The sequence below is a fragment of the Hippoglossus hippoglossus genome, chromosome 19 (genome assembly GCF_009819705.1).
Source record: "Hippoglossus hippoglossus isolate fHipHip1 chromosome 19, fHipHip1.pri, whole genome shotgun sequence".
Classification (NCBI taxonomy): Eukaryota; Metazoa; Chordata; class Actinopteri; order Pleuronectiformes; family Pleuronectidae; genus Hippoglossus; species Hippoglossus hippoglossus.
This window is the reverse complement of record NC_047169.1, coordinates 1257396-1396135: the sequence shown is the minus strand read 5'-3', so window position 1 is coordinate 1396135 and position 138740 is coordinate 1257396. Positions and strand designations below refer to the sequence as shown.

Here is a 138740-nt window from a genome sequence, read left to right as displayed (position 1 = left end):
CAAACACCGAGGTCTGTGGGGACGTCAGAGTCACACTCGATGTCTCCCACATATTCTGCTGAACACAAACACAGGGATCAGCGAGGAGGTCACATCGTGTAGGAAGAGGCCGGTGAAACTCCCCGGTGACATCACGGCGTTCCAAGGGAGGAAGGCCAGCGGCGTTTAGGTCAGTTTGAGATTCTGTGAAGTCGACTTCATCATCAGATTCAAAGTCTTAGTTCATCTCATGTTCAGGTAACAAACAATAACAAAAACATATATTATATTATATTTATATGTAGCAAATTATACAAAATAAACCTGAGTTACTGTCACTTTCTCTGACTAGAACAAAACTCACAATCAAATAAGGCAACACATTATTTATTAAAAGATATATATTGATATATTATTTCATATAAACACATGTTACATGTTTTGTTGAAACAAACAAATTATAACTAGATGTAATATAATAGACCCTATACATTATATGCATTATTATCTAACTATATATAAACATGTGGTTTCAGTTTATTTTAAAAATAAAAGTTTATTTCTTCCTTCTGCTAATTCAGATGAAACACTGCCCCCTGCTGGACAAACGTCGTAAACACAACCAGTCTCTCGTGAAACGCCCACAAACCGTCCTTCTCTTTCTATTGGTTTAAATGTTGGAAGGGCGACATGTGATTGGTAGTTTACTTTCCTACCGGCCAATCAGCTCGTTTGTTGACGGCTCACGCAGAGGTCATAGTTCAGGGGAATGTGGACATGACGTATTTGTTCGCTTACAGCTGCGGTGCTAACATCTGGAGATGTTTAATATCTTATAACATGTGAATGACACAGATCTATAACCTGACTTCCTGTTTCCTGCGGCGATGCTGAACACGGTGAGGACGGTGTCTGTTCACAAGGTGAGCTAACTAAGCTAACACGAGCTAACTAAGCTAACACGAGCTAACTAAGCTAACAGGAGCTAACAGGAGCTAACACTAAGCTAACTAGCTTACATGCTCCCCAGCTAGTTCGTCAGGTGACACTTTGACTTTGAGCTGTAACTTTGTGTTTGTTTCATTCTGTCGGTCAAACAACCGGAAACACATCGTGTTGTTTCTTCTACTGTAACAGAAGAAGAAGTTTAATCACGACGATGAGACAGAAACGAGCTTCTGTTGGTTTAACTGATGCTAACGTGTTGACTCCATTAAAACACTGGTTCTGGTTCCTAGTTTATTATGTTCTTATAGATTATTAATAATAAACATTTGTAATGATTATAACTTTACCTTCATGTTTCTGAAATGCTTTTCTTGTCCTGTATTTGTTTAAAGCGACTCTGTCAGATAGATGGATGCTTCTTGATCTCTAGATAAATAGATAGATGACAAGATTCAGGCCAAACTTCAGGGTCATAAAGATCTTCCTCTAATTTACCTAATTTACAATGACCTGAATAACTGACATTTCTGTCGTGTTATTAAAGTTTGTACAGATCTGTAATCTCACTGAGAGATTCCTTCCTACTGATGAAGGTCAAACCTCAGACCATCAGAACTGTCCCGTCCACTAACCTGCTCTTCTTCACGTCTCTGTAGCTCCTCCTTTCAGATCCCACGAGTAGAAACACATTAGATTCAAGCTTCATGGTCGAGAGGACAGAAAAATTAAGTTCTTAGTTTTCTGTCCTCTCTAGTTTCCATAATTAAAAGAAGCATACAAACAGGGTGCAGAACTAAATACATGTAAACATCCTGTCCTCATGTCCTCATGTCCTCATGTCTCTCAGCTGTGCCTCCTCTCTATGAGGCCTCCCTGCTCTCAGCACCCTCAGCAGATGTGGAGCAGGACGGTTCGCTGCCTCTCTGCTGGACCTCCTCCTCCTCCTCCTCCCTCACTTCCTGACCCCCCCGAGTGCTCCTCTGAACCAGGACCCAGCCACAGTCCCTCTGCTTGGACTCCTGACCAGGGTCCGCCCCCCCCTCCCACACACTGCTGCATGAGCGGCTGTCATAACTGCGTGTGGATCGAACACGCCGAGCAGCTGCTGGCGTACTACCACGACGGAGGCGACCAGGCGCTCGCCGCCATCGAGGAGAACGTCCTGGACGAGAACCTTAAAACCTACTTGAAGATGGAGATTAGGCTCCTGAAGAAGACGTGACTGATGTTTTTACTGCCAGTGTTGACAGACACACCCCAGTCTCTTATTTTACCTCCACATGTTCACTTTCAAATCCTCTCTGTCACATCTGCAGAACATTTCAGACCCGAGTCACCACCTCTGCTGGCGACAGGTGGAAAAAGCTTTCGACTCCCACTCCAGCTGTAGACAATAATGTAGCAGGAAGGTTTTTGTTACAGTTCGGATCATAACATATCACCTTATCACTTATGTTACACTCACAGCTGCTGATTTGAATAATGACGAAAAACTTTATCTAAAAATCTAATGTCGGATGTTTTAAAATGGAATTTGACCTAATTCCTTAAGTTTCAGCTTGAGAACAAACAACCTGTCGTACCAGAGTTGTTCTCGTTAGTGAAAGTGAGAGATTGGTAGAGTGTGTGTTCTCTATAAGAAAATCCTGTTCATTTCTCTCTGATTCATGAATCTGTATAATTCACTGTCATGTTCCTTTGGTCGTGAAGCACAGGATTTATTTATCAGTTTTTTGATGTTTGAACTGAAGTGTTAAAAGTATATTTATATGCATCTTATGTATATAGATCATTAGTTTTATTTTATTTAAATTATATGTTTGAAGTTTATTTTATGCTTTTTTTTATTAAAAGTTATTTATAAAATGTGTTTTCCTTGTTGTCACTTCTACACAAGAACAGGCCACTAGAGGGAGCTAGATGCACATAAAACTACCTGCTCTCCTTAAGTGAAAAGATTTTGACTTTATCTTATTTCATCATCATGTGGATTCAACAAGCTGCTTTTGAATTGTTCTCCAGCAGCTGACTCTCTAAATGTTAATCTCTCCTGTTGAAACATATAAAACAAAGATGTCCATTTGGTGTAAATGGGATCTAAAGGACTCTTCTTGCTGACCACACAGAATGAGCTGGTGGATCATGTCAGAAAAGTTCCGTCCAGTGAGAATGACGTCTTTCAGTCGGCAGGTGAACGAGCCGCTCTGCTTGTGACCCTGATCTCTCCCTGACTCAGCACTCGTCTGGTAGCAGTGGTTCTGTGTAAGTCCTGATTACACAGGAGACGATGGGCAGTTATTCTTTTGATCTGGGTTATACAGAGGATTACACACGGGTCATGTACAGAAGCGTGTTCCCAGCCACTCTGACGTGATGGAAAACACAGATTAGTGCCAACGTGTCATCTCTCTGATATTAACGAGTCTTAATATCCTCCCAGCATCTGATCACACATCCCCCAGTAAAGATAATCAGTGCTATTCTGTCACATTGAGCTGATTCAGTGAAGTTTATAATAAAACAACTATTCAACTGATTATTGATCTAATGTTATGTTATTGTTTATGAAGAAGCAGCAGCTGAATGTGATGCTTCGCTCAGCACCGAGAATCTCAAACAGTGAAGAGAAAAACACTTTTTAATGCAGTTTGATTTTTAAAGTGTTCAGAAACATTTCTTGAACGCAGCAGTAGAAACTCTGTCGAGGTGGATTTGCCCTTTTTAAAGGAATGGTCCAACAATTTTACACTTAAAGCGCCTGTAAAAACATTTAAATCTGTTAATATGTTATTTCTTACGAGTTACAGTTGATATTGACGTGTTGACATCAGCTGATATTTACCAGTAAAGAAGATGTGATGACACGTTGTGGAGGATGTCGAGATTCTGGAGCTTTTTAAAGGATTTAGACCCAAACAAAGAATATCTAATTTTTTGCTACAGTTTTTTTTATATCTCTCATGCGAGTCCTCGAACTTTAGGAATTTTAACATTAAATCATGTCCCTTCAATGCACTTGCAGATCTAACCAAGTGTAATAATCCATTATTTAGATTTAAAAATGTCTTGTGTTTTATTATAAATTAATTATCTAATGCTTTCTTAAGAAGATCCCTTGATTCGTCTTGATGGGGAGATGATTTATTGAGACGTTTGCAGGCGGGAGGACTCTCGGGTTTGGCCTGAAGCAGATGGTGAGATGGTTGCATAACGAAGAGGGAGCGAGTCGTCCTCTCAGGAAGCTTCCAGCTGCATCTATAATCTATATCCACAGATTCCAGGTCGTTTTATCTCATGTTGTTCTCACTTCAGAGATCTGAGTAGCATCGCTCAGGGTTTTATCCTCAACACAGTGAACAGAATGAACAGTTTAAATCCTTAGTTTCATCACAAATACTGTTTTGAGTCATTTCATGTAAATGATTTGTATTGATACACTTTTTAAAATCACAAATCTTAGAATCCACAGCAAACAATCAACCTGAAGATTGAATCCATACATCTGGAATGATCCTGTAAATGAACGTGTGATGATCACATCCTTGTAAAACAGTGACGTTTGTTTATTTGGAACATGTGAGCAGCCGGGAGGCGGCGTGCACGTAATCCTCTGCAGGGCTCAGAATATAAGAGGGGCCCCGAGCCCCGACCGGCCCTCACAGCGAGCCTAGTGTAGAACTCCACTCATCTGCTCACACCCACTCGAGTGGCTGTCCTCCACCCAACAGCCGGTGAGTAACCATGACGACTAACAGCGATGTTACTGAGATGTTTGGATTGATGTGGTAGTGGTGGTAACCGTCGTTAACACTCAGGAGCCATACGAGGAAAATGATGTGGTGAAAATGATCAATTTTAAGGATAACAACTTTTGTTGCTGTCATTTGACACAACTTTTGAAAAAGAAATTTAATAATCTCAGGAGATTATTTTGATCGAGTGATGGTTTAAGAAAAATGTATTTAAAAAGGACGATAAAGCCTTAGAACCATTTTTGTTATGTTTGATTAATCATCAGTTGAGGATTGTTGGAAATGTTTTATATTAGTTTAGTTTCAAATTGCTGAACTGACATTAAAATAAATCCTCTCATCGTTCACTTTGAGAAATCATGTTTTTCTGTGAAACAAAAGTCAGAAACATGTCTGAGTAAAATAGTTTGAAACCAGGAACAATCAGAGTAAAGAATAAGTGGAGATGAATCTGAGAGGCGTTCAACATCGCTTATAGTTTCTTATTTTCTTATTTTCTACAACCAGATTTTCTCCTAGTAAAGAGTTTGTTTGTGCTGACTGATCACGGATTCAACCTTTTTTTAAATAAAGATTCTTAATGTGTGTTTTTGAGATATTTCAAATTGCAGCATCATGTCTGCTGATGGGTAAAATGAAGATGTAAAACTTCCCCCTGTTAAAAGGGTTTGTTTGCTAGATGATGTCGCACCTTGTACAGATTGTTGAACCCTATGAGGAAATCTATAATTTGTAAATATGAGCTATAGTATAAAGTTTGATTTGACATGAAAAGGAAACACATTCTACTTCCAAAGTAGCCAAACTGTTCACGTCTAGAAATGTTTGCTTTCACATTCATATTTGGACATAAAGACAATGTACAGTATCTTTAATAGGCTGTGATGGTGGTTATATTAAAGATATTTATTCTGTTATGTCAGTGACGGTTTAGACGTGTTCAGGTCTGTCGTTGTCTCCGGGACACGATGAGCGGATTGATCATTTAGACCCTCAGTGCATGTTCAGCACAAACACGCTGTCGTCCTTGCTCTAATGAGATTACGTGTGGACGGCCGGCTTGAAACAGAGAGGGGGACTTCTTATTAACTTGAGCCAGGGATTATGGGAAATTGGGTCATCCTCCCAGAACACGCTGAAAGGTGCGGCCCATCTCAGACATTCAATTAGCAGGAAATATGAGCGTAAATCCCAGCAGGTGTTTGTCAGATCAGTGAGAGGATTGAAGCCTAATGTCAGACAGAGGTGACAGAGACTGTGTCAGAACTTCTACATGAGGGGAAATGTTGTTGCACACAAACGTGGAGAATAAATAGTTGGAAATGGTCCTTTACTTCCACTTCTTGACACATTGTTTTTGTTCTCTAAATGAAAAGATCCTCATCGGGACGTCTACACTTCAGAGAGACGCATCGAAGCCAACGTCCTGCACACAGGAACCCTAACAGCTCAAAATGAATCTCGAGGCGCCCAAGGCTGAAATCAAGTCGGCCACCCGAGTCAGCGGAGGCCCCGCCACTCCACGCAAGGGCCCCCCCAAGTTCAAGCAGAGGCAGACTCGTCAGTTCAAGAGCAAGCCTCCAAAGAAGGGCATCCAGGGGTATGCATGGAATATCTTTTCTTTTGAGGTCCATGAATAACAGCAAATTTGGGTGTGTAATACTTTTTTCTTTCCAGCTTTGGTGACGACATCCCTGGAATGGAGGGCTTAGGCACAGGTGAGTTCTCTTCGGATAATAAAAAGCATCTCATATTGTTTTCTGATGTGATTCACCTCAGCGAGCTCACATCTCTCCGTCTTCTGTTGCAGACATCACCGTCATCTGCCCCTGGGAGGCCTTCAATCACCTGGAGCTGCATGAGCTGGCCCAGTACGGCATCATCTGAGCCTTCGTGCACCTTCCTGCAATCCCCCACGGATTACAGGCCTCAAACCATTTGCCTCAGGCTCCGTCTCCCGGCTTCAAATGGAACTGTTCCACACAAACGTCCACAACGAACTGTAACAGACACAAAAAATGGAAAAAGAAAAAAAACCTTCTACAAAAACACATTCACTTTCTGTCCTGGATTCTTTTTCTGATTCTGCAGTTCACACTTTATCTGCTCATGTTTAGGATCTTTCCTTCTGATTCTCGTGACTTCTCTAGTTCTGCACAGTTGCGTCCTTCTCTCTCTCTCTCTCCTCTTGCTGTCCTTCTTTTTCCTCCTGTCTTCTTCTTCTCATGGACAAAACATGAAACTTACACAAGCAAGGCAGCCTCAGATTGAGTTTAAGTGACAAACCCGTGAACGTGGGTGGGTTCCCACTTCATGTGCTTCGGCGCCTCTTTCGCCAGCTCAGAGGTTCTTTCTCCATCGACATATTAAACATAAAGCCTGTATATTCTGTAGAGAGCGGACGGCAGCTCAGCGTGAGACCTTTCAGTGGGATAACGTTAATCACTCATCATCAGATTTCCCTCTTTTGCTTCTGACCAAAGTTTAACTGAACCATCGTAACCTGGATACATACGTGTTCTTCACCTTTATTCACTCTAAAGTTTCTACTAATATACTTAATAAATATCTATTAGTGTTGGATACATGTGAGTTAGTATGAAAAAGGCTTTAAAAACATGACCTGCGACCTTATTTTTAATGAAAATTTTAAGAAAGAAACCACTTTAAACCACAAAAAACAAGAATGTGTGATTTAAAAGGAAAGAAATCATTATATTCATAATATTTTCTACAAAAAGTTTCATATCTCTTCCATCTCCTTTGTATAACATTACTGTTTGAAAATAAGTATTTTATGTTTATTACATGTTTATTGCTCATAATTTCAACCTGTGTGTTTATGTTTGTGTTTTTTAGCTCATTGTTGTCGCTCTCATTTGTCGTTATCTCGTACAGTGGAAGATTATACTTTTTATTTCCTTCGTCTTTCATCCTTTATTCATTGTCACTTATTATTGGCTTTTTATTTCATTGTTTAATCTCCACAGTCGTCTTGCTCACCACCGTGTTTGGTTGGGATGTTTGAGATCGCACAGGTCTGAGGAGATGTGTGATGGAGCTTTGTCCTCTCTACTTATTAAAAAATAAAACATAAAAAGAGGAAAATAGAAACGGTGATTTATTCATTTATCAAACGGAGAATGAGTCAGAGTGAAAGTCGATCTATCTGTGCTGTATTGAAACCACCATAGTAATATTATTTCACATTTTGTCATATCTTGTTATAATGAATATATATAATGTTCTAATTATAAGTTTTTAAAATGTATTGTACAATATTGAATATTGTTGAATAACATAACTATATTATATATTAATTATATTTTGTGTTATAACATTTACTATAAAGCTCCTTATATCCACCTCCAACACAAATGGTCGCCCATTGGTCTTATTCAGACTGTGACAATATATATATTTTAATTTTTTTCTAATATCTATTCTTCACTTTCTGGTAACATATTCTTCAAGTTTCAAGTTTCAAGTTTTATTTGTAAACCGCTCAGCTCAGCAGTGCAATCAAATAAAAATGAAAGCAAGCAATAAAAAGTCAAATACAATAAAATACAAAACTGAAACCACACATTTTTCTATTTACTCCTCCCTTTGTTCTAAAATATAATTTTATCACAGTTTCACATCATATAAACTCCACTGCAGAGCAGAAGAGAACAAGCGGAACGTGTGTTTTCAGGTAAAGTCACGCTTGTTTCGGCCGGGGTCGTTTCAGTGTGGGACCGGTGGCGGACAGTCGGCCACCAATGTCTGCTGCACCCGGTGTGTGATGGAGTTTCGTTGACTGTCAGCCTCTGACGCTACGTGACTCTTGTGTTCGCTGCGTGTGTCCGTTCACACCGTGAGATCTACCGGGAGAAGTGACCGGCGCGACATGGCGGAGAACATGGTGAGTGCCGCGGCAGCGTCTCCTCCCGCGGACCCGCTTGGCTTCGCCCGGAGCCCGGAGTGATGAGGCAGCAGAATTAGCTCGGTTGCTAACAGGCTAGCAGGCTAGCACCGTTAGCGCAGAGTGACTGGGGCCTGTTTAGCTAGCCGGCTAACGCTAGCTCTGTGGTTAGCTGACGACATCCGAGTGGAAAGAGGCTTTGTTTGCAAACGTTGAGGCCGAATAACCGCCTCGGTGCCCGGGATGAACCCGCCCGTGGGGCTCGTTGGCTTGTTTAGCTCGGTAGTCCACGAATAGCTGGAATGTGCTGGAAGGTTTTACTGGGAGTGTTGGGGGGGAACTCAGTGAAAGTGTTTTAATGGCGCCGCTGGGACAGTTCCAGTTACTGGTGTGAAGTTGAATCAGCTTCGTGTCACCGGGCTGGAGCTGCCCGGTGTGGGGGGGCGATCAGTATCAACAGGACGTTTCTGCCCTGTCATCGTTGTCATAATGTCCTGACTGTACAGAGGAGGAGGGGGGGGGGGGCTCCCTTGTTTTGACTGGCAGCTGTTAGTGGTGGGGGGGGGGGGGGGTATAGGATCATGTTATTCATGGTCTGTGCAGACCACAGAGAACCAGCTGGTCACGTTGTCCTTTCTGTCTTTGTCCCATCAGATCATCAGGGTACAGTCCCCCAGCGGGATGAAGAAGATCCCTGCGACCAAGACGGAGACCGCTGATGCGTTTTTTGAAAAGGTACAGTGATAGATCCCAGTAACAGTGATAGATCCCAGTAACAGTGATCAATCCCAGTAACAGTGATAGATCCCAGTAACAGTGATAGATCCCAGTAACTGTGATAAATCCCAGTAACAGTGATAGATCCCAGTAACAGTGATAAATCCCAGTAACTGTGATAGATCCCAGTAACTGTGATAAATCCCAGTAACTGTGATAGATCCCAGTAACTGTGATAAATCCCAGTAACAGTGATAGATCCCAGTAACTGTGATAGATCCCAGTAACTGTGATATATCCCAGTAACAGTGATAAATCCCAGTAACTGTGATAGATCCCAGTAACTGTGATATATCCCAGTAACAGTGATAGATCCCAGTAACAGTGATAGATCCCAGTAACTGTGATATATCCCAGTAGCAGTGATAAATCCCAGTAAATGTGATAAATCCCAGTAACTGTGATAGATCCCAGTAACTGTGATAAATCCCAGTAAATGTGATAAATCCCAGTAACAGTGATAAATCCCAGTAACAGTGATAGATCCCAGTAACAGTGATAGATCCCAGTAACAGTGATACATCCCAGTAACTGTGATAGATCCCAGTAACTGTGATAAATCCCAGTAACTGTGATAAATCCCCAAGGTCATTGATAACAACTAGTGTCACTTTACCGTGCACACACAAAGAAGTGCACACGTGTTTTTTCAGAAGGCCAACAAAGCTCAACAAGAATAGGAAACCTTTAACTATTACATTTTATTGATTTTCCTTCATTATCCTTTGAGGGTCGCAGTGGGATTCAAACCTTAAACCTTCTCACTGGGAGGTGACGATCACTGCACCCCCATGCTGCCCTAAAATAGATGTTTGATATTAAAAACATTAGTAGTCATGATGGAGAACAACATAGTGTCTATACAAGTCAAACCAGAGTAGAGTTGGGTGGTTATTTACAGTGTAGGCACACAGCCAGAGTATTTATCCTGTGAAATGCATAATTTATCATAACCATAATGCTCCATTTATTAAGACAACTCTATGTAATCAGTGTTAAAATCCATCAGAACTTCTCAAACCCTGGATTCTTGGTTCCATTTCTTCACCTGTAACATAAACACTGTTCTGTGTTTTCTTTGATGTGCATCACACACGGCTGTCACGCAGAGTTGAGATTTGCTCATCTGCTCATGGATCATTTATGTATGAAGCTGTGCAGGAAGCACCACAGCGGCCCAGTCCTGCATCTGTGGCAGGGACTGGGAAATATACTGGATTCACTCTTATCATCACATCTGCACGGCAGTTTGTGGTTTACAGCCACGACATCACTCCCCCACACGAGTATTACACAGGATAATAAACACACAGGATTTATACATATGTAGTTCGTTAATGTGGACATGTTTTCAAGAACAATCACATCTTGGGTTTTGAAAAACCTATGATAGAAGCAGAATTCAGCAGAACGGTCACAGTGGAGAATTCCAGTATCATCCCATTAAAAATGCATGTGTCTGAGTTAAGGCAGGACGGTTCAGCCTGCAGATCAATGGGAGGAGTAGTTTCAGTCCCTGCTGAAGTGCAGCCAGCGACGGCTGGATTGGGAAACCACGGGTATGAAGCAGAGAGGCCAGAGGCGGCCTGAGCCCTGCAGGTTATATTTCTGCTGCTGAGACGGAATGAAAGGAGCTTGATGCTCTGTGAAACACACAGGATCCAGTTTCACCAGCACACAGCCATCGCAGCTCACACTGTTCTTTGTGTGGCTTGAGGAAAAATAATGATTTAATTCTCAAAGACTGTTCCCTGCTCAGTTTTACCAACCAAGTTAAAAATACACATTTACAATGACGAACAGGATTGACTTTGAAAGTTCCCACACAGTCATTGGTGGATTGTCCATTAATGGCAAGATAATTGTCCTGTTCCGATGTAAACAGTTCACTATTGGCTGATTAATTCAGTAAATCTAAAGTGATGAAGAGCAGGCGAAGCATCAGGCTGTCTGAGAATATGACGTGATGTTTTCATGCAATGACAAACACGTCCTGCTCTTAATAGCTTAGTTTGACTCAAAAACACCTCATGCCTGTAAGAGGTGTTCTTACCAGCTGAGGTTCTCTCGTGCCAAGAGGCTCTTTGCTAATCTGCTTTGAGATGGACGCGCTTTACACAATGTGCTGGTGTGAAGTGTTTCCTGTGATGCATCTGAAGAAGAGCAAGAGCCATAATGCTAATCATAAGCCAGGACTTATTTAAGACTTGATGGTGGTTTACAAAGTCAGTGCAGTGGTATGAGATATGAGAGTGTGTTGTTGCTCATTCTAATCAGGAAACTCCATCCACGTCTCCCTCAGGTGGCCACAGAGTTTGGGTTCATCTCCAATGGGTTTTCTATTTACCTGAACCGCAACAAGACCGACGAGATTCTTTCCCAGAACGTATCCCTCGGCTTGCTTAAGATCAAGTGAGTAAAAGCAAATGAGTCTTTACAATTATGACAGAGTAGATTCCCTGACTCTTCTCCAGCAGTCGGTCAGATTGAGGATGTTTTAAAAGTCTTATTGTCAAATTAAGTTCTGTGGGTCCTTGATCAAATCTGCTGTTTAGCCAAACAGCAGAAATACAAATACTTAATGGTTATTTCATGTTGATTAATGTATGTGAACTTATTTATCAATTGAATTTCTTTGCCATTATTATTATGTTTGTCCATAATCTTTGGTGAATCATCTTATTTCTCTTTATTTCCTTCAGGCATGGCGACATGTTGTATCTGTACCCTTCAGGCTCCTCCACCTCCTCCGGGGAGGTGATGGACACGGCCACCCCGCACACATCTTCATCGCTACCGTCCATCTTGTCATCTTCCTCATCGTCCAACATGATCCCTCGGTCCTTCTCATCACCCCTGGTCCAGGAGGATGAAATTGATCAGTATCTGACCAAGCAAGACGGCAAGATCTACAGGAACAAAGATCCTCAATTGTAAGGAGGGGACGTCCTCGTGTTTCATGTACAGTGAAGAGTTTCTCTCAGATCTCTAACACTCCTCATCTTGTTACAGATGTCGCCATGGTGCCCTTGGAAAATGTGTGCACTGTGTACCGTTGGAGGTAAGGGTCAGAAAGATGTAGAGCTGACACCGTTTCTGTGGGACAGTTTCAACCTGCTGAGTATCTGCCTCTTTTCTTTTTCAGCCTTTTGACGAAGACTACCTGAATCACCTCGACCCACCAGTGAAGCACATGTCATTCCACGCATACCTTCGCAAGCTGACCGGAGGAGCTGATAAGTGAGAAGTTGTTTTTATTCTTCCAATAGAAATGCTTCCACCTCGTTTCCAGGCTCTAAGTCTGTTTTCACATCCTGCAGAGGGAAGTTTGCGGCTCTGGAGAACATCAGCTGTAAGATCAAGTCGGGCTGTGAGGGCCACCCTCCCTGGCCAGAGGGGATCTGCACTAAGTGCCAGCCCAGTGCGATCACACTGAACAGACAAGTATGTAACTGTACCTGTGTGTCTGTGACAATGAAGCTCTCAGTGTTCAGGTGTGTTTGTATGGACAGGGATAATTACTGATGCGCAGCTAAGACACGTGGACGGAGATCATTTTTAAAACTAAGCGTATTGGGTCCTTGAAGATAGAGAGGGACGCTCCTGCTCTGACAGCATCTGGCAGCTCATTCTACATCAAGGAAACAAAAACAAGAAGTCTGGACTGTGATGGTCTCTCGTGTGAGGATGGCGACGCCAGACGACATTCCTTTACGGAAGGGAGTGGCAGTCTTCTTGTTGTTAAGATAACATTCCTGTGACAGTGGGCTAAGATGTAAGATGTAAGATGCTGGCCCGACGAATGGGAGCTCAAACCTGAAGGAGCTGGAGAGTGAATTGCCACAGAGATACAAACCTCATCTAATGTTTGGAGCCATGGCTCAACATGTCCTGAATTGTGTTCTTCTTCCAGAAATACAGACACGTGGATAACATCATGTTTGAGAACCACACCATTGCCAACCGCTTCCTGGACTTCTGGAGGAAGACGGGCAGCCAGAGGATGGGATACTTGTACGGCAAGTACACTGAGCACAAAGACATCCCGCTGGGCATCAGGGCTGAGGTGGCTGCCATCTACGAACCTCCACAGGTGAGAGATTCTCATCAAATATCATTCAGTATCATAGTAATTATTAACTGTCCAGTATCCTACTTGTTCATGTAAGCAACCTTTGTTCTTCTTCCCTGTTACAGAATGCCACTCAGAACAGCCTGGAAATGTTGGAGGATCCCAAAGCTGCAGCTGTGGATGAAATTGCTGCCAAACTGGGCCTGTGCAAGGTCGGCTTTCTTTTCTTCAGCGGCTCCGTTTGACACCGTCTCTCATTGGCTTCAGACAAGCTGGGCTTTTCATATTGTGTTTCCACACTGTGTGTTTCCACACTGTGCTGGCAGGAGTTATAAAGCAGATTTATGATTTTCACGGCCCGGTATCGAAGCCTCTGACTAGAAATTGATTTATTATTCAGAAAATGCTTGAACACGTTCAACCAGAGGACTTAAAGTGGATCAAACAGTTTTTTATGGGTCTGTAGTGCTTGAATACGTGAAATGTTAAGGTCGGATGGGCAAATCTAAACCTGGCTCTACTGTCTTCCACTTTGCATTTAACTGGCAGGATTTTTCTTTTCACTGGTTGAGACATTAAACACTTCTCTCACACACTGCACGTGAAGGTGTTCATGTAGATTTCATCAGATAAGGTTTATCGATAGATTAATTAACTTAGTTCCTCTTTAAAATATTAGGTTAAATCTGAAATACTGACAATAAGGCACTTCTGCTTTTTGCTTCGACATCAAATCCTGGAAAATCTCTGCTCTGGTCATGATGTCAGACTCCATTACTCTGTGATGTGACCGCTGTGCTGCGTGGATCAGACACTTGTGATGGATTGAATCTGATCTTCCTCTGGTTTCCAGGTGGGCTGGATCTTCACAGACCTGCTCTCTGAGGATACGAGGATAGGCACTGTCCGCTACACAAGAAACAAGGTGAGGATGAAGCCTGTTCCTCAGACTGACATCCTGACCTCCTCCTCCATGACTTATCATTGCTCTCTCTCTCTTGTTAGGACTCGCACTACCTGAGCGCAGAGGAGTGCATCACAGCAGGGTACTTCCAGAATCTACACTCAAACCCCTGCAAACTCTCTCGAGACGGACATTTCGGATCCAAATTCGTGACGGCGCTGGCGACAGGTACGTTTTCGTTCCCTCTGAGGCTGAAGTGAAAACTGAAAATAATTTATCACTTTTCGTCAAGGTCACATGTGTTACTTGGATCGTTATTTTGTTTTATTTCACAAAGAATCTCCAGCTGCTTGTGATTTTACAGTAAAATATCGTAATGCTTCATATGAAGTAGGAAACTCGTTCTCTTCCAACAGCGCGACATTAGGGGCTGAGCTGTGTAATTCATTCATTAAGATCTTAAAAAGTCTTAGAATGAACTCATTGAAACCTGCAGAAACACTTGTTATTGAGTAGCTTCACCTATTTGTTCTTTACAGATGTTTTAACGCAGCCCAGGCTTGTCAGGTGGCTGTCGTTTTTTATTTCCATTCCTCTTGAGTATCTACTCTGTGTGCGTTGTAATTTAGAGGCCAGGAAAACGCTGTAATTCAAGCCACATGCTCTCTGAAAACAAATCTCTGTGGAATCAACGCCAAGTGTTTACTCTTCTGCTCTAAACGCACAAAATCTCTTCTATTTGCTCCACAAGTGCACTAAAGCACACAGCGTTGTGGTGACCTCATCCCTGTTCATTGCATTAATGAGGCTCTGCAGCCAAAGCTGATGTCATGATACACATGTGATTCCAGCCGGGGCCAGAGTCCATCTGTTTTACTTTCCCTTGTGTGAAGACGTAGCGCGTTTGCAAATGAGCTGCATGTGTGAGGCAGAAGATTTGAATACTCTGACACGGACAACATAACTGTTTAATGATGTCATGTGTTAAACCTCTTAGTTTTTTCATAGATTTTTTTTTTCCCGGGTTTATTCTCACACTGACTTTGTTTGTGTTGCTGGTGATGATAATACCTTCCTTCATTCAAACAGTTTTTGAACTGTTCATCTGTTAGACCAGTGAGATTGACGTCCAATCAAACTGGTTTTAGACTCGACAGTAAAATCCCCAGTGAGTTTGTTGGTCCTCCAGCAGACGACTGCATCAGCCTGTGTCTCTGCTGTCTGCAGGAAGTCCAGACAACCAGGTGCACTTTGAGGGATACCAGGTGTCCAATCAGTGCATGGCCCTGGTGAGAGACGAGTGTCTGCTGCCCTGCAAAGACGCCCCCGAGCTGGGCTACGCTAAAGAGTCCAGCTCTGAGCAGTACGTCCCAGACGTCTTCTTCAAGGTACGAGCTCATACATGTGAAGATTGTGCTGATCATTATAAAAATGACTGCTCTTTGTCTGAGCTGGAGAATATCTTCCAGATTCTTTGGGCCATGTGTCATGACTCAGTTTATCCAGATGTTTGTATTCAGATGTTGAGGTTTGAGTTTGAATCCAACAGGACACAGACAAGTTTGGAAATGATGTCACGTTTCTCGCTCGGCCTCTTCCTGTGGAGTATCTCATTATAGATGTGAGTAACATTTGGTGTTTAACATACTAAGCACACACGTGTATTCAGGCAGCATTTAGTCTCATTTCCCTTTTTAACCCTTTGAAGATCACCACCACGTTTCCAAAGGATCCTCAGTTCACCTTCTGCTCCAAACAACCCTTCCCCATCGAGAACCGTGATATACTCGGGGAGACTCAAGTAAGAGAGGGACACACACACACACACACACACACACACACACACACACACACACACACACACACACACACACACACACACACGACCTGAAGGCTGTAACCATTTCTAATAATCATCACATGTTTTGTATAACTGAGGGTAATTACTGAGCAGCCTCATAGTTGCTGCAGCCACGATCCAAAGTTTTTTCTTCTGTCCACTTTTGCCTTCATCTCTGTATTTCAACGTGAAGCACCAGTTACAGCTTCGTGTTTACAGCTCAGAGGAAGTTACACGTCTTGTGTTGTGTGTGTTTGTGCAGGACTTCCACAGTTTAGCTACGTACCTGTCCCAGGGCACCTCCACGGCTTTCCTGGACATCGTGTCCGACTTCCATCTGCTCCTCTTCCTCGTCACCAATGAAGTCATGCCTCTGAGAGTGAGTCAACACTTCAAAGCCTCCTCTGCTTTCAGTCGTAACACGTAGACGACCACATCTGGAAGTGGTCAGTGGTGTGAGGACGTTTTCACTCAGACCCTTTGTTCGTTAGATTTTCAGAGTGGCCACTTGTTACGACCACAAGTGCGTTTGATTTGAGAAATAAAGAAAAGAGAAATCATTTTTCTGTGCCGAGCTGCCTGATCAGATGTTCTCATATAGTCCGTAACACCGAGGCTCACGAAACAAAAACCCTGCAACTTGTTTTGTTTCCAGTTTCCTGAACTTGTCCTTGTGGAGCAGGTTGATGATTTTGAGTCTTCTGTTTGTTGCAGGACAGCATCGGGTTGCTACTCGAGGCAGTGAAGACTTCTAACGAGGATCTGGCACAGACCTGGAAGAAGTCTGAGCAGTGGGCCACCATCGAGCAGCTGTGCAGTGAGTCAGAACCACACAGACCAGCAGCAGCTCGTTGAATACACACATTCTGCCTCTGATTCATACGTTTAAAAAAACATACAACATGTATATGGAAATATGCTGAATTTCTCTTGAACAGATAATTAGTGTTTTTTTCCCACGTCCTGTAATCCGTCTCCTGTGTTTCAGGTACGGTGGGGGGGCAACCCTCCAGCTCTGTGGGATTCGGGGCCATGGGGGGCCCCTCAGTCCCGGCCTCCTCCTCAGCCATGTGGTCCTGCCTCCACTGCACCTTCATGAACCAGCCCGGCACAGAGCACTGTGAAATGTGCAGCCTGCCCCACAGTTAAACACCCGCCACCCTTCACCCCCTCCCCCTGCGTCCGTGATCTCACACAGCCCCGCCCAGCCGCCCTCTTAACTCGCCGATGACGCCGCTGCGCCCGGAGCAGGCTGCTGTGACAGCGGAGGGATGCACCCGTTTACATCCAGTTCGTTCAATGAATAAAGTTCAATCAGACTTTCCTTTGTGTGTCCCTCCTCACAGCGGCTCTGGTGAGTGGCCGGTTCTTTACAGTTGAGCACTTTTGGCTGAGGCCCTTTCCCCTGAAATAACCCCCCCCCCTCCCGTGGCTCAGATAAATCCTGCTGTGACTCAGGACGACAGCAAAGACTCGAGTGTTTGGACGTTCGCTCACATCAGTGCCCCGCTCACTTCGTCTTCTGGAGAATTTTGCTGTGTATAAATACATTTGAGGAATGAAACTGTTATTTAATTAAGCGTCTTCTTTTTCTTTTTTTTATCTGATTGTAGCGATACCTTAAAATTTTGAATCTTCAGCGTGGACTCTGCTCCGTCAGGTTTTTACAGGTCTCGATGACGAGCCCCTTAAAGTACAATCATCGGCCAAACGAAAGCGTCACGAGCTCCCGAGTGGCTCCGTTCAAGTAGAGACTTTATTTTCAGTATTAAATATCTTTAAAAATGTTTGGAAAGAAAAGTCCTGGGTTGGAGACGGTAGATGAGATCCTCCGCTGAGTGCAGCTTGTGCTGCGGCCTTTGTGACTGACGTCCCTCTAACTTGAAGTGGTTCCTAAAGATCTTTCACTGGTTTGTTGGAATTGTAGTTTTTAGTTTTGATGGTTTGAACTTGGCAGAAAGACGAAGCTTATTTTATCACCATCCATCGTTGTCGACATCCCGACGCGCTTATAGAAACAACTGGTGCTCGCCACGTCCCTCTCTGTCACGTCCCCGCACCTGGTTCTCGTCTTTCCTTTTTCTCGCCGTCGGATCCGAACCAGCCTTTCTCCGCTGACGAGCCCCTCTGGGACTTTCCGTCGTTCAGCCTTCAAAAGATGTTCCTGCTCGGACAGAAAGAGGTCGTGGGTCAATGTGGGGAGAAAGAGACACCTTCGATATCGCCTGTCTCTTCTGATGTCTCGTCTGTCAGCAGGATGACGATGAGAAGTGTAATTACTCCGTCGACTTTCACCCAGAGAGCCTGAGCTTCCTCCGGCAGCAGAGGAGGCTTGAATGATTTACAGATTTACTGTTGTCAGTGTCTTTGTTGCAGCTCAGTCTGAAAACAGTGTGAGAAGCAGATTAAACCCTGAGATATATGCACATTGTCTTTATCTAGAACAATGGAGGTGAAGGATATTTAATATGTGACGCTCACGACATTTACAAAGTTCAGTTTCTCTGCTTTTAACAGTTTCATGAGCAGAAATGTCAGAACGAAACTTCTCTAAAGCTCACGACAGATAAAACAAGACGATTTTCATATTCCATTAAAAATACTTTACAGAAACTTTCCCTTTAACATGTTCCAGTCAGTGGAGAGCGTATCAGGATCTTCAGTTACAACTTCTTCTTTAACTTCTTAGTTTCCTCTGGGTTTTGAATATTGGGACCAAAACTTCAACGTTTGAATCGTTTAGGTTCAGTTCTGGTTTAACATCATTAACACGTGGCAGCAAAATGTTTCCTTTGTCTCCACTTCGTCCAAAATGATCAGAAACATCTCAAACACATTGATAGACTGATAGAACCTCGTCATCGCTCCTACACGGAGCCCGTGTGTGTCTGCAGGGGGCGCTGTTGCTCAGTCAAAGTTACATAGTGTTGCATTAAAGTGTGTAGTTTTAAAGATGAATAGCATTTGAGGAATGTGACCAAAATGACTTTACTTCTCATTTAATATGAGGGAATCACAAATAAACCAATTTGGTCGTTTTTTTTTATTCTTAAATAGCAAATGACACAGATTCTAAAAGTAAACAACAAATGGCAGTTTCCCATATTTGCATCCTTTGACTGATCTGGAATCATGTGAATCCACGACCTCGATACGTTCGCTGCTGACTGTCGTCGACTGAATTCGACTCAAACATATCAACACATCACGTAACTCTGCACTGTGGCTCTTTTCTTAACTGAACCTCCAGAAGGAAAACCGAGTGAATCTCTAGAACCTGTCCAGTTGACCCGGGGGTCGTCGTCTCCGGGGAAACGGGCCTCTTCAGTAAAGTGGGCGGGTCATGGGCTGCACATTTAGATATTTATGAGACGTGTGCTTCTTCGTCAGAGCTTGACAGTAATTCCATGGATGAAGTGAGAATATATTTTAATTGTAGATTGAAAATGCTTGGATTGTTTTTGGCCCCTGTGTGAATAATGTGAGAGCATCTTCTCCGATGTCATGGTAACGGACGGCAGCGACCTTTTCCTTTTGTACTGGTCCGGGACCCGTTTGCTGAGCGAGCTCGCTCCTGGAGCTACCGCAGGTCCTCGCGCTCCGCTGAGTTAAAGGACGCTGAGTCGTGTGCTGTTCACCCGGATTTGAAACAAAATAGAATAAAAAAAAAATGAAATAAACATCAAAAATTCCTTTTGCACAAAATGTCTCTGTTGTGTTTTTGATGCATTTTAGATTCAGTGATGTTCTGATGGAACCAGAGGGCGGAGCCTGTTAGAACAGCTGATTAATGCTGTGAGTGGGAAACGTGTTCAACAATCACGTGAAGCTGTCGTGTCCGATTACTGACTTCAGCCTTTCTGGGTTTTCATCGTCACTTTCACGTCTTCATACAAATAATCGACTGGTTTATGAGAAGTGGGTAATTTTTATTTAGACTTTTAACACAAACAGTTTTCCACACAAAGACTTTAAACAACCCTTGATTTTTAGAGTTCGACCGGTTTATCTGTTGGCCGAATGAAAACAGTCACTATGATCCCATCACATCAGCATGTGTGTGATACAAACACTTATTTTACTGAAAGATTATATACATTTTTTCTAATTTAAATTCTATCTATTTGGCTGCTTTTCTATTTATGGTCATTAATAATAAAATTTATGGTTAAACTTTAAAATATCAAACCTCAGTTACGATTGTTTGTCGTAAGGGTTATAAATCATTGACCTTTTTTAAAATAAATATATATATCAGACTATCGCATGTTTTACCCACAAATATCAGTATCGACCTCCACCTCCAATAATCCACATCAGCTGAGCTCCAGTGATTTATTCTTTATTCTATGGATTTTATTGATTTAGCTGATCTCCACCTCTGTCGGTGTTTTGCCTCCATACGACAGATGTTTAAACGTGAGTGACGAGAGCAGGTGGAGTCGAGTGGACCTGAGTCTCCTCCCGGGTCAGTCTCCTCTGGATGGGAAACAGATGAGGAGCAGGAATGTGAAACATCAAACACGTCGGCTGGAGCTCCTTCAGAACTGATCCCTGGTCTGTGAACACGTCCTCTGCCTGTTCATCTGTTACTGCTGCTTAATGTCGTTTAGAGAGAACTACACAGTCTTGTGTCAGTGCTGAAAACTGAGTTCAGATCAAGATGAACGTCTTTGTCTTTTGTCGAAGTTTGAACTTGAAGTAAAATCCTGATAACCGACCTCGTGTGGGAGGGGCTTCTGGAGACCTTCCCCCCCTCCTCAGATAATAATCTGATAACAAGACTCTGCTCCGTCCACACAGGATTCTCTGACTTCACTGCAGGTACTTTTTATATTCACTGAAGATGTAACTCTTCATGGTGTCACTCAGCAGTTTACGTTCACTTCGTGGAAGCAGTTCCCAGCAAAATGTGTTTTTGTGTGTGCAGATTGAAGGATGAAGGCTGCTGGACTCCTCTTCATCTTGGTGGTGACTCTGTCTGCAGCTCGGAGACAGAAAACAACTCCCAAAGCAGACGTGGATCTCAGGAACGAAGGTGAGTGGAGAAAAAGATCATCTTTAACTCTCCTCATATCATCTTCCTCCTGCATCTCATTTCTCAGTCTCTGTGATTTCTGTCTTGAAGACTTCAAACTTCTTACCTATATTGTAAAAGTTATTTTTAGAACATTTCAATGTCAAATTAAAATAAAGTTGTTACGGTTATAATATAATATATTATGTAACAGTGTATTAATGTCGACACATAAACTAGAGCTTCAAACACAAACAGTATTTTAACATTATCTTCACGTGTTGTGTTTTTTATTTTAACTTTTAAAAAGCCTCCTGTGAACAGGTTGTAAATAAACATTTGATGTATGTTGCAGTTCAAATGCTCTTGATGTCCATGTCAGTTTAACCTGAACCACACCAAACAAGTATTTATTCATATTTCAGTAGATTTTATTGATAATATTTTACTTCTAGGTCTGAATTCTGAACCTTTGCTATCATTTCTCATTGATCTGTTTCTGATTAAAATCAGTTTCTTCCCTGATGATTCATCTGTTTGTGGTTTGAATCCTGGTTTAATGGTTGGATCCTCGTGTTGATGGTTTTGATGGAGACGCTCTTCAGCCTCTGCAGTGATTCTGTGTTTCCCTCTGGTTCCTTCTCACCTGAAGCAGAGAGGACGAACACCAGAGCCTGTGCCAACCTCACGCTGGTCTTAGACAACTGGAAATACGCCATCATGACGCAGGTCAAAGATCTGCTCCTGCACGACCACAACACTGTGCTGCCCGACTACGGGAGGTGATTCTCCTCCGGGAACTTTCTGTGACTGTCAGTGAGGATGACTTTTTCATTCACTCACTCATTTGAGTTTCCCTCAGGATCCAGCACCTGTCAGACGCCCTCGGAGATCTCTACAAGGAGTTCAACGCCCTGAAGGAGCGTCTGGCCGACCTCACAGTCAGGTTTGACGGGGTGGAGGACTTCGTGGACGGCGTGCGGTCGGGAAGGAACCCTGCAGCGCCCCGAGCTGAACCCAGACCCCCGGGGGCCCTGCTGGGAGACGTGGTGGCTGCTGGGAGTCGACCTCTGGGGAGGAGGACCAGGGTGGTGGTTCGGAGAATCCAGAAACCTGCAGCTTCTCAGGACTGAGGAGGAAACCGATGATGAAGCATCAGAATCCTGTTTGCTGCAATGTTTTATATAGAGATTTTATTTTTCTGTTTTATCACCACCTCCATGGTTTCAGTGTGAGGAGGTCATGTACATATCTTATCTGGATTTAACACTATCTTTATTATTATTAAAGATTATTGTAACTGATGCATTTGTTTGTAGATCACTTTTTACTGTAGCTGGTTTAACAAACGTATAGTTAAATCTCTTTAGATGCATGTTTCACAAGCTCATCACATGTTTTTGTGTTTTCATTAAGACTGAAAGTTTTTACTTTGACTTAAAAACCATCATCAGTAACGTCAGCGCTCACACAAACGTGAAAAGTACAATATGTGTAGTTTTGAAATAAAATAATCAAATAGGCCTAAATGTATAAGTTCCTCATATTTGCACTTGAGTAAATGTATCACACGTCAGAACTGTAGGAATGATTTCATATCAAGAAAATACACTTAATGTGTTAAATACAAAACTAAAAAGCACAGAACTGCTGAGTCATGAAAACAATGGGCAGCTCTGAGTTTTCATTCACCACAGTGATGAGGTAGAAGTGAATCTTCCACACAACACAATCGATTTTTAATAAAGAACTGTATGTGTTCATACAAAAAGTCTGAATACAGAAAAGTCATAAAGATGCTTTGAGCCACAGAAAGTTGAAATTTGCCTGATAAGATTTTTATTTGTTATTTGAATTCATTGAACAAACAGACATTCAGGTAAAAGTTTCTGTATCTGAGAGAAACATGATAATATATAATATAATATATTTAGACATCACATCTGTAAAGTACAACAAAGTTTAAACTAAAGAAGCAACAGTCTACATTCATTTAAAATAAAAATATATTAACTGTAACTCAGTTTTATGACTTTCAACACAAACGTCCTGAGTTTACGTACGTTGCGAGATTTCAGTTACGCCCCTTGCGTAAGTTTCATGTTTGTTGAGTTTCTGGGAGAAATGAAACTGAAACTCAGTTCAGGGACCGTCAATAAATTACCCACTAAATCAAAGTGAAGAAATCTCTTACTTAGTGAATTTAACTGAAGATTTAAAGACCTGAACCGGTTAATTTTTACTTAAAATCAAATGTTGTAATTTAACCGGTAAAATTCTAGAGAAAACTGATTTATTTGGAAAGTTTCACTTTAGTGGATTAATTTGTTGACGTCCTCTTACAGTTTCACGGCTCAGGTCTTATAAACGTTTCCTGATCATTTCATCTGCAGCTGAGAACCAGAAGGTGAGTGAATATCTGTTTATACTGTAAATGTACTACTACACTGTGCAGAGTACACAGTGAAACTCTGTATGTGAAGTTCTGATCCTGGTTCAAACTGAGCTGCGTCATTATCAGATCAAAACTCAGTAAATCAACTTTGTCTCATCGTCTGAAATCAGCTCAGATGTTCATAGAAGCAAATACTGGTGGCTGGCTGCAGTACACGTCATAAACCCTGCGTTCTCCACGTTAGCAGATGGGACCAAAATAGAAAAGTAGATGTGAGATAAATGTTTGTCAATGTTTGTTCAAGTGTTCATGTTCCTGATAAGTTTGGTTTGAATTGGTGATTTGATCGTATAAAGATGGGCTGAGACGTCATGATTGACAGCTGAGACGTCATGATTGACAGCTGAGACTCACTCCTGATTGGTCAAGCCCGTGTTAAGAGGTGGATCAATACTGTGGCTTCACTCCCTGATCACTTCAGAGCAAACTCTGGTTCCAAATGACCTCATCAGTGGAAGATGGCATCGTTCATATCCCAGATATTTGGGCTTCATTCATGCAAGGTGGGGGGAGTAGAGACGCGTCGTCCATCTTTATTTTCAGTCCACAGCCAAAAGATGCTTGGCGTGATTTAGAAAAAAAGATAAAATACATCAGGAGATTAAACTCAAACAAAGAGGGAGAACGTTTTAGCTTTATAGTGACAAGTTAGTTATATTGAAATCTGAATTTTTAACTCCCTAAAATCTATGTCGGTGTCTAAAATGATAAAATTGTCTAAATTAATCAAAATCATACGAGTAATTGATGATAATAAAACAGGTATCTACAGCCATAGTGGTTTTTATGGTTATTTACGACTTGTCAAAGTCCCTCAGGAAGAGGAACTTGTCTGAACAGTGTCACAGAGATTTGCAGACATGGTGGATGTGACTGACTTTTACATCCAGACACAGGAAACATGGAGCAGAGACGCCCCTAAAGAAAGAGTCTACAGATGGAGGAGGCAGCAGGAAGGGCCCCTGGATCCCAGCGGGAAGCCAAGGAGAGGGAGGGTGATGCAACCAAAAGATCCCAGGGAAGAAATAAGGTACAAGAGTTTCAAACAACAACTTTCTAATGTGTTTAAAAACCCTGAAGGAAATTAAAACCAGTCTTGTGGTCGTCAGTTGGAGTTTACTGTACGTTACTGTGTGTTCCAGGAACAAGGACCGAGCCGGAGAGTTCAGGACAAAGAGAAGAAGAAAAAGAGAAATCCAAGAAAGAGAAAGCACAACTCAAACGCAGGAGCAGCTGCCAGGAGTGAAAATGCAGAAGAAGAAGACAAGATGGAGGCTGTGACGACGACAAGCAGCCAGACTCCAGAGGATGTTCCTGTAGAAACGCTTCACGTGGATCCTCCAGCTGAAGAGGACGAGCAGAAACCAGAGAATCAACCGAGGAGCAAAGAAGTGAGGACGGTGCCAGTTGAGACTCAAACAATGACACCAAAAGGCTCAGACAAGGTCACGCAGACTCCGGTTGTTGTTCAGATGGACAAGGAAACACAGACAGACTCAGCTGCTCCCGAACAAGACGACACAATCAATGCAAAGACTCGACCTGGGTCTGACGGTGCTGAGACAAGACGAGACAAAAACTCACCTGAACCGACGGTGCCGGACAACGACGCTGCTCAGACTCGTCGAGATTCGTTAACGAAACGTGACAATCCAGACAACAAAGCCTCAGCAGCGTCCGATTCAGCAAAGGAACAAAACCCTGCGAAGGAGGAGAGTCCTTCTGCAGGAGTCTCCAGCCAAGAAACACACTCACAACCTCCAACAAGACCGACATCGTACGCCGGAGCTGTGTCTGGAGACGGGAAGAGGGAGAAACCATCCAAATCGGCTGCTGACAAAACCACAGATAAAACCTCCAGAAGGTCCCAGAGCTCACGGTGAGTGTGACACTGATGTTTGTGACTCAAGTGGTTGAACCTGATTGTAAATGTGTATTTCTCTCTCTGCGCAGTGATTCCAGCCCAGTGAGAGCGCCACCTGGAGTCTCCATGTTCACCTTTCATGTCTATGCTGTGCTGGACAAAAAGTTTAGATTCAACCAAGAGCTAGACAAGCTGGTTCTGTTTCACTCTTCAGGATATTTACCTCTCACAGTGACGCACTTTGTGTAAGTATTCGTGATGTTTACTATATGTTGTTCTTTTTACAAATATAAAACTTCTGCAATCTGCACCAACTGATACTCCCCCATCGTAAACCAGGTACAGGTTTATTTAAACGTCACGTATTTCCTTTCGTCCTGATGTTGGCACGTTTGTATTGTAGCGGTGAAACATCTTGGTCCTTTAATCCCTTTTTACACAATGTCCCATTAATATCCCAGTAACCCAGTATCTACTTTCCCCGCCTCATCACGTGCCATGCTAACCAAACTTAAAGATTAGCTTCCTGTCGGGGTAATCAACCTCCGGACAGGGTCCACTATTCATCCACTAGAGGCCAGTGCAGAGTCGTAGGTAGATAAAGTTTTGATAATGTTCCTCTTGTTGTTAAATGACCAGCCGACCAATCAGAGCAGACTGGGCTCTATCAGGAGGGGGGAGGGGTCTTAAAGAGACAGGAGCTAGAACCAAGTGTTTGAGCCAGAGGCTGAGAAGAGGAGCTGCAGCGATGGACAGTCTGAGGGAAATGTTTTCTGAACATTACAGCATGAAAACACTGATAAAACCTGAAGATGATCAGAATGTGTCTCCTTTAATATTTTAACCTGTTTTCACAGACAAACCCACAAATTCCATCCCACTGTCCTGATTAACATGTTCAACTTGTTATGTTTAGTGGAGTAGGACAGGGAGGCTATCTGGTCGAAGCGATTGTTTCGGTTGAGGAGAGCGGTCTGCAGAGAGGAATCTTCCTGGACTATGCATATGGTGTCCTGCAAAGACAAAAAAAGATAAAGGAAGACCCCATAAGAGAAGTTTTTATTCCTCGAGACTCCAACATTAAAGGTAAGACAAGAAGCATGTATCTTCAGCATTTCACTGCTGGTTTCAGTCTCATATGACCTGATGTGTACCGGTCTGCGTTTCATCCAGAGCTGCACCTTTACGAAGGCCTAATTAGTCTTGGTGAGGGGCAAGGCTTTTGGAACATCTTCAGGAGATCGAAAAGTGAGGAGGTTTCAGACGCCTGGCTGGCCTCCGCCAAGCTGCTGCTGAACAGAATCTTCCAGAACTGGTCTCCATCAGACAGACTGAGCACCAACAGCCTGTGTGACCACTTGAAGCATTTTACGACGAGTCTCGGTCCTGCACATTTGAGAGTGAAATTCAGCGACAGTTCACAACCCACCATGATCCAGGTGGGTGCAGCAAGAAGAGTTAAGACATTCGCTAAGTTTGACCTCCATTGTTCCACCTATAACAAAACTCTTTCTTTGTTTCCAGACCTCAGAGATGATTTCAGAGATGTTGGTTCAGATCTTGAAAAGAAAGGAGTTGCCAGGAAGCTGCGGCGGCACCAGTCCTCTGGTTCTGGGCCTGTCGGTTTTCACTGTGACCAGAAGCTGTCGTATCGAACTCGGAGTGAAATGTTGGGAGGAGCTGTGTGTCCTAGTGTCTTCAGAACCGGAGAAGACAAACCTGGACGGGCTGCTCGCATCTTTCCCAAACCTACTGCAGTAAGTTGCATTAAGCAGGTTATTCACCACAGCTGTTAAAAATAGTTTCTGTCAATTTTATTTTCCTAAATGTTTTTAAAGTTGTTAAACACATCAACCACAAACTGAGGAGAATGTGTTCTGGGTTAAAAATGAAGACTATATTTAAAGATGTACGCCATGACAGCTCCCAGGACTGAAGCCAAAGCTGACTGCATTTTAGGTAATAAACCCCAGCCTCCTCCATGTTAGCAAATGGGACATGGACCAAACAAAAATAGGGGGCCCTGTGATGGACAGGTGACCTCTCCGGGGAGCAACCGGCCTGACGCTGTGGAATGTTAACATGTTGATCTGGGGCACTGATGATACGACCTTGTCTTCACTCTGTTTCTCCCCCTCAGTACCGTGTTGGGTCTGATAAACCACTGCTCTCAGCTCCTGGTGTCGGAGCTCGTCCTGCTCATTCCTCTGCTCTTCAGGCTCAGACAGTCGGGAGCTGCCGCATCCAAAGTGGGTCCAACCGTCGAGGAAGAGCACTGGTCGGGACTGGAGGGCGTCGGTTTCAAGCAGTTCAGAGAGAAAATCCAGTCCTACCCCGACAAGAGAAGGTAACTCTATCTTCACCTCAGCTTTCCTTCTTCATGAGTGAATGAAGTGAGTCTTCATAGGATTTGTTTCCCTCAGGAGGATGATGGCTTTGACACAGTCGTGCTTATCATTGGCCAAAGAGACGCCTCTGCTCCTGATTGGCTGGCTGTCACTGTTCGCATTGGGGGATCTTCCTGAATTCTCGGACCTGACAGGGATACATGCAGAGCACCTGATCCAGAGTCTGCTGTACAGACTCCGAAAATGTGAAGAGACGAGGGATAACAACAGACTACAGGAGACTGTGAAGGTGAAAAAACCTATGAATAACATTTAAAATAACATTGTCTTCTCTTTGAAATGACCCTTTGTGATGATCTTTGTCTTTTCTACGTGCAGAACACTCCAAAAACTTTGAATCATATTCTGCTAATGGTCGACAAAGAGAAGGACAGGTAAGAACAGGTGAAACGTTCTTTCAGACCGATGCACCCTGGCTTCGTTCCCTGCAGCTTTTTCTCTTCGTCTGTAGATTGATTGAATCTGGAAACGTCGACGCGGCCTTCATGAGCAGCATCAGTGTGGCGAAGAGCACGTGCATGATTGTGCAACTGGTCCCGTTGTACCGGGCGGCGGTCCTGTCCTACCAGCTCGTCCTGAAACTGGCCGAGGTTTTGGACACTGCACAGAGAAATAAGGTAACGATCTCTTTTTTATAATCCGTCACTTCTTCAATACTTCAGTGTAACTCAACGTTTTGTGTCTCTCAGTCCGAAGATGAGACGTTGGCGACCGAAAAGCTGCAGCTCTCGGAGAAGCTATGTGCCGCGCAGCAGCAAATCAATGAGTGGCGAGAGGAGCTGCTGCAAAAAGGCCTAGTGGCGCCGACTAAAGCTCTCAGCTACCCGAAGGAAATTGAGGTACACGGTGAATCAGAATTACTGTCAGTAGTTTATGGAGGCTCGTCATCATTCAACCTATTTTTACCAGAGTTTACTAAAGAAATATATGAGTTTAAACTCTCTTCACCTGGATTTAATTACGTTTTGTTTCTTGCTGCAAGAAAACGATGATGGATTCAGTTTACAATGAACCAATGTAACCATGCAGGTGAAGCAGTTTTAACATAAACTGACTGAATATAACAGTGACTGTGTTGTATCACCAGCTGTGGGACACACTCTTCAAAGTGGAGTGCTCTATTGAAGAGGTTTCCTCCCGATGGACTCAGAGCCTGAGAAAAGAGCTGAGGAAAAGGATTTCCATGGTCAGTGGGTCTGTGTTGTTCAGTGTAAAGTCGATGTCATTATCTGAGGTCAGAGTTAAACATCATTGGTTTATTGTACAACACATCTGAGCTGAGTATCTTAACAGGCAAGTGATGATGCTAAAGTTCTGCTGTGCTGCGTTGAGCCAACGGCGTCAGCTGTGAGGAGCAGCCACACTGATGTACAGACGTGTTTCGATGAGCTGTGTCAGTCTGCGATCAAGACAATCTGCCAGGTACCGTTCAGATTGGACCTCCTCCTCAGAGGGTTTCTCTTCCTCTCTTCTTCCAAGAACATTTTAATTTGAGAGCTTATTCATTTAACGTTCAGATTTTCAATGTCATTCAAAACCCTTGCTTTGACTAATTAAGACCACATTTTTGTTTTTAGCGAGGCCAGGCCGGAGACCTGATGCGCAGTCTCAGCTCCAAGGTGAAGGACATTCCGATTGTCATCCTGTCTGCTGTCGTGGTCGAGTCCGCAGCTCGATTCAGAGACAACCCTGTGCTCCAGCTGCTGGATTCACAGTCGGCCATGAGCCACCTGCTTTTAAACGGTACTTCAGTCCATATTTCATTGTTCTAACTTGTTTCCTATCTTCTCAAGCTTGTGTAAAGACCAGTGTTGTTGTCTTGGCCCAGGGGATTGGAAGCAGATCCGGGTGGATGACTCCGCAGGGCAGGTCGTCCACAGCTGTGTGGTTGCAGTTCGATCTCTGGTGGAGTCTGTGCTTCAAGGACACGTGGCGCTGGGACACCTGCAGACCTGCCTGAAAAATAAAGAGCAGTTTAAGAAACTCTACCTGCAGTGTATGAACCTTCATCAGCTTCAAACAGCCTTCCTGGATTACTATGTTAACTATATTTAATATCTAACATGAATATCTTCCCACAGACAAGAAAAATAACACAGCTGGAAGCGTTCCTGTCGATGCAGGTGCTGTCTTGGCTCAGAGAGAGAAGGATTGTAACTCTTTCATGCAGCGGAAACAGCAGATGGACACACTGATAAAGATGATAGCAAAGGTTAAAGAAAGCATCACAGGTGAGTTTAATTAGAATTACTCTAGATTAGATATTTTTCCAAAGTGTCTTTTGGTTTGGTTTTGGTTTTGCTGAGTAACGAGTTTCTTATTCCACCAGTTCCTGAGATGTCGACTCTTGAGGAGCAGCACGGCGCAGATTTTCAGAATATCAGCCTGAACAAACTGGTGCTGGTTCAGTCTCTTGATGCTGAAGGGACTGTGAAGAAGACGGGTCCTCCCCAGGTCCTCTGGTACCACATCAGTCTGAATGTGTTGAAAATGAGCCACGAGATGCACAAACTGCATCAGAGCAACCTGATCCTCTCCTCCTGGGTGAAGGGGGCTGCGTCCTTAGGTTCGGCGAGGCGACCCTCCTCAGCTCCTGTTGTAGTTTTCCTAACACAGGTCTGTGTACACATCTGGAATCCGCTGCTGACCAAGTTCCTGCAGCTTGGCGTCAGCATAGCGCGTGCTAACGTCACGCTCAAGCAGCTTGATCAGGTTTTGGTGGAGTCTGGCGACCAGGGAGACGGGAGGCTAATGAAGAAGGAGCTGAGTCTGATGTCAGAGATGTTTTGTGAACTCAGACAGTTCCAACCTGCAGAGAACTGGGTGGAGATGAGGCTCGCTCAGATCCGGGAGTATTCCCAGCTCCACGAGGCAGCGGTCACAGCCAGTGCGATGCTGAAAATTGCTGAAAAAATGAAGCTTTCTGGAAACTTTGCACAAATTCACACCCTCAGCCAGCTGGTAACTGTCTTATTATCTTGTGCTAAATTGGATTTCAAGTATTTACGATTTTGACTCTGTCTCTGAAGCTTTATGTTCGATTATTTAACAGGAAGAAGACGCCTTTAAGCAGAGGCCTCTGGCATCTCTTACTGACGACCTGTTTCGTGCCAAACAGCAGCTCGCCACAGTCACCAAGCAGAACACTCTCTGTCTGGAGGAGTTTCTAGCGAGCCAGACGCTGGTCACCTGGGTCCAAACAAACCTCAAAAGTAAAAGAAAAGTCTCCACATTGATACAGAAACACAAACTGTCCTGGGATCTTGCAGGAGATGTTTATATTTCTGTCCTCTCGATAGATATGAGCGATGTGAAGGTTTACGTGGAGTTGGCCTCCATATCTGCTGGAGAGAACGACACCGAGATCGACCAGGTGGCCTGTTTCCACGATGCAGTGATGGGCTACGCACCTCTGCTCTTCTACCTCTCCCCTCAGGCCGGTTTTGACGAGTTCATGAAGCGTGCTCAGCTGGTGTGGGACACCCAGAGTAGAGATGAGAAGCTACCGGACAAATTGGTATTTATTTCTCCATTATAGGTGGTTGCACATAAATTCCTTTTGCTGTGGCGTCGTGACAGTGTTGGTTTTTCAGAGAGAATCTACTCGATTGCTGAGCTGGTTACAAGACTTGAAGGAGACCCACGGCTCTGTGGAGCAGTCCTCTCTCTCCCTGGCTTCTTCTGTTAATGCACATGGGGTCTATCACATCGGCTGGTCTGATGGAAACACAGAGAGGGTTAGTGAGAAATCCACCATTAAAAGATGAGTCAAAGAGACCGAGATACAGAGCTTTACTTTCTCCGCCTTCTACTGGTTTGCAGAGATGTCTTCAAAACATGGTGCAGGTCAAAGTGACCAGCGACAGAGAGGAGAAGAGCTACAAGCTGGAGGAGCTGCTGGAGCTGCAGAACAAACTGATGCTCATGTCGTCTAAAGGAGAGCACGGCAGAGAACAGGTCAACCGGTTCACAGAGGTCAGTGGCGTTTCCATCCATCATCTATACCCCTTACCCTTTGAGGGTCATGTTAACATGTGCTTTATGAACTCCTGCACTTCTGTCCACATGTCCTGTAGGTTTTTGAAGGCGTTCAGAGACTCTGCACCATCCTTCTCCAGATGCAAACATCTGGCAACATGCTCTTCAGAGAATGGCGTGCTGAGGTCCAGTGCTGTCCACAACAGCAGCCGTGCATCACTGTCACCTTCTTGTCCCTGAGCAGTAAAGAGATAGTGTACTCTGGGGAGCTGACGGAGCAGCTACAGACACTGGCTCACTCTATGGACAGCTGTCAAAAAGAATGGCGTTCCTTCATCTGCGGCAGGCGCTCAAAGTTCAGCTTGCTGAACCACTACACGTCAGAGCAGATGGTGTACCTGTGCTACTGGATACACAAAGTGTGTCAGCAGCGGGCGGCAGTTCCTCAACAACTGTGGAATTTACTTTTCCCCATAAAGCCCCAGTGCACTCTAACTGATGTGAGAAGCGCTCACAGAGGGGCAGTAGGTTTGATGTCAGAATATGATGAATCAGAAGAATCTGGGTCTGATGATGAAGATCAATACCAAGAACTTTCAGACTTAACACCAGATTCACAAGGACACACTGAAGAGGACGAAGAAGAGACTCGTAATTTGATGGAGTTTTCCTCGGAGGATGAAGATGACTGTGTGATGAAATGTGATGATGACCACGACAAGGACAGTCTGGAAAACCTCTGGAGACTATTCAAGAAAGACAACTCTCAGTATCTCAGTGAGTACTTGGACATCTCCACTCTGGCCCACTTCCTCTCATGCCTCTCTGAGATGAACCAGCAACATGTGATCAGGAACCTACCACCGATTCTCCAGGAGGGAAAGCCCAATCTCTTGCTTTGTCCCAGCGCAGAAGTTCTTACCACTGTCCTGTCGTTCTACATGGAGAGTCCAGAGCAGCCTCTGCCGTCTGCTGACGAGGTTCTGGTCTGCAGAGAGGAGACCACAGAGGAGGAGGTGGAGATCTTCCTCCGCCGGGCGCTCGGCCAAGGCTCCAAACAAAGCTGTCAGAAGATATATTGTCTTGCCAATCCAGGGCTGCTGGGATATGATGTGAGTGTGGCGTTGGGGGAGCTCTTTGACGCCCTGGAGAGAAGTGCCAGCCCACATTATCGTTTGGTAATCGTCAGTCCTGTTGTGCACCAACACAGATACGTGCCGTCTTTCTTCAGTAATGACAAAGTACAGGCTGCTGTGAGTCCAACGTCACATAATACCAGGAAATATCTGCATCACCACTTCACACAAAACGCACTCCCACAAAACCCTGTCGCACAGGTTTCTCCAGATCAGCTGTCGGTCTGGATGGTGTCATCTCTGCGCCCTGCAGTTGGTAAGGATAACCCTAATTGGTAAACCATCATGAAAACGCTTAGAGAATAGAATTTGCAACCTTTAAGGTCTTGTCACACCAAGTCCATATTTTTCGTAAAGGTATTTTTAATCCATCATCCAATAAAAACCTTGAAATAGTCCGAAGTGTTTTATGATTCTATCAGTTTCTTGAACTTGGGCTGATCGAATCCTGAGAAACCATCAGGAAGAAGGAGAATTTCATCTTCTAATCAAGCTGTGAAATCATTCCCGTCGCTTCCAAGTCTGTTTCAGGACGTCAGTGGTTCAGTTCGAGACTTTGACAGATGAGAATAATGGAGCAAATCGAACCTGTGACAGAAACGTTTCGAGAGTTGCTGTGTGAACGTGGTCATTTAAAAATAAATAAACGTGACTTGGTGGGCAAAGACCTTAAACCTGTATCCGATCCACAATGGCAAAAATGTCATGTTTACTGAGGCGGTTTAATTTTTCTACAAACGTGTCGATGTTAATGTTATTTCATTTCTTGACAGAATGCATCTGTGTGTCTGTCATTAGGTAAATCCCTGTATGTGAATCGCTTGTTTGAGAAGTTCCAGCAGAAATCTTCTCAAACCAAACACATCAGGATCCGACTGATTGAGCCGTGTGTCGATATCGACCTGTTGATTAAGAGTCTATCAGAGAAACTGGCCTCGCTGAGAGAGCAGGACCCCGTCCTTCTGCACATCGACACCGCTGGAGTAAGTATTCACTCCTTTATCTCTGCCGATAGCTGCTTCTGGCGGTTGTGCTAAAGAGTCTGTGTTCGATACCTGTCAGGTTCGCTCAGGCCTGGAGGAGCTGCTTTTCCATCTGCTGGTTCTGGGCTGTTTGAGTGGAACTCATGGGATGCTGTGGAGAAGGAATGTAACTCACCTGATCATGGTTGAGGTCCTGAAGACGTCAACGCAAAGCCAGACTAAAGAGGTAGCAATGTCGTTTCCAGATCCTATCTCCTTTTCAGTATGCGTGTCAGGAATAGTGTTTTTTAATGTCATTTTGTTCTTATGTGTCTTTAGACATTAAACTAGACATTTTAAACTTTTTAACTTTGTGAAAACACAGCTTTCAATAACTGAATATTATTTTATTTCAAAACTCCATCCAGAATATAAGTAGAACTTTTATAATGTGAATTTATGGTGTTATGCCTCTTGATAAATTTCAAGCTATTTTTTAAAAACCAACCCTGAATCCAAATGTGATTTATCTGAATATTATGTGTGTTGATTTTGTTCATACAGATGAGCCTTGGACTTCTGGACGTTCTGCCAACCATCCATTGTCGGCCTCCAAGAGAGGTGACGCAGCTGCTGGCAAAACAAAGTGTTTTAACAAAGCAAACACTTGATCCACTCATGGATGAGCAGGAGTTTCTCAGTGAGGGGATTCAAAGACCTTATCAATACTTAAAACTTTACAACAACCATCAGAACATGGATCGTGTTACCTACCAGGAAGGATCCAGACTGGGGAATCCGCTTGATTGTCTCAATCACTTCCTGCTCCACTGTGGAATGAAAGATCCTTCTTGGGCTGAGCTGAAGAGCTTCTCCTGGTTCCTCAACGTGCAGCTAAAAGACTGTGAGAAATCCATTTTCTGTGATCCAGACTTCCTTGCTGACCAGCTGCCTGGTTTCAAGGGCTTCATTGTGAAGTTCATGATTCTAATGGCCAGAGATTTTGCCTCACCTTCTCTGAACACATCTGATCAAAGCCCTAGGCTGCACGTTGAAAGCAGCTCCGGCGACGACCTTCTTGTCCGTCTGACAAGAAGGTGGGAAAATGAGTCTCATCCATACATTTTCTTTAATGCAGACAGATTCTCGATGTCTTTCCTGGGCTTTAATGTGAAGAAGTGGCAAAACACACTCAGTGCAGTTGATCCTCACAGCAACAAGGTCCTGATACAAGATGTGATGTCACAAAAACTTTTTGAGGGTTTAGAGCGGCAACAGATCTCTCTCACTGAGGACTTTGATCGGTTGCCCCGACAAAACAAAATCCAGAGGATCTCATGTGTTGTTGGTGCAAAGAAAGGAATGACAGACCCCAGATTTGATCCAGATCCAACATACGAGCTCACTGCTGACAATGTGATGAAGATGTTGGCCATAAACATGAGATTCCGATGTGGAATTCCAGTTGTCATCATGGGAGAGACTGGCTGTGGAAAAACCAGATTAGTTCGATTCCTCTGTGCTCTGCAGAGAGAGGGAAGGCCAATGGAGAACATGGTACTTGTCAAGGTACACGGTGGCACCACAGCAGAGATGATCTACAGAAAGGTGAGGGAGGCAGAGAAACTTGCTGAGCGGAACCACAAAATTCACCACCTGGACACCATTTTGTTCTTCGATGAAGCGAACACCACAGAGGCCATTTTTGCCATCAAGGAAATCCTGTGTGACCAATCGGTGAAAGGGAACCCTCTGAGAGCAGGCAGTGGCTTAAAGATAATAGCTGCTTGCAATCCCTACAGGAAGCACTCGCCTGAAATGGTGGAGCGCTTGGAACGGGCAGGGTTAGGGTACAGGGTGAAGGCGGATGAAACAGAAGACCGCCTTGGCAAAGTCCCCCTGAGGCAGCTGGTGTACAGGGTTCATCCTCTGCCACCAAGCATGGCTTCTTTGGTGTGGGACTTTGGTCAGCTGAGTGACTCAACTGAACTTTCCTACATCAGACAGATTGTCCAGAAGAAAGTTGCTGACCATTCTTTGCCAGCAACCTGCCAGGATGTAATTTCAAATGTGCTGGCCGTCTCCCAGAAATACATGAGAAGCAGGAAAAACGAGTGCAGTTTTGTGAGCCTCAGGGATGTGGAGAGGTCAATGAAAGTGCTAGTTTGGTTTTACCAGCATAGTGAGCTCCTGTCCAACAACCGCTCTCATCTCAGTGAAATTGAGAAAACCCTGAAGTGCCTGATTCTTGCAGTTGGTGTTTGCTATTACCCGTCTCTGGTGGCCAAAGAGAATTACCTTGATGTCATATGTCGGTACTTTCCAGAACCTCTCTGCTCCTCAACAATGTTGCAGGAGGAGATTTCATCCTTTCAAAACTTCTTCCTGCAGAACATAAAGACAAGGGAGACCATCGCCAAAAACATTGCACTCAAAGAGAATGTGTTTCTCATGGTGGTTTGCATTGAACTCAGGATCCCACTCTTTCTGGTTGGTAAGCCAGGCAGCTCTAAGTCGCTCGCAAAGACAGTGGTTGCTGATGCCATGCAGGGCCAGAACTCCCACAGTGACCTATTCAAGAAGCTCAAGCAAGTTCACATGGTCTCCTTCCAATGCAGTCCTCACTCGAGTCCAGAGGGCATCATCGGGACATTCAGGAACTGTGCCCGCTTTCAGAAGGACAAAAACATGGAGGAGTATGTATCAGTGGTGGTGCTGGATGAGATTGGACTTGCAGAAGATTCCCCTCAGATGCCCCTGAAGACCCTTCATCCTCTTTTGGAGGATGGATGCATTGACAATGACAAACCAGATCCACACATGAAGGTTGGCTTTGTTGGCATCTCCAACTGGGCTCTCGACCCAGCAAAGATGAACAGAGGAATATTTGTGTCCAGATGGGATCCAAGTGAGGATGAACTTGTGGAAACTGCCAAAGGAATCTGTTCATCCTCCAATCAAATTCTTCTGAAAATCAAACACCTCTTCCAACCTCTGGCGAAGGCATTCCTGAGCATCTGCAAAGAGACCTCAAAGAATCAGTTCTTTGGTCTCAGGGACTATTACAGCCTCGTCAAGATGCTCTTTGCCACAGTCAAATCCACACAACAGGAGCCGGATGGTGGACAGTTGGTGGAGGCCATCTTGTGTAACTTCAGTGGGCAGCCAGAGGGTTTTGACCCTGTGGTATTTTTCCAAGAGGTTCTCCAAAACCCCACAGAAATCCCCAGACCGAGCACCTTGCAAATGGTGAGAAAGAATCTTGATCATGACACCGACCTGGAGAGCCGTTACCTTCTTCTGCTGACCACCAACAACGCAGCTCTCCACATCCTCCAGCAACAAGTATTTGCCAAAGGAAACTCTACACAGCCTGAAATCATCTTTGGCTCAGGATTTCCAAAGGACCAGGAATATGCCCAAATCTGCCGTAATGTGAACCAAGTGAAAATATGCATGGAGACTGGTCGCACTGTCATCCTGCTCAACATGCAAAATCTCTATGAAAGTCTGTACGATGCTCTGAATCAGTACTATGTTTACCTCAGTAAACAGCGATACGTCGATCTAGGTCTTGGTTCCCACCGAGTTAAATGTCGTGTCCACACAAACTTCAGACTGGTGGTTGTGGAGGACCAGAAGAAGGTCTACGAGTTCTTTCCTGTGCCGCTCATCAACAGACTGGAAAAACACAGGCTGGATCGGAGTACTGATCTGGAACCATGGCAACACAGGGCTCTTCACAAACTGAAGGAATGGGTGAAGGCATTCTCAGGTGAGGCCACAGAGGATTTCATGCTGTCTGACATTTTTGTTGGCTTCCACGGCGACGCCTGTGCCAGCGCTCTCTTGCAGGCACTTGAACGGAGAGCACACAAAGTAGGAGACAGTCCAGGAAGACGGGATGAAAACAGAGACTCATTGGAAGAAGACGAGCTAAAGGAAACCATTGAGTCAAGTCCTAATGGACTGATAGAGGCAGCCGATGATGCAACTGAGGCAATGGACACTGAAGCTACTGGGAAAGAGCAAGAAGCTGGGTTCGTGGAACAGAATGATGATGAATCCACTGAGATGTGCCAAGATGAGACCAAAGAGATGTCTAAGGAGGAAGAAATGATGGAGTCAGAAAACAGTGTTGGGTCTGCTGCTGATGATGAAGAGGAACTCTTCGATTTAGCCAAATCCCTCTTGTTGAACTGCGCCACCCCTGATGCTGTGGTGAGGCTCAAGTATTCTGATTTAGCAAAGCACGAGAGGGAGAAACTCCAGAGGATGTACTTCCAGCAACAACATCACCACTCACTCCGAGACTTCCTGAAAGGTTGCCTGAGCCGGACCCAGCGATCCACCAGGTTTCTGGAGGTAGGCCACAGGTCACTGCTCCGGTTTTGTTTTCATCATTTTCTCTACAATCTTTACAAACCGTTGACATCACTAACAACTTTGTTGCTTTGTGTAGGTAACTACGTTCTCCAGCTTATTAACCAGATCAGATGTCAAGGTGGTAGCCAGGTCCCTCGGACTGCAAATGGAGAAGATCCTCCTGCTCTCGCTCCACCAGTTTGACACCGAAGTCTCCTTCTGCAACACGATACGGTACCGACCGCTCACATAACAGCAGCACAGCTTTGTATTTCAGTTATTTCAGTTATTTATCTTTCTCTGTCCGTACCAGGGGCTTCCTGCAAGATGCCGGCCACTCTCCTTACCTCCTGTTGATTCAGATGGACCTGGAGGAATCCCACTGCAGTGACGAGCTCATAGCATCAGCAAAGTAGGGCTCAGTGTCGATATCCTGAGCAGATCTGATTATATATATATGTTCAAATTCCAGAGATTTCAAACATGTTTATGATTCACTCTACCTACAGATACTGCACCATGAATTACTTGATGTCACTGGAAGATCAGACTGGTTTGGTGATTTTTATTGTAAAGGTTTCGAGGATCACAAGTCAGTCTCAGTACATCGGTTTCCAAGGAGGTGAGTACTAAGAGGATTCTGATCATTTCTGTGATACGATTATTTACCGACTGAATCCTCCATAAGGTTTGATAAGATCACAGCCATGTTTTGTCCTTTTGTCTCTAAGGAGTGTGGCAGTCGGTGCATATTGACGACCTGAGGGATTCACAGGACATGAGCCTGAACCTGATGGTTTTCTGTGGAACTCTCATCAGCAACCTGCTCAAACCTGCACTGTCAGGTAGTAACTGTCCCTCCTCCTGTAAATTAAAGTACTTTCTGTATCACAACACGGAAACAACGCAGTTTATTGTCATTCCAACAATTTCTAATTCAAAATAAACTGTGTTATTGATCGTTATCAGACCATGAAGAGGAAGAAACTGGGAGGAATACAGAAGACTCCCAGGTAAATGTAACTGGAATTCACTTTTAATTAAACACATCTTCATTCCTATTGTCGCTTGATTGAAATGTGATTGTCTTTGCGTGCAGGCGGACAGAGCCCAGCTCCACAGTCTGGCCTTAGTGAAATCATGTATTCAGAAAGCTGTGGGTTTGCTGAGGGACCCTGATAGTGTGGAATCACGAAGTATGAAGCGGGTGCACCTCCTTCTGTCTCTACTGGGAAGTGCTCAAGGGCACATAGGAGGTAAATATCTACTATTCATTTGAATTTATATATACCACTCACACCGTCCGTCAGCATCTGTCTCTGGTGATTAAACCTCCATCTTTACTTAAAGCTCACTTTCAGAGGGTGCTGTTGAGGCGACTGGCTGAGGCCTTGGCCAGAAGAGAGGAATGGATGGGTGCTCCTAAGGAGTGGGTGAGCATAGAAGCCAAGAAACGACAGGCTCTGCAGGAGGGAGGAACTCTGAGGTAAAACTCTTCATGTGGCACAAACTCTTTATTCATGTTCATAGGTTGTTGTCTTTAAAAAGATCTTTAATGGTTTTTAATGACAACGTGTGGAAAGAATCATCAATATAGGAACAACTGAATTTATAAAGAATGTCTAACACTATGGGGAAAGAGCCATTTGGAAAGGTTTCACTGTGTTGTGCTTTGTTTTAATCCAAACTAGCACCCAGGGAAAAACATGTAATATTAAAATATAGAACAATAAGTCGGAGGGTTGTACAGCATTGGTAGAGTTATGTTGTGGCTCTAAGGGAGTCAATCAAAATGTCCTATCTTGTGTTATCACGTGGAGATTCATAAATAAACGATAATAAATGTAGTAGTATAGAAATATATGTTGTGTGGGCAGGAGTTTTTCTATCGAATCACTGACCTTCTGGTTAGAGGACGACCCGCTCTACACCCTGAGCCACAAAGAGTGGAAGGTGTCAGCAGAGATTTCCCTGAACAACAGTGAAACCTTTGTGATCGATTTATCTGATAATTAATCAGTGACTGATTTATATCCAATATCTGGAAGCAGTCAACCTTCATCAGAACTCACTGACTCTCACTGTCTCTACCTGGCAGACACACCCTGTGGCGCTGTCTTCAGTCCACTGTGATTCCCATCCTGGCCAGTATGTTAGAGGCGATGGACAGATATTCAAATCTGGACCTGCTCTCTGACCCAACACTCGGCCCCGGCCTGACCACACTGTGGTTGGACATCCTGGACGATTCCCAGATCTTAGACCTAACACCTCCTCAAAAAACAAGGTATGGTGGGTTCATATTTCTGTATAATTCCATTAATTCAAATGTTAAACTAATCAGCTCTGTGTGTTGATTGTTATATTCTACAGTGAGTCCGACCAGGAGGTGCTGGTGCAGCACTACTTCATGGTGGATGGTGAAGAACAGCCCTGCTCTGCTCCGTTCAGCTGGCTCATCACCATGCATCTGGAGAGTCTGTGGGGAGAATCTGAATTCCTTCCAGGTTTGGACTCAAAACTCAGGAATAGATCCTGAAGTTATAGTTAGAGCCACTTGAATCCACTTGAAGGGGAAAGAATATCAGAGATTTAGAGAATAAAGTCATCATTTTATGCTGGGTGTCATTTCACAGGGGGAGTATGAGGAGATGAGTCTGTCTCCTGTGTCCTAATGAGGAATGTGGAGCATCTTGTTCCACTTATTCTCATAAGATCATGACTTTTGTCCTGTTAAATTGCGACTTTATTCTCTTAATATTATAATATTTTATCTCGTGGGATTATGGCCCCAATACTCCGTTGAATTAAGTATATAAGTTAAGTTGAAGTATACATTTCTCTGTCTCTTAAATCTGTTCCTTAGTAACTAAAGAGGGCGGCACAGAGAGGGTTCTCCAGTTTGTGAGCTCGTTCAACAACAGCAGGCTCGGCGCTCACTTACAGAAGCTCTCAGACGAGGAGCGGCTGGAGTTTCACCGTCGCTACCTGCAGGACATCCTGCTGCTGTCTTTGAAGATCAAGACCAAGAAGGAGTGGAGGGTACGAACATCACCTGTCACATGTTTCCGTTAAACATTTTGGGAAACGGTCATAGTCTAAACCCTCCACGTGTCACGCAGGTGTTGACCAGAGCCATGTTGGGTTGCGTGTCCGAGCTTCAGACGTCCACGGGCTCCATCCCTGACCTCTCTCCTGCCTGGATAATGGCGGCTGCCAAACATTTTGGCTCCAGACTGGACACACTCTGCCACATATTCCTGCTGCAGCCACACCTAGCTGCCGATGTCTCTCAGCAGGGGTCAAAGAAGGAGCCCCAAGAAATGGTGAGAGAAAGGTTTTGGCTTCATGTTCAACCTCTTCCTCCTCCTCGTCATCTCCAACAGGCCACATGTCCTCTTGGCAGTTTAGTTAGTTTGTGTGCGTTGCCTCTGACAGGTGGAGGACATTTTGGCTCTTGGCGTCTGTGTTGAGCAGATGAAACTTCTGACTGTGACTTCGCTGCAAGAGTGCGAGTCCTTTGTGAGCAGAGTGGAGTTCCTGCAGCCTTGTCTCGACCGGGCGTTTGGTCGGACGTACAGCTCCCTCTGCAGCCCTGGCTGTCTGCAACATCTGGACTCCATCAGGTGAGTCTGGACACCTGCAGTGAGAGAATAAAACCAATGTCCTGTGTTTCTGAGGCTTATTTATAATCTGTCCTCAGGTTGCTGTGGCATGGGATGCTGGTTGTTGCATCTTTCATCCAACACGTCGTTTTTGAAGTAGAGCAGGAAGACTTTCGACTGAAAGCACTGGCTCTCAAACACTGCAACCTTCACCTGAACGTACGTCAAATGCTTTTAGTCTTTTTGTGTTTATTCCCAACCAGAGGGAGTCTCCTAATCCATTTATGTAGCATTTTAATTTATGTACATTCGCTGCATGAAGAAGCTTCTCTGCAGTTTTTCCCTGAAGGTATTTTATGTCTTACATGTTCGTAAGACATAGTCGTCCAGACATGTTTTCAGATTTTGTTCTTCTGGCTCTGTCACAGCTGATGCAGGAGTCACCTGACATGAGGAGCGTGGACACGTTGCAGAAGCTGATCCGGATCCTCAACTCCTTCCACAACGAGTGCATCAGCAGAGATCTGAGGTCAGACGCTGCTTTTAAACGTTTCTCTTCAAAACTTGAATATACTCACAGAAACTTGAATATACTCACAGAATATACTCACATACTCGCAAATAACCTCACTTTTTCTCTTTTAAGCAACTCAATGATTTTACAATATAAGATTTAACAAGTGTTTAACTTGTGATGTACAGGTTTGGCATTTCCTGCCCAGTTTGCTTGCTGGAGCTCAGCGAGCCGTCAGCTCTGCCCTGCCTGCACGTCCTCTGCCTGCCGTGTCTCCAGCGCTGGATTAAGCCGGACAGACGTTCGTGCCCTAAATGCAGAGCAGACGTTCCCCCCGACTTCAAGCCGACTGTTTCTGACACCATCAAGTGAGTTAGAAATAAACAGTATTTGAAGAAATGTGGTGATTCACAATACATCATTGGAAACTGCGTCCTAAAGATTATATGTATTTATTTATGTAGATAGTCACAAAACATCATCTACGATCTATTTTTTATATTAAAGCAGAATTTTCAGAGCATTATTTACTGGGACTGTAAACTGAGTTTTCATAATGAAAATAATATGTCTTTGTGTCTCAGAGCCGCTCTCCAGCAGCACAGAACGATCAGGAACTGCTGTAACTCCTTCTTCCTGGAGGTGGTGTCCAGGTTCTGTCTGTCAGAGGGGCAGCAGCCTGGAGACGGGGTGGTGGAGCTCCTCTTCTCCTTAGTGGTCTCTGCTAATGGTCGGTGAAAAGAAAGCAGCGCAGGGTTTGAACTGTGTGATGCTTTGATTTGGTGATTGTTCATTCAGATTGTTCATTATTTTGTGTGATGCAGGAGACGTGTACAGGACCAGAGAGCTCAGTCCCTTCCTGGAGTGTGTGGACAACTCTCCGGTGGTTCGATCCGTTCTCCCCAAGCTGCTGCTGCAGTACAGGTGGGGACATGAATCCAACGAGCACGGGTGGAGTTAGAGCTCCAACCTTCTGCTCATTTAGAAACAAAACCAGCAACATTAGAAAGTTCAGAATTTGTCTTTAATTTCAATTCAAGTACTGAAACATGCACCTGGTACTTAGAAATGTACAAAATATGAATTAATAAATGGAAATGAAAATGTACACGGTCAGAATAAAGTAAGCAGCTGATGGTTGGCTGTTGGTTCACTGTTGTGCATCTGTCAGCTTTGATCAGGTAAAGACTCACATCGAACTCTACCTGAAGAATCTGGAGGAGAAACTTCTAGACAGAGAAGACCGCACAGAACTCTACCTGCTGTTTGTCAACTGTTTCCAGGTAGAAAGCCCTGGTGCTCATATCCATCTATCCTTCCATCCTTCCATCCTTCCATCTATCCTTCCATCCATCCATAGAATAGCCTGTAATAAAAACAACACCTCCTAATATTCAACCAGAATTTAAGTGTCATGTTTTTACAATCTTTCTCAGGACTCTCTGTTGTGCTCGGAGGCGAGAGAAGTAGACGAGAGCGGAGAACGACAGATGCGAGCAGAAATCCGGTTCCTGAGCCGGTTGGCCAGGAAACAGGCTGCAGCCAGAGAAGCAAAGCCGGCAGAGTTCCTGCTGGACATGGCCAGACTGAGAATATGTCTGAGCTCGGCTGCACGGCTCCTGGAGAGGATCCCAGTTCAGGGTGAGTGGAGCTGACTGAACTTCATGATGAAGGTTTGATTGATTTGATTAGTTCTGTGGAAACAAATGAGGGTGTGATGTGTGTTTCTTTTGGTGCAGTTGAAAAGGTGGAGGATCAGTACCTGCAGCAGGTGAGAGCGGTGTGTGAGTACTGTGCCAATGACTGGTTCAGGGTTTACCTGCTGCGAGCGCTGCACCGACGCTCTGGGATCGACTGCATCCTGTCCCTGATGAACAGACCCACCTGGGGATGGTTGTTCCCCGCAGAGTTCCCTCGGCAGCAGGTACAGGTCCCAGACATTTACGTGGTAGAAACTTAGAAACCTATTATCTACCATGAACCACCATGAACTACTTACCTGTCACATCGTAACAACACACCTCAAACACTAAAATGTTTGTTTCACTCAGGTGGTGACCACCGTGGACCCCTTCCTGTGCTGTGCGACGTCTTACCGAGCGTTGAGAGACGCCGTGACTCAGGTTCTGCTGCAAAACAAAGCCGACAACTTCCTGACACAACTAAAGGTCAGAGGTCATCGATCGTTAACTCTCAGTTCACACTGTCATGTGTCACAGTGACCACTGGAGGGCACAGAGGCCATGACTGAAAACACACCAGTTTATTAATGACATGTGTAGTGGTAATACATTTGATTAATAAAACACATTCCAACATGTTATGATGTAGCTGTAAGCATCTATACATTATATAACTGCAGCTGTGCTATATTATATTGTCATTAATTATATATTTATGGTTGTTTACCATTATATTCAAACTTAAATGATCTTGAAAGAGACAAAAAGGTTGATTTAAAAAATAATGAATGTTTTTTCTAGACCTGTTTCTAAATTCTGAGTTTCCACTTCTCTTGTCGTTGTTCTTTCATGAGTTGAATTATTCCTGGTTCTCTTCTCTGTTCTCCTCTTCCTGTGTAGAAGCTGAGAGGTTCTCAGATCAGACTCGTGGCTCTCGCCTTGTTCAGAAACGTCACCTCCCGCTACAGATCATCTGACGTCAGCTCACAGCCCTCAGCACAGGTCGCTGCACACGTCTCAAGGCCTTTTGTCATATTAGCCAGATACTGGAACTTTCTGTGCTGTTCTGTAATGTCTCACTGGGAAACTGGGAAATGTCTGTAGAACCACTGTGAAGTGTTTGCCATCAGTCTCTTTTTGACTCACTGTGTTTTGGCCCCATGTGAACGTACAGGAGAAGGAGAGACTAGCGCCGCTCCTCATAAACATCCAGTCGATGGAGTTCAGGGGGTTCTGCTTGTCACTGCTGCAGAATCAGATCGGGGGACCGGGCTCACGTCTCCGCGTCAGCGACAATCTCTCTCCTCAGAGACAGACCGTCCTGGAGCTGCTGGTGCATCTGTCCTCTGTGCTGCTCAGTGGAAATAAGTTACTGGCTCCTCTCTACCAGATCGCCTTCCAGCCGCAGAACGCGACAGTAAGACGCCACTTGTCCTGCGCCATCACGTACACTTTGCTTCACGCTGCCTCGTAGGGTTTTACACCAATCTCATTTCTGTATAATTCAACTTTTTCCTTCTAGAACTATTTTCTGCCGATGATGCCTGACGATCGCTCGTCTGAAGCCCGACAGTGGCTGGCAGGAGAGAAGCTGCTGTCGTACAGTAAGTGTTTCACAGTGTGAAGCTGCTCGTTGCTTCTCTCGTCAGCTTCTCATGTCTCTCTCCTTCTTTTCAGCCTGTGCCAACGGACACGTTTGCTTCGTGGCAGGGGTGAGAGCTTTTTTCTGTCCTGTCCTTGCATCAAGCATTGAGAATGAGATCGTCTTTAAAAACTGAATACACTATATGCTTCTGTGTTTTCACCCAGTGCGGGAAACCGGTGGTTTTATCCAAATGCCCCGACTGTGGACTTCCCATCGGTGGAGAAAAACATGTCCCAGTCGAAGGCTTCACGCAACAGGCAAATGGGAGGTAATGACACGTTAAACTAACCAGTGTGGTGCCAAATGTTTGTGTTTCGGTTGATTTCATTTGAGTTTCTCCTCGGTGGCATGAAGAGATCAGACTCGGACGGGACACGTGTTAGGAGAAGCTGCTCGCAGGTCTGAAGCCCCTGAGAGACAGATGACTTCCGCTCAGTCCTGCATCCTGCGGCTGCTCACGCACCTCGCCATGCTTCAAGGAGCCACAAGAAACCAGAGAGTGAGACGTCACTTCAATCTGCACCACACTCTATTTTTATTATTGAATACTATTTTTCTTTCACTCAAAATCCTGCGCTCACACTCAAAAAGAATCTGCCTGTGCTTGGATTTGCTCAAACTGCTTGCACTCAGATTTTCTGCATGGAAGTACATAAAGCTAATGCACCCAAAACGAGGGCGGGGCAATTTCCATTGTCAACACTACACCTGACATTCTATTGGTCGAGGTATTTTAAAAACTCCAAGAGCAGAGGAATATGAGAGCTGGCAATCTGAGCACAAGCAGGGTCTGTTTGAGTTTGAGGCTTTAGAGTGAAAGCATCACAAAATCTGAACCTGTAATCAATAATCCCTGCTCTCAAACTGATGTGAGGATTACACATCAAGTGTATTATGATTGGCGTCACGTAAACCTCCTGCTGTGCTGTTCTTTGTGCTGCAGGGAGTCGAGGGCATGATCCAGCCCAGGCCGACGGATGTTTTCAGCTTCCTGTGGCAGCACCTTCTGAAGGACATGAGCGTGCTGGGTCGCAGTCTGGATCTGAACTTGGACGACACAGCGGTGACAGTTCATCTGGTTCTCAGCGTCTGCACAGAGGTCCTTTCAGGTGAATCTGAGTCTCTAACCACTTTCAGTGCTTCTGCTCATGTAAAGAAACGCTGACTCTGCTGAATGTCATCACAGGTTCCCGCGGTCCGACGCCTGATCTGTCCTCCAAACAAGAACGGCAGCGGTGGGAGAAGGTTGTCCGTGACGCTGCCATCAACCCAGTGCTTCAAGTAAGAAATGTTCTGTTGTTGCTTAAAATGCTGTGACTACATTTGGTTTGGCGTGGTGATCAAATCTTTTCTCCTCCAGGATTTGCAGAAGAGTCTGTCTGAAGCTCAGGACAGAATCGGTGATGACGATGGACTTGCTGGAAGCTCCCTGATGAACCTGGTCTTCGGGGATCCTGGCAACATGTTGTCGCTCCCCTCCGACTGCCCGACACATCGCTCGTCCTTCTGGACTCTTCCTGAGATCATGACAGTGGAGAGATTCTCTCAGTTGGTGGGGGAGGCGAAGGAACGCAGCTCTTTACCTCTGCTGCTCGAGTTCCTCAACAAGGTACCGATAATCCCATTCCACAGGTTTTGTTTTCCTCAAACTCAACCCTTGTGTTGTTTTTCTCATTGAATATGTTGTGGTCTGTGTGTGTCTGTCTGTGTGTGTCCCAGATAAACTGTGTGAGACAGTTGCACCACCTCCCTGAGCTGGTTGTGTTACAGTCAGACCTGCTGCGGGTGTTTCCTCTGACGTCTGCAGCTCAGACTATTGATCAGATGTTCCAGCAGATGCCAGCAGGTAAATCAACGTCTCATTTATCACTGAACATTTATCATTATATTTGAATGTGTCTTTTTGTTTTCATGTAAACTTATCACAGGTCTCTACCACATCCTCACACGTGTCTGAATTAACAACTAACAAACTAAAGCACCAACATCAATGAAAGAATACATGTGATCCCACCACTAATATCACACATGTACAGACACACACTCACACAACCTGAGCCTCTGTCGTTGTCGTCCTCAGGATACCAGAAGAGGAAGCTGCAGGAGAGAGTGACGACATTCATCAAAGTGTGGAACTGCCTCCGGGCGGAGGTGGCAAACAGCTGTAAGCACCAGAACTGTGAACTCTCACGGGTTCATGTTGTGGAGGTGGATCTGTGAAAGGAAATAATCTGTGACTTCTGTCACGATCAGTTCAAACACGATGAGAATCACAAACATCGAACCTCTGTTTAAAATTAAAAACTTCTATACAATATATGATATAATATTCAATATATTTTGATGAATTATGTGACACCTAAGAATTAAATAGAAAATAACAGTGTTGTGCAATAGTAGGTAGACTTGATTTGGGCTAATTATTAATAATCATAAAATATTATTATTAAAGGGGACATATCATGCAAATTCCACTTTGTTAGTGCTTCTACAGGTTAATGTGGGTATCTGGCTCATGTCTACCAACCCAAAAACTCTGGGGGAAAAACACTCGCGCGTTTTGTTATGGTTCCTCTACGTCAGAAACGTCATGCTTGAGTGACTCGATTGAGCTTCCTGGGTTTTGTGTCGTAACAAGGCACTGGAAGTCTCCCTACATTTATCAAAGAAGGGGCACCACCCTGGTGTCTGGGACCAACAATCAATCTGTAAAGATCAGTCTCATAAAATCTCAATATTTACTATTAATGATTGTAAAATGAACAGTGAAGGTTAAAGTTCAAGCACTGGCTATCATGTTCCAGCTGTATTCACATACATATGCACAAATAATCACAAAATACCGGTACTTTAAATACAATAGAATTTATTAAAGATAATAACATCAATGTTAATTAATGACTATTATCCTAAAAAGAATCCACTGTATCAAAGATCACAACACTAGCACTTAACACGATTTATAACACACGTAATACATATGTGTAGGTGTGTGTGTGCGCGCGAGAGAGAGAAGGGGGAGTCAAGATGGCGTACGAAGTCACGGGGGATGACGTCGTATTACTGAATTTAAGATGGCGGTCTAACCGCGTGGTGTCGTGTTACTGAATTTAAGATGGCGGTCTAACCGCGTGGTGTCGTGTTACTGAATTTAAGATGGCGGTCTAACCACTTGATTTGACGTAGGATCGAATTCAAGATGGCGGTCTAACCGCGTTGTTTGACCAACAGGAAATGGAGAACAAAGGGAGGCTTTTGTCTATCTCGTGGTTCAAAGTGCCGAATGGCGTCGAGATGCGATCGCACTCTCTAAGTCCCCGGACGGGTGTAACACGTGAATTATGTGGATGCAGGTCGGAACGTGTGTGCAGGCTTAGGAGAAAAGAGAGAGAGCGATAAACATGCAAAGAGTGATCAGAGGAGATCTCGGTAACCAAGCTAACTAAGACCCGTCCAGCTGTGTACCGATCTTTTAGTGGGTTAAAATCTCCGCAAAATTGGTCTAACGTTAAACAGTGCCGCGATGTGGCCGGAAACGCAGATTCGTCATGACACGCTGGCACAAAACAAAGGGACTCGGTGGTCCAACACAAGTATACACTCAAATAATAACACGCTAATGTTTAAACTAGTCTCTGCCCAGACATAAGCCTCTTACTTGTTGCTGGTCCGCGAGCGGCGCGTTCCGGGAAGACAAGTGAATTGTGTGCGTGGCCTCTAGAACAGCTGATTCGCGCGGTGGCAGCGGGAAACGAGCTGGGCCGGATAGAGAATTCGTCTCGTTCTCCTGGGCGAATGTGTCCTGCCCTTCGTGCGAATGTGTCCTGCCCTTCGTGCGAATGGTCTTGCTCTTTGGAGCGAATGGTTCTTGCTCCTGGTGGCGAATTGACGTGCCCTTCTGCAGGTCTGAACAGCTGAGGAGCAGCTGTAGTTGTGGATCCGGAGAAAATCTGTGGAACTCGGCCCGCGAGTGAAACCATTTTGCCGCGGTCTCTTCAAAATAAAGCTCAGGTTAAAAAAAAAAAAGGGAAGTTCACAAAAATAAAAGGGGAATGAACTTAAGTTAAAAATAAAAATACAAACGTTTGGTGGTTGCTCCCTTAAGTGTCTGGATCATCTGGAGGAACCGGGAGAGGTTCTGGTCCTATCTTCAGTGCAAGGGAAAAAGCAATGAATTGAGGGGGTTCTCTGTATTTATTACCCCGAGAAATGTCCGGCCTCCCTCCAGGTGGGGCCGTGGGGCCGTGGGGTCTGTTGGCTCTCAGCCAATGGAAGGCCCGAGTTTGAACTCCGGCATCGGTTAAAAAACCATGGAGGCCCCAAAAGCATTCTGGGGGTTTTGGCCTCATGTTAGAGACGAACTCTAGTCAGGCTTCTCAAATGTGTTGTAGGCCTCTCCTTCCACTTTATGTAATTTGTTATTCTTAATGTGACACCTATTCCTACCCATATTCATTTACTTTCTCCTGTGTGTGTGTGTGTGTAGCAGCAGACTTGGGTGTGGACGTGAAGTTGTGTGAGAGAGAGGTGACAACCAAGTTTCTGACGCCGTCCCGACACGGACCGGGGTCGTGTCTCCGGACGCTTGTGGACTTCCTGTCGGAGACTCACAACAGCCTGGTGAGAGAGGCCAGGAGAGCGAGCCACCAAGAGGACAGGTCAGTGCAGCCGTCACGTGATGAGACGAGTACGAACGCAGGGTTCATCAAGTAAAACTGTTTTTAATTTAACCGTGTTTCATTTCCTCAGTGAGTACATTGTTATGTTGGAGAGGATTTCCGAGACCCAGCTGACTCTGTGCAACCCAGAGAGAGAGCTGCTGCCTCTGGTCTTAGCTCACTGTCACTACACCTTGAAGAAAGGCCGGGAGACGGACAGAAGCTACGATCTGCTGGGGATCCAAACGCAGCTCGCCCGCCGCTTCCTGGCTGGAAAACCTCTTATCAAAGCGGTAAAATCTAAATATAACCATGTGTCCGTGTGTCCGTCTCAGGTAAAACCAAACATTCCTCTCACCAGCACTGTTTTCCACTTTGATTAAAACCAGGACACGTCGAGGTACCTGAACAGACACCTGCAGGATTTCTCTGTGGTTCTATCCGAGGTCAGAGGAAAGGTTTGTCAGGTAAAAGCATTTCGCTCACCTCAGAACATTAGTTACAGTACCAGTCGTGATCTGGAACCTAGTGGTGCCAGCTGAAGAATGTTCACAGGAGTCTCCCCTGTACGAGTGTGTGAGGCCACTTTGTTAGAGGTCAAATTCCTTCCCTTGGCCCTGCTGACTGTTTCCCTGTCCGTCCTGCAGGAACCGCTGAAGGGTTCTGTGTGCAGCACCATGAGGACGGTGCTGCGCTCGTACACAGATGTTTGTGACGCCGTGTACGTGGTGGAGATCGGCCTTCGCTTCCTTGGCAAGATGGTCGTTGATCCTCAGTGTCAACTTTCATCCTACCTCACTGATTCTTTGCAGATGCGCCGACATATTTCCAGCACTGTAGCCAAGGTAGAAGCCTCCAGACCCACAGCTATTTCCACTGCAACACCACTATGCAAAGAAAGGGATTCGATCTCATCTTGTAAAAAATGCACAGTTAAAACAACCCTCTCTTGTTGTCTTTCTCTCAATGAAAGTCCCATTTATAGAATATTTAATACAACAGAAATGTCACTTATACATAAGATATTAAATAATCAAATTTAAAATGTGTATTTTGTCTTCTACTTCCATTGATTTCTATTAAATGTGAAAATCAGCAGCTGCTAGAAATTTGCATGGCTGATTTAACCCGCCTCTGTGGAAAAGTTAAATTTACTAGTATAGTTGAGCCAATGTGTAAACTCTAAATTCTGCATCATCTTGCCACGAGAACGTATCTGAAAGTGCAGATTGTTCAGGTTCCAGAGTCACAGAGAAATGAATGGAAGCTGGTTCCTGCTGTAGAGATATGTTGCTTTCAAAAAAGATCAGTTTAGGAGATAAAACCTGCACAAAAAGTAGCGATGGTTTGCTGTGACCTTTTAAAAACATGAAACTTTTTATTTTAGGGTCTTGGAGAATGCAAACTGGAACACAGCATATTCACCTGGCAGCTCCTGACTTGTTGGAAATCCGAGCTCATGCTGAACAGAAAACAAGTGAGTATCAATAAAAATAAAGTTATTGGATGTGGATGGAGAAAATATTTAAACCAAACCCCTTCACAGACTGAAACTGTTAAATCCATGAGAGAAACTCGATCCGCGGTGACCACATAATCACTCCTGACCCCTGCTGGCTGCCAGAGACGGACCCGAACACCACAGAGAGTTAAAGCTTCTGGGCTGTAATCCGTTGGAAGTGTGCCAACTGACACGGCAGGCGCCCACAGATTGACCCCAATGAAAACTGAGTTTGAGGAATTCTGTGTTCGCGGCGGTTTCTGCAATGATGCACACAGTCGTGGAAGTGAATTAAACGTTGATTAAACGTAAATTCGTGATTCTCTTTCAGGACCCGTTTCAGAAACTGCCCCCAAAGTTCCAGCAGAAGCTGTCCGAGGACGAGAGGAAAGGGCTGAAGGTTTTCCTCGCTGTCACAGACGTCGACACGTTTTCTTTGGAGCTTCATGAGATTCTGCTGCTGAAGACGAGCGATGCCGTAACTGACCAGAGTTACCATCCAAACTGGGAGTAAGCACAAGCCTTTTGTATGTCACCCATCTGTAGGGAAACCTCATTTACCCTTTTGTCAGTTTAGTTTCTGTTGGAGGAAATGCACCAAATGGTAAAACATTCCTAAAACGTTTGCAGTATTGACACAAATTTCTCCAAAGGGTGTTTGTAAAAACACAGAGATCATGGGTGAAAGGAGTGTGCCTCTTGTCACGTCAGAGATACCACCCTGGTCCAAAGGAATCCATTGATTCCAGACAGTTTTAACCAGAGTAAAGTGTGGAGGTCTCACCCGGGCGCTCCCCTGGGATGTGGAGCCTTTTGACTTCCAGGATGAGAGCGTGACCCTCCAGGCAGCCATCTGTCAGGGGAAAGGAGCTTAAGTTGTATCCCCTCTGCCGCAGGTCACTCCTATGGGGGCGGCAGCTGGACAGAGGAGTGAATAGGAATGCTTGGGGTGAAAACAATGGTCTCGGTGCTAACACTTCTCCCTCCCTGCTGTTTCCAGCATCAGGTCCACCATGGAGAGCCATTTGGAGGAGAAGCACCTTCCACCTCTGCTGGAGCTCGAGTCTCTACCGGAGGAGATCACTCTGGCACAGGGGGCTGACGTGTGGAGGGCGGCTGTGGAGTTTAAAAGAAGATAGATGCTGATTTTTACAGAGATCTGAGTTATTTCTGATTGTTTGTTGTAACTGTGAGATAAGAGAATATCTAAATTCAAATAAGATCATAAATTCATACATTGGAAGAACGACCAAAACAGGCATTCAAGGCAAGGAGCAGGTCAGAAGTGACTGTAAATACACAGACACAATTATAAGGAGAAACACAATGACGACAAAGGGACACAAAACAACCACTGTGGCACACAAAAAACTCCACAAAGAAATGACCACAGAGACAAATTGACCATAAAGAGACACACTGACCACAGAGATAAAGACACAAATATAATAATAATAAACATGCAGAGAGACACAATAGTCTTATATTAAGTTGTAGTGCCACATAAGTCAGGGGCCGTTAACCAGTCTGTGTTTTTATAATGCATTAATCATTCTATATATGGGGACACATTCTGAATAATTGCTATTTTTCTGACGTAGATATTCAAAGTGTTGGAGATGTGAGGCCTTGTTTCTTTTTGTTAAAGTGTTCTTCGTGTTTTATCAGGTTCATTGTGTGACTGAGGTTTGAGGGAACATTTAATAAATCATCTATAAACGAGCTGGAACTTTTTTTACTGTTTCTAATTAAGTGAAAAGTGATTTTAAATCAAAGCATCTTTTTGTAAAGTCAACCAAACGGTTCAATGAGCCACGCCCCCTGTGAGGCAGATCATCTCGACCAATCGGAAGCAGGAACGCAGGGACGGACTTCTTCCCTCCGCCAATGGCAGGCGACGGGGGGCGGGGCCGAGTGTGTTTTCGCCACGTGATGTTCCGAGTTATCACGGATCGTCAGTTTGAGTCCAGCGACAGAACCGAGCAGAGTCAGAGAACTAACCTGGACTAGTTCAACTAAACTAGTTCAACTAAACCAGCTTCAGAGCCATTTCTCCTGCTCTGTCCAATCCCAGAGGCTCCCAGTGTTCCCAGGTAAACAACTCTTTAATCCTAATGCAACTGGAAATACGCCATCATGACGCAGGTCAAAGATCTGCTCCTGCACGACCACAACACTGTGCTGCCCGACTACGGGAGGTGATTCTCCTCCGGGAACTTTCTGTGACTGTCAGTGAGGATGACTTTTTCATTCACTCACTCATTTGAGTTTCCCTCAGGATCCAGCACCTGTCAGACGCCCTCGGAGATCTCTACAAGGAGTTCAACGCCCTGAAGGAGCGTCTGGCCGACCTCACAGTCAGGTTTGACGGGGTGGAGGACTTCGTGGACGGCGTGCGGTCGGGAAGGAACCCTGCAGCGCCCCGAGCTGAACCCAGACCCCCGGGGGCCCTGCTGGGAGACGTGGTGGCTGCTGGGAGTCGACCTCTGGGGAGGAGGACCAGGGTGGTGGTTCGGAGAATCCAGAAACCTGCAGCTTCTCAGGACTGAGGAGGAAACCGATGATGAAGCATCAGAATCCTGTTTGCTGCAATGTTTTATATAGATGTAGTGGTCAAAAGTTTAGGGTGACAGTTGAATGCCAATCGGGTTCACCACATATATCCAGAATAAACGGGACGGGAGGCTGATGATTCCAGAAATAGACAATTTATTCAATTCGTACAAAGGATTTAAAAAGGCTGATCAAACAGCACAGGATCATGTGCAAAGTATGGAGTACTGGCCTTGATATAAATAACAGATTAAAAAGAGAGAAGTTAAAGGCTCCAGACCCAATTTAACAAAGCTAAAATATCATGCATAAAACAAGCACAGCACACTTTAAGAATCCCAACACTGGTGTGATTACACCAGTGGATTATCACTGCAAGCGATATTATACAATGAAATAACAGAAGAGGGCCTCTAGTTTACGGAGCCAATAACTCACCAATATTCAAGCCATTAAACCAGGATTGCACAGTACCCGTCAACCATATTGCACATTACCCATAGAACAAAGAACAAAATAAAATATAACAAAGAAACCAGAAATCAAACCAATTAATCAGAAAGAAACTAAATCTAAACAAGGCCAAATAATCTAAATGAAATCTAAATGTGGGAAAAAACAGTGACCGTAAATATTCTGCCTGAAGGCAGCCCTATGAAACAAACATGTCATATTAGGTCACACAATTATTAAACAAGTTTATCAAAATGTTTAAAAACATTTACAAACATAAAACACATCGTTATGCCATACCTTCAATTAATTTAAATAAAGCAGAGACCCACGCCGTCCTTATTGTCGTGATGACAAGTACTAAAACAGGAAAAGGACAATTACACTTAATGTCACAGACACAATAGTGTTGACTCTGGATAAATGTTCCGGCGCATTACTAACAAGTATCGTTCCCACTAGTTTGTGTGTACACGCTGACTGGAGATTATTACAGCGTGCCTGTATGGACTCACTCACTCACACACACACACACACACACACACACACACACAGCTGTACGCTGGGATCTATGGACAGAAATGCGCTTAATGTTTACGAACGTTTTCTGCGTGATCTTCATTTACTTTAAAGTGACTTTCAGTTAATGAAGCTTACCGCAACAAACAATTGGCGTCCACACCTGCTGCCCCACGCTACACGTCCACACCTGCTGCCCCACGCTACACGTCCTCACCTGCTGCTACACGTCCTCACCTGCTGCCCCACGCTACACGTCCACACCTGCTGCCCCACGCTACACGTCCACACCTGCTGCCCCACGCTACACGTCCACACCTGCTGCCCCACGCTACACGTCCACACCTGCTGCCCCACGCTACACGTCCACACCTGCTGCCCCACGCTACACGTCCACACCTGCTGCCCCACGCTACACGTCCACACCTGCTGCCCCACGCTACACGTCCTCACCTGCTGCCCCACGCTACACGTCCTCACCTGCTGCCCCACGCTACACGTCCTCACCTGCTGCCCCACGCTACACGTCCTCACAGGAGGGGAGAGGGGGGGGGGGGGGGGGGAGCGACTACGGTGTCCTAAATAAACTTCGCCAACTCCCCTCATCCTATAGGCATCGCCGTCCTGTCAGGTTAATTAGAGCTGGGATTTTATATCTACAATGACATGTAAGCATAACTGGGAAAGTAACACTGCTAAAACTATCCTGTTTTAGCTAAAGCTTTTTATTAAGGATTGACCCCATTACATAGAGATTTTATTTTTCTGTTTTATCACCACCTCCATGGTTTCAGTGTGAGGAGGTCATGTACATATCTTATCTTGATTTAACACTATCTTTATTGTTATTAAAGATTATTGTAACTGATGCATTTGTTTGTAGATCACTTTTTACTGTTGTAGCTGGTTTAACAAACGTATAGTTAAATCTCTTTAGATGCATGTTTCACAAGCTCATCACATGTTTTTGTGTTTACATTAAGACTGAAAGTTTTTACTTTGACTTAAAAACCATCATCAGTAACGTCAGCGCTCACACAAACGTGAAAAGTACAATATGTGTAGTTTTGAAATAAAATAATCAAATAGGCCTAAATGTATAAGTTCCTCATATTTGCACTTGAGTAAATGTATCACACGTCAGAACTGTAGGAATGATTTCATATCAAGAATATACACTTAATGTGTTAAATGCAAAACTAAAAAGCACAGAACTGCTGAGTCATGAAAACAATGGGCAGCTCTGAGTTTGCGTAAGTTTCATGTTTGTTGAGTTTCTGGGAGAAATGAAACTGAAACTCAGTTCAGGGACCGTCAATAAATTACCCACTAAATCAAAGTGAAGAAATCTCTTACTTAGTGAATTTAACTGAAGATTTAAAGACCTGAACCGGTTAATTTTTACTTAAAATCAAATGTTGTAATTTAACCGGTAAAATTCTAGAGAAAACTGATTTATTTGGAAAGTTTCACTTTAGTGGATTAATTTGTTGACGTCCTCTTACAGTTTCACGGCTCAGGTCTTATAAACGTTTCCTGATCATTTCATCTGCAGCTGAGAACCAGAAGGTGAGTGAATATCTGTTTATACTGTAAATGTACTACTACACTGTGCAGAGTACACAGTGAAACTCTGTATGTGAAGTTCTGATCCTGGTTCAAACTGAGCTGCGTCATTAACAGATCAAAACTCAGTAAATCAACTTTGTCTCATCGTCTGAAATCAGCTCAGATGTTCATAGAAGCAAATAAGAGTTATTAGTTATTAGTTTCTCTGTTTTTATGTCACATATCTAATCAGTGACTTTCACTTTTTATTCAGTTTTTAATCGTCTTATTTTTTAGGGTTTAGAACAGAGGATGAGAGTTGTCCTGAGACAACTTGTGAATATGGGCCATTTAAATAAAATGCGATTGATGGATTATTGATAATTTATTGTTCAAGTCATTTATTAAGAAAAGATTCTGAAGCTTTGCTGGCTCCTCTTGTTAAAATGTGATCATTTGCTGCTTCCTCTGTTTTATTTTACTCCAAATTGAATATCTTTGGTTTTTGGTCTGTGATGTATTGAACATCACAAATATATTAGTTTCCATAGACATAGTGATTAAAGATGGATGACATGATGATTCCCTCAAAGTGAACTCAAAGCATCTCCATCGCCCCCTGGTGGCTGGCTGCAGTACACGTCATAAACCCTGCGTTCTCCACGTTAGCAGATGGGACCAAAATAGAAAAGTAGATGTGAGATAAATGTTTGTCAATGTTTGTTCAAGTGTTCATGTTCCTGATAAGTTTGGTTTGAATTGGTGATTTGATCGTATAAAGATGGGCTGAGACGTCATGATTGACAGCTGAGACGTCATGATTGACAGCTGAGACGTCATGATTGACAGCTGAAACTCACTCCTGATTGGTCAAGCCCGTGTTAAGAGGTGGATCAATACTGTGGCTTCACTCCCTGATCACTTCAGAGCAAACTCTGGTTCCAAATGACCTCATCAGTGGAAGATGGCATCGTTCATATCCCAGATATTTGGGCTTCATTCATGCAAGGTGGGGGGAGTAGAGACGCGTCGTCCATCTTTATTTTCAGTCCACAGCCAAAAGATGCTTGGCGTAAAATACATCAGGAGATTAAACTCAAACAAAGAGGGAGAACGTTTTAGCTTTATAGTGACAAGTTAGTTATATTCAAATCTGAATTTTTAACTCCCTAAAATCTGTGTCGGCGTCTAAAATGATAAAATTGTCTAAATTAATCAAAATCATACGAGTAATTGATGATAATAAAACAGGTATCTACAGCCATAGTGGTTTTTATGGTTATTTACGACTTGTCAAAGTCCCTCAGGAAGAGGAACTTGTCTGAACAGTGTCACAGAGATTTGCAGACATGGTGGATGTGACTGACTTTTACATCCAGACACAGGAAACATGGAGCAGAGACGCCCCTAAAGAAAGAGTCTACAGATGGAGGAGGCAGCAGGAAGGGCCCCTGGATCCCAGCGGGAAGCCAAGGAGAGGGAGGGTGATGCAACCAAAAGATCCCAGGGAAGAAATAAGGTACAAGAGTTTCAAACAACAACTTTCTAATGTGTTTAAAAACCCTGAAGGAAATTAAAACCAGTCTTGTGGTCGTCAGTTGGAGTTTACTGTACGTTACTGTGTGTTCCAGGAACAAGGACCGAGCCGGAGAGTTCAGGACAAAGAGAAGAAGAAAAAGAGAAATCCAAGAAAGAGAAAGCACAACTCAAACGCAGGAGCAGCTGCCAGGAGTGAAAATGCAGAAGAAGAAGACAAGATGGAGGCTGTGACGACGACAAGCAGCCAGACTCCAGAGGATGTTCCTGTAGAAACGCTTCACGTGGATCCTCCAGCTGAAGAGGACGAGCAGAAACCAGAGAATCAACCGAGGAGCAAAGAAGTGAGGACGGTGCCAGTTGAGACTCAAACAATGACACCAAAAGGCTCAGACAAGGTCACGCAGACTCCGGTTGTTGTTCAGATGGACAAGGAAACACAGACAGACTCAGCTGCTCCCGAACAAGACGACACAATCAATGCAAAGACTCGACCTGGGTCTGACGGTGCTGAGACAAGACGAGACAAAAACTCACCTGAACCAATGGTGCTGGACAACGACGCTGCTCAGACTCCGTCAACGAAACGTGAAAATCCAGACAACAAAGCCTCAGCAGCGTCCGATTCAGCAAAGGATCAAAACCCTGCGAAGGAGGAGAGTCCTTCTGCAGGAGTCTCCAGCCAAGAAACACACTCACAACCTCCAACAAGACCGACATCGTACGCCGGAGCCGGGAAGAGGGAGAAACCATCCAATTCTGCTGCTGACAAAACCACAGATAAAACCTCCAGAAGGTCCCAGAGCTCACGGTGAGTGTGACACTGATGTTTGTGACTCAAGTGGTTGAACCTGATTGTAAATGTGTATTTCTCTCTCTGCGCAGTGATTCCAGCCCAGTGAGAGCGCCACCTGGAGTCTCCATGTTCACCTTTCATGTCTATGCTGTGCTGGACAAAAAGTTTAGATTCAACCAAGAGCTAGACAAGCTGGTTCTGTTTCACTCTTCAGGATATTTACCTCTCACAGTGACGCACTTTGTGTAAGTATTCGTGATGTTTACGTGATGTTGTTCTTTTTACAAATATAAAACTTCTGCAATCTGCACCAACTGATACTCCCCCATCGTAAACCAGGTAAAGGTTGATTTATTCGTCCTTTACATACACAGACACATACGTTTCAAACGATGTAACATCACGTATTTCCTTTCGTCCTGACGTTGGCACGTTTGCAATGTAGCGGTGAAACATCTAAAGAATGGGTTGGTCCTTTAACCTTTAGTCTTAAAGAGACAGGAGCTAAAACCAAGTGTTTGAGCCAGAGGCTGAGAAGAGGAGCTGCAGCGATGGACAGTCTGAGGGAAATGTTTTCTAAACATTACAGCATGAAAACACTGATAAAACCTTAAAATGATCAGAATGTGTCTCCTTTAATATTTTAACCTGTTTTCACAGACAAACCCACAAATTCCATCCCACTGTCCTGATTAACATGTTCAACTTGTTATGTTTAGTGGAGTAGGACAGGGAGGCTATCTGGTCGAAGCGATTGTTTCGGTTGAGGAGAGCGGTCTGCAGAGAGGAATCTTCCTGGACTATGCATATGGTGTCCTGCAAAGACAAAAAGAGATAAAGGAAGACCCCATAAGAGAAGTTTTTATTCCTCGAGACTCCAACATTAAAGGTAAGACAAGAAGCATGTATCTTCAGCATTTCACTGCTGGTTTCAGTCTCATATGACCTGATGTGTACCGGTCTGCGTTTCATCCAGAGCTGCACCTTTACGAAGGCCTAATTAGTCTTGGTGAGGGGCAAGGCTTTTGGAAATCTAGCCTTAACATGGTCGGCTTGAGGAGATCGAAAAGTGAGGAGGTTTCAGACGCCTGGCTGGCCTCCGCCAAGCTGCTGCTGAGCAGAATCTTCCAGAACTGGTCTCCATCAGACAGACTGAGCACCAACAGCCTGTGTGACCACTTGAAGCATTTTACGACGAGTCTCGGTTATGCCAATTTTAGAGTGAAATTCAGCGACAGTTCACAACCCACCATGATCCAGGTGGGTGCAGCAAGAAGAGTTAAGACATTCGCTAAGTTTGACCTCCATTGTTCCACCTATAACAAAACTCTTTCTTTGTTTCCAGACCTCAGAGATGATTTCAGAGATGTTGGTTCAGATCTTGAAAGGAGAGGAGTTGCCAGGAAGCTGCGGCGGCACCAGTCCTCTGGTTCTGGGCCTGTCGGTTTTCACTGTGACCAGAAGCTGTCGTATCGATCTCGGAGTGAAATGTTGGGAGGAGCTGTGTGTCCTGGTGTCTTCAGAACCGGCGATGGAGAAGACAAACCTGGACGGGCTGCTCGCATCTTTCCCAAACCTACTGCAGTAAGTTGCATTAAGCAGGTTATTCACCACAGCTGATAAATGATAGATTCTGTAGATTTTATTTTCCTAAATGTTTTTAAAGTTTGTCGCGGAAATTTATCATGAGATAAAGTTTTCAGAGTTTCTCAGACCGGAGTTGTCTTAGAGGTTTCATTTTTTGCTCTGCAGAGGGTTACACAGTCAGCAACATGGCTCAGAGTGCAACAACGAGAAGTTAAAAAGGAAGGTTTTTATACAATTTGATAAATGGGAAACAGAACAGAAAGCATATAAAAGCATATAAAAAGAAACAAAAAAACACGGAAGGTCTCCGCCCGCTCCCCCCTCACTTCCTGTATTTCAGTCAGCAGTGAAAGTTCTTGCCGAACCCCATCCTCTCGCTGCTGGGGGCAGTCCTTTGCCCAATGTCCTTTTTGTCTGCAGACGAAAAACTCGTCTCAGCCCAGTGGGAGGCATCGAGGGAAGCCTCGCCCATGGCCACGTCCCATCCGCGCTCCTCTCTTCCTGGTACAGTGAAGTTGGCTCTGCTTTCACTGCCATCTTGAACGGGGCCCCACCAGTGCTGACACAGCCTGCATCATGGTTAGCTGTGCTTTCTGGAGCTGTTGATCTTCTTTCTTTGGCTGAGCTTTGTCTTTCATGTTCATGTTCATCATGGCGCCTGACTTCTGTGAAGCGAGCATCCTCAAGCATAACCCATAGTGGAGGAAGCAGACCATTCAGGAAGGCCTGTTTCAGATGTGTTTCATCAGCACCCGGTTGGTCACCCAGTTGCGGTGCCGCTGTGCTGGTCAAACAGGACAGTCAGACGAGTCAGACGAGTCAGATAGTCAGCGACTGACTCTTCGTTGGTTGGTGGACTCTGATCTTGTCACTGCATCATATTGAGGAGGGTTTTGTTGTTGGGGAGGAGGAAAGCAGGCGTTGAGAAGAGGACCGCCACACCCTGTAAATGGAGGATACAGAGATCTATGTAATTTCTTTTCAACTTTCTCAGTTCCTTTAATCTCCTTCTTTCTTTTTTTTAAACGTTGGTTTTCTGTCCCTACATTCTATTTCTTTTCCCCACATTTCAAGACATTTCTTATTATCTTCTGTCTTTCCACATTTTGGCCTTTTTATTGTTTTTTCTCTTAAGAGTTTAATTTTGTCGACACTGAATGATCCATTATGAGGAAAAGCAAAGTCTCTGGACCATATTGGAAGAAATGTCACACTTTCCAGTCCTCACTCTTGCAACCATAAAGCCCACCATTTGGACTTTCTGGGCTTTGAAGTCCCTGACTTCCCTTGTTACTCATCCTTATCAATTAAGTGTATGAAATCGTGCACATCTACAATTTCCCTTGAACACTCAATTTAAGACGTGGACGTCTCCACGAATTCTTGTTTCTTTCTCCGGCAAAACAGGAAAAATGCCTTCAACTAGGATGATTGCCATGACGATGGGTCAGATAAACACCATTAACAACAATAATCAAGAGACAATGACTAATACACCCATTCCAAATACAACCATAAACGTTTTATTTCCTATGTCTGTTTGATTTTCTATTTGAGAAATCCTCTAAGCAGTCATGAAAAATCTGAATTTCAACATCTCACCAGATATAAGATGACCAAAGAGAGGTCTTTGGATCCCTGTGAAGAAGGTCCGGAACCCCAGTCACTTCGGTCCTCTCGTCTCTTAAATATCAGAGGTAGAGGCAGAAGATTTTTCTCTCCCGGGTGGCCAACCACCGAAGACTTCTAGGGTCCAGACAATCTTTCAAGGGATCCTGTTCGTGACGCCAAGTTTGTCGTGGAAATTTATCATGAGATTTGAAATAATGAGTTTCTCAGACCGGAGTTGTCTTAGAGGTTAACTTTTTAGCTCTGCAGAGGGTTACACAGTCAGCAACATGGCTCAGAGTGCAACCACGAGAAGTTAAAAAGGAAGGTTTTTATACAATGTGATAAACAGGAAACAAAACAGAAAGCAGACAGGAAACGTCTGCTGTCTGGCATCACTGTTACAGAAAGAGGCATTCTTCAGTGGAAGCATCAACCACAAACTGAGGAGAATGTGTTCTGGGTTCAAAATGAAGACTATATTTAGAGATGTACGCCATGACAGCTGAGACTGACTCATGATTGGTCGAGTGAATCAGTTGGACCTTGGTACTGCGACTCCATCCCCTGAACACAACTGTGCAGACTCAAGATGGCGGCTTTCGTCTCCGAGATATTTTGGCTTCATTTCTCAATAGTGGGAGGAAGTGGAGTCGTGGCGTCCATCTTTATTGAATCTATGTTTTGAGTTTGCATGTCCTCTCCACGTCTGTGTGGGTTTTTCCTCCTACACTCTAAACACAGGTTAGTTTGCATGTCGGTGAGAATGTGAGCCTGGATGGTTGTTTGTCTGGATGCCGGCCCTGTGATGGACAGGTGACCTCTCCGGGGAGTAACCTGCCTGACGCTGTGGAATGTTAACATGTTGATCTGGGGCACTGATGATACGACCTTGTCTTCACTCTGTTTCTCCCCCTCAGTACGGTGTTGGGTCTGATAAACCACTGCTCTCAGCTCCTGGTGTCGGAGCTCGTCCTGCTCATTCCTCTGCTCTTCAGGCTCAGACAGTCGGGAGCTGCCGCATCCAAAGTGGGTCCAACCGTCGAGGAAGAGCACTGGTCGGGACTGGAGGGCGTCGGTTTCAAGCAGTTCAGAGAGAAAATCCAGTCCTACCCCGACAAAAGAAGGTAACTCTATCTTACCCTCAGCTTTCCTTCTTCATGAGTGAATGAAGTGAGTCTTCATAGGATTTGTTTCCCTCAGGAGGATGATGGCTTTGACACAGTCGCACTTATCATTGGCCAAAGAGACGCCTCTGCTCCTGATTGGCTGGCTGTCACTGTTCGCATTGGGGGATCTTCCTGAATTCTCGGACCTGACAGGGATACATGCAGAGCACCTGATCCAGAGTCTGCTGTACAGACTCCGAAAATGTGAAGAGACGAGGGATAACAACAGACTACAGGAGACTGTGAAGGTGAAAAAACCTACGAATAACATTTAAAATAACATTGTCTTCTCTTTGAAATGACCCTTTGTGATGATCTTTGTCTTTTCTACGTGCAGAACACTCAAAAAACTTTGAATCATATTCTGCTAATGGTCGACAAAGAGAAGGACAGGTAAGAACAGGTGAAACGTTCTTTCAGACAGATGCACTCTGGCTTCGTTCCCTGCAGCTTTTTCTCTTCGTCTGTAGATTGATTGAATCTGGAAACGTCGACGCGGCCTTCATGAGCAGCATCAGTGTGGCGAAGAGCACGTGCATGATTGTGCAACTGGTCCCGTTGTACCGGGCGGCGGTCCTGTCCTACCAGCTCGTCCTGAAACTGGCCGAGGTTTTGGACACTGCACAGAGAAATAAGGTAACGATCTCTTTTTTATAATCCGTCACTTCTTCAATACTTCAGTGTAACTCAACGTTTTGTGTCTCTCAGTCCAAAGATGAGACGTTGGCGACCGAAAAGCTGCAGCTCTCGGAGAAGCTATGTGCCGCGCAGCAGCAAATCAATGAGTGGCGAGAGGAGCTGCTGCAAAAAGGCCTAGTGGCGCCGACTAAAGCTCTCAGCTACCCGAACGAAATTGAGGTACACGGTGAATCAGAATTGCTGTCAGTAGTTTATGGAGGCTCGTCATCATTCAACCTATTTTTACCAGAGTTTACTAAAGAAATATATGAGTTTAAACTCTCTTCACCTGGATTTAATTACGTTTTGTTTCTTGCTGCAAGAAAACGATGATGGATTCAGTTTACAATGAACCAATGTAACCATGCAGGTGAAGCAGTTTTAACATAAACTGACTGAATATAACAGTGACTGTGTTGTATCACCAGCTGTGGGACACACTCTTCAAAGTGGAGTGCTCTATTGAAGAGGTTTCCTCCCGATGGACTCAGAGCCTGAGAAAAGAGCTGAGGAAAAGGATTTCCATGGTCAGTGGGTCTGTGTTGTTCAGTGTAAAGTCAATGTCATTATCTGAGGTCAGAGTTAAACATCATTGGTTTATTGTTCAACACATCTGAGCTGAGTATCTTAACAGGCAAGTGATGATGCTAAAGTTCTGCTGTGCTGCGTTGAGCCAACGGCGTCAGCTGTGAGGAGCAGCCACACTGATGTACAGACGTGTTTCGATGAGCTGTGTCAGTCTGCGATCAAGACAATCTGCCAGGTACCGTTCAGATTGGACCTCCTCCTCAGAGGGTTTCTCTTCCTCTCTTCTTCCAAGAACATTTTAATTTGAGAGCTTATTCATTTAACGTTCAGATTTTCAATGTCATTCAAAACCCTTGCTTTGACTAATTAAGACCACATTTTTGTTTTTAGCGAGGCCAGGCCGGAGACCTGATGCGCAGTCTCAGCTCCAAGGTGAAGGACATTCCGATTGTCATCCTGTCTGCTGTCGTGGTCGAGTCCGCAGCTCGATTCAGAGACAACCCTGTGCTCCAGCTGCTGGATTCACAGTCGGCCATGAGCCACCTGCTTTTAAACGGTACTTCAGTCCATATTTCATTGTTCTAACTTGTTTCCTATCTTCTCAAGCTTGTGTAAAGACCAGTGTTGTTGTCTTGGCCCAGGGGATTGGAAGCAGATCCGGGTGGATGACTCCGCAGGGCAGGTCGTCCACAGCTGTGTGGTTGCAGTTCGATCTCTGGTGGAGTCTGTGCTTCAAGGACACGTGGCGCTGGGACACCTGCAGACCTGCCTGAAAAATAAAGAGCAGTTTAAGAAACTCTACCTGCAGTGTATGAACCTTCATCAGCTTCAAACAGCCTTCCTGGATTACTATGTTAACTATATTTAATATCTAACATGAATATCTTCCCACAGACAAGAAAAATAACACAGCTGGAAGCGTTCCTGTCGATGCAGGTGCTGTCTTGGCTCAGAGAGAGAAGGATTGTAACTCTTTCATGCAGCGGAAACAGCAGATGGACACACTGATAAAGATGATAGCAAAGGTTAAAGAAAGCATCACAGGTGAGTTTAATTAGAATTACTCTAGATTAGATATTTTTCCAAAGTGTCTTTTGGTTTGGTTTTGGTTTTGCTGAGTAACGAGTTTCTTATTCCACCAGTTCCTGAGATGTCGACTCTTGAGGAGCAGCACGGCGCAGATCTTCAGAATATCAGCCTGAACAAACTGGTGCTGGTTCAGTCTCTTGATGCTGAAGGGACTGTGAAGAAGACGGGTCCTCCCCAGGTCCTCTGGTACCACATCAGTCTGAATGTGTTGAAAATGAGCCACGAGATGCACAAACTGCATCAGAGCAACCTGATCCTCTCCTCCTGGGTGAAGGGGGCTGCGTCCTTAGGTTCGGCGAGGCGACCCTCCTCAGCTCCTGTTGTAGTTTTCCTAACACAGGTCTGTGTACACATCTGGAATCCGCTGCTGACCAAGTTCCTGCAGCTTGGCGTCAGCATAGCGCGTGCTAACGTCACGCTCAAGCAGCTTGATCAGGTTTTGGTGGAGTCTGGCGACCAGGGAGACGGGAGGCTAATGAAGAAGGAGCTGAGTCTGATGTCAGAGATGTTTTGTGAACTCAGACAGTTCCAACCTGCAGAGAACTGGGTGGAGATGAGGCTCGCTCAGATCCGGGAGTATTCCCAGCTCCACGAGGCAGCGGTCGCAGCCAGTGCGATGCTGAAAATTGCTGAAAAAATGAAGCTTTCTGGAAACTTTGCACAAATTCACACCCTCAGCCAGCTGGTAACTGTCTTATTATCTTGTGCTAAATTTGATTTCAAGTTTTTATGATTTTCACTCTGTCTCTGAAGCTTTATGTTCGATTATTTAACAGAAAGAAGACGCCTTTAAGCAGAGGCCTCTGGCATCTCTTACTGACGACCTGTTTCGTGCCAAACAGCAGCTCGCCACAGTCACCAAGCAGAACACTCTCTGTCTGGAGGAGTTTCTTGCGAGCCAGACGCTGGTCACCTGGGTCCAAACAAACCTCAAAAGTAAAAGAAAAGTCTCCACATTGATGCAGAAACACAAACTGTCCTGGGATCTTGCAGGAGATGTTTATATTTCTGTCCTCTCGATAGATATGAGCGATGTGAAGGTTTACGTGGAGTTGGCCTCCATATCTGCTGGAGAGAACGACACCGAGATCGACCAGGTGGCCTGTTTCCACGATGCAGTGATGGGCTACGCACCTCTGCTCTTCTACCTCTCTCCTCAGGCCGGTTTTGACGAGTTCATGAAGCGTGCTCAGCTGGTGTGGGACACCCAGAGTAGAGATGAGAAGCTACCGGACAAATTGGTATTTATTTCTCCATTATAGGTGGTTGCACATAAATTCCTTTTGCTGTGGCGTCGTGACAGTGTTGGTTTTTCAGAGAGAATCTACTCGATTGCTGAGCTGGTTACAAGACTTGAAGGAGACCCACGGCTCTGTGGAGCAGTCCTCTCTCTCCCTGGCTTCTTCTGTTAATGCACATGGGGTCTATCACATCGGCTGGTCTGATGGAAACACAGAGAGGGTTAGTGAGAAATCCACCATTAAAAGATGAGTCAAAGAGACCGAGATACAGAGCTTTACTTTCTCCGCCTTCTACTGGTTTGCAGAGATGTCTTCAAAACATGGTGCAGGTCAAAGTGACCAGCGACAGAGAGGAGAAGAGCTACAAGCTGGAGGAGCTGCTGGAGCTGCAGAACAAACTGATGCTCATGTCGTCTAAAGGAGAGCACGGCAGAGAACAGGTCAACCGGTTCACAGAGGTCAGTGGCGTTTCCATCCATCATCTATACCCCTTACCCTTTGAGGGTCATGTTAACATGTGCTTTATGAACTCCTGCACTTCTGTCCACATGTCCTGTAGGTTTTTGAAGGCGTTCAGAGACTCTGCACCATCCTTCTCCAGATGCAAACATCTGGCAACATGCTCTTCAGAGAATGGCGTGCTGAGGTCCAGTGCTGTCCACAACAGCAGCCATGCATCACTGTCACCTTCTTGTCCCTGAGCAGTAAAGAGATAGTGTACTCTGGGGAGCTGACGGAGCAGCTACAGACACTGGCTCACTCTATGGACAGCTGTCAAAAAGAATGGCGTTCCTTCATCTGCGGCAGGCGCTCAAAGTTCAGCTTGCTGAACCACTACACGTCAGAGCAGATGGTGTACCTGTGCTACTGGATACACAAAGTGTGTCAGCAGCGGGCGGCAGTTCCTCAACAACTGTGGAATTTACTTTTCCCCATAAAGCCCCAGTGCACTCTAACTGATGTGAGAAGCGCTCACAGAAAGGCAGTAGGTTTGATGTCAGAATATGATGAATCAGAAGAATCTGGGTCTGATGATGAAGATCAATACCAAGAACTTTCAGACTTAACACCAGATTCACAAGGACACACTGAAGAGGACGAAGAAGAGACTCGTAATTTGATGGAGTTTTCCTCGGAGGATGAAGATGACTGTGTGATGAAATGTGATGATGACCACGACAAGGACAGTCTGGAAAACCTCTGGAGACTATTCAAGAAAGACAACTCTCAGTATCTCAGTGAGTACTTGGACATCTCCACTCTGGCCCACTTCCTCTCATGCCTCTCTGAGATGAACCAGCAACATGTGATCAGGAACCTACCACCGATTCTCCAGGAGGGAAAGCCCAATCTCTTGCTTTGTCCCAGCGCAGAAGTTCTTACCACTGTCCTGTCGTTCTACATGGAGAGTCCAGAGCAGCCTCTGCCGTCTGCTGACGAGGTTCTGGTCTGCAGAGAGGAGACCACAGAGGAGGAGGTGGAGATCTTCCTCCGCCGGGTGCTCGGCCAAGGCTCCAAACAAAGCTGTCAGAAGATATATTGTCTTGTCAATCCAGGGCTGCTGGGATATGATGTGAGTGTGGCGTTGGGGGAGCTCTTTGACGCCCTGGAGACAAGTGCCAGCCCACGTTATCGTTTGGTAATCGTCAGTCCTGTTGTGCACCAACACAGATACGTGCCGTCTTTCTTCAGTAATGACAAAGTACAGGCTGCTGTGAGTCCAACGTCACATAATACCAGGAAATATCTGCATCACCACTTCACACAAAACGCACTCCCACAAAACCCTGTCGCACAGGTTTCTCCAGATCAGCTGTCGGTCTGGATGGTGTCATCTCTGCGCCCTGCAGTTGGTAAGGATAACCCTAATTGGTAAACCATCATGAAAACGCTTAGAGAATAGAATTTGCAACCTTTAAGGTCTTGTCACACCAAGTCCATATTTTTCGTAAAGGTATTTTTAATCTATCATCCAATAAAAACCTTGAAATAGTCCGAAGTGTTTTATGATTCTATCAGTTTCTTGAACTTGGGCTGATCGAATCCTGAGAAACCATCAGGAAGAAGGAGAATTTCATCTTCTAATCAAGCTGTGAAATCATTCCCGTCGCTTCCAAGTCTGTTTCAGGACGTCAGTGGTTCAGTTCGAGACTTTGACAGATGAGAATAATGGAGCAAATCGAACCTGTGACAGAAACGTTTCGAGAGTTGCTGTGTGAACGTGGTCATTTAAAAATAAATAAACGTGACTTGGTGGGCAAAGACCTTAAACCTGTATCCGATCCACAATGGCAAAAATGTCATGTTTACTGAGGCGGTTACATTTTTCTACAAACGTGTCGATGTTAATGTTATTTCATTTCTTGACAGAATGCATCTGTGTGTCTGTCATTAGGTAAATCCCTGTATGTGAATCGCTTGTTTGAGAAGTTCCAGCAGAAATCTTCTCAAACCAAACACATCAGGATCCGACTGATTGAGCCGTGTGTCGATATCGACCTGTTGATTAAGAGTCTATCAGAGAAACTGGCCTCGCTGAGAGAGCAGGACCCCGTCCTTCTGCACATCGACACCGCTGGAGTAAGTATTCACTCCTTTATCTCTGCCGATAGCTGCTTCTGGCGGTTGTGCTAAAGAGTCTGTGTTCGATACCTGTCAGGTTCGCTCAGGCCTGGAGGAGCTGCTTTTCCATCTGCTGGTTCTGGGCTGTTTGAGTGGAACTCATGGGATGCTGTGGAGAAGGAATGTAACTCACCTGATCATGGTTGAGGTCCTGAAGACGTCAACGCAAAGCCAGACTAAAGAGGTAGCAATGTCGTTTCCAGATCCTATCTCCTTTTCAGTATGCGTGTCAGGAATAGTGTTTTTTAATGTCATTTTGTTCTTAAGTGTCTTTAGACATTGAACTAGACATTTTAAACTTTTTAACTTTGTGAAAACACAGCTTTCAATAACTGAATATTATTTTATTTCAAAACTCCATCCAGAATATAAGTAGAACTTTTATAATGTGAATTCATTTCAACCCTGAATCCAAATGTGATTTATTTGAATATTATGTGTGTTGATTTTGTTCATACAGATGAGCCTTGGACTTCTGGACGTTCTGCCAACCATCCATTGTCGGCCTCCAAGAGAGGTGACGCAGCTGCTGGCAAAACAAAGTGTTTTAACAAAGCAAACACTTGATCCACTCATGGATGAGCAGGAGTTTCTCAGTGAGGGGATTCAAAGACCTTATCAATACTTAAAACTTTACAACAACCATCAGAACATGGATCGTGTTACCTACCAGGAAGGATCCAGACTGGGGAATCCGCTTGATTGTCTCAAACACTTCCTGCGCCACTGTGGAATGAAAGATCCTTCTTGGGCTGAGCTGAAGAGCTTCTCCTGGTTCCTCAACGTGCAGCTAAAAGACTGTGAGAAATCCATGTTCTGTGATCCAGTCGTCCTTGCTGACCAGCTGCCTGGTTTCAAGGGCTTCATTGTGAAGTTCATGATTCTAATGGCCAGGGATTTTGCCTCACCTTCTCTGAACACATCTGATCAAAGCCCTAGGCTGCACGTTGAAAGCAGCTCCGGCGACGACCTTCTTGTCCGTCTGACAAGAAGGTGGGAAAATGAGTCTCATCCATACATTTTCTTTAATGCAGACAGATTCTCGATGTCTTTCCTGGGCTTTAATGTGAAGAAGTGGCAAAACACACTCCGTGCAGTTGATCCTCACAGCAACAAGGTCCTGATAGAAGATGTGATGTCACAACAACTTTTTGAGGGTTTGGAGTTGCAACAGATCTCTCTCACTGAGGACTTTGATCGGTTGCCCCGACAAAACAAAATCCAGAGGATCTCATGTGTTGTTGGTGCAAAGAAAGGAATGACAGACCCCAGATTTGATCCAGATCCAACATACGAGCTCACTGCTGACAATGTGATGAAGATGTTGGCCATAAACATGAGATTCCGATGTGGAATTCCAGTTGTCATCATGGGAGAGACTGGCTGTGGAAAAACCAGATTAGTTCGATTCCTCTGTGCTCTGCAGAGAGAGGGAAGGCCGATGGAGAACATGGTACTTGTCAAGGTACACGGTGGCACCACAGCAGAGATGATCTACAGAAAGGTGAGGGAGGCAGAGAAACTTGCTGAGCGGAACCACAAAATTCACCACCTGGACACCATTTTGTTCTTCGATGAAGCGAACACCACAGAGGCCATTTTTGCCATCAAGGAAATCCTGTGTGACCAATCGGTGAAAGGGAACCCTCTGAGAGCAGGCAGTGGCTTAAAGATAATAGCTGCTTGCAATCCCTACAGGAAGCACTCGCCTGAAATGGTGGAGCGCTTGGAACGGGCAGGGTTAGGGTACAGGGTGAAGGCGGATGAAACAGAAGACCGCCTTGGCAAAGTCCCCCTGAGGCAGCTGGTGTACAGGGTTCATCCTCTGCCACCAAGCATGGCTTCTTTGGTGTGGGACTTTGGTCAGCTGAGTGACTCAACTGAACTTTCCTACATCAGACAGATTGTCCAGAAGAAAGTTGCTGACCATTCTTTGCCAGCGACCTGCAATAAAGTAATTTCAAAGGTGCTGGCCGTCTCCCAGAAATACATGAGAAGCAGGAAAAATGAGTGCAGTTTTGTGAGCCTCAGGGATGTGGAGAGGTCAATGAAAGTGCTAGTTTGGTTTTACCAGCATAGTGAGCTCCTGTCCAACAACCGCTCTCATCTCAGTGAAATTGAGAAAACCCTGAAGTGCCTGATTCTTGCAGTTGGTGTTTGCTATTACCCGTCTCTGGTGGCCAAAGAGAATTACCTTCATGTCATATGTCGGTACTTTCCAGAACCTCTCTGCTCCTCAACAATGTTGCAGGAGGAGATTTCATCCTGTCAAAACTTCTTCCTGCAGAACATAAAGACAAGGGAGACCATCGCCAAAAACATTGCACTCAAAGAGAATGTGTTTCTCATGGTGGTTTGCATTGAACTCAGGATCCCACTCTTTCTGGTTGGTAAGCCAGGCAGCTCTAAGTCGCTCGCAAAGACAGTGGTTGCTGATGCCATGCAGGGCCAGAACTCCCACAGTGACCTATTCAAGAAGCTCAAGCAAGTTCACATGGTCTCCTTCCAATGCAGTCCTCACTCGAGTCCAGAGGGCATCATCGGGACATTCAGGAACTGTGCCCGCTTTCAGAAGGACAAAAACATGGAGGAGTATGTATCAGTGGTGGTGCTGGATGAGATTGGACTTGCAGAAGATTCCCCTCAGATGCCCCTGAAGACCCTTCATCCTCTTTTGGAGGATGGATGCATTGACAATGACAAACCAGATCCACACATGAAGGTTGGCTTTGTTGGCATCTCCAACTGGGCTCTCGACCCAGCAAAGATGAACAGAGGAATATTTGTGTCCAGATGGGATCCAAGTGAGGATGAACTTGTGGAAACTGCCAAAGGAATCTGTTCATCCTCCAATCAAATTCTTCTGAAAATCAAACACCTCTTCCAACCTCTGGCGAAGGCATTCCTGAGCATCTGCAAAGAGACCTCAAAGAATCAGTTCTTTGGTCTCAGGGACTATTACAGCCTCGTCAAGATGCTCTTTGCCACAGTCAAATCCACACAACAGGAGCCGGATGGTGGACAGTTGGTGGAGGCCATCTTGTGTAACTTCAGTGGGCAGCCAGAGGGTTTTGACCCTGTGGTATTTTTCCAAGAGGTTCTCCAAAACCCCACAGAAATCCCCAGACCGAGCACCTTGCAAATGGTGAGAAAGAATCTTGATCATGACACCGACCTGGAGAGCCGTTACCTTCTTCTGCTGACCACCAACAACGCAGCTCTCCACATCCTCCAGCAACAAGTCTTTGCCAAAGGAAACTCTACACAGCCTGAAATCATCTTTGGCTCAGGATTTCCAAAGGACCAGGAATATGCCCAAATCTGCCGTAATGTGAACCAAGTGAAAATATGCATGGAGACTGGTCGCACTGTCATCCTGCTCAACATGCAAAATCTCTATGAAAGTCTGTACGATGCTCTGAATCAGTACTATGTTTACCTCAGTAAACAGCGATACGTCGATCTAGGTCTTGGTTCCCACAGAGTTAAATGTCGTGTCCACACAAACTTCAGACTGGTGGTTGTGGAGGACCAGAAGAAGGTCTACGAGTTCTTTCCTGTGCCGCTCATCAACAGACTGGAAAAACACAGGCTGGATCGGAGTACTGATCTGGAACCATGGCAACACAGGGCTCTTCACAAACTGAAGGAATGGGTGAAGGCATTCTCAGGTGAGGCCACAGAGGATTTCATGCTGTCTGACATTTTTGTTGGCTTCCACGGCGACGCCTGTGCCAGCGCTCTCTTGCAGGCACTTGAACGGAGAGCACACAAAGTAGGAGACAGTCCAGGAAGACGGGATGAAAACAGAGACTCATTGGAAGAAGACGAGCTAAAGGAAACCATTGAGTCAAGTCCTAATGGACTGATAGAGGCAGCCGATGATGCAACTGAGGCAATGGACACTGAAGCTACTGGGAAAGAGCAAGAAGCTGGGTTCGTGGAACAGAATGATGATGAATCCACTGAGATGTGCCAAGATGAGACCAAAGAGATGTCTAAGGAGGAAGAAATGATGGAGTCAGAAAACAGTGTTGGGTCTGCTGCTGATGATGAAGAGGAACTCTTCGATTTAGCCAAATCCCTCTTGTTGAACTGCGCCACCCCTGATGCTGTGGTGAGGCTCAAGTATTCTGATTTAGCAAAGCACGAGAGGGAGAAACTCCAGAGGATGTACTTCCAGCAACAACATCACCACTCACTCCGAGACTTCCTGAAAGGTTGCCTGAGCCGGACCCAGCGATCCACCAGGTTTCTGGAGGTAGGCCACAGGTCACTGCTCCGGTTTTGTTTTCATCATTTTCTCTACAATCTTTACAAACTGTTGACATCACTAACAACTTTGTTGCTTTGTGTAGGTAACTACGTTCTCCAGCTTATTAACCAGATCAGATGTCAAGGTGGTAGCCAGGTCCCTCGGACTGCAAATGGAGAAGATCCTCCTGCTCTCGCTCCACCAGTTTGACACCGAAGTCTCCTTCTGCAACACGATACGGTACCGACCGCTCACATAACAGCAGCACAGCTTTGTATTTCAGTTATTTCAGTTATTTATCTTTCTCTGTCCGTACCAGGGGCTTCCTGCAAGATGCCGGCCACTCTCCTTACCTCCTGTTGATTCAGATGGACCTGGAGGAATCCCACTGCAGTGACGAGCTCATAGCATCAGCAAAGTAGGGCTCAGTGTCGATATCCTGAGCAGATCTGATTATATATATATGTTCAAATTCCAGAGATTTCAAACATGTTTATGATTCACTCTACCTACAGATACTGCACCATGAATTACTTGATGTCACTGGAAGATCAGACTGGTTTGGTGATTTTTATTGTAAAGGTTTCGAGGATCACAAGTCAGTCTCAGTACATCGGTTTCCAAGGAGGTGAGTACTAAGAGGATTCTGATCATTTCTGTGATACGATTATTTACCGACTGAATCCTCCATAAGGTTTGATAAGATCACAGCCATGTTTTGTCCTTTTGTCTCTAAGGAGTGTGGCAGTCGGTGCATATTGACGACCTGAGGGATTCACAGGACATGAGCCTGAACCTGATGGTTTTCTGTGGAACTCTCATCAGCAACCTGCTCAAACCTGCACTGTCAGGTAGTAACTGTCCCTCCTCCTGTAAATTAAAGTACTTTCTGTATCACAACACGGAAACAACGCAGTTTATTGTCATTCCAACAATTTCTAATTAAAAATAAACTGTGTTATTGATCGTTATCAGACCATGAAGAGGAAGAAACTGGGAGGAATACAGAAGACTCCCAGGTAAATGTAACTGGAATTCACTTTTAATTAAACACATCTTCATTCCTATTGTTGCTTGATTGAAATGTGATTGTCTTTGCGTGCAGGCGGACAGAGCCCAGCTCCACAGTCTGGCCTTAGTGAAATCATGTATTCAGAAAGCTGTGGGTTTGCTGAGGGACCCTGATGGTGTGGAATCACGAAGTATGAAGCGGGTGCACCTCCTTCTGTCTCTACTGGGAAGTGCTCAAGGGCACATAGGAGGTAAATATCTACTATTCATTTGAATTTATATATACCACTCACACCGTCCGTCAGCATCTGTCTCTGGTGATTAAACCTCCATCTTTACTTAAAGCTCACTTTCAGAGGGTGCTGTTGAGGCGACTGGCTGAGGCCTTGGCCAGAAGAGAGGAACGGATGCCTGCTCCTAAGGAGTGGGTGAGCATAGAAGCCAAGAAACGACAGGCTCTGCAGGAGGGAGGAACTCTGAGGTAAAACTCTTCATGTGGCACAAACTCTTTATTCATGTTCATAGGTTGTTGTCTTTAAAAAGATCTTTAATGGTTTTTAATGACAACGTGTGGAAAGAATCATCAATATAGGAACAACTGAATTTATAAAGAATGTCTAACACTATGGGGAAAGAGCCATTTGGAAAGGTTTCACTGTGTTGTGCTTTGTTTTAATCCAAACTAGCACCCAGGGAAAAACATGTAATATTAAAATATAGAACAATAAGTCGGAGGGTTGTACAGCATTGGTAGAGTTATGTTGTGGCTCTAAGGGAGTCAATCAAAATGTCCTATCTTGTGTTATCACGTGGAGATTCATAAATAAACGATAATAAATGTAGTAGTATAGAAATATATGTTGTGTGGGCAGGAGTTTTTCTATCGAATCACTGACCTTCAGGTTAGAGGACGACCCGCTCTACACCCTGAGCCACAAAGAGTGGAAGGTGTCAGCAGAGATTTCCCTGAACAACAGTGAAACCTTTGTGATCGATTTATCTGATAATTAATCAGTGACTGATTTATATCCAATATCTGGAAGCAGTCAACCTTCATCAGAACTCACTGACTCTCACTGTCTCTACCTGGCAGACACACCCTGTGGCGCTGTCTTCAGTCCACTGTGATTCCCATCCTGGCCAGTATGTTAGAGGCGATGGACAGATATTCAAATCTGGACCTGCTCTCTGACCCAACACTCGGCCCCGGCCTGACCACACTGTGGTTGGACATCCTGGACGATTCCCAGATCTTAGACCTAACACCTCCTCAAAAAACAAGGTATGGTGGGTTCATATTTCTGTATAATTCCATTAATTCAAATGTTAAACTAATCAGCTCTGTGTGTTGATTGTTATATTCTACAGTGAGTCCGACCAGGAGGTGCTGGTGCAGCACTACTTCATGGTGGATGGTGAAGAACAGCCCTGCTCTGCTCCATTCAGCTGGCTCATCACCATGCATCTGGAGAGTCTGTGGGGAGAATCTGAATTCCTTCCAGGTTTGGACTCAAAACTCAGGAATAGATCCTGAAGTTATAGTTAGAGCCACTTGAATCCACTTGAAGGGGAAAGAATATCAGAGATTTAGAGAATAAAGTCATCATTTTATGCTGGGTGTCATTTCACAGGGGGAGTATGAGGAGATGAGTCTGTCTCCTGTGTCCTAATGAGGAATGTGGAGCATCTTGTTCCACTTATTCTCATAAGATCATGACTTTTGTCCTGTTAAATTGCGACTTTATTCTCTTAATATTATAATATTTTATCTCGTGGGATTATGGCCCCAATACTCCGTTGAATTAAGTATATAAGTTAAGTTGAAGTATACATTTCTCTGTCTCTTAAATCTGTTCCTTAGTAACTAAAGAGGGCGGCACAGAGAGGGTTCTCCAGTTTGTGAGCTCGTTCAACAACAGCAGGCTCGGCGCTCACTTACAGAAGCTCTCAGACGAGGAGCGGCTGGAGTTTCACCGTCGCTACCTGCAGGACATCCTGTCTTTGAAGATCAAGACCAAGGAGGAGCGGAGGGTACGAACATCACCTGTCACATGTTTCCGTTAAACATATTGGGAAACGGTCATAGTCTAAACCCTCCACGTGTCACGCAGGTGTTGACCAGAGCCATGTTGGGTTGCGTGTCCAAGCTTCAGACGTCCACGGGCTCCATCCCTGACCTCTCTCCTGCCTGGATAATGGCGGCTGCCAAACATTTTGGCTCCAGACTGGACACACTCTGCCACATATTCCTGCTGCAGCCACACCTAGCTGCCGATGTCTCTCAGCAGGGGTCAAAGAAGGAGCCCCAAGAAATGGTGAGAGAAAGGTTTTGGCTTCATGTTCAACCTCTTCCTCCTCCTCGTCATCACCAACAGGCCACATGTCCTCTTGGCAGTTTAGTTAGTTTGTGTGCGTTGCCTCTGACAGGTGGAGGACATTTTGGCTCTTGGCGTCTGTGTTGAGCAGATGAAACTTCTGACTGTGACTTCGCTGCAAGAGTGCGAGTCCTTTGTGAGCAGAGTGGAGTTCCTGCAGCCTTGTCTCGACCGGGCGTTTGGTCGGACGTACAGCTCCCTCTGCAGCCCTGGCTGTCTGCAATATCTGGACTCCATCAGGTGAGTCTGGACACCTGCAGTGAGAGAATAAAACCAATGTCCTGTGTTTCTGAGGCTTATTTATAATCTGTCCTCAGGTTGCTGTGGCATGGGATGCTGGTTGTTGCATCTTTCATCCAACACGTCGTTTTTGAAGTAGAGCAGGAAGACTTTCGACTGAAAGCACTGGCTCTCAAACACTGCAACCTTCACCTGAACGTACGTCAAATGCTTTTAGTCTTTTTGTGTTTATTCCCAACCAGAGGGAGTCTCCTGATCCACTTATGTAGCATTTTAATTTATGTACATTCGCTGCATGAAGAAGCTTCTCTGCAGTTTTTCCCTGAAGGTATTTTATTTCTGACATGTTCTTAAATTGATATGAACATTTCATAAATTGTTATTAGGGCCCGAGCACCGAACGGTGGTCGGCCCTATTGAAATTGTTAGAATTTTTATTAGTTTTCCTATTGTTTCCCTTTGGGCCTAAACATGCTCAAAAGATCATGAAACTTTTCAAGGCCTACGGATATTTTACTATTCTGGAATGCAGCCCCTAGGTTTCCCTTCGACCCATCTTCACTAAAATCGGAACACAGGTGTATCATGACCAGACAAACAAAAAAGTCTCTCAGTGCATTATGAAAAACGCAACAGGAAGCCCGCCATTTTGCATTTAGTGGCCATTTTGGCCAATTTCCCACATTTTTACTTTGACGTACTTGTCAGGGCTTTCATCAGATCAACTTCATATTGAGATGAGTGTCATCACAACAAGATGGAGATATAAACTACCTTGAATTTCCATTGTTCGTCACACGGTGTGACCGTGGCGTGGCGTCAAAGTTCGATTACACGCCATCAAAACACGAGGTTGTGTATCTCGGACATACATGGTCCAATCGAGTCCACACTAGACATGTAAGACAAGAGTCCCGGCCTGATGACATCTACACAGAAATCATGACTTAAAATCACAGCGCCCCCTGGTGGCAACAGGAAATGTCTTGTTTTTGGAACGTCTGACACTTGGAAGTATTCCTCCTCATCCACTGACCGCAACCATGTCAACCTGTGTCAAAAGGGTCTCAAGACATTGATAATGAAGGCATAAGATTACTGTGACTTTTCGTCAAACGCCATATCAGTGGCGTGGCGTTAAATTTCATCGACTCGCCGTGACACACGAAATTGCTGTAACTTCAGTGTTCATGGTTAACATGTGAATGTAGCGAGGTGGGAAAGCGGGGATAGTGATAGGTTGCCACAACGCCACCTGGGGAATTTCACCTCCAGGAAATAACTCAACTATTGTAAGTGCAGCAGCACAGGTTCGTTTAAATCACGGGGCAAGAGACGTGTTTAACTAATAAACAAAGAACTTTAATATAACCAAATAAATGCATAAATCAACAAACAAAATGAAAACAACAGAACACCAATCAACAGGCAATACAACGCTTGACATGAGCAACACAGGGACAGGGCTGGGACTTACCGCGGCGACGACAACCAAAGAAAAAGGGGAAGGATTAATAAACTCGCCACCCGTGACACAGCAAACCAACAAAACGGGTTGTGAAGAAAACCCCGCCACCAGGAATTGGGTCGCCGCCTCAGGCCCACAGCACCTGACCAACAATAAAAGAATAATTAAAACATGTCCGCGTGGAAACAACAAAACAAAACAACAAAACAACGAAATACCAACCAATATAAACAGTATTTAAAAGGTTGCTAAAAAACTAGGCGTCCCTTTGTGGTGATCACTCCACGCGCCGTGAAGGTGTAGCGTGGAGAGCCACAGTGCACGAGACAATACTCCAAGAACACACAGAATTGGTCCTGAGCCCGGGCAGTCTCCAACTGTGGAGCCGTGCTCCTATCAGCTGCCACAGTTCATTAAAAGTGTGAGCTAGGATAGTGCAATTTCCGGTAAAGCCAAAACAGCAGGTCCGTCTGAGACGTGGTGGCCAATGACGGCCGACGAAGGAGCAGGGCCTCTAGGAGGGCGAAATAAACAAATTTAATAATTAATATGACAACAACTGAATTGGGTGAATAATGGGGCCATACGCACCACCCTGCAAGCCAAGGCACCGTCACAGCAACCCGGAGGGTGGGAGTCTCCCCCAGCCGTAGATGAGTCCAGCTGTTGCATGACATAAACAGTCAGCTTGGGTAAGAGAAGCAAGAAACGGCAGACAACGTTACTTACAAAGCAGACCCGCAACTGCACCCCGAAGGTCCCCCGGCGGAGCGATCCCCCGCCAGCAGTCAGTCACGCTGCGTACGAGGGGGGAAAATTAGAGGAGGCGCTGGCTGTTGCACAACCACGCCGCGGCTACAGAGGTAGCTCTTCCGCGCTATCCACGACCCACCGGAGAGGAGCGGAAACGGAAGGAGTGCGAGCTAAACACGGCCGCCTCCTTAAATACGGGACGCCTGACGTCGCCTAATGACTGGTGCGCCATTAGAACAGGTAGAGCGCCCCGCAGCGGCAGGGAGGGAGCGCGCATCTGGCTACATGTGTATCAACAGCCCCCCCCTGCAGACATTCAGATGGTTTTAAGGAATGGGCGTGGCAAAACAACTGACTAGTGCCCCCTAAAGTGCAGCCCCGGCACTACGATTGGCCGACATGTACAAAAATCGATAGGGACATGTGTCTTTTCATGACAAACAAAAAAGTCTCTTGGATAGATATGCTACACCAAACAGGAAGCCCACCATTTTGGCTTTGGTGGCCATTTCGGCCATTTTCTACAATTTTACTCTGATGAACTTGTACCAGGGCTTTCATCAGATCAACTTCAATTTCTGTGAATGTCATCTCAACAAGATGGAGATATGAACTACCTCGGTATATTTGATTTCATCACACGGTGTGACCGTGGCGTGGCGTAGAATTTTGATGATTCGCCAAAAAAGAGGGATTTACTATAACTCCTCTGTGCATTGTTCTATCAGCCTCAAACCTCATTCACACATTCACAGTCCCGCCCTGATCAGATCCATGTGTCAATATTGACTCATATCACAGCGCCACCTGCTGGCGTCAGGAAGTGACATGTTTTATACTTTGATGCACTGCTCCTGGCTGCTTTACAATATACAGCTCAAAAGAGCTCAGTCAAGTCATTGGACCATGGTCAGAATTTCCTCAAACCGTTGAGGTGCGGCGAAGGATCATCCTTCGCCAAAGGAGACGATGTTGTCATAACTCCACTGTGCATTGTCCCATCACTACCAAACTTCTGTCACATGATCAGAGTCCAAGCCTGAACAGCTCTATGTGTCAATATTTCCTCAGTGTCATAGCGCCACCTACTGATTCGCCATAAAACAGGAAGTACTTTGTAAATCCACTCTGCATTAACCAACCGGCTCCGAACTACTGGCCTATGATCACAATCCTGACCTGAACAGCTCCATATATTAATATCAGTGCAGGGTCATAGTGCCACCTACTGATCAGTGTGAAAATTAAGTTGTTGTAACATTGTCCAATTGAAACAAAATTGCTAATGCTACATCAGAGCCCCTACTTGAACAGATCTATTAGTCTGTATGTAATAATACTGATAGCGCCACCTACTGGCAACAGGAAACAAGCTTTGTTTTACAACTATCATTCAATTTACATAAAATGTTCACAGTGTGATGTGCAATTGATAGCGTGGACCGTAATGAGCAATTAGCAGGCAAGGATCGACATCGCGTGACGGACGCAGGAAGTGAAGCGTTTGTCCTTGCCGCAGTGCGCAAAACGCGTGCAACGCAGAGACGTGCGCTTGGTCATTGATCGCTCTCTCCACCGACCACAACAGGCTTCAACGTGCGTGTGCTCGGGCCCGTTAGTGCTACAACGTAGCCCTAGTTTTATATTATTTTAGCTGATGCACTCTTTATTTCAAGTGAGCTTTAGTGGAGTTTTCTTGCTAAGGGCAGGAAACATAGTCGTCCAGACATGTTTTCAGATTTTGTTCTTCTGGCTCTGTCACAGCTGATGCAGGAGTCACCTGACATGAGGAGCGTGGACACGTTGCAGAAGCTGATCCGGATCCTCAACTCCTTCCGCAACGAGTGCATCAGCAGAGATCTGAGGTCAGACGCTGCTTTTAAACGTTTCTCTTCAAAACTTGAATATACTCACAGGAGCATCTGATCTCATTCCAAAAGCACCGCAGCAAATAATCTCACTTTTTCTCTTTTAAGCAACTCAATGATTTTACAATATAAGATTTAACAAGTGTTTACCTTGTGATGTACAGGTTTGGCATTTCCTGCCCAGTTTGCTTGCTGGAGCTCAGCGAGCCGTCAGCTCTGCCCTGCCTGCACGTCATCTGCCTGCCGTGTCTCCAGCGCTGGATTAAGCCGGACAGGCGTTCGTGCCCTAAATGCAGAGCAGACGTTCCCCCCGACTTCAAGCTGACTGTTTCTGACACCATCAAGTGAGTTAGAGATAAACAGTATTTGTAGAAATGTGGTGATTCACAATGCATCATTGGAAACTGCGTCCTAAAGATTATATGTATTTATTTATGTAGATAGTCACAAAACATCATTTTTTATATTAAAGCAGAATTTTCAGAGCATTATTTACTGAGACTGTAAACTGAGAGTCTTCATAATGAAAATAACAAGAATAATAATATGTCTTTGTGTCTCAGAGCCGCTCTCCAGCAGCACTCAGCAGCGATCAGGAACTGCTGTAACTCCTTCTTCCTGGAGGTGGTGTCCAGGTTCTGTCTGTCAGAGGGGCAGCAGCCTGGAGATGGGGTGGTGGAGCTCCTCTTCTCCTTAGTGGTCTCTGCTAATGGTCGGTGAAAAGAAAGCAGCGCAGGGTTTGAACTGTGTGATGCTTTGATTTGGTGATTGTTCATTCAGATTGTTCATTATTTTGTGTGATGCAGGAGACGTGTACAGGACCAGAGAGCTCAGTCCCTTCCTGGAGCGTGTGGACAACTCTCCGGTGGTTCGATCCGTTCTCCCCAAGCTGCTGCTGCAGTACAGGTGGGGACATGAATCCAACGAGCACGGGTGGAGTTAGAGCTCCAACCTTCTGCTCATTTAGAAACAAAACCAGCAACATTAAAAGTTCAGAATTTGCCTTTAATTTCAATTCAAGTACTGAAACATGCACCTGGTACTTAGAAATGTACAAAATATGAATTAATAAATGGAAATTAAAATGTACACGGTCAGAATAAAGTAAGCAGCTGATGTTGGTTCACTGTTGTGCATCTGTCAGCTTTGATCAGGTAAAGACTCACATCGAACTCTACCTGAAGAATCTGGAGGAGAAACTTCTAGACAGAGAAGACCGCACAGAACTCTACCTGCTGTTTGTCAACTGTTTCCAGGTAGAAAGCCCTGGTGCTCATATCCATCTATCCTTCCATCCTTCCATCCTTCCATCCTTCCATCTATCCTTCCATCCTTCCATCCTTCCATCTATCCTTCCATCCATCCTTCCATCCTTCCATCCTTCCATCCTTCCATCTATCCTTCCATCTATCCTTCCATCCTTCCATCCTTCCATCTATCCTTCCATCTATCCTTCCATCCATCCATAGAATAGCCTGTAATAAAAACAACACCTCCTAATATTCAACCAGAATTGGAGTGTCATGTTTTTACAATCTTTCTCAGGACTCTCTGTTGTGCTCGGGGGCGAGAGAAGTCGACGAGAGCGGAGAACGACAGATGCGAGCAGAAATCCGGTTCCTGAGCCGGTTGGCCAGGAAACAGGCTGCAGCCAGAGAAGCAGAGCCGGCAGAGTTCCTGCTGGACATGGCCAGACTGAGAATATGTCTGAGCTCGGCTGCACAGCTCCTGGAGAAGATCCCAGTTCAGGGTGAGTGGAGCTGAATGAACTTCATGATGAAGGTTTGATTGATTTGATTTGTTCTGTGGAAACAAATGAGGGTGTGATGTGTGTTTCTTTAGGTGCAGTTGAAAAGGTGGAGGATCAGTACCTGCAGCAGGTGAGAGCGGTGTGTGAGTACTGTGCCAACGACTGGTTCAGGGTTTACCTGCTGCGAGCGCTGCACCGACGCTCTGGGATCGACTGCATCCTGTCCCTGATGAACAGACCCACCTGGGGATGGTTGTTCCCCGCAGAGCTCCCTCGGCAGCAGGTACAGGTCCCAGACATTTACATTTACGTGGTAGAAACTTAGAAACTTATAAACTTAAAACTCACTGTTTAAAAACGTTTCTTTTAACAATGGCCTCAACAGTTTTTTTTTTATTAAATATTCTACATCTGAAATATATTTTCCGAACCACAGCAGGTATTTGCTGTTCGACTGTGCAAACATTTTGAATGTGTTTGTTTTCACTGATTTTCATAATCAATTAATCTTTGGTCATTTTGTCGATTGATCGATCAGTGAAATTATTGAAAAATGTCCATCTCAGTTTTCCAGAGCCAGAGGATTTGTTTTCAAATCACTTTGTTTCAAATAAAACTACAAAAAACTGGCAAATCTTCAATATAGAATCAAATTAATATTAATCATGAATCAACAACATATATAAACACATGAATATATATAAAACCACAACATGGAGCTGTACTGCTCTAGTATCTACCATGAACTACCATGAACCACCATGAACTACCATGAACCACCATGAACCACCATGAACTACCATGAACTACCATGAACCACCATGAACTACCATGAACCACCATGAACCACCATGAACCACCATGAACTACCATGAACCACCATGAACCACCATGAACTACCATGAACCACCATGAACTACCATGAACTACCATGAACCACCATGAACTACCATGAACCACCATGAACTACCATGAACCACCATGAACTACCATGAACCACCATGAACCACCATGAACCACCATGAACTACCATGAACCACCATGAACTACCATGAACCACCATGAACTACCATGAACCACCATGAACTACCATGAACCACCATGAACCACCATGAACCACCATGAACCACCATGAACTACCATGAACCACCATGAACTACCATGAACCACCATGAACTACCATGAACCACCATGAACCACCATGAACCACCATGAACTACCATGAACCACCATGAACTACCATGAACCACCATGAACTACCATGAACCACCATGAACTACCATGAACCACCATGAACCACCATGAACCACCATGAACTACCATGAACCACCATGAACCACCATGAACCACCATGAACCACCATGAACCACCATGAACCACCATGAACCACCATGAACTACCATGAACCACCATGAACTACCACGAACCACCATGAACCACCACGAACTACCACGAACCACCACGAACCACCACGAACCACCACGAACTACCATGAACCACCATGAACTACCATGAACTACCATGAACCACCATGAACTACCATGAACCACCATGAACTACCATGAACCACCATGAACTACCATGAACCACCATGAACTACCATGAACCACCATGAACTACCATGAACCACCATGAACCACCATGAACTACCATGAACCACCATGAACTACCATGAACCACCATGAACTACCATGAACTACCATGAACCACCATGAACTACCATGAACCACCATGAACCACCATGAACTACCATGAACCACCATGAACTACCATGAACCACCATGAACCACCATGAACTACCATGAACCACCATGAACTACCATGAACCACCATGAACCACCATGAACCACCATGAACCACCATGAACTACCATGAACTACCATGAACTACCATGAACCACCATGAACCACCATGAACCACCATGAACTACCATGAACCACCATGAACCACCATGAACCACCATGAACCACCATGAACCACCATGAACCACCATGAACCACCATGAACTACCATGAACCACCATGAACCACCATGAACCACCATGAACTACGTACCTGTCACATCGTAACAACACAACTCAAACACTAAAATGTTTGTTTCACTCAGGTGGTGATCACCATGGACCTGTTCCTGTGCTGTGGGACGTCTTACAGAGAAGCGAGAGACGCCGTGACTCAGGTTCTGCTGCAAAACAAAGCCGACAACTTCCTGACACGACTAAAGGTCAGAGGTCATCGATCGTTAACTCTCAGTTCACACTGTCATGTGTCACAGTGACCACTGGAGGGCACAGAGGCCATGACTGAAAACACACCAGTTTATTAATGACATGTTGTGTAGTGGTAATACATTTGATTAATAAAACACATTCCAACATGTTATGATGTAGCTGTAAGCATCTATACATTATATAACTACAGCTGTGCTATATTATATTGTCATTAATTATACTTGTAAGTGCAAAAAGAGACAAAAAGGTTGATGTGAAAAATAATGAATGTTTTTTCTAGACCTGTTTCTAAATTCTGAGTTTCCACTTCTCTTGTCGTTGTTCTTTCATGAGTTGAATTATTCCTGGTTCTCTTCTCTGTTCTCCTCTTCCTGTGTAGAAGCTGAGAGGTTCTCAGATCAGACTCGTGGCTCTCGCCTTGTTCAGAAACGTCACCTCCCGCTACAGATCATCTGACGTCAGCTTACAGCCCTCAGCACAGGTCGCTGCACACGTCTCAAGGCCTTTTGTCATATTAGCCAGATACTGGAACTTTCTGTGCTGTTCTGTAATGTCTCACTGGGAAACTGGGAAATGTCTGTAGAACCACTGTGAAGTGTTTGCCATCAGTCTCTTTTTGACTCACTGTGTTTTGGCCCCATGTGAACGTACAGGAGAAGGAGAGACTAGCGCCGCTCCTCATAAACATCCAGTCGATGGAGTTCAGGGGGTTCTGCTCGTCACTGCTGCAGAATCAGATCGGGGGACCGGGCTCACGTCTCTGCATCAGCAACAATCTCTCTCCTCAGACACGGACCGTCCTGGAGCTGCTGGTGCATCTGTCCTCTGTGCTGCTCAGTGGAAATAAGTTACTGGCTCCTCTCCACCAGATCGCCTTCCAGCCGCAGAACGCGACAGTAAGACGCCACTTGTCCTGCGCCATCACGTACACTTTGCTTCACGCTGCCTCGTAGGGTTTTACACGTGAGGATCAGTTTAGTCCTCAGAGTTCAGTCTCATTATACACATCTTGGCTCAAGGCTTGAAAAGAATGAAGACAATTCACTCTCCTGCTTAATGTCATTAGTGTTATTTGAGTTTATTTCAGTCCTTCTCTTTGCAGTGGAAAGTCGAGGCCTCTGTCTCTCACTTCATCATGTTGTACGTCCATGATGACATCACTGCGTTACGTGCAGTACAGTGTAAAATGTGTTGTCACCAGGTGGTGGCGCCACAGGATTTCCCTTAACTGCCCAGGGGAGATGGTCTTTAGAATAAACCATAATAGTGAGAAGATTCATTCTTTTTGCAGCAGGAAGTTAAGGCCTCTGTCTTTCAGCTCTTAATGACGTCAACTAAAAACAGTATTATTTTAATTCATAGCACAATTTCACCCATTTTATCATTTATTCTGGTTTATTGATTTACATACAGATTTTAGAGACATGAAGCATTTGAAGATTCTATAGGAAATGACATCACTTTCACAAATAATATCAGCGTAGACACTGGAGGACATCTTGAAAGAAGAATATATAATAGGCAGCCGGCAGCAAATACAACTTCCTATCTCATTTCTGTATAATTCAACTTTTTCCTTCTAGAACTATTTTCTGCCGACGATGCCTGACGATCGCTCGTCTGAAGCCCGACAGTGGCTGGCAGGAGAGAAGCTGCTGTCGTACAGTAAGTGTTTCACAGTGTGAAGCTGCTCGTTGCTTCTCTCGTCAGCTTCTCATGTCTCTCTCCTTCTTTTCAGCCTGTGACAACGGACACGTTTGCTTCGTGGGAGAGGTGAGAGCTTTTTTCTGTCCTGTCCTTGCATCAAGCATTGAGAATGAGATCGTCTCTAAAAACTGAATACACTATATGCTTCTGTGTTTTCACCCAGTGTGGTCGACCGGTGGTTTTATCCAAATGCCCCGACTGTGGACTTCCCATCGGTGGAGAAAAACATGTCCCAGTCCACGGCTTCACTCAACAGGAAAATGGGAGGTAATGACACGTTAAACTAACCAGTGTGGTGGCAAATGTTTGTGTTTCGGTTGATTTCATTTGAGTTTCTCCTCGGTGGCATGAAGAGATCAGACTCGGACGGGACACGTGTTAGGAGAAGCTGCTCGCAGGTCTGAAGCCCCTGAGAGACAGATGACGTCCGCTCAGTCCTGCATCCTGCGGCTGCTCACGCACCTCGCCATGCTTCAAGGAGCCACAAGAAACCAGAGAGTGAGACGTCACTTCAATCTGCACCACACTCTATTTTTATTATTGAATACTATTTTTCTTTCACTCAAAATCCTGCGCTCACACTCAAAAATAATCTGCCTGTGCTTGGATTTGCTCAAACTGCTTGCACTCAGATTTTCTGCATGGAAGTACATAAAGCTAATGCACCCAAAACGAGGGCGGGGCAATTTCCATTGTCAACACTACATCTGACATTCTATTGGTCGAGGTATTTTAAAAACTCCAAGAGCAGAGGAATATGAGAGCTGGCAATCTGAGCACAAGCAGGGTCTGTTTGAGTTTGAGGCTTTAGAGTGAAAGCATCACAAAATCTGAACCTGTAATCAATAATCCCTGCTCTCAAACTGATGTGAGGATTACACATCAAGTGTATTATGATTGGCGTCACGTAAACCTCCTGCTGTGCTGTTCTTTGTGCTGCAGGGAGTCGAGGGCATGATCCAGCCCAGGCCGACGGATGTTTTCAGCTTCCTGTGGCAGCACCTTCTGAAGGACATGAGCGTGCTGGGTCGCAGTCTGGATCTGAACTTGGACGACACAGCGGTGACAGTTCATCTGGTTCTCAGCGTCTGCACAGAGGTCCTTTCAGGTGAATCTGAGTCTCTAACCACTTTCAGTGCTTCTGCTCATGTAAAGAAACGCTGACTCTGCTGAATGTCATCACAGGTTCCTGCGGTCCGACGCCTGATCTGTCCTCCAAACAAGAACGGCAGCGGTGGGAGAAGCTCGTCCTTGACGCTGCCATCAACCCAGTGCTTCAAGTAAGAAATGTTCTGTTGTTGCTTAAAATGCTGTGACTACATTTGGTTTGGCGTGGTGATCAAATCTTTTCTCCTCCAGGATTTGCAGAAGAGTCTGTCTGAAGCTCAGGACAGAATCGGTGCTGACGATGGATTTGCTGGAAGCTCCCTGATGAAGCTGGTCTTCGGGGATCCTGGCAACATGTTGTCGCTCCCCTCCGACTGCCCGACACATCGCTCGTCCTTCTGGACTGTTCCTGAGATCATGACAGTGGAGAGATTCTCTCAGTTGGTGGGGGGGGCGAAGGAACGCAGCTCTTTACCTCTGCTGCTCGAGTTCCTCAACAAGGTACCGATAATCCCATTCCACAGGTTTTGTTTTCCTCAAACTCAACTTTTGTGTTGTTTTTCTCATTGAATATGTTGTGGTGTGTGTGTGTGTGTGTGTGTGTGTGTGTGTGTGTGTGTGTGTGTGTGTGTGTGTGTGTGTGTGTGTGTGTGTGTGTGTCTGTGTGTCCCAGATAAACTGTGTGAGACAGTTGCACCACCTCCCTGAGCTGGTTGTGTTACAGTCAGACCTGCTGCGGGTGTTTCCTCTGACGTCTGCAGCTCAGACTATTGATCAGATGTTCCAGCAGATGCCAGCAGGTAAATCAACGTCTCATTTATCACTGAACATTTATCATTATATTTGAATGTGTCTTTTTGTTTTCATATAAACTTATCACAGGTCTCTACCACATCCTCACACGTGTCTGAATTAACAACTAACAAACTAAAGCACCAACATCAATGAAAGAATACATGTGATCCCACCACTAATATCACACATGTACAGACACACACTCACACAACCTGAGCCTCTGTCGTTGTCGTCCTCAGGATACCAGAAGAGGAAGCTGCAGGAGAGAGTGACGACATTCATCAAAGTGTGGAACTGCCTCCGGGCGGAGGTGGCAAACAGCTGTAAGCACCAGAACTGTGAACTCTCACGGGTTCATGTTGTGGAGGTGGATCTGTGAAAGGAAATAATCTGTGACTTCTGTCACGATCAGTTCAAACACGATGAGAATCACAAACGTCGAACCTCTGTTTAAAATTAAAAACTTCTATACAATATATGATATAATATTCAATATATTTGGATGAATTATGTGACACCTAAGAATTAAATAGAAAATAACAGTAAAAAAAACTTTATGTAATTTGTTGTTATTCTTAATGTGACACCTATTCCTACCCATATTCATTTACTTTCTCCTGTGTGTGTGTGTGTGTGTGTGTGTGTGTAGCAGCAGACTTGGGTGTGGACGTGAAGTTGTGTGAGAGAGAGGTGACACCCAAGAGCTCCGCAGAGTTTCTGACGCCGTCCCGACACGGACCGGGGTCGTGTCTCCGGACGCTTGTGGACTTCCTGTCGGAGACTCACAACAGCCTGGTGAGAGAGGCCAGGAGAGCGAGCCGCCAAGAGGACAGGTCAGTGCAGCCGTCACGTGATGAGACGAGTACGAACGCAGGGTTCATCAAGTAAAACTGTTTTTAATTTAACCGTGTTTCATTTCCTCAGTGAGTACATTGTTATGTTGGAGAGGATTTCCGAGACCCAGCTGACTCTGTGCAACCCAGAGAGAGAGCTGCTGCCTCTGGTCTTAGCTCACTGTCACTACACCTTGAAGAAAGGCCGGGAGACGGACAGAAGCTACGATCTGCTGGGGATCCAAACGCAGCTCGCCCGCCGCTTCCTGGCTGGAAAACCTCTTATCAAAGCGGTAAAATCTAAATATAACCATGTGTCCGTGTGTCCGTCTCAGGTAAAACCAAACATTCCTCTCACCAGCACTGTTTTCCACTTTGATTAAAACCAGGACACGTCGAGGTACCTGAACAGACACCTGCAGGATTTCTCTGTGGTTCTATCCGAGGTCAGAGGAAAGGTTTGTCAGGTAAAAGCATTTCGCTCACCTCAGAACATTAGTTACAGTACCAGTCGTGATCTGGAACCTAGTGGTGCCAGCTGAAGAATGTTCACAGGAGTCTCCCCTGTACGAGTGTGTGAGGCCACTTTGTTAGAGGTCAAATTCCTTCCCTTGGCCCTGCTGACTGTTTCCCTGTCCGTCCTGCAGGAACCGCTGAAGGGTTCTGTGTGCAGCACCATGAGGACGGTGCTGCGCTCGTACACAGATGTTTGTGACGCCGTGTACGTGGTGGAGATCGGCCTTCGCTTCCTTGGCAAGATGGTCGTTGATCCTCAGGGTCAACTTTCATCCTACCTCACTGATTCTTTGCAGATGCGCCGACATATTTCCAGCACTGTAGCCAAGGTAGAAGCCTCCAGACCCACAGCTATTTCCACTGCAACACCACTATGCAAAGAAAGGGATTCGATCTCATCTTGTAAAAAATGCACAGTTAAAACAACCCTCTCTTGTTGTCTTTCTCTCAATGAAAGTCCCATTTATAGAATATTTAATACAACAGAAATTTCACTTATACATAAGATATTAAATAATCAAATTTAACAGTTTATACCTGACTCTGATCTTCTCTGTTGCTATATTACATAAAAAGATTTACAAGACTAGAAAGCTAGAAAAACCCAAACAATGGGGTCCGGACTTTCTCTGGACTTTCTCTGGAGTTTGTCTTTCACTCTGGAGAAAGTCCCGAGACTCTCTCGAACGTTTGCATGGCTGATTTAACCCGCCTCTGTGGAAAAGTTAAATTTACTAGTATAGTTGAGCCAATGTGTAAACTCTAAATTCTGCATCATCTTGCCACGAGAACGTATCTGAAAGTGCAGATTGTTCAGGTTCCAGAGTCACAGAGAAATGAATGGAAGCTGGTTCCTGCTGTAGAGATATGTTGCTTTCAAAAAAGATCAGTTTAGGAGATAAAACCTGCACAAAAAGCAGCGATGGTTTGCTGTGACCTTTTAAAAACATGAAACTTTTTATTTTAGGGTCTTGGAGAATGCAAACTGGAACACAGCATATTCACCTGGCAGCTCCTGACTTGTTGGAAATCTGAGCTCATGCTGAACAGAAAACAAGTGAGTATCAATAAAAATAAAGTTATTGGATGTGGATGGAGAAAATATTTAAACCAAACCCCTTCACAGACTGAAACTGTTAAATCCATGAGAGAAACTCGATCCGCGGTGACCACATAATCACTCCTGACCCCTGCTGGCTGCCAGAGACTGACCCGAACACCACAGAGAGTTAAAGCTTCTGGGCTGTAATCCGTTGGAAGTGTGCCAACTGACACGGCAGGCGCCCACAGATTGACCCCAATGAAAACTGAGTTTGAGGAATTCTGTGTTCGCGGCGGTTTCTGCAATGATGCACACAGTCGTGGAAGTGAATTAAACATTGATTAAACGTAAATTTGTGATTCTCTTTCAGGACCCGTTTCAGAAACTGCCCCCAAGCTTCCAGCAGAAGCTGTCCGAGGACGAGAGGAAAGGGCTGAAGGTTTTCCTCGCTGTCACAGACGTCGACACGTTTTCTTTGGAGCTTCATGAGATTCTGCTGCTGAAGACGAGCGATGCCGTAACTGACCAGGGTTACCAGCCAAACTGGGAGTAAGCACAAGCCTTTTGTATGTCACCCATCTGTAGGGAAACCTCATTTACCCTTTTGTCAGTTTAGTTTCTGTTGGAGGAAATGCACCAAATGGTAAAACATTCCTAAAACGTTTGCAGTATTGACACAAATTTCTCCAAAGGGTGTTTGTAAAAACACAGAGATCATGGGTGAAAGGAGTGTGCCTCTTGTCACGTCAGAGATTACCACCCTGGTCCAAAGGAATCCATTGATTCCAGACAGTTTTAATCAGAGTAAAGTGTGGAGGTCTCACCCGGGCGCTCCCCTGGGATGTGGAGCCTTTTGACTTCCAGGATGAGAGCGTGACCCTCCAGGCAGCCATCTGTCAGGGGAAAGGAGCTTAAGTTGTATCCCCTCTGCCGCAGGTCACTCCTATGGGGGCGGCAGCTGGACAGAGGAGTGAATAGGAATGCTTGGGGTGAAAACAATGGTCTCGGTGCTAACACTTCTCCCTCCCTGCTGTTTCCAGCATCAGGTCCACCATGGAGAGCCATTTGGAGAAGAAGCACCTTCCACCTCTGCTGGAGCTCGAGTCTCTACCGGAGGAGATCACTCTGGCACAGGGGGCTGACGTGTGGAGGGCGGCTGTGGAGTTTAAAAGAAGATAGATGCTGATTTTTACAGAGATCTGAGTTATTTCTGATTGTTTGTTGTAACTGTGAGATAAGAGAATATCTAAATTCAAACAAGATCATAAATTCATACATTGGAAGAACGACCAAAACAGGCATTCAAGGCAAGGAGCAGGTCAGAAGTGACTGTAAATACACAGACACAATTATAAGGAGAAACACAATGACCACAAAGAGACACACTGACCACAGAGATAAAGACACAAATATAATAATAATAAACATGCAGAGAGACACAATAGTCTTATATTAAGTTGTAGTGCCACATAAATCAGGGGCCGTTAACCAGTCTGTGTTTTTATAATGCATTAATCATTCTATATATGGGGACACATTCTGAATAATTGTTATTTTTCTGATGTAGATATTCAAAGTGTTGGAGATGTGAGGCCTTGTTTCTTTTTGTTAAAGTGTTCTTCGTGTTTTATCAGGTTCATTGTGTGACTGAGGTTTGAGGGAACATTTAATAAATCATCTATAAACGAGCTGGAACTTTTTTTACTGTTTCTAAAGTGAAAAGTGATTTTAAATCAAAGCATCTTTTTGTAAAGTCAACCAAACGGTTCAATGAGCCACGCCCCCTGTGAGGCAGATCATCTCGACCAATCGGAAGCAGGAACGCAGGGACGGACTTCTTCACTCCGCCAATGGCAGGCGACGGGGGGCGGGGCCGAGTGTGTTTTCGCCACATGATGATCCGCGTTATCACGGATCGTCAGTTTGAGTCCAGCGACAGAACCGAGCAGAGTCAGAGAACTAACCCGGACCAACCCGGACTAGTTGAACTAACGGAAGCAGCGGAAGCAGCGGGCAGCACCCGGGGGCTGGAGGTGACGCCTCAGAGGAGACGAGCTGATCCGCGATGCTGCCGCTCGGCTTCTGAAGTGAGTTCCGTTCGTCCCATCAGCTGTTGTGTTGTTTACCGGACAAACTGGACTTGATTCATTTGAGGACCTGGACGTGTCTCTAACAGCAGCTCGCGTTAGTCCGGGGACCCCCAGCGGAGTTCAGGGGCTGAGCCGGGGCCGGGATTCGACCCCTCATCGGGACGGAGTCCCAGTCGCGTGTTACGTCAGGAGTCATGTTTGAGACTCGTGTGTCTGAATGAACGTGTGTTTACATTCAGCTGCAGTGTAGTGACCGTGTTAGCTGCCGTGCTGTCCGCGGTACACACAGCTAGCTAGCTAGCAGGTGTTGCATGCTAGCGTAGCTCATCAGAGCTGCGTGTGTTTCCACTGCTTTTCCTGCAGGTAACGGTATTTACTTCACCTGTGGCCATTCACAGGCTTGTTCACTGTGCTGTGGGGTTAGCTAACAGGGCTAGCAGGGCTAGCAGGGCTAACAGTAGTGATAGATGGTTGTTTCCAGGAGCTGTGAACCTTGTGTTTGTGTTTTTACACCTTAGCAACAGCGACTGAGCTGTGGTTGGTTACCTCACAGCCTCAGCAACACTAACCAGGCTCACCAGCTTCACCAGTGACTCACATGGTTACCAGTCAGCTGGTAAAGCACAGGGAAGTGTAAGTGATGCCAGATGAGATATTAGATCCTTTATTAGTCCTCCTGTGTGCAAATACACTGTGTTACAGCTTTCAAGAGGAAATATTAAAATACAAACTCAGTAGAGGTTATAAACCAGTTGAAAAATACAATATAAACACAAGTAACTACACAATACAATATACACAATACTCAGTGGAACAGTGTTGTATATCGTCACCCTCTTAAACTAATGGCCCAAGTCATTTTTTCAGGTTTTTCAGAAAACAAAAAAATTAACCAAATATTGAATATATGATATTTATTGATACTTTCACTCAAAAAGGTTATGACAATAGATGACTATTGACATACTAATAACAATGTCTGTCAAGTATGTAACACAAGAGGAATAAATGACTTAGGCAAATTTTTGAACATGCCTTTGTGACTTAAGCAATTTTAAACCTTCAACTCTGTCAACAATAAAGCATAACTAACAAACTAACTAGACATAATGCTGAGGAGGCCTGTGCATCTCCTCACTTCTCCCTCCAGCTCTTCCTGGCTGGGTTCTTGACTGATGCCTATTAATGTGGCAAATTGTCAAAGAAGTGATGACACTCGACGGGCATGACGTGTTTCATTGACTGGAGGTCCTGGAACCTTCTCTCCTTGATTGGCAGAGCACATGGAAACGTTGTTATCCATGCTATCGGCTCGTTTGGCACCTGAACCCTCTGTGGCAGTGCTTCCCACGCAGAGTCCTCCGAGAAGGACAGCTTGAAATGGACCTTCACTGCTAAACTAGGTATTTCTGTGTTATTAGTACCCCCATATTTCCTTGCAAGCTCAGAGAATGCATTCGCCACACGTGCATTGCGGTTCTGATAAACGCAACCGTCGCTCCACACTTTGATCTTGAGTTCTGGATGGTCTTTGATCACACTTTCAAAGTACTCATCACAGGGTGGGGTATAGTCTGGATCGCTTATGCCATCATCATTATCAGATCATGGTGTGGATGTGTCTGCTTGGCATCTTCAACAACATCAACGGGAGTGTTTGAGGTATTGTCTGCTCCATCTGAATCAGAGTCTTGGCCTGGTACCTGCTGCTTCATCTCTTCAACGACGGTCTCACGGTCATTTTCAGTGGATGAGGCCTGATCGCTGTCAGAATTGTCAAGTGCATCTCCTACAAATTTGCACAGTCACAAATGTGTGATCATTCTGAAAAACATTCATTGCCTTGTGGTCACTTGTATTAAGCTACATCAGGGATTCCCTAGGGGTGCACAAGCTGCCTCGAGACACAACAGGCATACTATAATACCGGTCAAATGATGTTATGATTACTAATATTATGTTCGAGTGAGATTTTTATTAAATAAAAACACCTCTATTGAAATCTGTTTATCATTATATATTAGTGAGTGGTTCACATGGAGATGAAACTGTCAGTCTGGAGAAAGTGGCCGTTATTCCCTCTGTTGCTGTGGTTGAACCCTCTGAATCTCCATTTTGTCTGACATCCATCCTATTGTCCTCTACTCCAGGTTTTCAAAGGATGCATAAAACACGCAGCCCCTCATCCATCCCGACAGGTGTCTCCAGAGATGCTTTGGACCTCAGCTTGTCGGGCTCCCAGCTCTCAGTGTCCAAGAGACCCAGCAGTGCGTCGCCTGGGAAGTGCTTCTCTCGCTCTGTGTCGGTCTCTGTGGCTGGTGAACGCAGAGGAAAACGCAACACCCTGGTGAGTCAGCGTGCACTGCCACATGTGTGCTCCTGTGCTGGCTGCAGATCGTCTCTGAGTGTTTAGATAATCCATTCAAGATGCAGGAATGAGAGAAATCAGCACTGTCTTCTCAGTCTTAGTTTTTCCATGATAGGAAGAGTAAAAATCTTCTAACAAGCTTTTTAAATCCACAGAGTGATGTCAGCTTCGGTAGCTCCCGCTCCATCAAGAACCTGAGGCGCTCCAACAGCACCACGCAGGTCAATCAGCAGGCCAACATCAGTCTCAGGTATGAACACATAACACAGTAACCAGCTCACCACAAGGGTTGTATTGACAATCAATATCTCCTCTTATTTCTTTGGGTCAAACCCTTTTCCTCATTCCTTATCACTGACATTGACACCACATCTTCAGTCCCAGCCAAACCCTGCTCCTAAGCTTCAGTTAAATCACCAGATGACCTTTACAGCAGCATGCGTGTCTCTGAAATATGAAGGTCATGTTTTTGGAAATGACAGAAAAGAATGTGCGCATCTTAGGTAATCTGTGTCAGACAGTCCGAGGCGGTGCTCGTGTTACCAGGACAAACCTTTGTTGTAAACGGAGCCTTTTAAACCAGGCTGCTGCTCGTCAGTGAGCAACAGCTGGCAGCCCTGAAGCTGCAGCAGGTCAGACAATGAGAGTTGTGGCGCGCCAGCTTCTGCTTGATAAAGAGTGAGGGAAGCTGGGCGCCTGTTGCTAGGGTCGTGGGGTGCAGGCACTTGCTTTGTCCCAGGTTAGAGGGGGAGGGCCCAGGACCTCTGGGTCAGGTTACCCCCCTCCACCAGGAGCCAGTGAAAGGAGAAGTGTGCACGCTCTGGTTCTATTGTCCGGCAGCTGCCGCCATTACCCCCCCCCCCCCCCGCCCTCTCTGCCTCTCAGGAAGCAGTGCAGAGGGGTTTTAAATTTAAAGACATTCTGAATACCCCCAATCCCCCCCCCCCAGTGTCAGAGACTTTAGGGCTGGCGTTGGGGGTCACTCACCACTGCCTCCTCCCCTCCCCGTGCATCTCTCTCTTGCAAAGCATAAGTAGAGGAATGTGCTGCCTGAATAGTGTTGTCAGATTGCTTTTCATTGGGCCAGCTGGCTTGACCCCCCCCCCCCGAATACTCACACACAGATACTCACCCACAATACCCAGACAGAAACACCCTGCACAGCGCAGGAGGCTGCAGCACAGATAGCAACAGAGGCCAGGCAGGAGGTCACCCTACATCTGTGCCTCGTGATGGAGGCGCTGGAGTGTCAGGCTGTTGGAAAGATGAATGACAGGCCATCGAGATCAACATATGGGTGCACGCATTCACATGGAATCCACAGCAGAGTTCTCCCTGACAGACCAGTCAGCTGCTGTAGTGAATTCCAGTGCCTGGGGGGAGATGAGACCGGTTTCTGCAGCTGTCATTACAACATTTAATCACAAAAGCTGCAACTAACCACTTCGACTCGAGGTCCCTGCTCTGTGTTGAGATGTTTAATTGTGTGTCGTGCTCTGCTAAGCCCTTGTTGTGTGAAACTGAGCCCTGAACATGCTGCTCCCCCCCTTATAAGGACACATTGGAAATTATTTTCTTAGCCCACATATACCACTTTTTCTTTTCAGATTTCACCCTCCTCTTGTATCAATGGTTCGGAGATTTCTGTTTCCACCAGTGATCATTTGATTTACTAGTAAACAGCGTAGTTCAGTATAACAGGGTCCTAACCTGTGGTTGGCTTGTTTGCTCCTCAGTCAGGAACAGAGCGGGGACTACTTGGCCCTGTTTGACAGCCGCTCGGATGGACGCAAGAAACTGTCCAGCTTCAGCAAGGCGTCTCCAGACAGAACCACATGGAACATCCTGGTACTTGAATCAACTACATTTCTTATTTTGTCATTTATATATATGCTGGCTATCATATTAAACTGTGTGGATAAGATAAGAAGAAGATAACAGACAAAATTATTTCTTTAAATCAGTTAATCTGCAGTTTTCTTTCACTTCTATTGTCCGACAAAATTTTTTTTCAAATGTTTTGACATAGAAATCAAAATCCTCACGTCCGAGAAGCTGCGACCAGCCTTCATTTTGTATTTTTGCTTTAAAAAATCGAATCGAACCGCCGACCTCCTGAAGCCTCATTGTGCATTAACTCTACGTTTCATATCTTAAAGGACGACCAGCCCAGAGCTTTTCCTGTGCACTTGAGTCCTCGTAGCACCGGCAGCGTGGACTCTCCCATCAGCCTGAAGAAGAGAGAGCCTGGCATTGCTCTGGCCGCCACCTTCACCGCCAACAACAGGTGGGCAGCGTCTTTGACACAAGAGGGACAAGTCCAAAACCAGCACAGTAACTACCCGCACTGCTGCATTCTGGACTTCTGCCTGCTTCTCGTGTTTCATACCTGTGGATCACGGCAGCTGATACCGCCTTCAGGAATTCCACCCACACACTGGGATATTTTTTTCACGTAAATGTCAGAAAACCGTGTGCGCTGACTTTGTAATATGATAAGAACTTGTGTCACAGCACGTACAGTGTCGGTTACTGTAATGCCTTGAGGGGGGTGAGGTGAGAGAAGATGGCAGTGGCATTCTCAATACTTAAAAGTGATACCAGCACATGAGGGACTTCCATGAGTTTGTAAATCGTCTCCTGCAGGGTGTCATTGTGCCTTTCTGTTTTTCCCAGGAGCAACAAGGGAGCTGTGGGGAATTCTGTCACCACCATCTTGCACAACAACTATTCTGAGAAACCACTCACGCCAAAGAGCTCCAACCAGAAGCCGTCCTTTAAGTATGTTGTGCACTCAGCATAATCGGATGCCTGTCGTGGTTTTAGAGATTTTTTATTAATAGGGCCAAGCCAAATGTACGATGTTGGCCATCACGAAAAAAAACTCTGCTGCTGCATTCATGAGAAGGTTCTTCTGCTTACGATCAGTTGGTTATTTATCTCATCTGATTTTGTACGTTTTCTCTCAGTAACATCCTGAAAGCCACAGCAAATGATGAAGTGTCACTGGAGAACGGCTCCCTCACCAAGTCCCAGAAGAATTTCTCCTCAACATCTTTAAGTTCCAACAACAGATCTCCGGTGTTGGCCCTCCACGGCAGCCCCGTCCTGCTGCGGAGGAAGGAGGTCACCGAGGAGGAGGCTGAAAGGTGATGTTCTTAATGAGTTGTCACTGTTTATGTTCTTTGTTTTATTGTTCTGTGACTCACGGCCGTCCTCTGTGTATTTGAAGGTTTATTCAGCAGGTGAACCAGGCAGCAGTCACCATCCAGCGCTGGTACAGAGCCAAGAGACGACACACAAACCAGGCAGCGCTCAAACGCATCCTTGCTGGTAAAAGAAAGGTATCCATCTGTCCTCCGGCTGCTGCACTCCTTACCTTTCATTCCGCACAGTCTCAACTGGGTTTATCTCAGTATTAACAAGACCTGTTTGTTCTCCTCGTAGGAGTGGGAGGAGAGAACGGAGGACGACAGTCGCCTGGAGCAGCCGCAGAAACGGGACGAAGACAGGAAACGGATTCGTGAAGAGAAAGCTCGTCTGGCCCGTCTCGCTGCCATCCAGGTGCCCACCTCTGATTTACTGAAGACATATTTTCAAAACTGATGCAATAGAGACGAGATGGCCACAGTTTTTAGTCCTCAGTCTGTGTCAAGCCCCAAAACAACGGGCTGCACACTTCCCATAATGCAGCTCAGGAGGTTTTTGTTCGACCCTTATTGGTTGGATAACATCTCTGAAATTGTCATGTTAGATAAAAGATTCTAGTCCAAGTGCTGATTCTCCAGTGGTAATCAAATACATGTGGAACTTTTTGGACGTACTTTATGGTCTATAACACTGTCCCCTGTCTCTCCCTGGTGGTGTGGTACAGGAACTGCAGCAGAAACGGGCCCAGCGGGTCACAGAGGTGCAGCATGCGGCCGAGCTGGAGCTTGAAAACCAGAGGCCGACCAGTGGGGTTGGGAGGAAGAAACCTCCCAAGATTACTCTGACCAATAAAAGTCCAGCGGCCTCGCCGAGCAACAACAGCCCCGTGTCGCCCACAGTTGTCAAAGCCAAAAATACAGGTGTGTTCTTCTCTGGGTGCTTTGGACTTCACACTGTACAGCATCACCTGTGTTTAAATATCCATGATCATGTTATTACATCTTTAAATTATTAAAAAATCTGTTGTTTCTGACGGGTCTCCTGATGGTTATGATTCCACAGACTCCAATTTGAACATTGTGGCCGACGTAGGTGAACTGAGCTTCAGAGCCATTTCTCCTGCTCTGTCCAATCCCAGAGGCTCTCAGTGTTCCCAGGTAAACAACTCTTTAATCCTAATGCTTCACATCACAATCTGTAGCATCCTCCTGATATTAAAAAGTCCTCCTTTCTCTTGTAGGAGCAGGAGGACAGAGCAGAGGAGGATATTTGTCTGGAGCAGCCGCACCAGGAGAACGACAGGAAACTGATCCGTAAAGAGAAAGCTCGTCTGGCCCGTCTCGCCGCCGTGCAGGTGATCACGGCTGATGTACGTACTTTGCAGTAAACTGTAACTCAGGGTTCAATGATTGTTTCTAAAGTAAATCAATCACATCTCACTGAGTTTGGTTCGCAACACTTTTGTGATGTGTTGTAATGTCTCCCTCTGGTGGTGTGGTGCAGGAGCTGCCACAGAAAAGAACCCAGCGAGTGGCAGAGGTGCCTCGCGCAGCTGAAGTGGAAAGCATGAAGCCGGTTGGTGTGGTTGGACGCAGGAAGCCGCAAAAGATTATCCAGACCAACAGAAGTCCAGCCTCGCCGAGCAACAACAACAGCCCGATGTCACCAACAGACATCAAAACCAAGAACACAGGTCGGAACGCCGTGAGCTAAACGCCCAAAACATCTTCATGTGCAGTTAAAGTTACTTAAAAAAAAATGTGAGAGAATCCTGTAATAAACGTTCTGGTCAAATGTTTCCATAGACACCAATTTGAATGTGGGGACTGACATAGCGGAGCTCAGCTTCAGAGCCATTTCCCCATCGTTCTCCAATCGCAGAGGTTCTCAGTGTTCCCAGGTACGTTATTATAAACTGAAATGATCAAAGTTACTCACCACTAATTAAATCAGTTTTTCCTTTTGGTCCTATGTTAAACGTATGTGTGACGTCGTTACTCTAGGAGGCTCTGCAGAGGTCTGTGAGTGTGGAGGAGCAGCGTCAGGGAGCTTTGTCCAGCAGAGCTCAGTCTAAAACTACGCTCAACGAGCTGCTGGACACTCTGAAGCTGCTGGAGGACGAGCCAGAGAGGCTGTCCGAGCCCAAGTGCTACCGCAAGGAGAAGTACGCCTGGATAGATGAGGTCAGTGTCAATGTTCTTAGGTATGAAGAGCTTGTCTTCAGTCTGAGGGTTTTCATCTCCTAATAAATCAGCAATAAACAAACCTGCACTCTTACTGTCTCTCATCTAAAGGACGGAGACTCCAACTCTCTGACCACTGACAACCTGGAGCGCCACAGGCAGCTGAGCCACCACCCCGCACTGCCAGACGGGGGCGCCCTGCTCTCTGAGGCCAAGCTGCAGAGCATCATGAGCTTCCTCGACGAGATGGAGAAGTCTGAGCAGGAGAGACCTCGCTCGGTCACCTCAGGATCACACAGAGAGGTCAGGGTCTGCAGCAACACAGCGACTCTTCATTCCTTTGGTTTATCAGTGGGACCCCATCCCAGTGACATATATTTGCCATATATAAATTTAAATAACCCATCAATAAAAAACGTGCTGACTCTATCTGTGTGTTCTCAGGCTGTGTTGTCTGAGGAGGAGCTGGTCGGCGTCGAGCAGGCGTCGGCCACCGCCGCCGAAGTCACCGGCTCCATGATGAGAATCAAGCTGGAGCTGGAGGAGAAGAAACGCACCGTGAACATGCTGCAGGCCGCGCTGGTGAGGAGCTACACACACCTCGCACTGAATTTAAACCGAGAGAGTGATTCTTGATCCCGGTATTTTCCTGTAAGTGACGACCCTTTGAGTGGAGGTTTGTTTATCGTCTCTGTGTTGTGTGCGTCAGGCCCAGCAGAGGGAGCTGACGCTGAGGCATGTGAATGAGACAGAGAAGGAGCTGAACAGGAACCTCCATCTCCAGAAGGAACAATCTGAGTCCACCATCCAGAGACACCTCACTTTCATTGATCAGGTGCGAACAGTGGAATCTCAGCTGTAACCTGTCTCCTGACTCTCGCTTCATCTTCCTCTGACTGTGGTTTGTAATCTGCTCGTCAGCTGATCAACGATAAGAAGTCCCTGAGTGAGCGCTGTGAGGGAGTGGTGGGAGAGCTGAAGCTGGTGGATCAGAAATACACCAAGCAGATTGCACAGATGCAGGAGCAGCATGAGATGGTGAGATGGAGGATGACACCAGTGATTTAATGTTTCCCTGAAGACTCAGGAATCAACATCTTTTTATCTCCCACTGCAAACAGCTCCTGCCGCTCCGCCTCTGCTTTGCTTTGTGTGTCTTGCTTTCTTGCCGTGTTGCCTTTTGTTTAACTGTCTATTCTCTGTTTTTCTCTTCCTCTTCTTCGCTGTCTTCCTCTGTCCCCGTCGGTTTGTCTGTATTTTCCTGGCTTTAGGTTTGGCAAATTCTGGGTCCCTTGTGCGAGGTAACTTTGTTTTATTTTCCTCTAACCCGTTCACCCATTGACTTGATCATCTCTCTCATTCCACCACTCCTTTCTTCATTTCATTTATCCCACACAACATCTCTCGGACAGTGTGTCTGCATGTGAGTCCCCTCCAGTCTTTTCTCATCTCTAGGTTTAGATATACAGCTTTCAGTGTTTTATCTTATTCTGTAAATTGTCTTGTCTTCCTCTTGTTTCCTTTGTGGTGTTTCTCAATTTGACCTTCTAACAAACTCAACTTACCCTTGAATTTGTCATTGTTATGATGTGAAAGCTGAATCTGGGACGACATCCGATCTATGTAAATAAATCTCTGCTCCTACTTTTCACCATCACTGTTCCTCTATTTTCTGTAACTTAGAAACCAACTGCAGAGTAGATGTACTACTTCCTGTTTGTACCACACGACCTGTGTGCATGAAAGGTCACATGCTATGTGTTTCCAGCTGTGTTAGCGTGGATGTGGTTTGTGTTATGATGTAAACATTTAATCTGAGATCTACAAACCACCTCTCTTGCTTTAAATGATATAAATGCTGGTGTATTAGTTCTCCTCATGACTTCACTTCACTGTGACACCACCCCACCACTATAACTTACCCCCCCCCCCACACCCTTCCTCCCTCTACAGGAGATCAAGAAGTTAAAGGACCTAATGAGCGCCACGGAGAAAATACGGCGGGAGAAATGGATCGACGAGAAAACCAGGAAGATTAAAGAGATCACTGTGAAAGGTAGTGAAGCCTCCGAGTGGAAATCTGGGATGTAAACATCTTTTGTTTTTAAAAATCCAAAAAGGTTAAAATCTTTTTTAAGGGCATTTTCCTGTGAGCACTTTTATTTCCAACAGAATTCTCCAACATACGTCAGTGACTCAGCATCATTCTATCCCCTCATTGTGGAACAGTTTTCTGAAAACCACTCCCTGAAACTCAATGCGTTTATTGTTACTGTGATGACCTGATACCATCAAATGTCCCAGTCAGTTGTCAGGAAGCGCTGATGACATTTTTGTACTGTCACAGCTCTCGAGATAAAGAATTGATTGTATTTCTCTACAGCTCTGTGACCAGCTCCAGGGTGTTTATGTCTTAAACCAAAGTTTAGATGTAACTAAGCGGTCGGAGGTTACGAACCAACGCCAGGCGGAAAGTGGAGCGCTGGTAGGCAGTGTCTAGAAAGAGCGATAGGATGTGTAGGAACCTTAAAGGGCAAACAAGTGAAGAGAGATGTGATGGCATGTTTGAGGTCGGAGGCAGATGATTACAGAGTGGCTTAGAAAGTTTCTGAATGTTAGAAAGAAAGAGGAGGAGAGGAGGGAAGAAGGAATGCGAATAGAAAATGTTTATAGGATTAGGAAAGCAGAGCTGGGACAGAGCGGGTGGTAGGAGGGTTCGAGGGGGCAGCAGGCATGTGACCAGAGCTGTGTCAGAAGCCAGATGGGTTGAGGCTGGGCAGATTCAGAGGCCTGTGACAGAACATAGTCTTGTATCTATACTGTTCATATTCCATATCTATTTCTTACTGTACATATCTTATTTATTTACATATTCCACTTTTCATATGCACATACTCTGCACTTTTACTGCTTTTTTTTTTGCACTCCTTGTTAGATGCTAAACTGCATTTCGTTGTCTCAGTACTTGTACTCTGTGCAATGACAATAAAGTTGAATCTGAAACCAGAGAACCTCTAAACCTGGAAGTAAAGCCTGGTATTGAGGTGCAACACGATGTGAAGGACCTTGTTCTGATGTGACTCTAAAAGCCTTTAGGTAACACCTGGTATCACAATCTATTTATTCTCTTGTCTCTATTTATTTCCCCCTCATTTTCCTGTGAGCATGTTTATTTCCAACAGAGTCCTCCAACACACGTCAGTGATTCAGCATCATTCTATCCCCTCGTTGTGGTTTTACATTTGTCCCTTTTAGGATGAACATGAACCTAAAAGATGAAAGCTGCACCATGTTCATTATTTGTATGAAAGTGTAGTTAATTTGAACTCTGGGTTAGTTACTGAACTCAGTATATACACGTCACCTATGATTCTCTACTGAGCCTTTGTTCTTCTTGTGCAACTCCCTGAGACTCACTGGGTGTATTGTTACTGTGATGAGCTGATAACATCAAATGTCCCAGTCAGTTGTCATGAAGCGCCGATAACGTGTTTGTACATTCACAGCTCTCGAGATAAAGAACTGTTTTCATTTCTTTACTGAGGACACGACCTCTGACACGACCTTCGCAGATTCAAATGTTTTAGTTTCTTGGCAGAGCTGATAAACTGTCACGGTGAGACTTTATAAGTACGCCATTTTTTTTAGATGGTTTAATTATAGTACGTTGGGTTTTTTCTGACATGACAAGTTGTCCGAGCCACAATGTAAAGGTTCATATGAAGTGTAATAATGTGATGCAGCAACATGGGTAACGCAGGGGACACTATACCAAATATTTCAGAAGACATGTCAGAAATGTTTGTATTTCTTTACTGAGTCATCGATTAGCTGTATTTACTCTCGTTCTCACCAATATGTGGACCAAAAATAAAAACTGCCTTACAGGAATCTGACTCATGAAAATACAAATTTATCATTTAAAAAAAAAAAACTACTTTTTGGATTAGGTTTTATCCTGTGAGCTGTAAACACTTCTCCTCTCCTCTGCTCACAGGTCTGGAGCCGGAGATCCAGAAGCTGATCTCCAAACACAAACAGGAGCTGAAGAAGCTGCGGGCGCTCCACGAGGCGGAGCTGCTGCAGGCGGACGACCGGGTGGCCCAGCGCTACGTCCGCCAGTGTGAAGAGCTCCGCGTACAGCTGGAGAAGGAGAAGGAGGAGCAGTGTCAGAGAGAGAGGGAGCTCGCCAAGCAGAGGTGGGAGATGGCTACTGGAGATGGCAGCTTATAACTGGCTGTATGAATAAAACCTTCATCACATCCAACCACACATTCTGACTGTCGGTCTGAAGCTGCATGAAACACAGGAAGCTGGAGAGTCGATTCAAAATGAAACATCCCATAGACAAAGCAGCCTTTGTTGAGCTTAATGTTTTAAGACCTGAGTGACATGGTCTTCAATCTTCTGTTGATTCAACATTCTTCTTCAAGCAATGAAATCAGGAAAGAGAAAGACAGACGCAGAAACAACCAGAGAGAGACTTTTCATTTCAGGTCACATGAGGAGAAACACGGTCCAGCAGAGTTAATGAGTCCAGCACATGAAAGGCTGTTAGCGGGTATTCGTTAATGAGTCCCTTGTGTGTGTGATGTCTGTTTGTGTCAGGTATGAGAAGCAGCTTCAGGAGGAGGAGCTGTCCCTCCAGCAGCAGAGGAGGCGTCTCTACAAGGAGGTGTCCGACGAGAAAGAGAGGTTGGCCCAGCTGTCTGCTCGGTGAGGTCAAAGGTCATCCATCTCTCTCTCTCTCTCTCTCTCTCTCTCTGTCTCTCTGTGTCTCTCTCTCTCTCTGTGTCTCTCTCTCTGTAATGAGAACCTGAAGAAACAAAGCAAACAAGATCTCACAGAAACTGGTTTATTATGAATTCTGCTCAGAACTGATCTTTTTAAATTTTGAAAATATGTCTCCCCTGCAATCCTGCAGGAAATATAACAAACACTTTTTAATTTTTAAAGTAAATAAAATCAGCATGAGCCAGTGTTAACTGAAGGTAAAACATTGGAATATATACAATTTATGTATATATTCAGAACCATAAATGCAGTATTTAATAATATTTTTCCCTGTCAAACTTGCTGATTGTGACTGCCTGTCTCAGTCTGCAAAACTTAGTAAATAACAGTGGACTGAATATATCCTGTTTCTGGATGTTTTCACGTTCCAAAGAGTCCTGAGTGAATCAGCTGTATTTTACAGATGAGTTACAGTATGTTGATAAGTGTTGTGGTTCTCAATTTTCAAAGCTCTTCTTTGTGTTTGTCTCGCAGGCAGCGAGTGGAGCTGGAGGATCTGAAGCGGCAGCTGGAGGAGAACAGTTCTCTGGCTGCACGGGCGCTCAGAGAAGAGCTGGAAAAAACCAGACAGGAGCAGGAGAGGAGGCACCAGGTGATGAGTGTGGACTGAGCAGAGTAACATGAACTTCAGGCAGTTATCAGGTCTGCAGCACATTAACGGAGTGTTTGTGTGAACAGGTGGAGATGAAGGCATTACAAGAACGACTGGGCATCGAGAGGCAAACCTGGGAAGGAAACTACAAGAGAAAAGAGGTTTGTTGATGCACTGGCATGAGTCTGTGCAGCCTGTCCAAACCTCTTCTGATGCAACTCAGTGGCTCCTCTTGTGTTCACAGTCACGTGAGTCCAACCATGTGAATGTGAAGTAGTGCGCTCATAGGGCCCTGTAGGCATCTGGCTGGTTTATTCATTCTTGTGTCAGGGGAGAGGTTTCAAATACAAGCGGTGAAATTGGCAGAGTAAAAACAACGGAGCTGAGCTTTGCTGACAAAAATGGTCTTTTTCCATTTCATGTTGGGACTTCAGTACATTTCCAGCTTTGTGGAGTGAGAGCGACTTGTGTCCTGCAACTCTCCACTTGAATGATGGAAACTGTGGTGGTGTAGATCAGATCCACTGAGGAAGAACGGAGTCGCTTCTACTGCACAGATGTTGGTTGATAAGTAAAGAATTAAATCTTCCTCCAGAACCGCCGTCAAGTGTATTTGTGTGTCTATAGGAGGCGTGGCTTCTGAGCCGTGAGCGCGAGCTCAAAGACGCGCTGCGACGAGAACGCGACAAAGAGATTGAACTCGCCATCTGCACGCTGGAGGACGAAACGACCAAGGACAAGGAGGAGTGTGAGAGGGCAGCTGACAACAGGCGAGTGTGTATAAAGAATACTTTCCACGTACTCTGTCAATTCCCGATGTCCCATGCTTCTTTTTCTGTTTGCAAGTCCTGTCTGTGTGTGAATAAAGGCTCTTTGCTCTGTGTCCTCAGGGTGAAGCGTTTGAGGGAGAAATACGAGGCTGAGCTCAGGGAGCTGGCGCGCTCGGAGAGGACGGCTGTGGAGAAACAACAAGAGCTGAGGAGGCAGCAGATAGTCACGGAGGAAGAGCTGATCAGACTTCAGGCCATGCTCGGACAGAAAGAACAGGAGATGGAGGACATCACACAGGTAAAGAGAAAATCCCTGTCATTTGTAAATGGAAACATTTAAATACAAAACAGATTCAGACTTGGAATTTATCTGACTCGTCTCTCCAGACCAGGGACAAGCTGTCAGACGAGCGCCGCAGCCTGGCAGAGGTGATAAGGCAGGAGTTTGCTGACAGGCTGGTGATGACGGAGGAGGAGAACCGCCGGATGAAAGTTGAAGTGTCAGAGGTCAGGGCCAGGCAGCGGCTGGAGGTGGAGAGGGTGACCAGGGAGAAGGAGGAGGAGCTGGCTGAAGTCCATCAACGGTAAGATGAAGGGCGAGAAGATCATGACTCTAAAAATAGGGTTTATTTAAAGTTTTAAACCACCAATAACTGAGTAATCAGTGAATCAGCATCGGCAGACAATGTGAAGTCTTCTGTGTGAGGAAGAAAAGACGTCCCCACACTTTTCAGACGTATTGTTGGTCAACTGGCTCCTTACAGTCTTCTGTCTGAGGTGTGAACAGGAATGTTGGCACCCAATTTAAAGACACAGTTCAACATGAATAACAGGTGGAAACTTAAGCTCTCCGCTCTCTGCCACTTTCTAAGAGAATGAGTTGAATGGAGCTGTGGAGGAATCCTGAAAAGGACCTGATTTATATCTACACGGAATTAAATGTGGCTCTAAAAGCTTGTGTTGTACGTGGCAAAAAGGAGGAGGAGCAGCAACATGTGAAATAAAGGATTTCTCTTCTTGGAGCGACAACGAGGTGGAACCGTTACTGACGGTATCACCGCTGGTCTGTGGCCGATTTTACCTGCGGGTAAACTCCGTAGCCAATCTACGGACTTCACCCACAGGTCATGTCTGAAAACGGCCTATAACATAATTAACGCCTTTTCTCATGATTTTCCAGAGTGAAGTCGGCCATCTTGAGGAAGGAAGACACGGTCAGTAATCTTCGGAAGCAGCACGAGGTGAGAGGCTGAATTCTTTCTGTCACAAGATCTCTGATACGAAAACACAGCGACGGAGTGATGATTGACAGCTTCTATAAATATCACCCACTCCTCTGATAGGCTGCTCTGAAGAGGGCGGATCACCTGGAGGCCCTGTGGGAACAGCAGAGGAAGCAGCTGCTGGAGAAGTGACTGACAGGCGGACCAGGCTTTTACCCGTGTGGTCGTCTCCCCTCCGCTCTCTGCTCCAACCACTGTGTCGCCCCTGCCTGATGTTTTTTTGTTTTTGCCTGCAAGACTGAACCTGTGGAACTTCAGAGGGTTGAACAAGTGACTGAACCTTGTCCTACCTCATGTGAAAACTACAAAACGGGGAAATGCTCTGGGCCTCACTGTACAGGCCCCCCCCCTAACCCCCCCTATGGAATTCGAATTCCATAGCCCAGGTGGAACCAAACAAAAACACTGCAGATGGATGGCCTCCTCATTCTTCTTCTTCTTCCCTGACTGCTGCATTTTCTTACTGACTGAACTCCCCCCCCCCCACCCCCTCTGGCTGCGGTCGGTGGGAGCAGGAACGCCTCCATGTTCCCCACAGAGCTGCCACGGAGAACAGTTCCAGATGTTTCTGAAACCAGCCCAGGCCTGCACCGGTGTGGGGGGGGGTCGCTCGGCTGAGGGGACCATGGACTCACATAGTGTCAGCATCACAGCTACACTATGAACTAATGCCTGGAACAAGTCAAGCCCCCCCCCCCCCCCCCGCCTTCATGTAACTAAGAGGTCGGAGGTTACGAACCAACGCCAGGCGGAAAGTGGAGCGCTGGTAGGCAGTGTCTAGAAAGAGCGATAGGATGTGTAGGAACCTTAAAGGGCAAACAAGTGAAGAGAGATGTGATGGCATGTTTGAGGTCGGAGGCAGATGATTACAGAGTGGCTTAGAAAGTTTCTGAATGTTAGAAAGAAAGAGGAGGAGAGGAGGGAAGAAGGAATGCGAATAGAAAATGTTTATAGGATTAGGAAAGCAGAGCTGGGACAGAGCGGGTGGTAGGAGGGTTCGAGGGGGCAGCAGGCATGTGACCAGAGCTGTGTCAGAAGCATTACATTACATTACATTACATTACATTACATTGAGCTGATGCTTTTATCCAAAGCGACTCACAATAAGTGCATTCAACCATGAGGGAACAAAACCAGAACAACAAGAATCCAGAAAGTACAATTTCCTCAAAAAAGCCAAACTACAAAGTGCTATGAGGAAGTGACATGTAAGTGCTACTGAATTGTTAGTTTAAACTTTTATTCAAGGTGTAGTCGGAAGAGGTGTGTTTTTAGTTTGCGGCGGAAGATGTGTGGACTTTCTGTCCTGATGTCCATGTGGAGCTCGTTCCACCGTTTAGGAGCCAGGACAGGAAACAGTCGTGATGTTGATGAGTGACAGCTGTCCCTCGCAGTGAGGGAGCAACGAGCCGATTGGCCGAAGCAGAGCGGAGTGAACGGGCCGGGGTGTAACGTTTGACCATGTCCTGGATGTAGACTGGACCCGATCCGTTCACAGCACGGTACGCAAGTACTAATGTTTTGAAACGGATGCGGGCAGCCACTGGTAACCAGTGAAGGGAGCGCAGATTCAGAGGCCTGCGACAGAACACATCCAACTCAACACGGAGACTCACACACATAGAAAGTAGCTGTAATCCTCTCAGGAGCTGACACGTCCCTGAACATGCAGCTCTTTCCTGTTTCCTCACCTGGACACTGAATGAAGATTTGTGAAGCTCCTCTCACAGACACACAAAGTCTTTGTGGATAAGATTTCAGTTCCAAAAGGTCCAAAGCTTGAGTGAGTGAGGGCTGAAACCAGAGAACCTCTAAACCTGGAAGTAAAGCCTGGTATTGAGGTGCAACACGATGTGAAGGACCTTGTTCTGATGTGACTCTAAAAGCCTTTAGGTAACACCTGGTATCACAATCTATTTATTCTCTTGTCTCTATTTATTTCCCCCTCATTTTCCTGTGAGCATGTTTATTTCCAACAGAGTCCTCCAACACACGTCAGTGATTCAGCATCATTCTATCCCCTCGTTGTGGTTTTACATTTGTCCCTTTTAGGATGAACATGAACCTAAAAGATGAAAGCTGCACCATGTTCATTATTTGTATGAAAGTGTAGTTAATTTGAACTCTGGGTTAGTTACTGAACTCAGTATATACACGTCACCTATGATTCTCTACTGAGCCTTTGTTCTTCTTGTGCAACTCCCTGAGACTCACTGTGTGTATTGTTACTGTGATGAGCTGATTCCATCAAATGTCCCAGTCAGTTGTCATGAAGCGCCGATGACGTGTTTGTACATTCACAGCTCTCGAGATAAAGAACTGTTTTCATTTCTTTACTGAGGACACGACCTCTGACACGACCTTCGCAGATTCAAATGTTTTAGTTTCTTGGCAGAGCTGATAAACTGTCACGGTGAGACTTTATAAGTACGCCATTTTTTTTAGATGGTTTAATTATAGTACGTTGGGTTTTTTCTGACATGACAAGTTGTCCGAGCCACAATGTAAAGGTTCATATGAAGTGTAATAATGTGATGCAGGGGACACTATACCAAATATTTCAGAAGACAGATGTGGTCGCTCCATGTCGCACGTCTCTGTGGGGGGCCTCTTCTCTGAGATCCACTGGGAGTCATGGGCCCCTCGGTTCGGAGGGTTCGAGGCCCTGAGGCCCTGAAGCTGCTGCTGCTGGCGAGGAGAGTTGGCATTCCTCACGCATGCCGTCCTAGTGCCAGTAAGCGTGTGCGCGCGCGTGTGTGTGTGCGTGTGCCACCATTCCCCCCCCTTTTGTTGACCTGAGATGAACCTTGTTTTTTCGGATACACACATGAACAAAGTTCCTGCATCTTTTACAGTTTTGTGTTTTTTGTCATTTGTACATTTTGTATTCGAACCATTCCATCGTCTGGGCTGTTTTCTGTTCTCTCGTCACGTGCCCCCCCCCTGTTGTTTTGTTTAGTCCAGTTTTTATTGTTTTCTATGGTGACGCTCGAAACCTGTGAAGGTGACGCTGACTGAAAAGAGAATAAAGAGCAAAGCTTGTTTTGAAGACTTGTTCCTCTTTCTGTTCGCTGTGGACAAAACAGACAATTGTTTACTTGTGTCCGCCCCCCCCCCCCCCTCCCATCACCCCTCGCTCCCTCACGTCGTAACTCACGGGTCCGAGACGAGGGGGCCGATGAGGAGGGGGCCGATGAGGAGGTGTCCTGAATCACTGAGGAGTTGAAGTTATGAGCCGAAGTGCTGGTTTGGAGCTGATTTACTCAACTGTTGAAATGAGTTTAATCTGTGACTGATCTGAAGTGCTCCCTGTAAACCAGCTGCCGTCATGGAGACGAGGTAACTCCACCTCGGGGAGGGTTCAGCTCAAACATCTGGAATAATGTCCGGAGCTGACCCACTTCTCCCCCCCCCCCCCCCTGCAGCGAGCTCACTTCCTCTGGACCCTGGAGCAACTGGTGGTGCGTACTAAAACGTGTCTCCCCTTTCAGCGGGTTTCCTTTCGCTTTCACAGAGGAAGCCGGAGAGGAAACACAGACTAGTGACTTGGCTCTGGGGGGGGGGGGGGGGGGATGGATGGATGGATGGACGGATGGACGGACGGATGGATGGCTCCTCTTGGCGTGAAGTCCAGGCTGCGTGTCGGTGCTCGCCGCCCGACAGTCGGTGCGTGTTTCTCCCTCGGCTGTCCTGTCTGTCATTATCGTGATTCAGGGTCTCCGCACATTGTGAGCATAGCAGAGATCCGGAGAGCTGCCTGCTCATGTCTAATTTTACTGCCGCCTGGAGTGGCTCTCTTTCTCTCTCTCTGTACGTGTGTGTGTGTGTGGGGGGGGGGGGTGTCTCTCTCTCTCTCCCTCCCTCTGTCTGTGTCTCTCTGTCTCCCCCCCCCACCCCATGCTCTGGAGTCGAGGGGGTTGACCAATTGCCAGCAGCTGTTGCTCATTTCTCAATAGTCCCTCCTATACAGTACTGAGGCAGGGCAGTCACTCCACTCTGGAAGAGCAGCAGCAGCAGGCTTCTCCTGAACTTCACAGGAATAGCAGTCCATCACGAAGGGACGAGCGAGGCCACCGAGGATCCTCTTCTGGTGAGGGGACACTGAGTTGTTTGAATTCGTTTGTGTTCTCGTGTGGTTTGTGAGGACAGGTTTACTCCTGTTACATGAGGTCAGGGACAGAGGCTGGAGAAAGTGTTCAGACTACAGGAGGGGATTGAGTCGTGGTTTGCCACCGCCGCCTGATGCTTGTGAGTTTTCTCTCCACACACTCACATTTAGCTGTGGGTCTTGTTCCAGGATATTTAATCACCCCTGTATGAATTTGTGTTGTCTTTGTCATGTGTCTTGTCGGAGACGGCTGAGTTTATCACTGGATCTCTGCAACAAGACATTTTTTCCACTCCTTCTCTCCAAGAAGAACCAACTCTCACAAAGCCCCAGGAAACCGATCCCTCACACTGATCATGTTTTTAGTTCACGCAGTTTCATTCAGTGATTCCTCCCGAGGACCGACGGGGTTGATGGAAGCTCCAGACTTGAGTTAAGAGAAGTTCAGAGAGCAGATTTCAGCTCCCGGCCTCAGGCTCTGTTTATTACACTACTTACAAAGAGGTGAGACGTGGAGAGGGGGGGTGCTCAGAGTGTATGTTAATGTTCTCCGGGGCTCCGAACTTCTGCTCGACCTCCACAGGGAGGTGGAAAAGGCGGTTTCCTGTAAGATAGCCTGAGTGGCTTCCTGCGTTTGTTGTCGAGCACCGGCTACAGATGACTTTGAGTTTTCAGTGTGACTACTTTACATTCAGTTGAGTCTACTTTGTGTTTTTTCTCTTGAGTGTCAGGAAAGAACAGTGAGAGCAGAAAGGAGAGAAATAAGAAAAGGATGTAAAAGGATGTGAAGACGGTGACCCAGCACTTTGCTTTCACTTTGCTTCATTAAAAAGGGATTATTTGAAACTGTGTTGACACTGAGAGATAAAGTTTCCCCCGGAGTCTCTGCCCTCGTTCCAACTCTTTCTCTCCTTCTCCCTCCCACTGTAGCTGTGTTGAGAGAAGCCCAGAGTGGAGCCCGGATCCTGTTGTGGGACTGATCCCCCACTGACGCCCCGCCTGGCTCCTCCGGTCGACCAGAGCAAACAGCATCTTCGCCGGTCTCCTTTGTCTCCGTCCTCTGCCTCCGTCCTCTGCCTCCACATGTTCCTTCAGGTGGAGCGGAGGGCAGGGCACGCAGCCTGCCGGCCGGGGTCATAGTCTCGCTGACGGGGATGGCGTTCAACAGCAGGCTGGTCCTTGCCGGGTTTACCGCCGGCTCCCTGCTTGTCTACATCCTGTGTGTGAAGCTGGAGGGGCCCCTGTCCTGGTCCATAGAGCCTCTGAGACATTTCCATGGCTTCAGCCAGGAGCCGAACAGGTGGGTGACAAGTTTACACAACTTGAGGCAAAAAGGTCAAATTGAGGCAGCAGAGCCACAGAGATCCTGACGTTTAGTCCCCAAAACACTGATCCTGCGTATTTCACATTATAGTTTCCTTTAGAAGAAATTCCATCTTCCCAGTTTGTAACTTTCTGTTGAAGATGTGTCGTCTGCAGAGATGAACCTGAGCATCATCAGGGTTATTTTCATTCAACAACATTAAACAACTGAATTCACAAACTAAACCTGACGAGCAAACTGACCTGTGTTGGCTCTATTAGTTTGAAACGTGTTTATAGTGTTGAAGTACATGAGTGAAAGTAGGTTTGATGACCTTGAGTGACAAACTGGCTGATAACAGACACCAGGGTTGTTTGCTTTTCCACGAACGTCTGTCCTATTTAGCACCAAGTTGCAGTTTTCTGAGGAGTCACACACAGGAACCGGATTTACATTAATGACAGGAACAGGACATTGCTGTAATTTTTTATGAGGAGAGTTGTTTGTCCAGAGACGACTTAGTGACGACTCACTGAGCCGCTCTTTGTCTTTGGTTTGTGAAACTGTCGAAGTGATGCTTTTCATCTGTTCACTTTTCCCTCTTACTTCATCTGTCTTCAGCTTTAGTCTGAAAACCCGGCTGCACTTCCTCCTTTGTTCATCTGATGTAGACAAAAACACCCTCAAAGTAAAACTGAGGAGTTCTTTTGAAATGAAATGTTTTACGGTTCTCTCATTTGTCGACAGCTGATGAGAACAGGCAGTTTTATCCAGAACAGGATCTAAGCTTTATCATTACCCGGGAGCGCTCCAGGTTTACAAGCCTGCAAGTCCAGATAATATGCATTAGGTGGGGGGGGGGGGGGGTGCTGCTCAAAGGTCTGTTTCAGACAGTAAATGGAGAGTTTGTGTGCAGGGAGCTCAAAGGTCTTCACATTAAACAGCTCCTCTTTAATCTGAGTCGTCCTCTCATCTGAGGCAGTAAACCTCGTGTGAAATGGACATTGGAGACTTTTGCATTTAGAAAATATGTTTTTTTCCTGTTTAAATCTAATGAACATTTTCACATTGAAACTCGACCTCATTAACACAGTTTGTCAAAGTGTGTGGCCATAGATTCATGTACATTATACTCAAATGTCTGGTGTGCAACATTTATAACTAATATCAATTATAATATATACAACAAAATCCAAAAGGATGTGATGAGGTGCAGAGAACACTGAACATATGGTTGTTTAATTAATGGAGTTTAATTCTGATTATTAAATCCATCACTAACTCTTCACACGTTAACAAGTTCTAGTTCCACTTTGTGTCTCAGTACCAGACTCTGAGGATTCACTCTGAGCAGAGAGCAACATCTGCTTCGTCTAATAATAAAGAGCCAATCACAGCGAAGCTGAGCGTTGTGGTCACCTGACACTACAGCTTCCCTTTTGTCCGATAATAAACTGTGTCAGACGTCACGTGGACGTGAGCCTCTGCATGAAGAGACAGTTGGTTGTTTGAGCGGCAACGAGCTCAGATACAAGACACAGAGAAACCAGAAAGACATAAAGAGCAAAGAGACACAAAGTGACCACGAAGAGACACAAAGTGACCACGAAGAGACACAAAGTGACCACGAAGAGACACAAAGTGACCACGAAGAGACACGAAGAGACACAAAGTGACCACGAAGAGACACAGACACAAAGTGACCACAAAGAGACAGAAAACGACCACAAATAGACACAAACAGACACAAAGTGACCACGAAGAGACACAAACAGACACAAAGAGACAGAAAATGACCACGAAGAGACACAGACACAAAGTGACCACAAAGAGACACAAACAGACACAAAGTGACCACGAAGAGACACAAAGTGACCACGAAGAGACACAGACACAAAGTGACCACAAAGAGACAGAAAACGACCACGAAGAGACACAGACACAAAGTGACCACGAAGAGACACAAAGTGACCACAAAGAGACACAAAGTGACCACAAAGTGACCACAAAGAGACACAAACAGACACAAAGTGACCACGAAGAGACACAAAGTGACCACAAAGAGACAGAAAATGACCACAAAGAGACAAAGTCAACAAGAAGAAGAAAAAAGGCAGAAATTAGTTTCAGTGATGAAGCACAAACGTGACCTTGTTTTTACCAGATCATAAGGTACATCATCACTCAATGGCTGCTGGTAGAGCTTTCAACCACCTTTTCCTCCTCAGCTCTGAAAGCTCCAGAGAAAACTGGTGATTGGACCTTGAGTTCACATCTTTTAAACACTCGTTGTTTATGCAGTTGCAGATATTTGGTAGAGAAACGGGGACAGAGGACGGACGTGAAGTCGTAGCTCAGCCTCCACCCTCGTATTTAAGACCATTATCAGTTCAGCAGCAGAAACTGAGCCATGAATCAAACTTCCTTCTCTTCAGATCCTCCCATTGGCTCATATGTTGTTATTGTTATATTTTGTGGAAAGTTATGAACTTAATTTAAAAGTTGGTTCACCAAAATTACAAATCAAGTATTTCCTCCTCCTGATAGTGGTTTTAATCATCGTCGTCATCATATTTCATCTGAAACTGGTGACACCCTGTGAATCATCCAGAGTAAACACACAGTTTAGTGTTAAGACCGGGAAACATCCCTATACCCGCAGCCCGTTAATCATTTACATGAGATTAATCACATACGATAAAACCTGTTAATTATTAGGATTAACAAAGTTCCCTCTGTTTTAAGGCTTTCTGCTAACCTAAGTTATGTTTATCATACAGAATGAGATTGGTTTCTTCTCATTTAACTTTCGTCATGGATCCAAATAAGTTGATTTGATAAATTCCTTAAAGGGCGTGCAGCACGTTGAGCGTTGTTTCCAGCATCGACCTCCCGGGCTCACGCCACATGTTGCTCTGTCTCCCACAGCAGCTCACGAGACTCTGAGGAGCCTCTGGACAGAAAGAACAGCAGTGAGCGGTGGAGCCGTCCATCACCTGCCTCCACCCTTCACCCACAGCTCCCCTCTGCAACCGCTCTGCAGGGAAACACGAGTACACACACTCCGGCTCCAACCTCAGAGACTCAAACAGCCGCTGAGCCGCAGGCACCCGCTAGGTCCACGTCCAGGTCTGCAGCTGTGGGGGAAACCCGGGGCAGCACCAGAGGCCCCACACTGAAGCCTCAACGGTCCACTGAGCCTCCCTTCATCGGAGACGCCTACATGAGTGAAGACGTCCCTGCACAGACGGTGAGTTCTCCTAATGTTCCAACCTCCACCAAGGCCCAACAGTCCCCTTACATTCAATCACATACTCCTGGATATCAGTTCCCTTAATGTGCCGGATTCTTTTCATCAAGATCCAGAAATTATTTTAAAAAACAACAGTGAAATCGTTTTGTCTCCCAAGTTTAAAGGAGGTGAAAAACAATCCTGTGTCCACACCGACACTGAAGGAGTTCCACCGACTCATATCGCAGCTTTCATGGAAATCTGTTCAGTAGATTTTCTGTCATCTTGCTTACAGACAGACAAACAAACCTTGGTGGAGGTAATGAAATCTGTGAATTCTGGTAGGAAGTCTTTTCTTGTATATAAACACGAAGGCTGCATCATGGGCGTAGGAGGCTGCAGCTGCTGACCACCTGGTTTCCATCAGAGCTGCTGTCAGAGGGCGGCTGCCTCCGTCCACTGGGTGGGTCTGCTCCTCCGTTAATGTTTCACAGAACATGGAGTCATGGCTCCTTGAGGCTGACGCTGTTTCTCCGTCACCTCCGCGCTGCCTAAACCTGCGTCATCCACACACGTTGCATCGTCGGGTGGGAAATTACAGGACGATAAAACACAGGAGGTGAAATGAAAACAGTCTGTGAAAGTCTCCTGAGAGAGAAGTTAATGAAACGATGAGTCACACAGATGAGCCACATCATGTGGATTCTTCATCGTGCTCACGCTGAGCTTCTGTTTGAACCAGATCTTAATGGATCAACTCAGTTTAGCTGCAGTTTATGACTTTTTTTTTTAATACTTTTTAATATCCTACACTTTGTTTTGTGCGAGGCCAGAGTTCTCACAGGTTTACAGTTGCTGGTATAATGTTATCTTGTGTAGTTTAAGGTTTTGAGCTGTTCATTGAGGAGAAAATTAATAATTGATTCTCCAGGCGCAGATGAACCCAATCAAACTTTCCATGTTTCACTCTCTGTCCCCCTGCTGGCGGTTTTATCTTTCATTCATCAGCAAAGTGTTTCCACACAAATCTATAAATGCTCTGATTCCGTCTCTCTCTGGATACAATCAGCCGTTTCCATCCTGTCGTCAGCCGTGTTCTTTCTCAGACGTGTAATTACTGGATAATATTCCTCCAGTGAGTCTGGAGGTTTGACACTGAGGTAGCTCGACCTCCTCAGTGGAGCTAACGGTGCTGCGTGTGCACAGATCATGTGGGACGTGCACTAACTGAAGTCCTGCAGGTTGGAGATAAGACGTGTGTTGGTGCTTTGATAACAACATGGTGGCGTTATCTCTTCCTCAGAACTGCACTGACGGTGTTAGGAGCCGAGTCGCTCAGACAGAATTTGGTGGACGGTTTCTGAGGCGTATTCCGGTCCTGCAGTGGGCCAATCACGTGAGCCGAGACCAGTACCTGCGTCTGACTCAGTACCCAGGAGCTCATGGCTGGGGGGGGGTCGACTACAACAGTGAGTTTGGTTTCTTTATTTTCCACTGGATCTTTCATTTCTGTTGGTTAAGACTTTGTGTTCTCCACCTGGGTCCTTGGTCTAAAAAGAGAAATAAATGTAGAATTTGACAGAAAATACAAAAGGTATCCACCGGTATGTAAGACGTTGTGTTAATGTCGATGGAGGTGATTTTACAGTGTGTTCATTAAGGATATGATACAATCATATCAAAATTCTTGTACAGACAGTGAAGGTTCTCCAAAGCCGACACTGTTCCTTCATGATGTGTTTTCTAAAATTATCGTTATAGATATTCATACACATGCAGACAGAAGATGGAGAGGGGTGTGGGTAAATGTCACAGGAAACGTGGGTCTCATCACATTGTGGTGAGGCAGTTGCAGTTTTGTGTGTGTGTGTGTGTGTGTGTGTGTGTGTGTGTGTGTGTGTGTGTGTGTGTGTGTGTGTGTGTGTGTGTGTGTGTGTGTGTGTGTGTGTGTGTGTGTGTGTGTGTGTGTGTGTGTGTGTGTGTGTGCGCGCCCCCACGCGCAGCTGCAGGGTTTTTCTTTCTTTCAGACCAGTTTCAAATAACTGAATCTGAGGGCGGACGGAATTACACAGACACAAGAAATAACTAAATAAATTAAAAAATCTCTTGTTCAGCAGAGTAAATCTCTTCCTGATTATTCAAAGACCTGACATGAAGATGAATTCTGTTTTTCTGTGCGAGCAGCGCTGGTGGAAGCTCTCTCCGTCCTCAACTCCTCCGCTAACAGGCAGATGCTGGACGACTGGAGCAGCCGCAGCAACGGATCGGAGTGCACCCGCTGCGCTGTGGTGGGGAACGGGGGGATCCTGAAGGAGTCAGGGAAAGGACAGGAGATCGACAGTCATCACTACGTCTTCAGGTACAACTCTCACTCTCCAACCTGATCCTGCATGAAATCACCAAATGTTCTGTATGTGGGTGGAAACACTAAATAAAATAAACACAAATAATCGTCAATTGATGAAATTCATGGGCTCTGGTCTGGAGTTGGTTTGAAAAGCAATAAAAGTGGATCCACAACGATCTGATTCAGTCGGACTGTTGTGTGTTTGCTGTTCTGACTGAAGGAGACTTCACAGAAACCTGTTTTCATCCCTGTGTGTGTGTGTTTGTGTGTTTGTGTGTGTGTTTGTGATGTTCAGGACCAACGGGGCAGTCATTAAGGGCTTTGAGCAGGATGTGGGGTCCCGGACCACCCACTACACCTTCTCCACCAACACGTTGATGAACTCGATGGGGAGCTACGCAGGACTCGGCTTCACGGGACCGCCGCTGTCTCAGGTCAGGACCACAACACAGGAAGTCTCTCCCAGTGGTGAGATCATGACTTAAAAGACGTGTCTGCCGCTCTCCAACAGGAAACCCGATACGTCTTCCTGCCCGAACACGACCGCGACTACCTGCTGGTGAAGGCTGCAGCCACGCACACCGCGGTGGAGAGAGGGCATGAGCGAGCCAAAGAGTGAGCATCGATCACCGGACACATGTGACTTTCATTCAGTCTTTCTCTTGTCTAGCGTGTTTGTGTGAGTATAGAAGTTAGGGAGCTAAAACCAGGTGTTTGAGACAGAGGCTGAAAAGAGGAGCTGCAGGAGAGTCGTGTGTTTTCTGAACATCAGAGCATGAAAACATTCTACACTTATATCATTCACAGCAGGAAGGTTCCTGGTTTGAATCCCAGCTCTGCCCGGGTCTTTCTGTGTGGAGTTGCATGTCGACAGTGTGTGAGTGATGTGAAGAAGTGCAGCGTAATGTTATTACACTTCTGTGTTTCCTCTTTTACCCAAGTGTTGGATCTGATTATTTAACAGACTGAGAAACTGGTTTCACTTCCACATCCACACTTTGTGCAGTGTCTCACCGCTCGCTGCTGTCGAGGGAAACGTCACCGAGCAAACCACAGCATCCATGTTCTGTTTTCTTAGTGTCTGGGGATTCTGTGATCTTTGAGTGACGTTGTGTTTCCTCCACAGTCCCACCAAGTACTTCGGAGAGGACGTGACAGCGGAGAAGCTGAAGATGTATCATCCCGACTTCACCCGTTACCTCAGGAACAGGTGAGCCAATCGTCTGCAGGTAGTTAAAAGCTCGCCTTGCATTTCAGCGGCTGTGTGGGAGGAAAGTTTCAACACAGAGGACGATGGTTTCAGTTCATCTTTCTTCACTTTGTCCTGACGTGACAGATTTCTGTTTGTTTCAGATTCCTTCGATCCGGTACTCTGAAAACCAAATATAAGAGCATTTATCGCCCAACGACCGGCGCTGTGATGCTGTTGGCTGCGCTGCACTCCTGCGACCAGGTAGCGCTCCTCTCTCCTGTCAGTCTGTACATCCCTGTACATTGTCTTTTATTTCCCGCAGGACAAGGCTGCGCCCGCCTGAGAGCGTGAGAATGTTTTGACAGTCTGCGGTTGCGGCCTTGTCGAGGCACGTTCTGTCTGTCTGACATCGCGAAGCCTCGATTACAAGCACAGATTCAACTGTGATTTACCACAGAATTTGTAAGATCTTAACATCTGTAAAAACTGGCTTTTCCTGCCGTCAGCTGTGGGAGAGACAGAGATTCAGGCTGATAAGCTCGAGTCCAAACATGAAACAAACTGATCTGCCTCAGATTCCTGCTTCACTGTCGTTTCCTCTGTTGATGCAGGTGAGCGCCTACGGCTTCATGACCCCGGACTATAAGAACTACTCTGACCACTACTACGACAGAAACTACCACCCGGTGGGCTTCTACGTCAACCACGACATGCGCATGGAAATGACTCTGTGGCAGCAGCTGCACCAGGCCGGCCTCATGCGACTCTACATGCACAAGTGAATTCAGGTCAACAGTTAAATGACGTCGCCGGGTCTCTGGTCAAGCTACGAGCACGAGGAGGCAGGAAGTCGGTTCATGATTCTCTGAACTGAGCGAAGTAGCAGAAGTTTTCTTTTCATGAAGGAAACGTCCGTTTTTTAAATGTCACCTGCTGTGATTGTTTGATTTAGTTTAATTTATCAAAGACGTGTCTGAAACGTTTTAATGACATTATCCCAGAGAGCGTGGGTTTGGTGATTTGTAGGAAGAGTCAAACTGGATAAACAAACATATATTCAAGATCCCCAGAGGATAAACCCACTGATTTCTCATGGAGCGCCATCTTCAGGTCACTTTTTTTATTTTGCTATATATTTATATTGCGATATCCCCACAGATGCCAGATCATAGACTTCAAAGAAAGATGGACGACATGTCTCTACTTCCTAAATTTCCCTCAGGATCAATAAAGTATCCATCCTATTGGAACCCTGCCATCTTGCATCAAGACGTCTTTATATCATCAGGTAACTAGTTAAATCCAAACGTACCAGAAGCACTTAACAAACCTCAGGGTGGTAAGAACCACCTGGAACGACAGAAACATTTATTGGGTTTGATGTCAGTTGTTAAAACCAGTTTCCATAATTGTCCTTTCACTTCAGTTTTTATCCCTGAGGCTGTAATTAAAACAGGAAACAAGTGTCAACGTGCTCTCAGCTACATCAGCTTGGCTTGTGTCATATTTAATAATTGTTTATAACCTATTTATTTCTATTCAGACTCTAACCAGTGCCAAGAGTCTAGAACAAACAATGTTTGGGCTTTAATCTGTTTTTACAAATCAGGGTTCCTTCCTTCACAAATCACCAAACTCGTGTTCAGGAGTTAACTGACGATCAGTCTTTCAGTTTCTTGTTGCCGTGGTGCAGCGTGTTGACGAGCGACGAGTCTGCAACTCAGTCGGCCACTTGCTCAAAATATCTCCTGGCCCTAAATAGCCGGTTGGAGCGCTGCTGGCAGTGACCGGCCGAGGTCGGACATGTGCCCACTTCTCTCTGCGTGTGTTTACTGTACGACGGTGGATGGGAACACTAATCAAACCTCTGTGATCGGGAAGCTTTCTGGGACCTGCGGGTTTGTTTAAGGGACTTAACTTATTTTTCTCTGGTTTTTCCTCTTTTGAGCACGTTTTTGTTACGAGGTGCCTCGATGGGATGACCCACGCTTCTGTGCCTTCTTAATGTGAACCAGTAACTGAGGTGGTGATTCAGGACGTTTCCACGACGACGTCCGTGGCCTTTTCTGTGTGTTTGGATTTCGAGGCCGTCGCCAAGGACTCGCCTGGAGGAACGTGCTCGTTCACGCTGCCTCACCTGGACTCCGCTCTGAGCCGTGACGATGAAGGTCCCAGTTCAGTGAGATTTATGAACTCTATCATTAAATAGATGTTTTCACGATGTTCCGAGCATTGACGACAAACTGTAGAACTGAGGGAAGAAACCAAAGACTCACTGTTAATCAGGGGATCTGATTTGAAATGTACTTTATATGAACCGTGTTTTTACGACGTGTCGCGGGATGAAGGGAAAAGCTCTGTTGTGCAATTTCTGTTTTTTATTTTTACCTTTTTTAAAAATCTGTATAAAAGTAAACTGTGATTTTATCTCAATGGGTTTGTGTTTTTTAATTTCTTGATTTTAAAAACATTGTTTGATCTTACATGACCTGATTAACTGACATGTACTTTAAAACTCTAAGGAGAATGTTAATATTTAACACAGATCTAATTGAAGTACATAGAAACTAATGATACACTTCCTGGTCCAATTAACTGCTTGTGTAACTTTCAATGACTTCACAGTAGATTAAAGCTTAACATGCAAGATGTATAATTTGTCAATAAGCAACAGAAACAGTTACACAAAGTTTCTTGCGAGAGAATAATTTGTCACAAAAAGACGTTTTGGTCACAAGATCCGACTCAGGAGCAGAGACGCAGTAAGAGGGTGAAGCTGCTGACGTTATGTTTGTGCTTCTCTTAAAACTAGATGAAACCTCTGCCACCCAGTTCTGTAGTGTTAGAGGAAGTGGTCTGCACTAACCCTTTCAACAAGTTTAGTGGAAACCCGTCCAGTAGTTTCTGTGTAATCCTGCTTTCTGACAAACACAACAACACAAGAAGTCCGATTGCAGCTGTGTGCAGAAACTTTAAAAACTATTCTTTTAGATAAACGCACTCAGATGTTTAGTTTTGGACACGTGAAGGTCACACATGTTTCCTTTTGTCTTTAACAAACTGATGAAGACCTCAGCCCTTGAGGAGGAAGAGTCATTTCAGGGAGGTGTGGTATGCAGGGCCTCTCTCTCTCTCTGTAAGAACACACAGGAACACACATGAACCACATGACCTCCTCGTCGTCTCCTCCGTCTTCAGCTCGTCTGAGAAGCCGTACGAGGCGGCGAGGGAGGCGCAGAGAGCCGGATGTGGTCTGGGAGGGGGCTGCATTCACCAAGTCATGAGTCAGGGTTTGCAGCGATGCCAACATGTCTGGCAGCAGCACGTTACAATTACCCTCTGCAGTTGGTTGGTAACGTGGAGCCACCGGCCTGAGAGACCAGGCCTGTTCCCGACTGGAATATGAACAGATGCATGATGGGACAGGGTCAGATCATCGCTTTGCATGTTGTGGAAAAGTTTCAGCACAAAGTTTCCCATCAGGGCGGAACAGTTTTTCCAGGATGATGCTGAAGGTGTGGAAACTGTCGTGTAATGTTCCATATTAAATATATATATAGATTTATTCATGTGTTATCTGTGGCTGTGGCCACAGGTTGATGATAAACATCGGTTCATCATGTTCCAGTGCTCTCATTGTGATTATAGTGTATTTATAGTTCTTACAGTACATTTGCATCAGCAGAGAAATCAGTAGAGTAAGAGTAACTAGCTGCTGACACTTAGTGGTGAGACGAGGTCGGTGCAGCCGACCTCTTCAGCCTCCATCCAAGCACCACAAAGTTTTGGCACAATATTCTTCTTGTTATTGTGAAATTCACCTCCACTAACACAAGGTGCTGATGTGATGATATGAACAGTAATAATCTTTAACCAGAGTCTCCCCAGAAAGCACCGAAGGTCTTTATTAGAAAAGGAAGTACCTGTTAAATATGGCATCAACATTTCAGACCCTATAAAACCCAGAACAATGTGATTTAATCATTTCTGTGTTTTGGTAATAATATAGAATCTGTTCTCACAAACTCAGGAAACAGCCAGTGACCGGTTCAATGACAAGACTTTCACTTTCACTCTCTTCTCTTTGTAGAAATCTGCTCTGATATCACATCTCCTCTCGCTGCCTCAGTCCCTGGTGCTCAGGTGGAGGAGCTTGTTTCAGGTGTTCATCAGGTCTCAGGGCGTCTTCCTCTCCTCTGGTGGAGAGCAAGTAAACTCTGTGACGTCTATTTCCTGGGTTTCTTCTCCATCGTCACCATGTCTGAGAACTCTGTAAAACAAGCGTGTGCTATTATTCATGTCCTGAATCAGTCCTACAGTTTGAATCTCAACATTTCCCCTCAGCCAGGACGAGTCTCCAGCTGCTGACACTCAGTGGTGACTCCAGGTCTGAAGATCAAACCTTCACCTGTGAAGTCGATGCGTCCGTCTCCATCAGCGTCTGAAGCCTGGATCAAGGCCTCGGCCTCCTCATCAGACAGAGGAGCTGACGGGGCTGCGCTCGGGACAGTGGACAGGATGTACCTGTGGAAAGAACAATCCTATTTAGAAATATGAAGTATTTCTTACTCCCACTACTTCTAGAGCAGAACTGTAAAATATCTCTGCATCAATCCAGAGTCTAGGAGTCATGGCAACAAAGTATTTATTCATTTGGTTGAAACAAGCGATTAACGAGGACGTGGACATAAATCCATATATTTCTGGTTCTCAAAACCCCCCCCACACACACTGTCCTCATCCTGCTGCTGTAGCTGATGATAGAGCAACAACTTTGGATGAAAACACTGAAATGTAGGAGCAGCTTTTGAAAATCAAACTAAACGTGTGACGTGAATAAAGATCAGAATCATCAGTCGTCATTAAAGTAAAAAAACATGTTGATTTCGACCTTTTTATTGGATTTGTTGACGATAAAGAAATATGTTAGAATCAGTGAAGGTTCCTACTTGATCTCGTTCCACTCGATGTATCCGCTGCCGTCCTGGTCGAGCTTGGCGAAGGCCTTTCTGACGGCCTCCTCCCGCTGCTCCGACGTCTTGAACCGTCGCATGTAATCCAGAAACCTGCTGTAGTTGAAGTTCCCTGCTGAATCACGAAAGATGTCGTCAGGCCATGAAACCGTCACCATGACTCACACCTGAGGTCACTTTATAATGTGTGACAGCATCACACACACACACACACACAGTGTCACCCTGTGTTCTCATCTCCTGTGGCATGCGGCTGATATCCTGCTCTGTGAGGGAAGCGCCCATGGCCACAGCCACCTTCTTCACCTGCGGCCGAAAGTCGTCCTCCATGTCGAGGCCTGAGCTGAGAGGAGAGGAGGGAAACCACCTGTTAACAACCTTATATCTCAATAAGGTGACTTGTTGTTACTTCATGAGGTTTATCTACAAGCTGATGTTTCTATAATAAGATTTCAATCAGGAGATAAACCACAACAGAAAATGATATGAGCATTTACTAAGACGTTGAACTATTTCTTTAATTTTCCTTGTTTCACTTTTGCCGTCCTTCCTTTCTGGTTTCCTTGTTTTACTTTATTCTTTCTGTGCTTCAGTCTTTTCCTCTTCTGTCTTTTTCTTTCCTTTATCCATCATTTCTCATATTTCTTATTTCTCCCCTTCTCCTCATCTGAATCGAGGGTGGAAGGATAGACGGTGTCAAACAGACTCGTGCAGACTAAAACATCAAGTTACGAGGTCGAAGGCACAAATGTAAATGAAAGTGCACATATGGCATCAGAAGGTCTGAAATGTACTGGGATGTTTCAGGGATCAGTCAGTGCAGAGTTACTCATGCTGAGGTGGGTCATGGATATTCTGGGTCTCCACCTTCATGATGTCTGTCAGCCTCAGAGGACTCGTCATGTCAGGAGTCAGCACGCAGCGTCTGGGCGTGTGTGTTGTTGTGAGTCGACGTGTGCAGTGGATCAGCGGATCAGTTGTGTAACCAGCGCAGCAGAGGGTGTAAACAGTCTGTGAAGGTGCATGAAGCAGCGCGTTGCTCGGCTCTTTCATCATTCTTCTTCTCCTCTTTCACTTCACGCTCACACATTTCACTCCATCATTTGCACTTCAAGACGTCTCTTATCAAGCGGAGCTTTGTTCGCAGGCCAGAGGTCAGACAGACGCCTCACATCAAACAAACCGCTGAGCTCTGAGCTCCTCCAGGTTCTGAAGCGACTCCACAGCTCGTTGGACAAATTAGCATCAAGAAAACAAAATAGAAAATGATTTGAAGATTATTTAAAGCAATTCTGAAAACACTGGAAATCATTCGCAGATATTTATTGACTGTACAGACGAGCAGATCCTTCTCTTCACGTCCAACACATCCCGAGTGCTACTCACCAGATCCAAGGTCTCCTGCAGCGACTGACCCCCCCCCCCCCCTGTCTGTCTCTTATATACAGGAAGGAAGGATCCACCAGTGGCCTTGCACCTGTCTCCCTCTCCCCAACGGAGCCCTTCTCCACTGAAGTCCTGGCTCCTGCTGCAGCAGACACCACCCGTCTCCCCTGATGCTCCAGGACAATCAGGGATGAGGTTGAAGTGGAGGACAGACGCCCGAGTGCGGGGGTGAAGCAGAGGCCATGAAGTCCTGGCACGGCGCTGGAGTGTTATTCACAGTGTTCAGTGCGTCTGGGATACTTCTGCAGTGTCCAAGTTATACAAGTCGTTCCTGAACACATCAGTGCTGCAAGATTTCATAAATAACACAAGACCGTGCAGATATCAAAGCCACTTTCAGTTCGTCCTTCATCTCGTCAAGTTCCATCATCTCACTAAAGGACTTTTAGCTTCATCTCTCGAGGTTAACTTTCAAATAAAAGTTTGACAGGAGAACAAGAACCAGCCTGAACCAGAGAGACAGCAAATCCTCAGGAGATTCTCCTGAGAGTCTGAGACACAATAAAACACTCAGACTTTTCTAATCCATCGTCCTCTGTATATTTATGTGTATATATGTTTTTACACTGTATATATTTAATGGTAATCGTAGAGTTAATCCAGCAGCACGACTCTATGGACAGTAACATCAGCGTCTCAGTTTATAGGTCAGTCCAGAATATCATTTGCATCAGTCATGTTCCCCAGAGGATGAATCTAATGACTCTGACTTTTCCTTCTGTTCAGTTCATATTTATGTTTCTCAGGATGAAAATGTTATGTAATGATAACAAACTTAACTTTAGTTTACAATCAAATACCAAAAAACTACAAACTTCCCCATCAGCCTGAGCTGTACATTTATTTTACTGCTAATCAGCAAATATATCAGTAAACATATATATATACTGAGCATGTTCCAAGATGCACAACCCGTTCATCCGACCGTCCCTGGGGTCTGAGGAGGAGGAGGCCGAGACCCTCAGCTGTCGCTCTGTTCCCCACATGTCATCACCACTTTGAAGAGACGCCAGCGTCACAGGCAGGTGATCACATGTTTTCCACTTCACACTCACATGTAAGTGCGACAGGGCCGAGGGCCGGCTGATAGAAATGAGGCTCTTGAGCTAAACAGTTATATAACTGAGCTGTGTGTGCAAACATGTGCGTTAAATAACGTATGAGCACTTCTGGGCGATTGTGTTTGGATCAGTGATCACAGCCGAGCAGACAGTGAACCTCACTGAGCTCAACCCTGGAAGCTCAGGTTGATATTTGCAGTTTGTGTGCAAATGTTTTCCTCTGAGATTTTGTATTTATAGAGGAGCAAATGTGTGCAGGCCAGTTGAAGCCTGTCGGACCGTGTGCAGGTTTGATTCAGACTGAGAGATCAGGCTCCAGTCTGCTTCCTGTGTCCGGCCCACGCTGCTCACGGGCTTGGATTTGACGTCCACATATTTTCAGCCATGAAAAGTGAAAAGACTCTGCCACACACTTTTCTTTTATTAATCTGTTTCCTGTCGGTCCCTCTGCTTCTAAACGATCTTTGTAATGACGACAGGCTGATGAAGCTCATCAGGATCCCTGATTGGCTGCTGATGTCTCATCCAACGAGCCTAATTGAAACTGACTCCATGCTCAGCTGAGGCGTCACATCTAACAGACGCACATCAGCGTGGTGTAATAACACAGCCTCTTTCTAATGGTGTGTGAACATGCCCAGCAGCGTCCTGTCAGTGTGTGTGTGTGTGTGTGTGTGTGTGTGTGTGTGTGTGTGTGTGTGTAACACCACTGTGTTGTGTGTGAAACGATGTTGAATCATAAACAACCTCCACTTTGACTCCTGCACAGTCCAGAGGAGGAAACAGAGCCAGAGCAGCATGTGACATGATGATCTGCAGCTTTTATTAAATCTATTAGATCAAGTTATTAACTCCATGTCAATGTTCAGTCTAACAAACAAAACACCTCTTTGATTTTTCTTGCTTTTCATACCTTTGCTTTTTTTCCTTGAGACGACTCAAACTCTGTATAAATAAATGATTCAGTTTGAGTCCTGAAGAAGGCGGAGTTAGTTTTTCTCAAGCCTCCAAGTGAAAGCAGAGACGTCAGCGGGTGCAGCTGCTCGGGTGCAGAGTGACCCGGACTCGAGAGGAGGAGCTGATGGAGTCGGGCCTGAAGCTCTGGGCCCCTGAGGACCGCTCTGAATTATGGGATAAGAACGGAGATGGAGTCAGGTCTGATGGCTGTGTGACAGATTTCTGCTTCCTTCACCACAAAATGGAGAAAAACCTTCATCCTGATCTGATCTTTGCAGGTTTAATCAGCAGGTTACAGATATAAAAGCACATTAATAAACTGTATTTAACCTAAAGCTCATCACGTCTGGTGTGAGAAGCGACTGGACAACGATTCCCTCGACAGGCGTTTCGCTCCAGAAACCTTCTTACCTCCTCCCTTCTGTTTCCAGGGAAACGGCCGACATGCAACACAGTGTATCAGAGAGCAGGATATGTTGTGATGAGACGGAGAAACAAGAGGAGGAGGAGGAGGAGGAGGAGGAGGAGGGAAAATATTTAGGAGGAATATTCCTGTCAGAGACATCAGATGTGCAAAAATAGACACTTGTATGTAACCGTGCTTCCACCATCTCCCTCCTCTCAGTTCTTCTTCTGACTGTGAAGAACCTTCCTCTCTCCTCACGTCTCCACAGATTTAATGGTGAACAAAGGAGGTGATGAAGTTTCAGATCTGACTGTGATGTGATGGTTTCTCTGTTCCTCCATCTCTAACGATTAGAAAGGTCCCAGGTTTCAGAGAATCATCGACAAAGACTGAAGCAACATTAAGTGTCTCAGTGGACAAATGAAGCTTTTGATTTGTGAACCTTAGACTTTGTTTAAAACTTTCTTTGGGGCAAACCCAAAGAAAGTAAGTCTCCCCTCGCTCACTGTGAACTTAAAGGATCCAGTCCCTTGTGATCCTGTGTAGACGAACGGCTGTTGATGGAGTCACTGATACAAGCTGAGGACAGCGGGAGCTGCTCTGATCCACTCTGGAGGAGGAGGGATGGAGGAGGGTCATCACGTCACTTCACCACTGAAGAACAAACCTGGAAGTTGGCTGAAAAGGAAATGTTTAAAAAGTTGAGTGTGTGTAATTTGGTGCAGATCAGAACAAGAATCCAGATCTGAATTTAAATGTGGTTTCATAAGGAGAATGTTGGATTCATGAAGGAATTCACTGTCAACTGTTGACCTGACAAACAGGGAAGTGAACACATGAATATAAAAGAGCATTTCTGTTTATTTGTAAAGATTCATCTCTGTCGTGATGTTTCAGCCGGAACATTTCTTTATGAGCTTCGGTCTCATTGTGTCTTTGAACCACGGCTCTCCGTGTGCAGCCACTTTAAGATACGCTGTCAGAATGGAGACTTTATCAAATCCCTGCGACTTCACGACGGTTAATAATAAACGACTCATTACATAACTCCTCGTGCCTCGCAGGGCAGGGTGCACGGGGAGAAGGGAGGATTTGTGCTTGGACAGATCTTTTGTTCTTTCCTGGCAGCTCGGTCTGTGACATTTTCGTCTCTGCGTGGGTGAAGAATTACAATCATAGTAGATCCACAAGGAAAAGTTGACTCCCTCTGCCGCCAGGAATCCAGTGTGATGGGAGGAGAGGAGGAGGGAGGAATGAAGGGAGGAGGAGGGAGAGGATGAATGTTGCCGGGTGGGGGAGGGGGCCTCACCGTACATGTATGAACAGTAGGATTAGAGAGGATAGTCGCTAAGTCACTGTGTGTTTCCCCGGTGTTACATCACAGTGTGTGTGGGAGGATGTTTCACACGTCTCTTCTCATCTGAGGATGAAGATGAAGCTGCAGGTTCACACACACACTGAGATCTTCCCTCAGCCAGTTTCATCTTCATATTAGAAATAGATTTGTCTTTTCTGTTCGGCTGCAGAAATAGATTCTTGCTTCTCCAGCTCCAGCCTGTATATTTCAGTCAGCTGAGCTCAGCCTATCCGGAGCCTCCTCCTCCTCCTCCTCCTCCTCCTCTTCCTCCTCCTGCAGACTGAGCTCCACACATTTCTGTTTGGACTCGTTAGCGAGCAAGATGGCGCTGTTGCTGTCAGCACCTCGGACAGCTCCCCGCGCAGAAGGGAGCGCTTGATTCGGGTCCACTCACGTGCCGGAGGTGTCACACGTCCGATGCCGGCGGGTCTCAGCTCCCGGGATGATGTGACCGCGTCTCCAGGTGTGTGCGTAAAGCCGTGCGCCGTGCGCCGTGAGGTTCTGGATCAGCTCCAGCCTCCTCCTCCTCCTCCTCTTCCTCCTCCTCATCTTCTTCTCCTGCAGCCACAATCTCCACATCCAGAGGAGTAGAATATAAATAAGGCCCCGCAGTGACCGGACACCGGAGGATGCGTGTGCGCGTGAGCCGAACCTCAGCGGGATACAGAGGGATGAAGGTGCACGTTGAGTCCCGGAGGAGGAATGAAGCCGTGCTCCAGATCTAGTGTCGCTTAGACCGTCGTCCTCCTCGTCCTGCGGGTTTTCTGTCGCTGTGAAGATGTTGCTGCTGCTGGTGATGTCTTCAGTCGCTCTCAGCCCCGGATCTGCCCTCAGCTCCCACTTCAGCTCAGGTGAGGACACGTTCCGCCGCGAACATCCCACAATAATCCGCTGACATCTGGTTTTGGTCTCATGTAAACGCTTTTGGTGGCTGATGGACATAATGTCACTGTTCATCTACTTCTACACATGATTTAACCCCCCCCCCCCCCTGCACCTGCAGCTCCTAGGTGTGTGTTTGATTTTGAATGACAGCAACACAGGGGGAAATGATCGTGATTTAAATGTGTTGGTATTTTTCTTTATGTAAAGTTCAGCTGTGATTTCTGTTCCTCGGGTCAGCTGAGCAGTTTAAAGGTGCAGTACGTATAAAGGTGGAAGGGAAGGTGGGGAACAGGGGGATTGTGGGAATAGAGGAGCAGAGGCTCCCTCATTGTTTCCCTCATGGAATAAGCTCATTATTATGATGCAGCATAAGCATCGACTGGCCTGTCACTCAGGTGGTTTCTATGGCAACCGGAAGGTGCAGCAGTCTGTGGCGATAATGTTTAAAAGCCATGAATCTTCATTCTATGGGAAAGAAAACCTTAAAAACACATGTGTGTCCTCAGCATCAGTGATATGAAATTTAACGTCTTATCTGAACCTACGAATATCAATCAGACAATATCAGACACATTGTCTGTTTGAATACGTCTCAGTCAATAACCACAAGTTACAGAACAAGTGATTCACTGAGGAGGAAGAGGTGATGTTGGAGTTCATGATGTTCACATGATGGAAGCTGCAGGTTCACACTTCATGTCTGTATGTGTTGGACGAGCGTTCTGATATATAATATATAAGGTAAGAAAGAGAACGAGAGGTGTGTGTGTGTGTGTGTGTGTGTGTGTGTGTGTGGGGGGGGGTTGTTCTAACTTGGACTGTGTTAAAGGAGCAGTACGTGTAAAAGTGAAAGGTGAGAAAAGGGAGCAGATTTCTCCAGCTGGAGGAGAAGAGGATTGTGGGAGATGATGGATGGAGGCAGATTGTTTCTCACATGGTGGAGATCACTGCAAATAGCTGGTTTTCTCCATTATTATTATTATTATTATTATTGTTATTATTATCATTCGGCATAAGCAGCTACTGGCTTGTGCTTCAGTTGGTTTCTATGGCAACCAAAAGGTGCGGCACTCGGTGGCTTTGCATCTTGTTTCCATCCATAAGAATGAGAGAGTGGACACTGGAAGTGAGGACACTGACGAGTTTCTTTATGATTGTGGTCAACAGAAACCTCACATGTCGTCCACTTCCCCTCATCCTGAAGCACTTGACTGCGTCTCTGCTGCTCTGCTCCTCGACGCTCCTCTAACGCCCTCCTGCCCTTTTCAAAACACATTCATCGAATTCCACAAATCTCCCGCTGCAGCGTTTTTCAGTCTCTGCAGCCGTCGGCTCGGACCAGATGAAAAAACAAAGCTCTTCCTCTCTCTCGTCTCTCTGCTGCTACAGAGAATCACAGGAACCAGGACCTCTGTACGTTTTCACTGAAATGTTCAAATCCAGACACTGAATTCAAATCACATTTATTTAACCAGGCAACATTTGCTTTCATCAAAAATCCTCCATTCCAGTTTTACATTTTTAACTGAAAATTAACTGTGTAGCACTTTTCCATCTGTGGTGCAAAGATGGAAAGAGGAAACGCAGGATATAGCCGACAGTATTTCTGGCAGCGAGCTGTCCACAGCTGTTCAGTTTTATATCAGCCGCTTTAACTGCACGTCTCTGAGCTCGACTGGGTAAATGTAGAGAGTCGGCTCCTGGAGGAACTGATGCAGCAGCACGGTGATCGACTTCCAGGGAAACTTAGTGGCCGGTTTTAATCGTCTTCATTGAAGCTTTGATATTTTTACGGACCGAAATATTCAAAGTAAAACGTGTGTTGCTCCTCAAATCAAGCAGAAAGGTTTTAGATGTTTCGTCATCACTTTGCAAACATCTCCCCAAAATCCAGCCTCACACACTGTGTCTGGTTTCCTTGGACACTCTGTGGTCTCCATGTTCCCTGATGTTCGCTCTGTTGGTTTGAACAGCTGATCGACTGGTGAAGAGTAATGGGAGATACAGTTTGTGACTCTGTTGAATGAGCATTCTGGTATTTTCAATAATGAGATGTGGATGTAAAGGCTGAGAATGAGAAGAGGGAACAGGAAAGTCAATACACATAAAATAAGACATGAGATGGAAAGAGAGAGAGAGGTGGAGGAAGAGAGAGACAGAGGTGGAGGAAGAGAGAGAGGTGGAGGAAGAGAGAGAGAGGTGGAGGAAGAGAGAGAGGTGGAGGAAGAGAGACAGAGGTGGAGGAAGAGAGAGAGGTGGAGGAAGAGAGACAGAGGTGGAGGAAGAGAGAGAGGTGGAGGAAGAGAGACAGAGGTGGAGGAAGAGAGAGAGGTGGAGGAAGAGAGAGAGAGGTGGAGGAAGAGACTTGTCCTGACTTGAATCCTGTGGTGACCGCTGTGTGGAGGGCGGGGAAAGGATGACATCACAGGCCAGGAAAGGCAGGGCTTGGTATCAGTGGTGGTGGTGGTGGTGGTGGTGGAGGGGGGGGGGGATTTTACTGGAAGAGCTGGCTGGATTCCCAGGGCAGATTATCCATTTCAAATTTCTCAGTGGGTTCCTGGCTGCTCATCCAGCAGCACACTCTAATTATCCGGGCACAAAACAGACGGACGACGACGACGGGGACGTGTTTGGAAGCTCGGCTCCTTCGTTCCTGGAGGATTCCACTGAACCACCAGGCCCCGGAGCCGCAGGAGCAGGTAAACCAGGAGGAGAGCGTCAGTTTGCTGCTTTTCATCAAGTACAAGGTGTCAGCTGGACCCTTCATACAGAGACAGAAACTGCAGGGGAATTAGAGAGAGGGAGGAAGAGAGGAAGCAGATTGAGTGGATGCATCGTATGATGTTTATGTTAGTTCACTCGATGGAGGAGGGAAGCATGCAGGATAACGTGCGTTCCCTTGGCAAGCAAAGCCATACATTTAATTGTGGCCATTTACAGAAGTTGAACAAGCTTTTAAAAAGCTCCCTCCTCTGATCTTCACCTCGGAGGCAGCTCACTCGGATCTGAGGAGACCGAGGTGGTCTTCGTTTAGCAGAAGTTGTTTTTCTGGAGTTTTCTCTGCAGTGTTTTCAGTTTGAGCAGAGCAGCTTTTACAAAACACAATCGTTCCTGTATTGAAAGGCCCAGAGTGTCTTGAGGGAGGCTGATGTTTCTGTTTGCTAATAGCTTCTGCACTCTCTGTTAAGTGTGTGTGTGTGTGTGTGTGTGTGTGTGTGTGTGTGTGTGTGTGTGTGTGTGTGTGTGTGTGTGTGTGTGTGTGTGTGTGTGTGTGTGTGTGTGTCTGTGTGTGTGTAGTCTGTAAGAATCATGGGGATATAAAAGCCTCTGATTGCATAGAAGTGTATTTATGATCAACACACTCTCACTCGTCTGTCTCCACCTCTTTTAAAATGAATTCCAAACAGTTGTGACGGAGGAGAGTTCCTGTGGATGAAGAAGCAAAAACATTCGCATGTTACAATTGATTCAAATAGTTTTGTTGAACATCTGCATTGAAACACAGTAAATAACCTGCGATATGCTGCAAGATTAGAAAAAGAGCTGCAACAAAAATACTAAAGTATCTTTTGTTTTTACTCAATCACAGTTTGACAGAAGCAAAGATGACGTCTTAATATTTACTAAATAACTCGATGACTGTTTCTAAAAAATAATCTCTTAAAGCTCATGTTGTTAATCCTGGAAAAGCAAAAGCAGGTCACCCCCCCCCCCCCCCCCCCCATCTTCCCTCTCATCAAAGCTCCGCCCCCAAATCACATGAACGTGCACTAACAACTGTGAGAAGACGACTTTTCTGTGACTCGCTCGCTAACTTCTGACAACGGCCTCGTCTTTAGCTGCATCGAGCGCAGGCAGGTCGGTTGTGACGGACAGGTACAGCAGCCAATCATTTCATTTGGTCCAAATTAAAGGACTGCCAGTTCTCAGACAAGTTTGTTTATTGATGGCTAATTGGACGTGAAGATAAAAAAGATAAAGATAAAGATAAAGATCTCACCTTAAATCAACTAACTGAAGAATAAATGCATAAATGATCAGAAGTCTCTCGTGAATTATTTAGCTTAACTTACCTCATGTGACTGTAAACTGACCAATCAGACGACAGTACATGATCGTCACTGTGATTAATTCAGCTTCTCCTCACTCGTAAATTCATCCCTGGGGATTTAGAAAAGCATATAAACTGTAGAAACTATTATTTTAAATCCGTGTGGAGATACAAAGGTATCTTAATGAAATAATAATGATGTTTAATTCTTTATTGATCCTTGAGGGAAAGTCTTTTCTTCTTCTTGAGTCTCGCTGCAGGTCGGACGAGCCGTTAAAACCCTGCAGCCCTGCAGGATCTGGGGATCAGTTTCTTAAAGGCACTGTATCTTCCTGCTGAAGGACACGCTGCCTACTCACTTCATCCCTTTGTTGCCACGCAGAAACGTAGCTCTACGCAGAGTGAGTCACTATGTGGGCCGGGACGATTCAGCGTGATCCTTTTGTTTGTAACTGTAACACGTAGATTTATACTGGAACTCAGTTAATTCAAAGTTCTGGTGTAAATAATAAACACAGACGCCCGTTTGTTATACTGCAGACTGGAGGTTAAACAGTGTCGTAATGAGAAGCAGGTCCCAGTAAACATCAGTTAGACATTTGTCAATGTTTTAGTGTCTTTCATGTGGACATTCATGTTAAAGTTTAGTTTTTATGCTGATGATATAAAACGTTTCATTGGAGTTTGAGATTGTAAATGTGTCGTTTATCCTCCTTCATCCTTTGAGAGTTGTTTTATTTTTCTAACCTCTCGGGAACAAGCTGGAAAAAGGTTTTTCTGACTTCAACACGTTATCCCTGGATTTGACAGATCATGATGTTCTGCTTCAGATCTTCACTGAGAGACTTTTCCATTTAAAGTCTTTAGTTTTAATTGTTGCAGTTGTTTGTTCTGAATCCACACAGTGATGGTCTCTGTTGATCGTCCGGCCCAGGCAGAGACTTCCAGCCTCTCTGCTGCTGTGCTGTCTGATGCAGGGTTTCTGCAGTAGTGCCCTTCAGCCAGCTTTAGCATCGCCAGCTCCAGTTGCTCTGGTTCAGGCCTGACTAATGGGTTGGATGATGGAGTGTGACACCAGTCACCTGTTCACATCTCCTCCGTCCCGACGCTCTGGCCTCCCTCTTAGCAGCTCCCGGTCACAGGGAAAGTCAAGCTTGTTTAGAGAGCTGTTGTTGACAGAATACACATCAGGGCTAATGGCTGCTTCATCCTGTGAGTCAGCTGAGATCGTGAATAGTAGAATGAGAGCGAATAAGAGTAGTTTTCTATCATGTAGCGTCTGTGTTGGTGTTTCAGCACCATGGACAGTTCTCATAGTGAAAACTAACAGGGCAGAATGAGCTGTGATGTTTTAACCATTTCTTTACAGTGTATGTGCTCAGATTCAACCTTTATCTTATGTTATTCATCTTGTGAATTCTTCAGGCTGAGTCTGGTGACGTGATGATGAATAGAGTTTCATGTATCGGCCACTGAGGACAGTATTTCAAATGAATGAGCAGGGCTGATTGATGGCATTATGGGATGTGCAGGAAAGTGGCGATTTACCTCAAGGACCCTGTGGAGTTTCTTTCTTTAATAATTTTAAACAAAGAGCATATTGTATTCTATAGAAAAAAGGGTTAAGTGCTTCCCCTGCTCTTTATCCATGTTCACCAGCTGCCGCAGCTTCACCTTCCCTCTCTCGAGCTGCTGGGTCGCAGCATTTCTTGGCAACTGTCAATCTGCAGAATAGTTTAAAACCGTGGGCAGGAATGTGTGTTGTGTAACCTGCCTGCATGTGTATGTACTGTGTGTACTGTGTGTACTGTGTGTACTGTATGTACTGTATGTTTTCCTAAAGCTGGAGACTTGTGCCTGCATTTCATGGAATATTCCAACACACACAATGTGTCAATGGATATTTAGTCTATTAACTGTTTGTTTATTTCAAAATTCATAATGATCCCATTGAAGCTGAAAATGTCCCATGATAGAATATTAATATCGTCGTGTCATCACCTGCTGCTCCCTGAGAGCAGGACATCTTTATCACATTCATCTCTCTGTCGTCTCCAGACGTCATGTCGGCCATTTCAAAACCCCCCCCCCCGCACACGTCAGGATCCTTTTACATGAAACAGCCTAAAAAACAACCTGTTCTCTGGATGAAATCATTATTTATTTATCACCTCCACATTTTCATGTAATTACGATCGTTCTACAGGAGAGATTTGATTTCCTGGTTTGTTTTTGGCCTCTCAGCTGCGCCACTGATGATGAATTGATTTTCTTTGGAGTGAAACACAGTCAGAGACACATCCAGTTATCATCCTTGCTTTGTTCAGTGTGTTTGCACGAGAGACG

The 138740-nt window shown here is 45.4% G+C and overlaps 9 protein-coding genes and 1 long non-coding RNA gene across 22 annotated transcripts in view; 8 read left to right on the top strand and 2 right to left on the bottom strand.

Annotated features, from left to right (window-relative positions):
- Nucleotides 1–598: 598 nt before the first annotated feature.
- On the top strand, nt 599–2392 carry oxld1 (oxidoreductase-like domain containing 1). 3 transcript variants are annotated; one of them, XR_004612176.1, is made up of 3 exons: nt 626–902; nt 1775–2208; nt 2342–2392. XR_004612176.1 is itself a non-coding variant. In XM_034570768.1 (2 exons), exons 1-2 carry the CDS (start codon nt 867–869, stop codon nt 2147–2149), a joined length of 387 nt encoding a protein of 128 aa, XP_034426659.1. In that variant the 5' UTR covers nt 599–866; the 3' UTR covers nt 2150–2325. The 3 variants fall into 3 exon arrangements, 2 of the variants coding, with proteins under 2 accessions (XP_034426659.1, XP_034426658.1); XM_034570768.1 differs by lacking the exon at nt 2342–2392 and having other exon boundaries at nt 599–878; nt 1775–2325; XM_034570767.1 differs by lacking the exon at nt 2342–2392 and having other exon boundaries at nt 1775–2317.
- Nucleotides 2393–5996: 3604 nt separating this feature from the next.
- pde6gb (phosphodiesterase 6G, cGMP-specific, rod, gamma, paralog b) lies at nt 5997–10005 on the top strand. The gene is made up of 4 exons (XM_034570770.1): nt 5997–6279; nt 6357–6397; nt 6490–6977; nt 9995–10005. Exons 1-3 carry the CDS (start codon nt 6134–6136, stop codon nt 6564–6566), a joined length of 264 nt encoding a protein of 87 aa, XP_034426661.1. The 5' UTR covers nt 5997–6133; the 3' UTR covers nt 6567–6977; nt 9995–10005.
- On the top strand, nt 8366–17551 carry nploc4 (NPL4 homolog, ubiquitin recognition factor). The gene is made up of 17 exons (XM_034570762.1): nt 8366–8586; nt 9241–9321; nt 11666–11775; nt 12066–12296; nt 12376–12424; nt 12509–12603; nt 12684–12807; nt 13277–13456; nt 13561–13647; nt 14289–14360; nt 14441–14567; nt 15567–15727; nt 15889–15960; nt 16048–16140; nt 16442–16558; nt 16894–16996; nt 17168–17551. The coding sequence occupies exons 1-17, from the start codon at nt 8572–8574 to the stop codon at nt 17326–17328; spliced, it is 1878 nt and encodes a 625-aa protein (XP_034426653.1). The 5' UTR covers nt 8366–8571; the 3' UTR covers nt 17329–17551.
- A 6025-nt stretch (nt 17552–23576) lies between these two features.
- LOC117752998 (E3 ubiquitin-protein ligase rnf213-beta-like) lies at nt 23577–53691 on the top strand. The gene is made up of 65 exons (XM_034570771.1): nt 23577–23603; nt 24542–24681; nt 24794–25530; nt 25605–25760; nt 26432–26601; nt 26689–26954; nt 27040–27272; nt 27656–27862; nt 27939–28152; nt 28242–28297; nt 28375–28540; nt 28613–28762; nt 29011–29109; nt 29217–29345; nt 29501–29666; nt 29752–29919; nt 30005–30154; nt 30253–30884; nt 30976–31135; nt 31223–31440; nt 31517–31660; nt 31746–31898; nt 32000–33293; nt 33836–34020; nt 34100–34246; nt 34564–38364; nt 38462–38598; nt 38678–38776; nt 38874–38986; nt 39096–39209; nt 39334–39377; nt 39464–39620; nt 39715–39850; nt 40463–40651; nt 40738–40871; nt 41231–41406; nt 41487–41690; nt 41803–41990; nt 42068–42188; nt 42398–42498; nt 42672–42851; nt 43068–43213; nt 43308–43407; nt 43655–43766; nt 43920–44124; nt 44217–44407; nt 44535–44651; nt 45066–45167; nt 45340–45582; nt 45688–45769; nt 45843–45877; nt 45975–46078; nt 46165–46309; nt 46754–46919; nt 46997–47091; nt 47171–47419; nt 47530–47656; nt 47891–47974; nt 50297–50468; nt 50560–50761; nt 50858–50935; nt 51116–51313; nt 51856–51945; nt 52301–52479; nt 52970–53691. The coding sequence occupies exons 2-65, from the start codon at nt 24589–24591 to the stop codon at nt 53106–53108; spliced, it is 15348 nt and encodes a 5115-aa protein (XP_034426662.1). The 5' UTR covers nt 23577–23603; nt 24542–24588; the 3' UTR covers nt 53109–53691.
- A 3345-nt stretch (nt 53692–57036) lies between these two features.
- On the top strand, nt 57037–93541 carry LOC117753000 (E3 ubiquitin-protein ligase rnf213-beta-like). The gene is made up of 65 exons (XM_034570772.1): nt 57037–57063; nt 58422–58561; nt 58674–59389; nt 59464–59619; nt 60094–60263; nt 60351–60634; nt 60720–60958; nt 63490–63696; nt 63773–63986; nt 64076–64131; nt 64209–64374; nt 64447–64596; nt 64845–64943; nt 65051–65179; nt 65335–65500; nt 65586–65753; nt 65839–65988; nt 66087–66718; nt 66810–66969; nt 67057–67274; nt 67351–67494; nt 67580–67732; nt 67834–69127; nt 69670–69854; nt 69934–70080; nt 70357–74157; nt 74255–74391; nt 74471–74569; nt 74667–74779; nt 74889–75002; nt 75127–75170; nt 75257–75413; nt 75508–75643; nt 76256–76444; nt 76531–76664; nt 77024–77193; nt 77274–77477; nt 77590–77777; nt 77855–77975; nt 81763–81863; nt 82031–82210; nt 82430–82578; nt 82673–82772; nt 83011–83122; nt 83412–83616; nt 83709–83899; nt 85723–85839; nt 86226–86327; nt 86500–86742; nt 87430–87511; nt 87585–87619; nt 87717–87820; nt 87907–88051; nt 88496–88661; nt 88739–88833; nt 88913–89161; nt 89334–89460; nt 89695–89778; nt 90105–90288; nt 90380–90581; nt 90678–90755; nt 90936–91133; nt 91772–91861; nt 92217–92395; nt 92887–93541. Exons 2-65 carry the CDS (start codon nt 58469–58471, stop codon nt 93023–93025), a joined length of 15360 nt encoding a protein of 5119 aa, XP_034426663.1. The 5' UTR covers nt 57037–57063; nt 58422–58468; the 3' UTR covers nt 93026–93541.
- Nucleotides 93542–93761: 220 nt separating this feature from the next.
- Nucleotides 93762–109430, top strand: cep131 (centrosomal protein 131). Of its 5 annotated transcripts, none has more exons than XM_034570174.1 (30): nt 93786–93933; nt 96087–96283; nt 96460–96554; nt 98041–98152; nt 98464–98591; nt 98981–99085; nt 99274–99453; nt 99537–99648; nt 99752–99868; nt 100179–100374; nt 100517–100611; nt 100695–100823; nt 100958–101147; nt 101260–101354; nt 101458–101637; nt 101749–101940; nt 102082–102219; nt 102347–102472; nt 102559–102675; nt 102909–102938; nt 103591–103693; nt 105635–105836; nt 106246–106353; nt 106906–107023; nt 107110–107184; nt 107651–107793; nt 107914–108091; nt 108181–108377; nt 108974–109034; nt 109137–109430. In XM_034570174.1, the coding sequence occupies exons 2-30, from the start codon at nt 96098–96100 to the stop codon at nt 109206–109208; spliced, it is 3780 nt and encodes a 1259-aa protein (XP_034426065.1). In that variant the 5' UTR covers nt 93786–93933; nt 96087–96097; the 3' UTR covers nt 109209–109430. The 5 variants fall into 5 exon arrangements, with proteins under 5 accessions (XP_034426068.1, XP_034426065.1, XP_034426067.1 ...); XM_034570176.1 differs by having other exon boundaries at nt 93787–93933; nt 100701–100823; XM_034570175.1 differs by having other exon boundaries at nt 93787–93933; nt 100698–100823.
- Nucleotides 109431–113893: 4463 nt separating this feature from the next.
- On the top strand, nt 113894–123704 carry st6galnac (ST6 (alpha-N-acetyl-neuraminyl-2,3-beta-galactosyl-1,3)-N-acetylgalactosaminide alpha-2,6-sialyltransferase). Of its 3 annotated transcripts, XM_034570190.1 has the most exons (12): nt 113897–114484; nt 117416–117494; nt 117573–117737; nt 119023–119188; nt 119904–120078; nt 120362–120500; nt 120578–120681; nt 121193–121276; nt 121420–121519; nt 121870–122048; nt 122088–122107; nt 122802–123704. In XM_034570190.1, the coding sequence occupies exons 1-10, from the start codon at nt 114339–114341 to the stop codon at nt 122038–122040; spliced, it is 1329 nt and encodes a 442-aa protein (XP_034426081.1). In that variant the 5' UTR covers nt 113897–114338; the 3' UTR covers nt 122041–122048; nt 122088–122107; nt 122802–123704. The 3 variants fall into 3 exon arrangements, with proteins under 3 accessions (XP_034426080.1, XP_034426081.1, XP_034426079.1); XM_034570189.1 differs by having other exon boundaries at nt 113894–114484; nt 117419–117737; XM_034570188.1 differs by having other exon boundaries at nt 113900–114484; nt 117416–117737; nt 122802–123703.
- LOC117752661 lies at nt 122158–130983 on the bottom strand. Its single transcript, XR_004612118.1, has 3 exons — nt 130938–130983; nt 130563–130565; nt 122158–122386 (listed from the first exon to the last, which is right to left on the bottom strand). It is a non-coding gene; the product is annotated as an uncharacterized LOC117752661 (long non-coding RNA).
- LOC117752658 (parvalbumin-like EF-hand-containing protein) lies at nt 125485–130179 on the bottom strand. 2 transcript variants are annotated; one of them, XM_034570203.1, is made up of 5 exons: nt 130107–130166; nt 126456–126598; nt 126208–126343; nt 125667–125782; nt 125485–125528 (listed from the first exon to the last, which is right to left on the bottom strand). In XM_034570203.1, the coding sequence occupies exons 1-5, from the start codon at nt 130139–130141 to the stop codon at nt 125485–125487; spliced, it is 474 nt and encodes a 157-aa protein (XP_034426094.1). In that variant the 5' UTR covers nt 130142–130166. The 2 variants fall into 2 exon arrangements, 1 of the variants encoding a protein (XP_034426094.1); XR_004612115.1 differs by lacking the exons at nt 125485–125528; nt 125667–125782; nt 126208–126343; nt 126456–126598 and adding an exon at nt 129701–129859 and having other exon boundaries at nt 130107–130179.
- A 757-nt stretch (nt 130984–131740) lies between the features above and the next one.
- aatkb (apoptosis-associated tyrosine kinase b) overlaps nt 131741–138740 on the top strand; it is a 62759-nt gene continuing 55759 nt past the window's right edge. For all 4 annotated transcript variants that reach the window (XM_034570170.1, XM_034570171.1, XM_034570168.1 and 1 more), the window contains exon 1: nt 131741–132309. In XM_034570170.1, the coding sequence (XP_034426061.1) occupies nt 132237–132309 (73 nt within the window). In that variant the 5' untranslated portion in view covers nt 131741–132236. The remainder of the gene's footprint in view (nt 132310–138740) is intronic.

What these genes read in the sequence shown, in the direction of transcription:
- LOC117753000 (XM_034570772.1), top strand. Translation starts at nt 58,469, where the DNA reads ATGGAGGAGGCAGCAGGAAGGGCCCCTGGATCCCAGCGGGAAGCCAAG. An exon ending in CAATATCTGGACTCCATCAG is followed by an intron (nt 77,778 to 77,854) that starts GTGAGTCTGGAC and finishes ATCTGTCCTCAG; the next exon opens with GTTGCTGTGGCATGGGATGC. An exon ending in TTTCCAGCACTGTAGCCAAG is followed by an intron (nt 91,134 to 91,771) that starts GTAGAAGCCTCC and finishes TTTTTATTTTAG; the next exon opens with GGTCTTGGAGAATGCAAACT.
- nploc4 (XM_034570762.1), top strand. An exon ending in CTGATGCGTTTTTTGAAAAG is followed by an intron (nt 9,322 to 11,665) that starts GTACAGTGATAG and finishes CGTCTCCCTCAG; the next exon opens with GTGGCCACAGAGTTTGGGTT. An exon ending in AGGAACAAAGATCCTCAATT is followed by an intron (nt 12,297 to 12,375) that starts GTAAGGAGGGGA and finishes ATCTTGTTACAG; the next exon opens with ATGTCGCCATGGTGCCCTTG.
- oxld1 (XM_034570767.1), top strand. Translation starts at nt 867, where the DNA reads ATGCTGAACACGGTGAGGACGGTGTCTGTTCACAAG. An exon ending in GGACGGTGTCTGTTCACAAG is followed by an intron (nt 903 to 1,774) that starts GTGAGCTAACTA and finishes CATGTCTCTCAG; the next exon opens with CTGTGCCTCCTCTCTATGAG.
- cep131 (XM_034570174.1), top strand. Translation starts at nt 96,098, where the DNA reads ATGCATAAAACACGCAGCCCCTCATCCATCCCGACAGGTGTCTCCAGA. An exon ending in GAGGAAAACGCAACACCCTG is followed by an intron (nt 96,284 to 96,459) that starts GTGAGTCAGCGT and finishes TTAAATCCACAG; the next exon opens with AGTGATGTCAGCTTCGGTAG. An exon ending in GAGAGGGCAGCTGACAACAG is followed by an intron (nt 107,794 to 107,913) that starts GCGAGTGTGTAT and finishes CTGTGTCCTCAG; the next exon opens with GGTGAAGCGTTTGAGGGAGA.
- st6galnac (XM_034570188.1), top strand. Translation starts at nt 114,339, where the DNA reads ATGGCGTTCAACAGCAGGCTGGTCCTTGCCGGGTTTACCGCCGGCTCC. An exon ending in TTCAGCCAGGAGCCGAACAG is followed by an intron (nt 114,485 to 117,415) that starts GTGGGTGACAAG and finishes TGTCTCCCACAG; the next exon opens with CAGCTCACGAGACTCTGAGG. An exon ending in ACCCGTTACCTCAGGAACAG is followed by an intron (nt 121,277 to 121,419) that starts GTGAGCCAATCG and finishes TGTTTGTTTCAG; the next exon opens with ATTCCTTCGATCCGGTACTC.
- LOC117752998 (XM_034570771.1), top strand. Translation starts at nt 24,589, where the DNA reads ATGGAGGAGGCAGCAGGAAGGGCCCCTGGATCCCAGCGGGAAGCCAAG. An exon ending in CTCACAGTGACGCACTTTGT is followed by an intron (nt 25,761 to 26,431) that starts GTAAGTATTCGT and finishes TGTTATGTTTAG; the next exon opens with TGGAGTAGGACAGGGAGGCT. An exon ending in ACTTCCTGACACAACTAAAG is followed by an intron (nt 44,652 to 45,065) that starts GTCAGAGGTCAT and finishes CTTCCTGTGTAG; the next exon opens with AAGCTGAGAGGTTCTCAGAT.
- pde6gb (XM_034570770.1), top strand. Translation starts at nt 6,134, where the DNA reads ATGAATCTCGAGGCGCCCAAGGCTGAAATCAAGTCGGCCACCCGAGTC. An exon ending in CCAAAGAAGGGCATCCAGGG is followed by an intron (nt 6,280 to 6,356) that starts GTATGCATGGAA and finishes TTTTCTTTCCAG; the next exon opens with CTTTGGTGACGACATCCCTG. An exon ending in AATGGAGGGCTTAGGCACAG is followed by an intron (nt 6,398 to 6,489) that starts GTGAGTTCTCTT and finishes CTTCTGTTGCAG; the next exon opens with ACATCACCGTCATCTGCCCC.
- LOC117752658 (XM_034570203.1), bottom strand. Translation starts at nt 130,141, where the DNA reads ATGTCGGCCGTTTCCCTGGAAACAGAAGGGAGGAG. An exon ending in ACAGGAGATGAGAACACAGG is followed by an intron (nt 126,344 to 126,455) that starts GTGACACTGTGT and finishes GTGATTCAGCAG; the next exon opens with GGAACTTCAACTACAGCAGG. An exon ending in ATCGAGTGGAACGAGATCAA is followed by an intron (nt 125,783 to 126,207) that starts GTAGGAACCTTC and finishes TTCTTTCCACAG; the next exon opens with GTACATCCTGTCCACTGTCC.